Raw genomic sequence first — 144,179 nt, forward strand, 5'->3', positions numbered from 1 at the left:
CAACGAAATTCTCATATTGGTTCATTTTCATAAGATATGACAAAGTTTTTATGCTGGCTGTCACAGGCCTACCGCAACCCTCCTCCTTTATCCGGGCTTGGGACCGACAGTGTATAACTAAACAGTTATACACAGGCGGAGTTTTCAAAAACTTGTGAGAATTTTAAAAAATTTCATAAATCTCATGTTTTTTTGGCAAAATCTCGGCAAAATGAAAATAGAAAAAATAAATTATTTTTATAAGAAAATATTAATAGAAATGATTTAAAAATAAAAACATGTGGTTTTTTTTTCACGATAAATTGTTGTTTAAAATATAAATATCATGTTTAAATCATGGTATTTATGTTTTTTCATAAATCTCGTGATATTTTAAAAATCTCGTGAGAAATTACTGTTTAAACTTTTAGGCAATTTCTTGCGATATTATCTTAAGATTTTCATAAATTTTGGGATATTTGTCGTTATGGTCTCTGGTTGGTAAAACCCTTAAGGTCCCTCCTTGCCCATCGGCTTTAGACCTTGCGGCAAGAGACACCACCCATGGGTTTCCAAGTTGTGATGTCCTGTCAACTTGGTGACATTCACAAATAGCCCTTACAATATGAGTGGAACCCTTGTGGGCTTATGTATTCATTTTTTTCATATTCAAAAGTAATACCTTTATGACGAAGCATTACGTGATGCCATGTTTGTACTCTCTAGATTTGCTGACCAGCGTCATGCGAAGTATTAGTGGCCCGTCACTATAATATGTAATAGTGACGGCTATAGCCGTCACCAATTCATTACACCAGTCTGTTTAAAAAATCCATTGGTGACGGCTTAAGCCTCCACCAATGCTGTTTCCATAATAACGACATGCATTATAAATGACAACTTATCGTCTGCGATATCAAGATATTTTATTGTTTTGTGTTTTTACAATGTTGTCAGTATGGGAATCATATCTGTATCGTTTGGCCAAGGATTCAGGTGTATCGGCCGATACCGATACTCAAATGTATGTTATGAATAAAAAAAAAATAATGTCAATCAGAACGTGACAGATGTTAAAACCATTAAAATAATATAAAAAAATTTAATTTTGAGCTGTTTTTAAATTTATTAAAAATAGCCTATTCAGGTTAGTATTGTACCGATTTTCTGGCGATACGATAAGTGGCCGATACAGACAACACTGGCTTTTACTGACAAAGACCCAAAAAGATAAATTAATAAAAAATGCGAAAAATATAAGTGAAAAAAAAAAACAAAACGTTAACCAACCACGAGCAAGAAAAAACAGTAACCAACATTTTAACAACATTGACTGTATAAATGAAAAATAATATCACAGTAAAACTGTGTAAATTTTCAACTAAACGATAACATTTTGATATTGTCAAAATATCGTGATATTTTGGTCTTTTAAAACGACAATTAAAATATCATTTTTTTATGGTGTCTTCAAAATACTGCCAGTGTCTCCAAAATACATAATGCTTTGAATGGTTTATCTGTCTCTCTCAAACTATTCAATCGTGTTTCAGTGTTTGAAACAACGCAGCCTGTTACACAATACATGCTGCGGCACTGCATCATACATAGACCACACATCCACCCATCTTGTCATTTCTTGAGATGTGTGGTCTCTATCTTGAGAAATGTTGAGATTTATGAAAAATCTCCCAATAATATCGTGAGATTTATTATTCGTGAGATTTAAAACGGTAATTTTTCGTGAGATTTTCAAAATATCGCGAGATTTATGAAAAAACATAAATACTGCAATTCAAACAAGATATTTACGTTTTAAACAGCTATTTATCATGAAAAAACCATGTATTTGTATTTTTAAATAAAATTTATTAATATTTTCTTATAAAAAATATTTTTTTATAAATTTTAATTTATTTTTTATTACCGAGATTTTGGCGAAAAAATGTGAGATTTATGAAAAATTTTCAATTTCTCGCACGTTTTTGAAAAACGAGATTTTGACAAAAAATTTGTTTGTCACTATAGTTGCACGATTATTTGTGTAAAAATCTTCTTATTTGAGCCTACCCAAGCCATGGGCCTCTCTTCAAACCCGAGCAGGTTAAGAACCAAGCCAAAACCCGGCCTGATAGTAAATGGTCAGGGGCAGCCCGGTCCATTAGCGGGCCGGGCCGGGCCGGCCCGATGCCCACCCCTAGTTCAGGTCAGAAACAAGACCATATATCCAGTCGGCTGTCACTATATATCCATCCACCGACGACTAAGCGACAACCAACAGATATTCCAAGATCGACGTTCCAAAACTACGGACGCTGGTCGACACGGATCGATGCTCTACGCCGTCCGATCAAAATCTCACCCGCCTCGAAACCGTGAAATTCAAGATTCAAAATTCGAAAAAACGGCCAGTTATAAATAAACCCCTTCCTCCCTCCCTCCCATCTCACCAACACTCCCCGACACAACACTCGAAAAGGAAGAAGTCTCTACGATTTCGAGATAAAGCGGGAAAATCAACCACCGATATCCGGAAAAAATGTCAGGAAGAGGGAAGGGAGGGAAGGGTCTTGGGAAGGGAGGGGCGAAGCGCCACCGGAAGGTGCTGAGGGACAACATCCAGGGCATTACCAAGCCGGCCATTCGCCGCCTCGCTCGCAGGGGAGGCGTGAAGCGTATCAGCGGGCTCATCTACGAGGAGACGAGGGGCGTTCTCAAGATCTTCCTCGAGAACGTCATCCGCGATGCCGTCACCTACACTGAGCACGCCCGCCGGAAGACGGTGACCGCCATGGATGTCGTCTATGCCCTCAAGCGCCAGGGCAGGACCCTCTACGGCTTCGGCGGTTGAGATTGGGGGTCCATTCCTCTCCTTTCTCGCTTTCATGTTTCTCTTGTTTGGTGTGTGTATGGTCTCGAAATGTACCCAGATGTGATTTGATATAAATGTGCTCCAATGTTTCACCTGCAAAATCACTTGGGTGTGCTGTGAATTGTGAATTGATTCTTCTGCTGCCTTTCGTGTTTGGTTGTCTTTTGTTGATGTTAAAGGGGCGTAAAGAGAGATGGAAATGGGAATAGCATAATGGGCTGATGGGTGGTGGCGACGAAAATGTAGTTTTTTGATTGATAGTGATGTGATTCAGAAGGATGCTGTTGGTTGTCCCCTTCCTGTTTATGAGGTTTGAATGTGCGATTCTTAAGAATGCTCACTTCTCGTGGGAAGAAGTATCGTACGAAAAGGTTTTTTTTTTCAAGGGTATGTTTGTGTCACGAAAGAGGGTACCACGGCACCTTCTTCCACTCTTTCCTTTCCACGGAAATACAATCGTTTCACCCGCGTCCCCCGGAACACTTTACGCTTAAAAGGGGGGTTCCGTTTATTTTGGGCTCTGTTTCCTTCGGAAAAGAGTCCTTAGTTTGTTTGGTGACAGTGATTCCTGTGGAAACTCATGCCTGTCGATGCATTTCCGCGGAAAGTTCGCACTTTCTGTGATAAACAAACGTTCCCTAAATGTGTGAACGAAATATCCAGCAGCAATGGTTGAAATGTATTGTATATTCATGTTTGTTGGTTACCCATGTGAAAATCGGTGAGAATTTTCGTGGGGAGTAATGCTAAAACGTTTTCACACTGAAACAATGATCGGTGCCTAGATGGTGGCATTTTTTCAATGTTCCGTGTTTGAGAAAATCGCCATTTTCATAAGAAGATTGGATTCCTTTTGAACTCATATTTTCCCTAATCTGTACATATGCTAGGAATTGGGAGTTCATTTCGATTATTTAGGCTTAATTTTCATTTCTTTTATAGTACTCCCATCTTTTTTTTTTTGGACTGCATTAGTCATGAATAAATATTAAATGAATTTCAAAGCAAACTCAAACCACCTCACTCGAGTTCAATGGTCTAAAACTTTAGGTTCATTCCCCCAGGGCTGGCAAATGCTCCAAACAAACCAAAGAATGGGTGTTGAAGCTCAGCTTGGTTCTTGTGGTGAATCGAACTGAGCTTGAACTCGCGGGTGAGCCAAATTAAACTTGTGATGATTCTTGTGATTCTGGCCTTGGATTCTCTCAAAAAAATAAGAGATTCTGGTCTTGGTTTTGGTTCCCCTTATGTAGACTTGCATTCGTGGTGCCACTAATTCTTTCCAAGGCCCTGCATGACTCAAACTATACGGTCTTGCTTTATGCAACCTAAATTTTGAATTGGGAGAATCTGACTCTCTGGTGATTCTAAACTGTCACAAGTAGGGTGTGAACGGGCCTGCTATACCCAGATCTGACCCATACCAAACCCTATAATGTCCGGGTATTGTGATAAATAAGATGAACCAATTAAGACCTGGGGCATAGTTTGTGAAATTTTATACTAGACCTGCACCCGACTTGAGTTCCTATTAAGACCCACAGTTTGTCAATGTAAAAACGATAAAAAAAAAAGTATGGTTTTACTCTGTTTGATGCATGTAGTTCTTATTGTGTTTGGGTATGATTTTTCTTATAGTAGACCCGATTAGACTCAGGTTGGGACCTGATACCATACACCATACCCAGAAATCTAGTTGAAGTATGGTTGTACTTGGGTCTAAACCAAATCCAACCTGTTGACATCCCTAGTCACAAGGACACGAGCATGGAAGCAGTTTTATAAATTTTTTAATTGATTAAAAAATAATTGTATTTATTTAAGATAGTTCGAGTCTACTATAAGAAAAATTGTATGGTATCAGGTCGAGCAGCAGGTGTTGGGATCAGGTCCAATCACATTGCACAAATGTAATGTGCCATGAACACCATTCATCTGCTGTTGGTATGTACAACTTAAGATGGAGGGTGATCAGGTGTAGCGTGCGTTTGTGTAAATGTGATTGTACTTGATTCTACCTCAGTGGGCAGAGGGGTGGTCAAAGGGTTTTAACCGCTTGAACGCGGGCCATATTGCTGATCTCTCTTGGTCCTCACCACCTGAATCGAGTTTTCATGGCATGTTCAAATGTAGTGTTTTGCCCTTAATCGATTCTAAAGAGTGTTTTGCTTGGTTGAACTTAAACTAGCAAAATAAATCATGATTAATTACTCTAACTCTGCCAAGGTGACAAACAACCTGCCCCAAGGGGTTTCTCTCAATGGGTGGAGGCCTTGGCTGGCTGCTAGGGTGCGGGTTCCATTCCCACGGTCATCACCTTCTTGGAGTATTCCGAAGCAACGCAACTCTATAAGGGCCAGGGTGTGCCATGGGTTTACACATGGACGAAGTCAGTATGTAAAACAAACCTAACCAGACTAGGTTTCTCATTTAGAGGGTGGTTTTCCTGGCTTTCATGAAAAAAAGGTGACAATTTTTTTTGCTAGATTGCTTGCAACAATTGACATGAAGGCCTTGTTTGAATGATGGGTCCCATTGGTTCTGGATGTACTATTTTTCATGAGTTCATTAGTAAGCCGTGTCTCGTGCCAAACTGAAGGCCCATGTTCGAATCCTTACGCTAAATGAGGCTTAAGAGATATCTGGTAGGGGTCTGCCTAACCTCAGCTTGCACATAAAAAAAAAAAGATCATTGTCTCATGCCTAGGGGTGGCAATCGGGTCGGTTGGCGGGTCAGCATACCTCAACACACCTCAACACGAATCCAACCCGTTTATTAAACGGGTCGGCTGTGGCAAACATGAACCCGACCCATTTATTAAACAGGTAACCCAACATGGCATGGTTAACCCGTTTAATAAACAGGTCGGGTCAGGCAAACGGGTTGGCGGGCGGGTTGGCAGGTCGGGTTCAGGGTTTTACATTGTAAAGTTTACGGGTTGGTGGGTTAGTGGGCGGGTGGGCGGGTGGGTTAGCCGTTTGCATTTTGCTATCATGGATCCAACTTAATCCTGCATTAAGTGCCCTAATTCCATACGGAGACCTGGATTTAAAATTTCATGCCTATAACGGTCAAAGGCCCATTTTTTCAGTTTAGTTGAAGCACCAGTCTTCCTGTTTTCCTCAGCTAGCCACTTGACTCGAGATTTTTGGCGCCAAAAGCTTCTTTATCTCCTAAACACCCCACAACCTATCTCTGATTCTCATCTCATTATCAACCAAGCCCACCATACCATTCTCAATGCCCTTTGGAATATTGGACATTTCTTCCAAACATTTTGAAATTTTGATGTGAATATTGACCATCTTATTACTGTTTTATCTCTCTAATTGAAATTTAACTTGGTCAAGCATAGAACTCTGAACATGGGCACACCATGTACCTGCTTTTGCCAACAATTTTGCACCGACACTCATCCTCAATGGGGGCGCTTGCATGTCACTGATGCCGAAATGGAACCGGATCCCTCCACGTGAACCGTTTCTGCGAAAAAATGAGGGTCTAGTGTGCATTTTGGCATGCCCATGTCCCACATTAGTTTCAAAATTTTGGGCACTGCAGAAATACACAGTGTTGCGAAAGGCGTACGCCTCAGTACTCGAAGCTTACGCCTCACAGGCGAGGCGCACGCTCAAGGTACTGAGGCGCACCCTCAGTACCTGAAGCGTTCTGGACTTGCTTTGAATACATAATTATCTAAAATAATTTTAAAAATAACACTGTTTGGTTTGCCCTCACTATGATTTCAGCTAAATGTTTGATGCAAGTTTCAATAGCATTAATAGCTCCCGATTAATTGCGTGGTGGTAAATCACTAAAAATCTTTCATTAGTATAACTAACTTAAATTTACATAAGTAAGAGATCGTGCGTAAAAGTGCATTGCTGAAAAACTATAGTTTCATGATAGTTCTATTGCATGTATGCATTTGATATGTCCATGAAAAAAATATTTATATGCATCACTGAGATTTTTTTTTTGTTTAGGCCGTTTTTGATGGAAACAAATTCAAGGTTATAATTTTAAAAAAATTGGGAGCTATTTATTTTTCAAGTCCTTCAAAAACCTTATATTTACTAAATCAACCATCAAACAAACTCATATATGTATATAACAAACTCATATATGTATATTTATATTAAAAAACCATTTACCAGTGCTATTTTATTAATATTATATATTTTATTATTTTGATCATGAAGCTTACGCTTCAACGCCTGGAGGCTTACGCCTTGCTTCATAACATGCTCAACGCCTCGCTTCGCCTCATCGCATTTAACAACCTTGGAAATACATGCCTTATGCATTTTTGTGGAAAATGCCCATTTTCTGTGACATGCAAACACCCCCTAAATGTCGACATCTTGAAGAATCGAAAAGGAGGCCACACTACCTTAGGTAGTTGATCTTGACGAACTAACAACCCATTGTGATCAAAACAAGACATGGGGTGACTTCAACCCAAGAAGACGGAATACCTGAATCCACTGTGAATTGACCAATACACGTTCTAACAAAAAAACAACATATGGGACACAAGCCTTTCTGACGATCGTGACATGTATATTTAACACCAAGAGTAGGAAGCTCAAATAACTCCCAATTCTGGATCATATCAGTAAACCTTTTGCAGGCATTAAGAGCTATTTGACTCCATATCTCTCAAATGGGTCCCTCACAACATTTCAATCACCTGTAAGAAGCTATGGTCACTAATGTAAATTTTAAAATTATTCCGTGTGAACAATGTACATAAGAATTGCTTTCATAAATCTTAGCGATGATAAATCGTTTTTAGGAGATTTCACTATCTATTAAATCGCTAAAATGTTGGATCTTGGTATAAATCCAATGTGACCAAATGAGTCTCACTTGGAATCCAATGATCCACTTAAGTAGTGGATCATTAAGATATACGCCATCAGGATAATGGTGGGCCCATTACACATTGGATTCTCATGTTTGAGAATCCAATGAGATAGTTAGGTCAGGATAACAACTATTCAGGAGAGGTTAAATTCTGAGTCTCTGCCTCTGTAGCAGAACAGTGAAGATGTCTCGATATATTCATATTGTGGATCCCTCCTGAAGAGGCCGTTAATCACTTCTCACTCCTCTTCTCCTCAAGTCTTCTCAGCGCACACCCCCAATCCTAAATCTATCACCAAAGACAAACAATATAACTCACCAAGGTATAATCAAAATTCCAAATGTATTGATAATTAGTAAACTCTTTTAATCGACCTTGAATAACATTAACTTTTTTTCCTTCAAGGTATTTAAAATCTCCCTTGGGCCCATTCTTTCTTTTCTTTCTTAAGGGTGCTAATGTTCCAAGACATAATAATCATTCCTAAAAAAAAAAACAAAAAAACACTTGTATGTCCTTATCCCCACAAAGGGAAGAGCATTAGTATTGTCCCTCTTCACAAAAGAACTATTACCTAATAGAGGAACACCAATCTCATCATTTGAAATAGGTTGGGTTTCTTCCTACATTCAATCATAGTCATCTATTCAACGGTTAAGATTGGTCCACATTTTCACTTGGATGCAAACTGATTATAGCCGTTGAGATGGTTCTGCTGGATGGTTAGGATCAAGGTTGTTAAATGCGCTGAGGCGAAGCGAGGCGTTGAGCATGTTATGAAGCGAGGCGTAAGCCTCAAGGCGTTGGAGCGTAAGCTTCATGATCAATCAGGGTCCAATCGAACCTGATCCATTCCCCCCCCCCCCCGAGTCCCAGACCCCTAGGGCATCCTCATCTCTCTCTCTCTCTCTCGGTCTTCGGCACCGTCCGCTCCCTCGCCCAGTTTTGCCTCACCGGCTCCTAGAAGGACTCCGACTGCAGCATCATCCTCGAGTACAACAAGGAGTGCAACGCCTTCGACAAGGTCCACCAGGAGACATTCGGCAAGTTCGATTGCCGCCGAATCGTCCCGGGTATGTTCCTCGCCATAGACCCCAAGGGCCGCACCGTCATGATCGGCGCCTGCGAGAAGCAGAGGCTCATCTACGCCCTCAACCGCGACACTGCTGCCTGCCTCCCCATCTCCACCTCTCTCGAGACTCACAAGTCCCACACCGTCGTCTACTCCATCGTTGTTGTCGACTGCAACAACTCCATCTTTGCCGCCATCAAGCTCGACTACTCCGAAGCCAACCAGGACCCCTAATGTACCAAAAGTCAAAATATTTTTAGACAAAAATAACAAACTAGAACACCAAAACATAATTTTCAAAACTTTCTTAGCTAAATAGAAAAAAAGATGTAATTTTTTATAATTTTAAAAAAGTTTGAGGACCAGTTCTAAGAAAATCCTCAAACTATCACCTTCTTTCTTATATTTTTTAGAGAATACGCTTGTTGCTGGTATTTCAAAAAATAGAGCATCTGTTCTGAAAAAAAAAACAGAGACCTCAAGCAGAAATATCAGAAATTTTTATGAACTAACTAAGTAAAAATATTAAACAAATGAAAAACTAAATAAAAATAAAGAGGAGGAACGAAAGGTTTCTCGAACCTTCTAAAACCCTAACGGCCCATTTTCTTCTTAAATTTTTTTTCACTCTGTTGTTTCCTCTCTAGCCATCGTCACGATTTCCGACACAACCACTTGATAAAAGAGGGTCATCACCATCTTTGGTTGCTCCACCCACCTCTTGCAGCAACGCCCGATGCTACCGACACAGGAGTTCTCCTTTGCCTTCCCTGCAGCTCCAAATGGTCTTCTTCTGCTACTGCGGGAATGACGCCCACTCGGCGATCTGCACCACCTGCTCTATCGAGATGATGCCCACTCGAACATCTGCAACACTTGCTCCAGCAAGATGACATAGTTCTGGGCCTCCAGAAGACGCTTTGGATGCTGCGAGATGCGATCAAAGACGAAGGCGCATTGTCAGTCCTAGGGACGACGGTGAAGCAAAAAATGCTACTGATGGGCCTGATTTTGCAGTTTTTGATGAGGAAGCACCGTTGGAGATCGGAAGACCGTGGCAACTGCTTGGGATTGATTTCGATGCTCAGAAGCATCTCACCTTCTACGAACTTGACCTCGACTCTCCTGCAAGTGGCCATAGCTCATTGACAATGGCGCCAATTTTCTTGTCACTGTCCTCAGCGGCGAATTTTGGCAGGAAAGAGGCAGTTTGTAGGGACTACACACATGCGTACGTTTTAGAAGCTAAGTGCGTTTCGACTTGAGGCGTGTGCTTCACATGAGTGAAGCGTGCGTTTGAAGCCCGAAACGCTTCAATGTAACGCCTCAATACTTTGAGCGTGCGCTTCGCCTATGAGGCATAAGCTTCAGGTATTGAGGCGTACGCACAACACTGGTTAGGATACACATATGATGGAACTCATCCCATGTCAAATGATGGGATATGTGTTACCTAATAGAGGCTGCAAAGGCATTGTAGTTGTCTACTTAAATTCCTGCACATCAGCCTCTTTAGCTCCCACCATTGACGTGACCAACACAGACTCTCCCCCTTCAAATGCCTCAACCAACTTCTCAATTTGGCTTTGGATTTGGATTTCAGATTCAGTTAGTTAGATCCAACTCTCAACTGGTTTGGATAAAACTTAGAAAATGGGTTACGTTCTCACCCTTTTGGATCCAACTTCCAAGCATTTGATATCTTTTTTTGTTTTGTTTTTTGGACAGATAAAGCTGGGATTAGGCATCATAGGGGTTCAAACTTGCAACGTCCCAATACAAAGTGACGTGCACTAACTGCTCCTCCTGCCAGACAAACGGAGCCCCGTTGGTAAGTATCTGAGACCCAAGAGATTCAGCGTAGTGGGATGGGAACTAGAGTGTTTGACGGGCAGTCTAGGTTCAAATCCCAAGGGCATCACCCCCTTACATTAACGACCTTTTTTTCAAAAGGCAAGTTGGGTATACAGCTATATCATTGGGTTTTGAACCTGCAACATCCCACTACAAGGTGACATGCACTGGCTGCTCCTACCAGACAAGCAGAGCCTCCGTTGGTCACAACGCCCATTTTGTGCATGACAAGTGTACTAAACGATTCTCATAATGGTATATTATTATTTTTAAAAGGCAAGCTGGAGTTAGACAAACCCCACAACACCATTGGGATTTGAACTTACAATGTTCCAAGACAAGGTGACGTGAATTCACTGCTCCTACCAGATAACCACAGCTCTCATTGGCCACAAAGGTATATTGCAAACAAAATACACACATGCTCACATGAGCTCCGCTCATCTGGTAGGGCCGACTTGTGAATGTCACCAAGTTGATGGGAGGTCACAAGTTTGAAACCAATGGGTCGCTTTGCTTGCTGCAAAGTCAAGCTGGGTGTACACCAATTTGGTCCTAAGGTAAAGAATAACCAGTTACACCAAAGGATGCAGTCAATACAGTCAGAACTACACTCGTAACCCACGTCAATTCGCGTGGTTTCTTAAAACCGCCTATGAGATAAACACGAAATACATGCAGGATCACCATTAGAACCATCATACTTGCTGACCATCGATGAACTGATCGGATTAACCAAGCAGGGGGAACCTTAAGAGTTTTACCAACAGGAGGCCAGCCAAGGTGCCGTCGTTGTAGGGTTTTTTTTCCTTTGGATTTTCCAAAAAGAAACACAGACGCTCTATCTCTATCGTGGCAGATATGCATGTTTGTAGCCTGAACTAAAGAGTGCTACTAATATTTAGGCACAAATATGACAGTTATGCTTGGTTGTTTCTGAAGACAAGGTTGTTAGGTATCTGTGGGCATCAAGATGTGCCAGTTCTTGTGGGGGATACTAAAAGCTTATTAATTTAATTATGGCCCCTCTAAATCATGGTTAATGTAATCGTTGCTGGTTGATGGTCATAGATGCCCCATATCTATCTATGCATCGAGGCATGTCATCGTTATCCCTTAGAGCACATTTTAAAGCATGAAAAAAATCTCATAAAAAAAAGAATATTCTTCCTAAGAAATGTTTTCATACGAAAACTTCTTTTTATGAAAAATTTTCTCTTGTTTGTGTGACATGAGAAAATTGGGTAGATAAGATGTTAAAATATCTTGATTGGGGGAGAGCTGTCCCTTACAACTGTGAATTTTTTTATAGCAAAAGTTTTCCATATCTGACCAATGGGGGCTCCGCTTGTCTGGCACCTTACAAGTTAGAACCAAATGGTACAGTTGTATAACTGGTAGGGATCTGCGTAACCCCAACTTTCTCTGTCAAAAAAAAAAAAACAATTCCATATATTTTATATTGTTGGATTTCCTTTTAGCTAGGTCAAGGGAAAAAAGATGTTTTGATGCTTTGAGGGGAGATTTTACACATAAGACTTTGTTTTTACGTATCCGGTTGGAACTACCCTGCCCTAGGGCTGCAAACGGGTCGGATTTAGGAAGCTAAATTTGCAAAATTTGGCTGTCCCGGATATGAATTGATCAGACTTCCCAATGTATTTTGGGATCCGATATCCGATCGGTTTGCAACCCTACCCTGTCCTGTTCTAAACTACCACTGGCTCCTCATAGATTGAGGCAGATAAGGCAAGATGGTCATGTCCTCATCTGGGGTAGGACCATTAAGCGACCCGGTCCTCAATGAGAGCATCCTCCTCATCAAAAAAAGAGATAAAAAGAAATAGACTGGGTCCTTGTAGCTGCCTGGATCCAGTCAGGTCCAACTCACATGGTCTACAATTTGACCCTTCATAGCCTGTCGAGGTCAGATTCTTGACAAGCCTACTTTCAAATACCATGTCTCTAAATTCCTTCTTGTTTGAACCAAACTAAAGTTTCCCGTTAAACCTTCCTTGGTTAGGGATTTCAGTGGCTCAAATTTGGGTCAAGTCTAGGTATAACAAAACTGGATCCTTTTGGTTCTAGTCTAATCTAAATCCTACTTGGACGCAAACCCGGTGTTGGAAACATCTCTTCGTACCCGGATACCGGTATCTTGCAGTCTGATTTTCACGCGAAATAACTTTGTTGGTGTACGTCTTTATCTAACCTGCAGTTTGTGGATCCTTGTGGGGTCCAGATCCAGGAATCCAGCACCAATGAAGCCATTTATCAAGCTGGACCGAGAGGGGCTTATCAAAACCTTTTGAAAACATTTGATTGACAGGAAAATTGTATCCAATCCTATGATCCATAGCATTGTCAAGTGACATTGATATAGAGGCATTCACCATGCTGGCAAACAGTAATCTAAACGGGTTGGACTTTGTTTGGATCTACGAATTACTGAATTCGACATAACTAGACCATGCCTAATGGGATCGAAATTGGGGTGTTCTCAATTGGACGGGAAAAGTTAATGCCGTGGTCTGATTAGGTAATTGGATATGTTTTATGTGCAATCGGGTCAGATTATGATCAAATTTGCATTGTGGTCAAGTAGAATACGGGGTTGGATCCACTAACATCCCTAGTGGCAAAAGCTTAAAACAACGATTAAATAATGAGTACTTTCTGACGAGAAATTTCAATACTGTTATATTTCTTACATTTTTTATCTACACAAATAAATAAATTTGGAATTATAGAATATGAATAAAAAGGAAAAAATATGTAAAATATTGTAAAAAAAAATCAACATTTTGATGTTAAATGTAAATATTGCAAAAATATTAGTACATTTGTTTTGAGAAATATTTTGTACATTTAAAAAGTGTGAAAATATAACAATAATTTTCAAGTTAGCTTTTTTTTATTACCAAGAATCCTCATTGAGACCAGACCACTTAATAGACAACTCCCAACCAAGCAAACTACAAGTGAGTCTCCCCACGATCACCCTGCCTTACATGGCCCACCTTTGAACACACCCATGCATCAACGGGTTTTGATCTTGCGTCTTCATCTCAATCTTCACAACCACTTAGGCAAACAATTGTCATCATGGTCTTACCCTTTTACTCTTTCTCTCTCTCTTATATATATATATATATATATATATATATATATATATATATATATTTTTTTTTTTTTTTAAATTACACAATCAAGGGTGGGTTGGTGTAGTGGGGTGGGGCTTTGGTTGCAGTCAAGGTTAGATTTTCATGAGCTGCTCAAGCCAATGTGTAGCATAGAGCCCAGGGGCAGTGGTCCCAGCTTCGGAGTTTTACGCTGTCAGCACGATGATCATAGGTATGGCAGGTTGACTCAGCGCGATCAGGTTTTCGTGCCGGGTGTGGTTTCTTCAAGCTGTAAATAAAAAAAAAAAAATGACACAGTCAAACTTTAAGAAAAAATGAATGCAACAACAATGCCCCATGATGGAAAAAAAAACTACCATGGTTGATGCCTGCCACTTTAAATGGGTAGTTATTCTTCCTAAATTTGCATGAACACTTTTTTATTAATTGCTTGACTGCCCGTTGACGCTGCACACATGGCAGAGCCAAGCTGCTCCTCTTGCTTTTGCTCACATTCCCCAATCACCGTGGACGGTTGTGCTAGATATGCAGTGACAACGATTTGAATACTAAAATCAAGTCCAAAATTGCTTGCTCGTCAGCTGTTACAACGAACGTGGCAGCAGACAAATAAAGGACTTGATTTTCAGACATATTTATGATGCAAAGAAACTTTACCAAAGGAAGGCGGGCAAACGGAATCAATTTTCTTGAACAATCAATTCGCGTTCTCAGGGAAAATATCGCCCATGGTAAATATCGGATATATTTAAAAACTAGTTTTTTTTTTCTGAGGAAAACCTAGGGAAAATAGATATATAAAATGCACAATACAAACAAATTTACAGAAACACAGTGAGAACACCAAATAATATAGAAAAATAAAATATTGCTCCATTGTTTTGATATCATGCCAAAAAAAAAAGATTTTTTTTCATAATAGGTAACATTTTTATGGAAAAACAGTATATATAAAAAAATTTACAAAAGTTATAAAGAAAAACAATTACAATACAATTACCATAGACTACGAATCAGATTTCCATTGTTTTGATATCAACAAACAAAAAAAAGGAAAATATTGTAAAATTAGGCATTATCCCAACATATCTTCTTTGTACCTAACCCGATAAAATCCAATGTTGTCAGTATTGGTATCGGCCCTGAATTGATTTTCAAAATGAACCATTTTTCACTCAAGAGATGACATGTGTCAATACAATATTAAAAAATATTAAAATTAATTTTGATCATTTTTAAGCATATTTAAAAAACAAGTCAATTCTGCTCCGTTCACACCGATACTTACAACATTGATAAATGACACATTTTTTTGATCCGGGATCGGGGCTTTTGCAAATTTTTGTTTGTTTCGGATCTGGTTTCCCCTACATATTTTTTTATCCGAAATCCGAACCGATTGTATCCCTACAAATAACGATATTTACAAACTATCGAAGATATTTTCATATAAAACGGGATTGGGATCCTATTCCAGCCATTTTGGTAAAAGAAGGGGGGCATTTCTGACCGAAGGGTGCCAGATGGGAAACAGTATATAAAGGGGAGGAAAGGGCGGACGGTGTTTATTTTTCAAGTTCTTCGCATTCCCTTTTGGTGTTGGTGTTGGTGTTGGTGGTGTGTATAAATAAATTATTGTTGGGGGGCAGCGAAGCAGAGTGCTTTTTCCTTAGATTCATTGATGCCGACGGAAGAGGTTTAGGGGTTTCAGAGGAAGCCCAGAGAAGACAGAGAGAAAGAGAGGAGGAAGGGAACAGTCGGAAGAAGGAAGGGAAACCTTAGAAGGACGACGATGTCCGTAGAGGATCGGTTCAATCAGTCGTCTTCTTCTTCTTCTTTTAGAGGTGGCGGTAGCGGGCCGTCGGCGGCGTCTCTGCCTCCGTTGTTCCAAAGTATCGGTAGCGCGGTCAGAAGCCCTGGCAGCTCCAGAATCCAATCCCAGAGGCAGAGATCTGCGCAGTCCAGGAAGCCTCCGGAGCCGCTCCGCAGCGCCGTTGCGGATTGTCTCTCGTCGTCCCACCACTTTGCGCCATCCCCAGTCACGGTGGAGGCCGCCCGGACGTTCCGGGTGAGTGTCGATCTATCTCTGTTTCGTTCGGTGATTTGGGTGATCTGTGTGTGAGTCCGTGCACGTTGGGAGCTGTGGGTTTCTTGGGCTGGATGAGATCGAGTGCGTGTTGCGGTTTTTGGTGTGCATGATGGGTTGGTTTTGTTTGCTTGTTAGATTATGACGGTGATGATGCAAAAGCGTCGATTAGAATTGTTTTTGTTTTCGGTGTTTGTTAACGCTGGGAGTTGTCTGATTGCTTGAATCTGGGGAGTGCCTTTTGATTTTCTTTCTTTTCATTTTGGGAATTTAATGGTGGTAGTTACAATTCGCATGCTTGTGATCCTGTTCCTCAAGTTTATCAGTGGTTTTGAAGTACCTCAGTTTGGTGGGAAAATATATCCTGATCATTTCTGCAATGCGCGATGATATATGGAACGTCCAGTCGTTGACACGACTAGAAATAAGGATTCTCATTTTATGATATTTAGGAGGAAAAGGCCGATTCGGTATACCAATATTACTTTGAATGGATTTATTATGGTTTTACCCTATGAAGAAGCCCTGGCTTTATCCAAGTCGCTGTGGAGATCTGCATTGGCGAAAGAGTAGGGATTTGGATTCATGCATTGCTTGTCTGCGGTTGGAAGAAGGGTGTCTAATATGTCCCTCGATCCATACGAGGATGAATAAATTTTCTGTTTGGTATAGGATTATGTTATTTTTATACATCTGGATCTGTGGGAATATGGATAGTCAACAGAAACAGTTTGCATGTTAAGACAAAGCCATGAAAAATTTGGATGACAACAATATCAGGGAAGTGCTAGAACGAGACTTGTAAAGAAACACCCAGATGCTAACAAGATCAGTTGGAGGAACCAGCTAGGGCCAACTATGGTATTATAGATTCAGAAAACGATGATCAGCGTCTATATGCTATGAGAGGGCCGAACCTAGTAGGTTTGGTCAAACCTAGACCGAACTGAGAGGGAAGCTGAGATAGGTCTAGGGAGAAGGAGGAGACTAGGCATAGCTAGTTCAAGGAAGAGGTAAGGGAGACATGTATACCTAGGTGCCTGGGTTAGATAAGTCAACAAGGTTGGGTTAGCTAGGTTAGTACCACCACCTAGGGTGGTGGTTGAGGCAAATGGGCTAGGAAAGAGAGAGAGGGGCAACCACCAAAAGTGGTGGAGAGAGAGAGAGAGAGAGAGAGAGAGAGAGAGAGAGAGAGAGAGAGAGAGAGAGAGAGAGAGAGAGAGAGAGAGAGAGAGAGAATTGGAATGAGAAAAAAATGGCGAAGGGTAGAGTATTTATAGAGTAGGGAGGGGAAGGAGGTGAGGCAAAGTGGCAAAAAGGAGATGCCACTTGGTGTTAGGGAAGAAGGGTGCGGTGGGGAGAAGTGTTCTCCTTTTGAAAACCATGGCTGACCCATGGGTGAGATTCAATGGGTTTGGACATTGGATAAGGATCAGATCTAACCCAAAAGACCTAGTCTGGTTTGTTTGGTTTCGAGTGTTGTTAGGATTTAGTTTTCTTCTAACTAGATCTTTAATTAAATCCCTATTTTAAATTAATTATCAAATATATTTAAAAAATAAATAATATATAATTAATTATTCAGTTGAGAGTATGGATGACTATAACCCTTAGGTCAAATCTATCCCTGAAACTCGCTGAAATTATCATTTTGACCTTAGAACTTATCGAGCAAAATTTCAATATGTTTGGGTATGTTAGTTATCACTAAATTATAGTAGTCTGTGGGTTCTATAGTAGCGTTTCATCTATCCTTTTTTCTTTTTTCAAAATTTTTTCTTGTATTTGCTTCTATTCGATTTATAATTTTTTAGCATCATACCAACGCAAACAACAAATTCAGTTGCATTTTTGAGGCCAAGAAAGTACTTCAATTTACTAAAGTCCCGCTTCCTGAACAATTTAATCAAAGTGAGCTTGATGTCCTTTGTAGTGTCCAAGTTCTCCCAAGTGACTACTTTGTGTTCTGCATAGAGTAAGGGATAGCTCATTTCTTGGAAACACTTATAATTAAATTGGAATGATTACACCATTGTTTGAAATCTTAAGAATTAACTGCAGATACTGAAATTGCCAAACCAAGCTCGAGGGCCTTGTTTGAGGGCTTAGATGGCATGCTTTAATATGCACGTACTTTTCTAGGCATCTATCTCACATTGTGATAACTTTATTTATACCTTTTCTTCTGTTTGACCATTTAGAAAAATATTTTTGACATCAAGTTTCATGTCTTCTGATGCTTAAGCCACTATCAGAGATTGTATATGTCCACATAGTAAACTTTTGTGTGAATTAATTCCATAATGGTGCATGTATCCTTTTACAACTGGTCATGTCTTTTACCATTTTGATTTTTGATTTTTCTGGTGTTTTTCCACCTTGCATGCCCACCACTTGTGATACTTTTTCCTATGGAATTGAAACTAATTCCGATGGTCTCGTTCAAATGCTGGTAACCTTTCGGCAGTTCAATATCCTGTCACACATAGGCACAAACTTGATATGAGTACAAGGCATGAATATACACATTTTTGTTTGCAAATTACGACATAGGGACACTGTTTTGTTTATATCTAATTGATAAAAATATTTCTTGTTATTTTAATATATAAAAGTTCTTTATTATTGAAAATACTATTAAAATCTAAACATTATGAAATAATGCTCTTATATGTCATAGTGTGCCCTATGTAATGTCCATGTGTCATGTCCCCTAGATGCGGAACTCTAAGTGGCTTGTGCTTGTGACATAGCTTATACCACGGTCATTGTAGGATGCATGTTGCAGGTCACTCAATGATAAAAAACTGCAGTAGACTATGGTACATCATTTGAACTTAATCAAATCTTGGTTTGCTTGGAGTTTTTTGGTTGTGCATGGCAGCTGAAAGTAATTTATTGGCAAGCAGTTGAGGTGATGTCTCTTTGCAAGTGAATCGTTGGGGACGTGGGGTAGGTTTCAGATTGATACACACCTCTCCAAGAGATACATCTCTTTCACCTCGAAAAGATATAAGAATGGTATCCCTACTCAATCCCTATCCAAGGCTTTCACCTTGATTCATTAGGCGCATTTACTCGAGTGCATGCGGAATATGAGTTTTGGTGCTAGGTAGCTGGCCTGGTGAACGTAGCAATGATTTAAGTTAGAGCAATGTAGGCTTTTGTACCCGGACACTCCATTTTGCCCTCGGTACCCATGTTGACACGCGTATCCCTATGTTACGCTCTCCGATACCCAGACATACCATTTTACCCTCTGTACATACTAGTTTGTATTTAATTTATAATATATTTTCAGTTTATAACTTTATATGTTCAATATATATATATATATATATATATATATATATATATATATATATATATATATATACCGTACCTCCGTACCCACATTTTTTGGAATTGCCGTGTCGTATCTTCCGTACCCATATCCATACCCACACCTGCACCCATACCCAGGTGACAGAAAATTTAGGTAGCTCAATTTTGACCAATAGTCATGATAATCAGATCTTTGTAATATTTTCCTTGAACATGGTGTTTTGGGCCCAAAGAAGGTAAATCTTATTTTTAGGTGAAAATCTATGGTTTTAAGGTTTGCATCTAAAGACAAATCAAAGTACAAGGTATTGGCTTTCCAGTGCAACATGAATCACCCAAATCTGAAATTGGATCAAAAGCTATGACCAGAACAACTTGAATAGTTGCAACCATAAGCGGACCTTTAATGATAAGTGTGATTTATCATTAGTAAATCTTGATTTATTGTTTTAAGATTTAAACATTATGAAAATTAAACAAAAAAGTGGAAAAGTATCTATATCTTATGAATTATGATATGGCATGTATCGAATGATACGGTGCGAGATGGTATGATACACTGCATTTTATGATTCAAGGGGTATACTATATCATACGGGCTAGCGATACTATGATACATGATATGATATGGTATTTATAACACTGGTTAAGCCCCCCTTGTTGTCCCAGTTTGTCTTTAGCATAGTCGCAGATATAGGCGATATTTTGAAAACATCGGAAATTTATGTTACAATCATAGTCACCTGTATCGTTAAAGGTAATTTCTCAGCAAGCGTATTTCTCGGAGAATTTTTTGAAAGTTTTTAAAAAATTGAAAAAATATAAATAACAACAAAAAACCTATGAAAATAATAATTTTTGTATTATTTTCTTTCAAAAATATAAAGAAACATGTTTTAAAGGTTTTAAAATATAAAAGAAACAAAAAAAAGGAAATGCAAACTTAAAATAAAAAATATATATAAAAAATATCACAATAATATTGTGATATTTTTGATTTGATGATATTTTGAAAATATCACGATATGTTCTCGATATTATCGGCAACCTTGAAATTGCCGATAATATCATGATATATTCAAAATATCAGTGATATCAGTGACAGTGGCTACAATATTATCATGATAATATCATGCTAGTATCGCGATGTTATGCGTTACCTTTTACCATTTTTACTTCTTTTCTTTATCTTAACTATGTATTTCTTTTCTTTATATTTTTTTAGTTTTTCTTATTTCTTTTATTATGTGTATTTTATTATTTAAATATGTTATTTTTCTTACTTATTTATACTATTTTTATATTTGTATTTTTTTTAATTATTGAGTTTTTTCCAAGATTTATCAAACTAAACCTATATTATCGTGAAAAATTATCTTGCTGAGATATAGCCGAGACTGATTTTTGTGACTATGGTCTTTAATAAACCTTGACTTGTGATTAAAGGATCTATTTTATCGTTAAAACTACTTCATTTATTGTAAATGATTGTCCTTTTATCGTTAATAATAAAAATGGTTTTTGGTTAAAGGATCATCATTTTTCATGAAAGGATTGTCCTTTTATTAAGGTTCTTCTTTTATCATTAAAAATGTCATTTTATTGGGTTTTTGCCTTTTTAAGAATGGGCCTTTTCCCTTTGAGGGGGACCTACACTGTTGGAAAACACCTTGATCTACTAAGGTGTTAGGTTCAAAAACTTAGTGTGTTTGTTTGGAAAACCCTATCACATCACATTCAAAAACCCCAGTCTAGGTCCTGGCTTGGGTCCATCCTTGGACCCAATGTATTTTGAGCTTCTGCCTAGTTGAAGTTTTGCCTGATTGACGCATTACTTGCCTTCAATTTATAAAGAACTACCTAAGTCTGAGATAAGCCTCATATCCTCTCTCTCTCTCTCCATTTGTTTTACTTTTGCTTTATTTTTCAGTTTATTTTCCTAATTTGGTTGAAGGTTTAGATTTTCTTGCATTTCTATACTTGTTGGTCTCACTTTTTGCAGCATTGGTGGTGTTGCCACACCATCCGAGCTCTCTTATTTCCAGAACTCATGATTCGAGGTATGCTCTCTATCATGCTAAGAAGCTGAATAACAAGGAAACCAAGGTTCCAAGTGGGGTTGGTCCCTTATCATATGAAACAAAAAGGCTTCCACCTTGTCTGCATGGTTCCTACATTTTCAAAAGGAGATACACTTTTGAAAGAAGTGAGTTCCTAATTTCCAAACCAAATAAGCGAACAAAAAGGATTGCCTTTCATAGTTGCTTCTTTTTTATTTGATGACAGAGGGCTGGGCAGCTCTCATGCAAAAGGTTATTGATGAGAGTTCTTGTCTAGCTTTCGGACACCTAATATTGTTAATTGATGATGCTACAAATATATTGGCGATTTTCTGTTTTTTTATGAGGCCTTGCTGACACAAATCAGTAAGACTTGGCTCATCCTTAAGGCCTTTTCTGGGCTAAGGATAAATGAAGAGAAAGGTGCTCTCTTGCTTTTCAACGTTGAGTTGAGTATTTCTCAAGTTGTGAAGATTTGTCTTTGACTTCCAACAATGACAAACTTCAAATCATGTACTTAAGTATGTTCCTCATTAAGGAGTCTCATAATGTAGCTGTGGAAAATGTTGTAGAACATGTGTTCAGATGGATACAATCCTCGACAACTAGATATAGCTCTCTTGTGGGCTGCATCACATTGGGCAAGCATGTCAAGACTCCTTTCTGTAATGAAATCACGAACTTTTCACATACCTCAAACAAGAGGCACATACACACCCACACAAAGGGGCAAAAAACACAAGCACACCAGCCACTTATGGGCTGAGAGAAATTGAACACAAGTAAAGCCTTTATTGGGTGTCAAATGCACAAAAAAATGCATACCTTTACAAGAGGACTAATCCCCATATTTATAGACTAAAGGGGAGTAAGAGTCTCCCCACAATATAGCTGTTGGGACTCCCCAATGGGTAGAAATCTAGCTATTGACAATATAACATATTACGAACTAAAAACAACCCTATATAATTATATATATTATACAACCCATATTCTAACACCCCCCTGGAATGACAACCGAGAGTTTTCTAAGAAGAAAGTGGAATCTAGGAGATGCTAGCGCCTTAGTGAATAAGTCCGCCAATACACATATGGTAGAGTAAAAGTTTTCTTCAGAAACTCTTCATGGACATAATGACAATCCATTTTGATATGCTTCGTTCGCTCATGAAATGTATGCTTGCTCGCGATATAGACGGCGTGCTTGTTATCACAACATAATCTCGAGGATGTAGATATGAAAACCCTCAAGTCTTTGAGTAACTGTCGCAACCACATTAATTCAGAAGTCGTAGTGGCTATTGCACGATACTCGACTTTTGTGGAAGATAGTGATACCTTCTGTTGTTTCTTGCATCTCCAAGATATTAAGGAATCACCTACAAAAAAAAATATAGAAACCCGTGGTTGAACAACAATCATTTACATCTCCTCCCAAATCAGAGTCAGTATATAGTATATGCAATAACATCTAATGGGGATGAAGATGATAAAAATAAACCATGATAGATAGTATTTTTAACATATCTAACTATCCACATTACATCACTCATATGTACTCTAGCTAGAGAATGCTGAAATTGACTAGCAGTATGAATAACATGAGCAATATCTGGATGAGTAATAGAAAGATAAGTTGAGGCACCAATCATTTGGCGATGTGGAGTTAGATCTGTCAGAGGTTCTCCATCATCTTTCTTCATCTTTGAATTGATGACCTCTGACGTGTTCACTCTTTTTTCATCCGTAAGACCTGACCTTTCAATTATCTTGGTTGCATACTTAGTTTGAGACAAAAATACCCTTGGGGTGAGTAAGCAAATTCTATCCCAAGAAAATATCAAAGAAAGCCAAGATTTGTTATATCAAAGTTTTTTTGATAACATTCTTGATATGACTAACTCCCCGTTTATCACCTCGTATTATAATCATATCATCCTTATAGAGGAGCAAAATAACTATACCTGCATCCGACGGACTTAAATAAACTAGGCAGTATTAGTATAATAACATCTAAATCCTAGTTGAACCATCACATTACTAAAACGATCATACCAAGCCTTAGGAGCTTCTTTCAAACCATATCGAGCCTTTCGTAAACAAAGAACTTTTCCATGTGTTAAACCACTTGGGTGAAGGTTCCATATAGACTTCACTAAGGGTTTCATTTAAAAAACATTTTTAACATCCATTTGAAAGATATGTCATTTTCTAATAGATGAGATTGTGATGAGAGTTCAAACATGTGATCATCCTAGCTAATGGGGCAAATGTTTTCTCATAGTATATCCCATATTCTTGACTATACCCTTTGGCGACTAGCCTAGCTTTGTATCTTTCTAATGTTTTATCACTTTTGGTTTTAACTTTAAAGACCCATCTATATCTTATGATTTTCTTCTTATAGGTAATTATTGAATCTCCCAAGTCTTGTCTTTTTCTAAGGCTTTTAATTTATTATTCATGGCTACAATTCATTCATGATGATTTTTAGCCTCATTATAGAAAGAGGGTTCTATATAGGAGTGTATGGTCATAAGGCAGACTCTATAGTGAGGTTCCAACAACTCATCAAATACAAACCTACTAGGTGCTTGGGATATTCTCATTGATCATAACACTATATTGATCTATGTCTTGACTTTAGATATGCCTTTTTAATGCACATGGTGGTTGGCCTTGTGTATAACAAGAGTATATTTGAAGTTCACTGATAGGTTCAACAATAGTCATATCTCCTTCTTGTGCATCATGAGTTTTACCATTGATACTCTCATGCATATCGTGAATATCATTACTTTCATTCATGTTATCAATTGTATCATCATTATGCTCATGCATTAGATCAAACAAAAATGAATACTCACATGGTTTCCTAGACTAAATTTTTCCAAAACCATTTTTTTTAAGAAAATTTACATTCCTTGAAATATAAAGTTTGTCTTTCTCAATATCATAATACCTAAACCCTTTTTGGTTTTTAGCATATCCTAAGAAAATACAAGGAATGGCCTTAGCGGAAATCTTATCATTTTTGTCAGAAAAAACAAAACATTTACAACAAAAAGTTCTTAATCTTGAATGATCAGGATAGATTTTAAATAGTTTTTCAATGCGAGAAGTATTTTCAAGAATGGTGGAAGGCATTCTATTAATTAAATAAACCATCGTAAGAGCAACTTCGGCCCAAAACTTTTTTTGAAATATTTTTGGATACTAGAAGAGTCTTAGTGGTTTCCATAATGTATCGATGCTTTCTTTCGACCAATCCATTTTGTTGTGGGGTGCAAGGACAAAACTTTTGATGGGTAATCCCTTGTTGAACAAAAAAACTTTTAAAATCTTTTGACAATAATTCTATCTCCAAAATCAGATGTAAAGATTTTGATGAAGGTTTTGAATTGATTTTTGACATAATTATGGAATTTTTGAAAACATTTAAATACTTCAGATTTATGTCTAAGAAAATAAATCCATGTGTGTCTACTATAATCATCCAAAAAAATCACATAATAAGATGCTCCTCCTTTAGACATAACTGGTGCCAGTCTCCGTACATCCAAATGTATTAACTCAAAAGGTTCTTTAGATATAAATTGACTATTTTCAAAAGGTAAAGTCTTCATTTTTTCAAGTATACAATCTTCACAAATAAAATCATTTTCAAGAAAAGGGAATAAATATATTTTTGATATACTTGGATGTCCTAATCTCCTATGCCAATGTTCAATACTTTTCTTCTAAACAAAATTGCAAAATTTTTGATTTGATAGTTCCAAATTGTCCATGTTGTAGAGGTTACCTCTTCTGTGGCCTCACCAAATCTGCATCTTGGATTGGAGATCCTGTACCAAGCAATCATTAGATGAAAAATTGACCTTACATCCATGGTCGGTAACTTGAGAAACAAATAAAAGATACTATAATATTTGGTATAATTTTTTTTTGATTAATTTTAGAAGAATTTTGTAAAGTACCTAAGCTTTTAATTTTTAAAGATGTTCCATTGACGGTTAAAACATAAGAATCATTAGAGTTAATACGACATTTGGATAGTATGAATTCATTGGGAGTCATATGCAAAAAGGCACCGAAATCAAGAATCCAAGAGTTCTTACCGAGGTCCACGCATGTTGATGCAGCTGCACCGGAGAGTGAGAAAACTTGGCCTTTGATTAGTAGTTGAAGGATTTTCATGAGTTGAACAAATGAAACAATCTTGGAGCCTTCATCTATACCACCTCTTTCACTTAATGATCCCATAGAGGCCGCTTTCTTTTCATTTATCCTTTTTGGGAAAGATGGTTTGATGTGATCCGACTCTTTGCAGAAGTGGCATATTATCTTATCATATTTTTTTATTCGTAATCACGTGAATTTTTTTCATAGTCATTTGAGTTATTCCCATAGTCATTTTGGCTTTTTTCAAAGGGAGGAAGCCTATATGCTTTGGTATGATTTCCGGGTCTTGACATAGCAAGCACCGATCCTTCATCTTTGCTAGGAGAGGATTTCTTTAATCTATTATCTTCCATAGTTAATTCTTTTAAGGTTTCTTCTATGAAAGGAACACCACCTCTATGAAGAAGGGCCGATTTGGTCCCTTCAAATTCGGGCCTAAGCCCATTTATGAGATGGTAGAAATGTTCCGAGTTGATTTGTTTTTCTCGAAGCTCTCTCAAGTGGACAATGCCACTTAGGCTCTAAAAGAGCAATTTCATCCCAAAAGAGAAAATGAGCATTGTAATATTCTCTTATGCTCATATCTCCTTGGGTCATAAATCTTTATTTTTTTTTGGAGATTACATATATGAGCTACATCCCTTAGAGAATACATATCTTTGAGATATTTTCAAGCATCACTAGCAAATTCAAACTTTGCTAAGCTAGAACATCTTTTTATTTCAAACTTATTAATGAGCCATCCCATGATTTTGGAATGACTCACCCTCCACTCCTTCCATCTCTTTTCATAATCGGCAATGGCTTTGTTCATCTCATTTCCTTGAAGTGCAACTTTTTTACCATTTTTCACTCGTTGAAAGCATGAGCTTTGATTCTTTCTCAGATCCATCTACCAAATCCCATAAATCCTTTTTCCAAATCTTGTGCTTCACTGTGGATGCCCGCATCATATAGTTTGTGTCATTAAGTCTTACGGGTATGGATGCCCGCATCATATAGTTTGTGTCCTTTGTTTATCCTCCATAGATACAAGAAACAAAGGAGAGAAAAAGAAAGAAATAAAAAGGAAGAAGATATGGAAGCAGAATACTTTTGGGCACCACGAGTCCACAATCATACGATGCACGATCTCACGTCCACACAAGCACACTTTACCACGATTAAGATTGCAATGGCTCTGATACCATGTAATGAAATCACGAACTTTTCACACACCTTAAACAAGAGGCACATACACACCTACACAAAGGGGCAAAAAATACAAGCACACCAGCCACTTATGGGCTTAGAGAAACTGAACACAATAAAAAAATAGCCTTTATTGTGTGTCAAATGCAAAAAAAAATGCCTACCTTTACAAGGGGACTAATCCCCATATTTATATACTAAAGGAGAGTGAGAGGCTCCCCACAATATTAGTTGTTGGGGCTCCCCAATGGCTAGAAATCTAACTTCTAGCCGTTGGGAGCTCTAACAGCTATATTGCTGTTATATTGTCAAGGACAGACATATTACAAACTAAAAACAGCCCTATATATATTATACAACCCATATTCTAACACTTTCTAGTGTATATGATGGCTATTTTTAGGATTTATGCTAGTGTCATATAATTAGAAAAACAATGTGCAGATTCCTATGGGATGGCATCAACTGTATGAGTCAGCACCACTAGTAATCTCAGTTGGGATCTGGTCACCTTATCATTGGACTGCAGTGGTTTGGGCATTAGGAAGCTGCTGCAACTTCATAAGGCATTGGTGGAATAGTTGTTGTGGTTGTAAGGTACTATAGGGTAGTTGTCATCAACTCGTAAGGTCCCTGACCCGAGAATGAAGAGGCTATCCTTACTAAGGGATTAGTGGGTAAATCAACCTGAGCTCAAGGCAAATAGATCATGCACTAGGCTTGTAAAGGCAAAATTGGGTGTTATTATCACTCTTTAGGATTGATGCTTACAGAACAAATGGAAGCAAGGATCAATTATCTGGAGAGATTAGTTGAATGTATTTCAGGATTTTACTTCAGTTGTCAAAGTAGTTAATAGTTTCAAGTTGAAGTTCTGGACAGACAAGGTAGATGCGGGGGGGGGGGGGGGGGGGCTGGCCATTGATTTCCCAGTTTGTTTTGTTTATCCTTGCTAGAGATAAAAAGTCTTGTGAGGAACTGCTGGAACCTGGTGGAGAGCTAGATTACCCAATTTAGAAGGGATTTCTGCGAACCTAAAATTAGCAAGTTGTTGGAAACTCTATTGAGCTGCTGAGCTAGAAATGTGGGAGACTTTCTGTAGGAGATATGACAAGCCAGGTGCCTTCTGTGTGGCATCATTTTGTTGTTATTTATCTTTGAGTTGAGCTGATCCCAAGGATATGATTTGGAGTTCTGTCCCTTGAACTGTCAAGTGATAGGCTGTGGATTAGTTTGGAAAGGTAGCACCTAGCAAGACATTTGTTAAAACTACCTCAAAAATCGAGAAAGGAGAAGGAGAGGAGAGAACTCGGGTCCTTGCTGGAAATCAGCAGTCACGACTTTTCTTGATGTTGCACTAATCCTTCATTAACATTAATAGGGTTACAAACAATTTTACATGGACAAAACTGCCCTTTATGAGAAAAACATATTATGTACATATTACATATACATGTATAAGAAGCTGTATCAGATATGGATTCTCTATTGGATCCATATCCAATCCATATTTTAATACCCTCCCTCAAGTTGTGCATGGGAGTAAACCATGTGCAACTTGTTCTTTAGATACCAGAAACGGTTACTCGTGAGACCTTTTGTGAACGCATCAACGACTTGGTCTTGTGAAGACATATAAACTGGTTCAATCTCTTTGTCTGCTATCTTTTGTCTGATGAAATGTTGGTTGATCTCAATATGCTTAGTTCGATTGTGATGAACATGATTGATCGCAATTTGTATGGCACTTCTATTATCACACATAAGAGTCGAACTTGAGACATTCTCTCCCATTTCTGTAAGTAGATGCCTAATCTAGGTCACTTCAGCTGTATCAGCTGCCATAGATCTATACTCTGCCTCTGTGCTAGATCTTGCTACAGTCTTCTGTTTTCTGCTACTCCACGAGACAAGATTTTTTCCAATAAAAACACAGTAACCTGAAACTGATCTCCTTTCATCTGAGTCCCTTGCCCAGTCTGCATTTGTGTATGCCAATATATCATGTTTTGGTGTCCCCCATGAAGACTGAACATATGTGAGTCCATCACCCACCGTGCCTTTTAGATAACGAAGAATACGTTTGACGGCATCCATGTGACCAGTTTTCGGTTCATGCATGAACTGAGATACTTGATTTATAGAGTATACGATGTCTGGTCTGGTAAAAGTGAGGTACTGGAACATGCCCACTATACTGCGGTACTTGCTTGCATCATGGTACAACTCACCATCACAAATGCCGAGCTTTTGATTGACAACACTGGGTGTAGGCAGAGGTTTGCAATCTGTCATTCCTGCTTTGGCTAGAAGATCAAGAGTGTATTTGTGTTGGGTTAATGACATTTTTCCATCCTGCCTGTCCACCTCTACACCAAGGAAATATCTCAGTTCCCCAAGGTCTTTCATCTTGAACCGCATACTTAGAAGCACCTTAATTTGCTGAATATGGTCTGAAGCATTGCCAGTGATCACAATATCATCAACATATATAAGTAAGAAAACTATAGTGGTATCATCCTTGTATATGAATAGAGAATGATCTAGTTGGGAAACGGATGAAACCGTGGTTTTGAATTTCTAAGGAGAAACTTTCAAACCATGATCTGGAGGCTTGCTTTAAGCCATACAATGCTCTGGTTAATTTGCATACATATTCCTTTGGATCTCCCTCTGCATAACCTTGAGGCTGCTTTATGTAGACCTCTTCTTTTAAATCCCCATGCAGAATGCATTTTTAACATCAAGCTGACTAAAGGTCCACCCATGTTCAATTGCTAGGCCAAGAATAATACGAATAGTTTCCATTTTCACCACTGGGCTAAAAGTTTTCTCATAATCTTGACCGTATTCTTGAGTAAAACCTTTGGCAACAAGACATGCATTGTAACGTTCAATGCTACCATCTGACAACATTTTTATCTGGAAAACGTCCAACTATCTCCCATGTTTGGCACTCATGGAGTGCCTCGATTTCCTCATTCATCGCTTCAATCCATTTCTTAAAGTGAATGGCTTGACAAAAACCAAGTGGTTCTTCGTGGAAAAATCTTGGATAGAAAAACCTGAAAATCCATTGAAAAATTATCACAACTCACCCACTTTTCAATGAGATGCCTTATCCTGCCTGATCTTCTTAGTGCCTCTTTGTCATTGGACAATGCCACATGTTTTCCAGACGGCACATCTGTTCGCTCTTTGAGTCTTCTGGTATAGACATTTCCATTGTATCTCATACATTCTGTCTTCGATGCCTCATCTGAAACCGTCTCATCATTTGTGCTTTCAGGAGTCAAAGTAGTATAATCTCCAGCTTGTGAAATAAGTTCAGCACTGAGCCATGGATCATACCAATTATCATTGGTGTCAATATGATCACGATTGTGATCTGCTTTATTTTCCAAAAAACTATTTTCATCAAAAATAACATTTCTGGAAATTCTGATCTTTCTATTGGCAGGATCATAACACCTGTAACCCATGTGTTGATCTGCATAGCGTACAAACTAGCATATAGAGGCTTTGTTCTGAAATCTAGTTCTCATAGATCTATCAATGTAAACATAACATGTGCATCCAAAAACTCGTAACTCATAATAATCAGGATGGTCACCAAAGCGACCATAATAGGGAGACTGATTTTCAAGAATAAGCATATGAAGACGATTTATCACATGAGTGACAATATGAAAAGCTTCTGCCGAAAGACTAATAGGCACATTAGAACCATGCATTATACTCATTGCACTTTCCACAATGTGTCTGTGCTTACGTTCATCAATTCCATTTTGTTGTGGAGTGTACGGGAAAGAAACTCTATGATGTATCCCATTATCTTGGAGAAAATCTAAAAATTCTTTGGAGGAATACTCACCACCTCCATCACATTGGAGAATTTGGATGTTTTGAGAGAATTGGGTTTTAACGTAGGCATGAAAACGATGAAAGATGAGAAAAACCTCAGATTTGTGTTTCATAAAGAATATCCAGGTAAAGCGAGTAAAACTGTCAATAAAGAAAAACTGTCAATAAAGGATACATAATATTTACTTTCAGAAGAGGAAGGATTAGGATTGGGGGCTGGGCCTCATACATCAGAACATATTATCTCAAAAGGCATGGAGGTTCTTTTATTTATTTGATGAAAAGGAAGTACATGAGTTTTGCAGACCTGACAACTGGAACACATTTTATTCTTCAACGAAATGTTAAAACTATCTCAGAAATCGAGAATAGAGAAGGAGAAGGAGAGGGAGAGAGAAGAGAACTCAGGTCCTGGGAATCGGAAGTCATGACTTTTCTTGATGCTGCACTAATCCTTCATTAACATTAATAGGGGTACAAACAATTTTACATAGACAAAACTGCCCTTTACAAGAAAAACATATTACATATACATATTACATATACATGTATAAGAAGCTGTATCGGATATGGATTGTGTATTGGATCCATATCTGATCCATATTCTAATAACATTATCATGCCAATGGCTCTTTCTTACCAGCATAGAGATATCCTATCTTAGTGATTATGAAGAGGATGTCAAAGAGGAGGAGAAAAAAGGACTATCAGTAGGAAGAGAATGGGAAAGAATGGGGACTATGAGGAGTTTAATGATAACAGTCTTCATAAAAGTCGTTGTATGGTCATCCGAGAGCCTATGGGAATTTGGTTTGCTTGGACAGAGCTCCTTTTGTGGGTTTCTGATCTTTCAGAAATTATGAGTTAGACTCTATTTAACTTTGTTTGGAAGTTTGCTGTATCTGTAAGTGACTGTCAAATTAGGCTGTATTCACTAGCGACTAGGAGTAGATGTAAATGGCTGTTGGAACTGATTTGGTTCACTTGCGTATGAGACTTTATCTGTGCAAGCAGCTCGACCGACCTGGACCGAGTCTGAACTCTCAAGGTGTTGGTTTATGTTAGAGGTCAGATGAGTTTTGTTGCCAAAGCCTTGTTGTTAGAAATTGATTTTGTGAAAGGAAAGTTATCTATGTGGGAAACCAATTCCAGGCTTCATCAACAGCCAAAAAAAATCCTGAAGATTTCTTACTCTGGAAATTATTTTAGTTGCATTTCAGAATAAAATTTCTACCTTCAGTGTTTTTGTGCTGTTTGTAATTTTGAACAAAGGACAGGAACAGCAAAATTATCTTGTTGGATATATGTAATTATTTTGCTTTTTGTTATGTAATTTTGATCAAATGTTTTTAGCATGCTACTGTTTGTGATTATACAATTCTTAATCTGCTACTGTTGGCAGGATTATTTAGCCACAAATTCAACTATGGACATGGCCTACACTGTGCTATTAGAGCATGCTCTTTCAGAAAGGGATCGTAGGTAATGCTTTTGAAATGTTACACGAATCTTGTTTCCTCTAAGAGTTGTGTATTTCCAGTATCATGCGTTCTTAATGAGGTTGAACCCCACACCACAAACCGCAACCCTTCCCTCCCTACCCCTTGCCTGCTTCACTTTACTTCATAGTTTAATCATTGAGACCATCTTTCTACATGATATCTGCTTCCTGTATGCTTCTATTTTAAAAGATAGCGTTCCTCTTACATGGCTAATATTTTAGATGCTACTGGAGTGATCATGTTTTGTTTCTGCATTTTCACGGGTATATATTCATGCCAAATGCTGCATGTATCTAGACTTTCTGTTTATTCTTAAGCATTTAAGTGTTGCTGCCTGTGATGTCTTGGGGATGAAGATGCACAAGTGAAATTATAAAACTTGATGTACGGGATTGGGAAACAAAGTGCGCTAACAACTCTCCACAGTGGTTGCTCTTTCACGAGCTCAGTATTGATTTACAAGCTAGGCGTCTAACTTTATGATGTAAAGAATTTGCACACATATATATTAACAATTAGTGTGTAGCACAGTTGGTTAGAGTGTATGGCTGTCATAGAGGAGGCATAACACATTTGATTCTTCGCTATCCAGAGCTTCTTTCTCAATTCTAAAGGTGAAGATGAAGAAGTGAAATTCTTATGGATAAGCTAGCTCAGACTTGGCTCTGGCTTGCAACTAGCTGAACATGAGGTAACTAGTACAAGCTGATGGAGAGTCCCAGCCCGAGTTGGCATGGAGCCTAAAGTGGACAGTGGAAGATATGCATCTGTCTCATTTGCCAGTCCTATTTACATGATGCTCATGTGGTGCCTGTTTTAGACTTGTCAATGTTTGTAGAGATTAAAGTATCTCTCAATTTCAATGTCCCCACCTCTCTCTCTCTCTCTCTCTCTATATATATATATATATATATATAGAGAGAGAGAGAGAGAGAGAGATGCGAACATGCTAAATGGGTTTTTCAGCTTTTTTGATACTTTTTTCACGATTCTGACCCCATAGATGTGTTTGGCATGGTCGATTTACTAGGAATTGACACCTTGATCATGTGTTTTCGATGAAAATAAAAAAAACTATATTTGGAGCCTCAAAAATTTACAAGGATTTTGGACCTTTGATATATATATATATATATATATATATATATATATATATATATAGAGAGAGAGAGAGAGAGAGAGAGAGAGAGAGAGAGAGAGAGAGAGAGAGAGAGAGAGAGAGAGAGATGCAAACATGCTAATTGGGGTTTTCAGCTTTTCTGGTGCTTTTTTGTGAATCCTCCCATAGATGTGTTCGGCATGGTCGATTTACTGGGAATTGATGCCTGGGTCATGTGTTTTTGATGAAAAAGCAATATTTGGAGCCTAAAAAAGTTACAAAAAATTTGGACCTTTGATTTTTTGAACCTTATAAAAACCCACCCATGGGTCGGAATGGAGTGCTCCAAGAGCCGATCCCTATAAAATCAAGTACGTAGATCGCATCTGTATGTCCAGAATTAAAAAAAAAAACCAGAAAACTCATTTAGCATGTTTGCATCACTCTATATATATGTATGTATTGCAGCGTGTAGCTATTATATAGCATTGATAATGGAAGTATCCTTGTAGTGTAAAACGTCTGTCAAAATGCAATGTAAATGATATTAGGGATGTAAACAGGTCGGACTTGGGTTGGATCTGTGCAATACCAAGTTTGACCTAATCGGATCTGACCTAATTGTATTCAGATTTGGAGTTGGATGGGATCAGCTAAAGCTGAATCTGGATCCGACTAGCTTAAAGTCCAACATTTACATGTATTCGGAAGCAGATTTTAGTCAGATTGGGATCTTAGTTGGAATTGGATTTGGATGCAAAACTCAATATCGAGTTTGGTTCTAATTATTAATCTGATCCAACTTTGGCTACAGGATCCAACTAATCAGATTCGGATTTGGGTCGGATATCGGATTATATCCAAGCCATTCTTTTTTTTTTTCATTACCATCGAGTAGTATGATATTAGGAATTTAAACGGGTCGGACTGGAGTTGGATCTATGCAATACCAAGTCCGACCTAATCGGATCTCACCTAATCGTATTCAGATTTGGAGTGGGATGGGATCAGCTAAAACCGAATCTGGATCCGGTTAGCTTAAAATCCAACATGTACATCTAGTCAGATTCAGATTTGAATCTTAGTTGGACTTGAATTCGGATGCAAAACTCAATATCGAGTTCGTATCTATTAATTTGATCTGACTTTGGCTATCAGATCTAACTAGTCAAATTTGGATTTGGGTCGGATCTCGGATTATATCCAACTGGTTGACATTCCTTTATGATATTGTCAAATTGATGTAGGGTATCATTGTGTTGGTGGTGGCTTGTGATCTTCAAGAATTTAAGATTAAGATTAAGATCTTTTTATTGCTCATTCTTTTTCCCTTGGGCATGGTTGTTCTCTCTTCTATATAAACTTGAATTTTGCCTTGGTCAAATAATTCTTCTGTTAATCCATTTGAGACTGACAAATTTTTATATTTTCATTGTTTGCTAATGTCTTAATTGTTCTGTTATCAGCCCTGCAGTAGTTGCAAAGTGTGTTGCACTTCTTAAGCGGTATCTTCTTCGGTAAGTTATTTTTTTGCATCTTCTGCACTCTGTTTTATGTTTTGAGTGATCTCTAGGCATTATATGAATCTATTAGTGCTTTGATTTTGAGTTCCATGCAGAGTTTATCCTACTAGTGGATTCAGGGTTAAAATATTATTGATCTATCTTCAATGCTTGGCAGAACATGCCATTTGCTAGGCATTTTATAAAGAGAGAAATGGAATACCCATCATCAAGCCATTAGTGTTAGTGTTAGATATGTTCTGTTGCCTATTGGAGTCCAAAGTGTAGCCAAAGCCATTGCCTCAAAATTTAAGTTGATAACAATTATTCCAATTTCTTTCAGTTTTGCTACTTGAGAACGGTCAAGCATCTTCTAGAATCTTTTGGAGTTAGCGTGGCAGGAAAAACAAGGCTTCTCATGAAGGATCAACTGTCATTTGGTTGTTTTAAGAAGTAACACTATATCAACATTGGACTGAAGGCAGCATTTAGCAACCTTGGTGCCTGCTTAGGTGGAATTATCAGTCTGCAAGCTATGACAGTTGAAAGGAAACTGCTGGTCAAGAAGAACACAAAGTTTGAGTAGGATGCATGCCTTATTGGCAGATGGTGTTTCCTCTTTGGATCCCTTAGACCAAAATGCTGGTCCAGATTGGCAGCTGGAGCAGGCAAATTACTATTGTTTCTTGGAATGGCAAGGCATAAATAATGCTTACTGTTGCCTGCTGATTACAAGCTTCCTTAATTCACAAAATTTTGAATTCTTCTGCCTCAGTCTATGTCACATAGGTGTGGGTACAGGTGCGGGTGCGGATGCGGATGCAGCACTTTAAAAAAACTTGGGTGCGGGGAGTGTGTGTGTGTGTATATATATATATATAAATATAAATTTTAACAGTTTTAAGTTAACACTATATGTATTTGTGTGCATTTATGTATTTATATATATAATATAGATAAAAATGGACTTGATTAGGGTTAACTGAATCTACTTTTGGATAGAAATGGACCTCAGTGTGGTTGACTTCACCTAACTCAAAGGAGGTTGTGTCCAAGTGTCGCACCCGCCTGGGTGCGGGTGCGGTGCCTTGTTAGAAGAGTCCGTGTGACATAGGCCTCAGTCTCAGTGAAATGAAGGCACAACACCTTGAGTATGAGTTAGTAAACAACATTTGGAGAGGTTGTAATTTCATTTTTAAGGTGGTAGGGGCAGATCAGGTGGCTTTTGGTTAAATGGAAAGATGTTTTTTATGGGGACCATGTGTATATTGGTGATTTTTAGGCTATTTTACATAGGTACGGGTGCAGGTAAGCGTACAATATGGGTATTGGAAACTTCTAAAAAGATGGGGACATCGGTAGGTGTGTGTGCAATCATAGTACATTTTATAATATGATCTAGATACAAAGTTATAGATTGTCAATTGTGAACTAAAAGTCTAAAGCATGTCAAAGCCATATAGTTGACAAACAAAAAGTCAACAAATATACAGCTAGTAGTAGTTACTTTTAGTGTTGAGTATAGGCTACACATTGGTTGGATCATAAGATGGATAACATGGATCGAGCTTAGTTCGAAAGGTAGAGGACCTGTGCCCAAGAGTACCCATTATTGGCATGGGTATGTCGTGCTGTCAACGGGTCGGATCAGGGTTGATCAGGACCCACCCATATAACTTCTAACCATGTTTGGGTTCGAGTTTTATTGGGTCGCAAAAATAGAATCCCAAACCTGAACCCGCATAATTTTAGAAATTTATTTTTATTAAAAATATATCTAAAATAAGGTTGGGTACCAGGCAAGAAAACTGGGTTGGGTCAGGTACCCGACAAAAATCATGACTCAAACCCGGCTCGCATATTACTCAGGTTCAGGTTGACCCAAATATTATTTGGGTCAGCACTTTCCATGCACACTTGTTTATTCGGGTTTGGGTCGGGTCGAGTACAAACTGGACCCGTTGACAGCCCTATGGGTACGACACCAAAGTGGGGGCTTGGTAGAAGTACCCATGTTACATATGTTTTAGGTGTCTATAAAGGTGGAGGTGGCAACAAGCACTAATTTTTTCTATTGATAACATTCTATGGATGTGTTGAAATGATGAAAAAGAAGGAACTTTTTTGGGAAGGAGGTTGACATGGTTAGAGAGGATATGAGATGTCATGGTGGATAAGAGGTATTCCCAATGTTACTTCGAATTGGAAGATGGTAACTGGGTGCTCCACAAAAGTGTTAATATGAGAAAATTGGTGATTTTTTTGGACTGGTAGAATTTGTTATATACCCCTTTTGGTACTTTTATGTGGGAGAGTCTTTCCTTGTATGAAGAAGCTGAACAAATTCTTAGTATGAGTAAAGTTAATAGATTAATTTGGTAATCTCTGGGTTGAGCCTTCTGTAGGACTTTCTTAGAACATGGACCGATTTTAATTGAATGTGAATGAATAGGAAAGGATGAAGGTTGTTACTTGTTATGCTTTCAATTATGGTGAATCAGAGTGCTAATGTTCCTCGAACTAATTAGCAGGTGGTGGAATGAGCAACAGCAGCTTGGTTGGCTTTTTAGGCTCATGTGGATACTAGACTTCAATTGAGTCAGAATCATTGATCGATGCAAGGATAGAGTAGGATTAATCACTTTTTATGTCCTCATGGGAATCAAAACTAGGATAACTTCAGATTAGGTAGTGGGATGATGAGGAGAGTGAGATGGCTAATGTCCTTGGTAATTGGATACAATCTATAAGAGAACTGAACTTGGAAAAAGAAAAGATCTGTTCTATATGCCCTGGAAAGGAGGGTGGGTGGGTGAGTGGGGAGGGGTCCAAAATACAATCTGTTTCATCATCTGGTCATTCCTGTTCAATCACTTTTAATTTTTATCATAAGAGCTAGAGTACTTCCAATGAAGATTTAATGTTGTGGAGAATGGTTCTACAACTTAACAAATCTTCCATGCTGTAGAATCTTGGAGTCCCAAACGAGGGCCTTGGAGATTCCTTTCTCAGAGGGGTGCAAAAAGCCATTTACAGTTTGTCAAAAAAGCCCTTTGAGTAGATGGTTTCCAAATGAAGTTCTTCAAAATATATCGGATTATAGTGATTCATTCATTTTGGAGATGAGGAGTTCCATATGCATGATATAATGTTAAAAGAACTTAGCTAGTCAAATTTAATCCTAGTTCACAAGGAGCAGGGACTAAATGACATCTCTATACAAGAAGCTCATCTTGCAAGATCAGCACACTTTCATTTCAGATAGAAGAACCCAAGAATGTGGTATACCAGCTGTCAGCACACTTTCGTTTCGGATAGAAGAACCCGAGAATGTGGTATACCAGCTGCATAAGCAATTTGTTCTGTCATGAAGGATAAGAGATGCATTTTTGCTGTTGACATGGTTAATTGGGACATACCTTTCTGTTGCTTGGAAACGATGGGTTTTTGGTGTAAATGGTTAAATTGGAAATAGATGTATTCTCTCCTTGGATTTAACCTTGGTTTCTATTAGTGGGGAATTTGGGGGACCCTTTAGTGTGTCAAGATTACTCACCAGGGAAACCCACTCTTGCCCCCTTTTTGTTAACATGGTACGGAATTTAGTGGATGGGGTCTTCAATCAAATCATGCTATTGTTCTCAATCTATGTCACAGGGACTCGGCCAACTGGGTGCGGCACCCGGTGTGGTCAACCTGACGCACCCTGGGTCATTTATGTCCAACTTTTGGACTATATATATATATATTTTGCCGCACCCCCACACCCAAGTTTTTTGAAAGTGCCGCACCCCCGCCCCCGCCCCCGCACCCGCACCCGCACCCATGTGACATAGTTCTCAATCTCCCTTTTTCGGAAGAGTGTTTTGTGAGGAGAAGGTCCTAGTGGGAGGGCTGTAACCATCCTTTGGTTAGTCTCGTTGGGGGGATTGTTAATACAAAAGTTTTCAAAGTTGAGGTTTTACATTACCCAGCATATGTGATCTAATTATATAATTGAGAAAGAACCAGATTTCCATCTTTTCTGGAGATGTTCTTTATTTAAAACATTGAATATGTATAGGGCACGGTGGTTGATAAACTGGAGAGAGATCAGCTCTGTTAGAGAAGTCATCATTGTGTCCTGAATTCATATAAAAGAAAGCAATTATTGATCTCTCCTGGAATTGGTGGAGATATCTAGCTAGTGGCATACCTGATGAGTGAAGACAGACGAATGGCAGAATTTTTGAGGACAACATCCGAGGAATCTCTATTCATTGTCAAGTTCTATTCTTTATCCTCTCCTATGCTAAATAAAAGTGGCTAGGGGTTGAGCTTGGTTGCTTGGGGATGGGATTGTTCCAAAGAAAAGAAAGGGCAAGCATGTGATTTCCCACGCTTGACACCTCCATGGGATCTTAATTTTTTCACCTGGCATGTTGCTTTTTCCATTCCTGCTTGAGTTTAGAATGAAATAAGTCTTTAATATCTATGGTTTTGCTTACTTTGTATCACATTGTGATGGAGGATTGTCCCATGTACCTTGCATATGAGAGATGGTCTGTTGTTGATGTGGTTGCTTACCTTTGAGATGGAGTTGAGTGGATTGTGTTTGGTTCCATTTCACTCTAGGAAAATGCTGATTGGTTCTGAGCAACGTCAAACATATTTTTCTATTTCTTGTCCTGATTGATGACTGTTGTATTTTGCGTTGGGAATCTGTTGATCATTGGACATATACAGCATTGGTATGACTTGCATATTTGTGTAGTTGCTTTGAGAAGTTTAGAGGGAAACAAACGAACAAGAAAGTTAAAAAAATAAAGCATTCAGAAACAGCCTTCTGAAGTTTCTATTAGCAATAGTTTGATTCAAAAGGTCAACTTGAGCCTATAATTGACTTTTGGTGAGACGTTGGATCTTAACTGCTCGTTATCCCACAGAGATCAAAGGTCTTAAGACTCTTAACTGCGTTCACAATTACTGATATCATTAAGAAGCTTAATTTTGCAACCGCATAGGAATATCAATTTAAAAAATGGCTGTAATTGCTTAAATTTGAGATTGTGTAACTATTTCTTTTTTCTTGTTGCCATAGGTACATACCAGGAATTCAGACCCTACAACAAATTGATCTCTTTTGTGTGAATTCAATTGCTGAGTGTGATGCTGTTACCAGTAGAAGAGTTTCTCCATGGTTAAAATCAATTAGTTCAGCTGCTTTTGCATCTGGTGCACTTGTAAAGTCCTTAAATTATGTTCGTGCCCTGGTAGCTAGGCATATGCCAAAGCTATCATTCCAACCTCCAGCCTTGGGTGGAACTTCTATTGTTTCAAAGCGGTCCTCACCAACGTTGTCATCTTTCTTGAGTAGATCTTTTAGTTCTCAATTAAGCCCTAGTGCAGTTGTGAGCAGGGAATCTCCTGAAATCCAAGAAACTGTCTGTTCATATGCCATGGATCTATCCAACTTTGAAAAGGTTGATGAAGATGGATTTAGTTATATTGCCATTGATGTACTTAAATGGCGATGGCTTGGGGAAAGATGCCACCAGCACTGGGTGACTACATTTGGTGCAAGTAACAGGTATCTTAATATTGTAGAATTCACTTGATTATTTTGTAGAGTGTATCGGGTTTGTTTTTGTGGCTTTCATGTGCTTCATCTGTTGCTAGTTGCATCTGGAATGTAACTTTTTCCTCTTTTTTGAGTTAGTGATGGTCTTTTGAGCTCCCAAGTCATCCACACACATAATTTTCGAGAAGTGGGTGCTGCAGCTCTGCTTGTTGATCTGGAGCAGAAACCAAAAATACAATCTGGAAGACATTTTGGCCCTCCACTTATATCTGATCCAGACTTTGAGCAGCTATTGCAGCCTTCTACAGTTACCACTGCTACAAATATTGCTTCAGCTCACTCGCATTTGAAAGCAATAACTGCATCTAAGCGTGCAAAACCAGGTGCTCGTCAAGTCTGGTAAGTTTTTGAATGTCTTATTTTTCCCTTATTTTTTTAATGTTTATTTTCACATAGTTCACACACTTTATCTGTTATCTGTTATTCTACTTCGAAAACTGGTCTACCATGCATGACCTATATGTTTGTGAAGCAACACAGCCATCCTTTTTTGGGGAGAGGAGATGCATATGTTAGCAACTGTAGATATTGTCTTTTTTGCGACAAGGAGGCTATATGTAAGATCCATGTAGAACAGCTTATTCAATGGATCCCTTAGTAATATGTTACTATCTGGACCAATGTTGTGAAAAGCGTTGAGGCGTAACGAAGCACTCCACCAAAAAATGAGGCGAGGCGTAAAGCATTATCCACAAATTATTATTTTTTTAAATTAAAAAAACTTTAAAAAATATCTAAAAATACAAATAAATAAAAGAAATGCTTTATTGATGAAGCAACAACCAATAAGAAATAAAAAATTCAAATAAATACTGAAAAATATGAGATTAACATGTAAAAGTAACATTAATTCAACAACTTGATCTATGTAAATATCTAAAAAATAAAATATGAGCATTCAATAAAAAATTAAGTAACAAAATATCTAATAATCAAATTTCTCAACATAAAAAATGCATATTTGCATTAACAACCAAATGTTAATGTATTTGTCCAAAACTCTCCAAAATAAGAGTGTTACAACATTCACAAGTGCAAATGAAGGATAAAAAAACATATAAATGCCCATAGTCTTAAAATTAGAGCCTTGGCTCTTCTTATGTCTTGTTATCATCAATATTTAAGCCTTCATTGTCATCATTTGAGGAATCCATATAAGCAGGTTTTCCTTCATCCTCATTTTATGACTCTTCATCATCCACACTTTCTTTCTCCATATCCTCCGTCACTTCTTTTGCCTTTTTTTTTACTTCAACAAAAAATCATATATTAAATACTTATTATATATAATTAAAAAAATATATTTATATTCATAGCAAGGTAAAAGGAATATAGCTTTACCTAGAGCTCTTGAAGACCTGTCTTACCTAGGACTATTTTGGGAATCATGATGTGAAGTGACTTTTTCAATAGGCACATGCTCAATGGCGTTTATGTCGAAGTTCGGGTCCAACCATGAATCTTCCAACCAATTGGGATTACTAGGCAACACTGGATGTTTCTTCTCCATAATTCATTCATCATCTGAGTCTATATGATCTAGACATATAGGGTCTTTAGTAGCCCTCCTTCTTATATTTCTTTTCCTTAACTTGTACATGACAAAAATTCAATGCATTCGTCTTTTCTTGGTCAAGTCTATTCCTCTGTTTTGTATGCACCTATAATTTCAAATAATTGATAATCAATTATAAAATAATTAAACTTATGCAAATGTATTTCAAAAACAAAATACAAAATCACAAACCAATGAGAAGGTACTCCAATTCCTCTCACAACCTGATGCACTACACGTCAAACTTATAACTTGAATTACAAAATTCATCAATTTAGGATTTTCGTGCCCAAATGAACTCCATCAATAGTTGCATTCAAATAAAATATTAAAAAATGATAAAAATATTAAGAATGTTATAATTAACAAAAAAACAAAACATAAAAATAATATTAACAAATAACAACATAGTTGCAAACTCACCCTGATTTTTTATTTTTCTTGTTGTATTGACTGCCTTTTTACCAAACAACCTCTTTGCTTTTTAAATGCATCGATTTGTGTTGTAATTTTCAATCGAACATTTGCATCATTAACCAATTTTTCAATATAATCATAAAAACCACTCATAAATTCTTCATCCGGGTTGAAGTTATTAGTATAATGAAATTGAAAATTTAAATAATAGAAAGTTGCATGCAAAGGCTTACGAAGTTGCAAGTCCCTTCGTCTGTCAATGATGTCATAGGTTTATATTTTCTTTCAACATTATCAAGATTCAAAGGAATTTTTTTTGCTCTATCCATTGCTTCATATAAAAATCTCATAGCAGGCTCATCCACATCCACTAAGTTTAACACTTTCACGAGAGGCAGCATAACTTTAATTGCATATGATATGGCAACCCAAAACTTATGATCATTAAGAACAATATAAGCAATGTTCTCAACATCGGGTTTTTTATAGTAATTAGATGATCTAAAATTTGAAGAAAAGAACACCGACTTCAACTCTTTCTTGTAACATCAAATACTATGAAGCGTGATATATGATATGGCAAAACGAGTGACGACTGAATGTAAAAGTTCTCTCTTCTTTGTGAACTTTCTCATCAAATTTAATATCCATACATGACTATAGATATATCTTGTATTTTTTTTTTGTCTTTTGTACTTTATCTTTAAAATTTGATATCTTTTCAATATCTTCTAATATCAGATCTGCACACGGTGTTTAAAAAAATATTTTTTCTGCTGTTAACATATTCTCAACTGTCACATAATTCGGTGCATTATCTGAAATGAATTGCACTACATTCCCTTCACCAACTTCTTTAAACAACTTACACAAATTTGCAACAGTTTTTGTTACGTCGCTGATGTCAACAAACTTCAAAAATATTGTCCTTAATGAGCTGCTCACAAGAAAATTATTAAGTTTCTTCCCTTTCCATCTATTTAACTATTTGCCATAATGATGCAACCAACTTTTGACCATTCTTTTTTGAACTCTTTTAAAATTTCATGAGTACAATCCAGCTCATCCTTCAAAATCCACGTTCTAATCTCGTGGTAATAAGGTGGTTTGAACTCTCACCCATAATTTGCAATAGGTTCTACCATTGGACTAAAATATGAACTATTGCAAAGATTAAATGATAGGACATTGGAATAAAAAAATCTTCCAATGGCATGACATACATTTTTTTTCATCCCTTTTGAATACAAATTTTATTGTGGTTTGTCGTGCTTTCTTGTTCACAAATTGGTCCATGAGACTAGTTGTGCTTGTTTTTGCAACACTACTTGATCCACTGACAATCACATTATCGCCTCTTGATGATCCAAAATAAACACTCCTTCCAATTTTTAAGTTACTTTGTTCCTCCTCTTGTTTCCTTTTCTTCTGATACGTGAAACCTCTTGGCACAATCTTACACCATATTTGAAAAAAGAAGAAGAAAAATAAAGAGAGTCGCAAACGAGAGCTTGGAAGAGGAGAAAAAATAACAAGAAAAAAAAAGAAAAGGTAGGGAGAAAGAAAAAGAGGAAAAAAGAAAAAAAATTGTGTACCTCAGGTTGACGAGGTCCTTCCCATAGTGAGAGAGGGCGAGACGAGAGAGGCGGTGGCTCAACTCTGGTACTCCTTCTTCTTCTTCTTCTTCTTCTTCCTTTCGAAAAAGAGAGAGGGCGAGAGACAAGAGCAGGGAGATATGGGAGAGCGAGAGAGCAGGGAGACAAAAGAGCAGGGAGAAACGAGAGTGCAGGGAGAGACGAGAAAGACAAAGAAAGGGAGGCCTTCAACCCTAATTAGGGTCGGGGCCCTCTCTAAATAGCCTCAATTTTTGGTCAAATGGGGCTTTGACCCCCATTTGACCCATTAATTAAAGGGGCACGCCTCAGGGCATACACGCTTTTTTATTGCGCTTCAAGGCGCAAAGGCCCTCGCCTTGAGGAGAGACACATTTTTTGCACCTTCAGCCGCGTTTTTAACAACACTGATCTGGATGTGTGGTCTCTGGCACCACAAATAAATTTTGAGTTACAAACTGATTAAAAAGACCCTTGGCATGACCCAGATATAGACCCTTCTCCCTTGCTTGGATTTATTTTAGAATCTTTTTGTTGCAATAGATCATTATTGTGTCAATCAAAGAATACATATTCAATTCAACCTTTGAAGGTTCAATATTTGCTACTAGCTTATGTTAGAGTTTAGAAATGAATCAATGGGGAAAATGTCAATCCCCATCTTACAGATCATACAAAAATTTACTCTACTTGCTATATTGAAGCTTGTATCTGGTGTCTATAACCACCTTTTTTCTCCTGAACAAAGCACATATAGTGCTAATGTGAGCACACAGTATATGATACGGGATCATTAATTTAAATCACCAATTCATATTGATTTTGATAGTTTGAAATGTTTCTTATCACATTATTATTTAGTCTTCTTTTTTTCTTTGTCATGAAAAAAAACCTTTTGGATAATTGGTAGAAATGGTTTTTTAGCTAAAGAAGAAGCTCGTACTGCTTCCCAATATCCTTTCTCCACCAAAAAATTCTATAGATATATTTTTTTATTAGGTTTCATAGGCATATAAATGATTAGAAAAAAAACAAATGATAATGAAAATAAAAGTGTTCTAAGGTAAGAAAATAAATTGGGAATGATATATCCCATGTGAAAAATTGATATAACACTAATTAGTAAATGTAGGGATATGTAGATGTCAAGTTATAAATAGTAATATGGAGGAAGACCATGTAGTGAGGTGATTAAAAGACAGTAGAAAAAAGACATAAGTCAAGGAATGCAATTTTGGTGGGAAGGCAAATATCGAGAGATTATCATTAAAGTTGGAAGGCCTTTTAGTGCTACTATGCAGTAAAATTCTGGTATGCTGGCTATGTTCTAAAAGGCCATGGAAGATACCACTGTCAGGATTGGTGCAAGAGGATGAATTGTAGAGAAGTACTTTTGTATTGTACAATGAATTAGCGCAGCTCTGATTGTGCACCTTTTTTGTAAGGCAACTGTGAGATCTATGATGTGGTATAGTGCAGAATTTATTGCTAGGAAGAAAGAGTAAGAAGATAGAATGCATGTAGTCTAGATGGATATATAAAGCAGATGGATGGCACTTCAGGGGTGATGTGATACTGGTTGAAGGGATAGAAGATGAAGACTTAGCGGAAAGAAGAGCTGAGACACATAATATTTACTGTATGATGGAAATGAACTAGTGGATAGCCTTACAAAGCTGATCTCAACTAGATGGGGCAATGAATTTTCTTGGAGCACATATCTATATCACTTGCTTAACAGATCTATAAATTCTATAGCTTTGTTTTTAGTACCGTTTATTATGTTTTATATGTTGCTCTTTTTTTTCGCTTTACAATACAAAGATGCTAATTGTTTATTTACATCCAGTATAAAATTAGGTTATTGTGGAAGTATTCCCATGTTTGGCTTGTCTATCATGTCGATAGGATATGGTGTCTGATATTCGTCTCATTCCACTTCTGCAGGGAGGAAATACCACCAAACACGATTCGTCTGCGTTCTCGCCCTCTGTTTCAATATCGGCACTACAGGTAGCCAAAATTCCTTTTTTTTAAATATATATTTACCTTAGTTGGAAATTCTATTTTATTTAGTAAAAGGAACTGTTTAACTTTCATGTCATGTGATCTATTTTGTATGTGTAATTCATGTAACTTTGTTTTTCTTTATTTTCTTAATCGAAGGATCATTCTCTTATGTTAACCTGTAAGTTGACACTGCTTTGGTGAAAAGAGATCTTGAGCTTATTATTCTGCTTTTCATACATTGTTTCCATTGATTTTATGCTTGTGCTAACACTTCTTGTGTGTATCAATAATTGGGCCATCAACTGCTTAAATACATTTGTTGTCTGAGTTAATACTTCATGGAACACAAGATGATCCACTCCTTTTTTCTTTGACTTTTTTGGTTTGTCGATTTTTTCAGTTTTTCCTTCTGCTAGAAATTATGGATAAAAGATAAGTAACTTCTGGACTTCTTGAACCAGGCAACCCAACATAAGAGAAGTTTCAGTTTTGAACCCAGCAAGAATGAAGTTTCAATTTGGAATGTCCTGTGAAGCAGGAGAAGTTTCAGTTTTGACAAAATAAAAAAATGGGGTTTCACTTTAAAAAATTGTGCAATTTGACCTATTTTTTCCTTATGTACGAGTTTACCAGTTGATATGTAGTTTGTGCAAACTAACTTGCTCTTCTTTGTTTTTAAATGAAAGGTTGTTTGGAATAATAGGAGTAAGATCATGTGTGGTGATACTGTTTTTTCCTGTTTGGGGCTAGTACTCATTGCATTGGGTTTATTCTTTTCAAAATGAAAGGGTGTGTGGAGACCACAGTAAGGTCATCTTTGTTGATACTGGTTGTGTCCTTTTGGAGCTAGTACTCATTGCAGGAATGTATGCCTTGCTTTTTGTATTAGAATGATGTTTCTTTTGGTCCCCACTTTTCTGGTCTTAAATCACCATATTCGTCAATCCTTTGGTACTAGCCCAGGATGCTGGATTTACTTACAGAAAGTATTGATTTCCAGTAGCAGCTTCATATCAATCAATCAATCAGGCTTTCAGTTATTAAAATGCCATAGTTGGATGGAGGCAGAGAACTTGTTACTAGTTCCCTTCTTGTAACAACATAATGATTGCACAAGGATTTCTATTCATGTGAAAGGGAAGCTAAAATCTGTAATTAGTTGAATATATCTCTTGGAAACTTTGGCAATTTGCTTTGTGGGTTTTGAAGTTAACTAGGAAGCAGGATCTACATTAGCCAGAAAATTTAGTGTTCTGCTGCAGAAAGACATCCTTTTTATTCTTAAAATCTGCATTATTCTTTTGAATAAGTCTTACATGTTATTAAGAATTGCATAGTCTGTACTTTCAACTGTTTGCATTTCTCTAAATACATTCAAAAGTTGTTGCTCTCTTTTTCCCCCCCTTGAAAATGTTACCGCTTTTACTAGCTTTCCTTAGGTTGTTTCTTATGTATGCAGATGGCTAGTTAATTTTCATCAAATATTTTCCTCTTGTTGTAACTTGTAACTAATGTTGCTGTCTGGATCAGTGAACAGCAGCCTTTGCGTCTGAGCCCTGCTGAAGTGGAAGAAGTTATTGCAGCAGTTTGCTCAGAGATTTCTGTGTCAAATACAAATTCAGTACTTGCATCATATAAGCTAACAAGCCATAGTGGTAGGCCTATTGCGGATGTGGCAGTCAGTGTTCTTATTAAGCTTGTGATTGACATGTAAGTTGTTCAGGTCTAGACTATGGTGGATCATTGCAATGTTAGTTCTTGAGTTCTGCAGGTTCTTTATTTTCCATCTCAGTGTATTTGTGGTCTGTAAAATGTGATTGTTGTGATCATTTGCACTGAACTTCTTTTTTTAGTTTGTATGTTTCTATTCTGTAGAACTAGTTAGCAAAAGTCTGGAGTGTGCACAACTTCAAGTCTCTATATTTTATCCGTTACCATTTTGGATTTGAAAATATTACATGACTTGACTGGTGCTTGCTTATCTGGTTATCTACATTTGCTGTAGAATTTCTTAAGTTTTTGTGGTTCCATTTTTTGTTTTGCTAAACCAGATTCAAGATCTTTGGCAGATATGTATGTCCAAAGTATGAATGCATCCTGACTATTCCTTTCTTGGAGAGGAGCCTCCCAATTAACCCATTGGTTATCTTTCATGGATGCCTCAGTTCAGCTGTTGTTCTTTGTTAAATGTTCCATGTGTTTACCTTGTGAATTTATATTTTCAGCTACCTTCTTTAAAAATGTTACCTATGTCTGCAATACTAAACTTAGTGTTTATGTACTCTGCAATTGAAATGTGGGTGATTGCCTAGTTGATATAGGCAACACTTGGAAGAGTGATACTAGATGAGGTCTCAAAAAAGTTGATTACCTGTGTTACATGGTAACTACAATTTCCTATAAAACATGGGTGTAACTACAATTTCCTATAAAACATGGGTGCAAACCTGTGTTAAGCTATCTTTGCAATTTTGCACTTATCATATAGTTGTTGCTTTGCTTATTTTTTGTGTTTTTTATTCTTACCAAGTGAGTGCTATATATTACTTTAGGTATGTGGTGGATCCCCCAAGTGCCGCTCCTCTCATTCTTTCAATGCTCGAGGTATTTTAGATTTTTTCTGATAGGAACTGTGTTGGATCATGTTATCAGTGTCTTACTATTAGTTCATCTTTCAGGAGATGCTAGGCTCTTCAAGTCTGGCCACGAGGATTCGGGCATTTGATTTGATATTGAATCTTGGGGTTCATGCCCAGTTGCTTGAGCCTACATTTTCAGAAGATTCTCATATAGTTGAAGAGGAGGAATCTTCTCATGAGCAAGGCTTTAGTGGTGGAGTTCAGTTTGAAAGTCTGGGAAAGAGCGATTCAAAGTTGCCCATGCAACACAGAACATCCTCCGCAGTTGATTGCTTTGAGTTATGGCTTTTGAATATTTTATATGAGATTCTTCTTCTTCTTGTTCAGGTATGATGAAATCTTTCTCATTTGTAGAGCTCAACATATATCCTCAATTTTTGAATTCTTTCATTTACTAAAAGGGTGTATTATGATTGAGTTTCTGAATTGTGTGGTGAAGTTGACTTTCTCAACATTGATTTGACTGACTGAGAAATAATAATTAAATATGTGAATGGGGGACTATTCAAGACAATTTTTAATTGCTAAATTTATTTGCATAGATGACATTTATCTCCAGGTATCCTGTTGCATGTATTTATTTGTTATAGCTTACTGCTTAACTTGCTGATGTTTAAGTTAGACTGCACGAATGCTAGTTTTGTACTTCAAAAGAAGATAAGATGTTGCCTGAAATGTGTTACTAAATTTGAGGAAATTTGGTCATCTAGTCGAAATACTGTATCAAGGTTTGGCCTGGGTTCACCCACTGTATGGAAATCAAGTTGATAAATAGAAATGTGAGCTTTGAAGCAATAGGTGGATTGGTTTGCAAAAGCTGGTTAAGTATTTCCGGGCTTGTTTTGTCTTGCATAGAGGAAGAATATACTGATAAAAAGACTGTTGGCTCCATTGGGGAGGCTTACAATTTAGAAGGGACTTTTGAGATGGATAATTTGTATAGTCGCTAAATATGATGGTTTTTTATGGCTGGTGCTTACAATTTAGAAGGGATGTTTAAGATGGATAACTTGTCAGTGGCTGAATATGATGGATTTTTATGTCCAGTTGGATGCTCTAAAAGTGACATATGCAGATAGAATTGCAACAAACCCGGCACTTTTTCCACAGCTGCATTCTTTCAGTCACAATTGAAGCCTAGTGTTGAGCCCTTCCCTAGAGGTACAATTTGGAGGTTTGGCCCCTCTCTGAGAGTGAAGGTTTTCGCTTGGATTGTGGCATATGATGGTGAATAAAAAAGGTAATCTGAAGGAAAAAGGTGGTAGCCTTGTGAGCATTTTGGAGGATGATACCATGGAACACCTATTATGGTGCTGCTCATTCTTTCAATCAACCTTGACACTTGCCTGGACCGACATAATGGTACCTCAATTGTTAAAGTACTGTATTACTAATGTATTGTTGGATCCCACAGCCCCAATGGAGATTACTAAGTTGAAGTGTAGATGGAAATGGTGGTTCATTTGGTTGGAAGAAATCATAGGTCTTCAAAGATGAATTCTCGTCTGGTTGGATATTCTCTGAAATTTACAAAAAAGATATTTTAGCCTGTATTACCTTGAAATAGCCGATATAGGCTTGTCTTGGATTGTTCTCTGTAGATTTGGGGAATGAGGTTCTTCCTACTATGATATGTATGATTTCTTGTCACCTTATTAAGGCTTGTTTGGAAACTAGTAGCTGGGATGGGGGTTAATGCAATTGGTAAATACTTGGTCAAACTACCTTGGTGGTAGACATTTGGAAACTGGTAGCTGGGATGGGTCTTTATGCACTTGGGATGGCAAGTGAGGTCCTCCCTCCTTTGTATTTACTATTTACACTAAAGAGTGGAATTGGTAGCTACCACCTCCTAGAGATGGTAGCTGCTAAATCCAAGATTTGGCAGTTGCCACTTTTTCAAATGCATAATCTCTATCCGACTGCTAGTTTCCGAATGGAGCCTAATAAGAACTTCTATTTCATCTTTAAAAAGCATGGAAAAGAGAAATAAGCTTTTTCCTTTTTTGCTCAGGGTAGATCTGAGTGCAACTAGGTCAAAAATAACAATTGAGGTTCTTAATATGCTTTTGTTTCAAATGCGACCATGTTCCATATTGGTGAATCTGGTTTAGTTCTAGTATTTGACTTATATGTTGTATTAGATCTGGTGCAAGTCTTGGTTCAGGCCTGAATTTAATTTCAAATACTGATTGAATTTGTACACAGTTTGGGACACACATATTGATACTAATGCATATATAGATTAAGAACTTCCACTATTGTATGCATACACATACATCAACATGATCATCATTGAGCCTCACTCCAGCTACATGGTTTTGGGTTTATGAATCCTGCTTTTCATTGCTTCTTATTTAGAGCCAGAGCCTATGTGATCTTTGATATCCATTCTCAGAGTCTCCAGTCTTCATAGTCTCCTTATTTAAAGTTCTTCCACTTGTATCTCATCAACCTTTTTCAACAGTGCTGGAAGATGTCTCTGTGCAATACTGCCAAACAAGCTTTGATAGCGTTCACTTTTTTATATTAATAATGCTTGTATCTTTTTTAGTTTTATCCTTGTATGATACTTCATACATGCATTCTCTCTTCTGCTTGCTCCTTGGTTGCTCAAGACTCAAGCACCATATGAGAGTGATGGTTGCATCATACTATTAAAGGCTTGCTTCTAGAAGTCTATGACTCATAGGCTTCTAGAAGCAATTCTTTAATAGTAAAAACACTAAAGTTCTCTTGAATTCATTAAGTACTCAAATGCTCCATTAACTTCTCTTGACTTTGTTTAACTAGTAGAAATCCTACTAGTGATATCCTCAACAAACCCGTTATCTTGTTATGCTATGGACCCGAAACATCAACATGCCTTGCATTATTATATTGAGAGGTCATCTATCTTAGCTATAGCACTAAAGTTGCATTCTGTATATTATGTCTTTATTCTACTAACCTTTAAACACTTTCCTCTTTAATTTTATCCCTCCAAAGTTTCAATTTGATTTTATACATCTTTAATTTTACTAACAAATTCTGTAGCATCTGCAAACAACATATACCATGATACCTTATTTTTATTAGAGGATGCTGCTTCATCTATGGGTAATGTATGGTCACAAAGTGATTTTTTGACATAGCTGAACTTAACTAAGAATGTATTCACATAACATAGATGCTATGTCACATGGGTGCGGGTGCGGGGATTCGGCACTTCCAAAAAACCCGGGTGCGGGGGTGCGGCAGGGGCAAAAATGTAATATATATATATATATATATATATATATATATATATATATATATATATATATATATATATATATATATATATATAAAGGGGGGTCGGGGGTTTCCCCCGGCGCGGTCAACGCACCCAGGGTCGGGTTGACTGCACCCGTGTCGAGTCGAGTCGACGCGGGTGCGGCACCCTGCTAGCCGAATCCCTGTTACATAGCATAGATGTATGTGGTCATTGTAATAGGTTCGAAGCTTGAAACTCAACATACTTATCCAAATTTATGGTAGGTTCAATCTCAACATTCATATTAAAAGTAGTTTCAAGATATCCTACTGGATCTATTTTTATTTAGTACTTGACTGAATTAGTTATTTTAAAACTTTGTTATGGGCTTTCTAGATGAGCGAGAACTGTATGATGGTCTCTTTAAATTTTTCAATAACTTGATCTAATAAGAAATTATTTTACTGTTGACCTTTTCACTCAAGATTGATTCTCAAAAGTGTGATTCCCTTTCACAGCTTCATAGTATAACTCAAAATGCATACAAGCACAATTTTGAATATCCTTTTATATATATAGAGAGAGCAAAGCTGTTTTTGATCCATTGTTAGGGGGAAGCATGTATCGGAAGGGCACTTCCTTTATTATGGGAAACACAATTCCCACATGCTTTCCCCTTAGTTTTTATGTTTTTTTCATACTAATGTATATTATTTCCTATTTTAGCAAGCATTTGCTTGTTTCCTCATTGATTTTATATCGTTCCTTACCTTTTCCATGTCATTGTCTGTTCGTTTCTTTGTTCATTTCCCATCTCTTCGTATTCATTTCCCTTTCCCTTTTCGCTTCTCATATGCTTTCACAATCACTTCCAACACATCTTGATTCACTCTGCATGCTACCTTTTAACATCCGCTTACCTGCTTTTGCTTCATTCATTTTCTGTATCCATTTTGTATCGTGGTAACTATGGAAAAGCATCTTTTTAATATAATTTCACTAGTCGTTTTGTTCAATCTTACCAATCAGAACACAAAATCCTAACAAAATACCATTTTGGACCCAATGACTATATTTTCATACATACATACATACATATGTATGTATGTATGTATAGGAAGATATTTGCTACCTTCAAGTGGACCATACCCTCTAGTAGAAACCACCCCTTCACATTTTCTTACTTTTTTCATGAATCAAGCCATATGAATATGATCTATATGGTTTGCTTAGTCAAAACATGTTTTGGATTGTTTTGTCGTGTTACCTAAGCACGTTTTCTGAGGGCTAAAAATTCGACGGTCTACAGTGCTTCAAAATTTCAATTACAAGAAAATAATACTTTTATGTCAAAACTACCCAATCCAAAATGCATGTTGTAGTGAATGGACTATTCTGAATGTATTCGTAGTGTCAAATTTGCCAAATAAAGTTTGCACCTAAGAGATTCAACTAGAGAGTACCGTGCAGTAGAGTGTCACCAATATTCTCCATATATATATATAATCTTTGCTATTGTTGTTGCAAACTTTTTATTTATTTGTTTATAACTAACCATATCCATCATTCCTCAGGTACACTGTCTTCTTTGTTCACTTCATTCCTTGATTCCTCATTTATCAAATTTCACAATGATTCTCTCATCATTTTTTAAGTTGGTGATATTAATTATTTGAATTTTAACTTTTCTTAAACGGTGAAATCTATAGAGCATAAACTTTACTATTAGTCCTTTTTTTTTTAAATTAATCCATCATGCCATTTGATCTGCAGAAAGAAGAAAAGTTAGAAGCTGTTTGGGCAGCTGGCTTAAGTTGTTTGCTTTACTTTGTTTGTGATAACGGCAGAATGCAGAGAAAAAGGTTGAAGGGTCTAGATGCTAGGGTGAGTGATTTTATTTTATTTTCATTTTTGAGGTCTATGATTCTGTAGCTTAATGGTCCTCAATTTTGATGCAAAGCTTTTATGCTTATTATATATGTTACTGTTGATACTAATTTGAGTTATTGCATCCTCAAATAATGTTCTAGTTTGAGATTGGTTGGTCTGTGCAATTTCATGTAAAATATTTATCCCACTTCTTGATGTTATCACACAAGCAGTTTGTTAAATGTAGGTCAAAATTTGTGATGTGGAATATATTCATTGGCTCCAATCATACTATTGTTGTTAATAAAAATGTGAACAAAGAACAATATCCAAAAGAATGATGAGATTGGTGAGTTAGCTGTTAGCTAACCAGGGTATACCATACTCGTGTACCTTGAAGCTCATAAAAGATCTAAAATAAAATACCATTCCAATGAATGATGTACAATAGTTGATGGAATAAAATTCTCTTGACTGAAAAAAGTAGCTATTGGAGACAATCATGTTGGAAAAATGTCTGAAATTCAATTATATGGCATCAATAGAAAACTTCCTTGTTAACTTCATAATTTCTATTTGATGCCTTTTGGTGGTAATCTGAAAAGGCATTTTTGTTGGCTGTGTTGAAATGCCATTTTCGTTTGAGAATGGTGAAGTTGACAAGTTGCTAGTAAAGTCAGAGTATCTGTAGAGTAGTTTGAGCAATTGATCCTAGGGTTACCGGAAGCGCCATACGACATGGAGAAGCGCACTTCTCCGAAGCACGTTTCAGAAACGCGAAACATGGTGCTTCCAAAACATGCTGGGAAGCGCCAAAACAAATTGGGAAATGCACTTCTTTTTTCATTTTTTTGTGTTTTCGTTTTTATTTTCTTTATTTTTCTCTTGTTTTGCTTTTCCCTCACTTCCCCCTCACTTCCTAGGTTGCTTCCGAAATGATTCCTGGTTCGCTTCTTAATCGTCTTGCGCTTTCCGCTTTCTAAAATTTTGGAAGTGCCTTACTTCTCGCTTCTGCTTCTTGAATCGCTTCTCGCTCCCTCTTCTCCGACTAACAACTTTGGTTGATCCATACTTTGTACCAAGGTTGTATGTATTGTATCGTAACCTATATCGGTCGGGCCTATATCGTAAATTTTTAATAAAAAAATTCAAAAAATCCAAAAAATCAAGAAAAATCAAGAAAAATCAGAAAAATTTAGAAAAAATTCTAAAAAATTATATCACATGAAGCAATGATGAATTGCACAAAATATAACCATAAAATCACATATAAAGCATGTATGTTTCCATGAGCTGCATAAGACATCATCAAATATCAACTAATATAGAATCATAGATAATATCACATGCATATCTCACGAGAACAATGCAAAATATTAAATATCTTACAATTAGGAACATGACACGAGTCTCATATTTTCGTATTACATAAACAAAAACAAAATAACCAAGTTTATTAACAATTAAGTTTAAAACATATTACATGAAACCTCAATAATCATAATCTTCTTCATCATTATTATGTTCTTATTCTTCTCCTCCTTCGACACCCACATCATTTCCAAGATACGTGAGGTCTTCATCATCCACCTCTTGGACTCTTTCTATGTTAATCCACTGAATGTCCTAATCATTCAAAAGAGTATTTGCTTCCTTTTCAACCTATGCATCTAATTCATCAAAATGTTTCAAACTGATGGGATCAAATTATTTTTTGTGCCTCCTTGTTGATATTCGATTTGCCTAAAAAAGCTGACATGAAAAAATTAAAATTAGTTGGGTTTTGAATGAAAATGACAAATAAACTTTATAATTTTATATGCCTCTATCTGGGTCGTTAGTTGTAGTGTGTATATATATATATATATATGTGTGTGTGTGTGTGTGTGTGTGTGTGTGTGTGTGTGTGTGTGTGTGTTTCACACACACACACACGGTTACACACACTATTTTTATTCATAATTTTCTGTTTTTATGTCATAATTGCTTTATTCATAATTGTTTTATTTAATATATTTGATTCATTCATAGTTTGTTTTTATGTTATATTTATTTAATTCATAATTGTTTCTGTTTATGTTCAATGTTATGCAATTATACAAACTTTGCAATATGTTATATTGAAATACACACTTATACTTCATTCATTATCACAATCATAATTGTTTATGCTTGTTACTTAAATTTAACAATTTATTGACACACTATGCTAAATGTTTTTTTTTTTGCTTTTTCGGCTTCGTGATTCCAACCGTCGATAAATGTGTTGGGCGTGGTTGATTTATTAGGAATCCACACCTGGATCATGTGTTTTTGATGGAAAAATGATATTTGAAACCTAAAAAGTTTACAAAGATTTTAGACTGTTGATTTTTCGTACCTTATAAAAACCCACCCATGTGTTGGAATTGAACGATCCCTATAAAATCAATTTCATAGATCGCATATGTACGGTTAGAATTTAAAAATAAAATGAAAAAATCCTGAAAAACCCATTTAGCATATTTTATTTAGCACATATGTATTACCCATATATATATCATAGTCACAAATATCGGTATCTCGGCAAGGCTATTTCTCGCGATATTATAGGTGTGGTGATAAATCTCGTGAGAATATTGGGGCTTAAAAAATAATAAAAATAAGTAAGAAAATATCATGTTTAGACATAAATAATAAATGAAATAAGTAAAAAAATGTAAAAGAAAGAAGAAAAACATATTTAAAATGTAAAATAAAAACAAAAACAGTACAACTAATTGATAACATTGCCGATAATATCACGATATTATGAAATTGGTGATATTTTGAAAATATCGCCAATATCTGTGACTATATATATATATGTATATCATAGTCACATATATAGGCAATATTTTGAAAATATAGCGATAATATATCTGTAAATTCATAAAGTGATAGTAAAGGCAAAATATCACTATATTTTGAAAATATCAGAAATTTATGTATGTCACGATATTATCATGACATTACGGGTTGTCTTTTACTTTTTTACTTCTTTTCTATATCTTAACTATGTTTTTGTTCTTTCTTTTATATGTTTTACTTATTTCTTTTATTATGTGTTGTCTAAACATGATATTTTTTTTACTTATTTCTACTATTTTTGCATTTTCAAAAATTTTTAAGCACCAAGTTTTTGCCTAGATGTATCGGCTAAACCTATATTATCACGAGAAAATTCCCTGCCGAGATATAGTCGAGACTGACATTTGTGACTTATATATATATATATATATATATATATATATATATATATGAAAAGGAAGGGGCCTTCTCCTTTGAGGTTGGTTATGGACGAGGAGGGGTTTGAGCCCCCGACAGTATGGTTCGTGGCCACGTGCTCTAATCCTCTGATATATGAGAAATGAGCAGCTTTTATACCGCTTATATGCCGTAGACCATCCTAGAACCCTTTATGCTATCTGGTAAGATGCAAAATGGACAACTTTGCTGTAGTATTGTGTGCTTTCTTAAATTAGGTCTGCTAAGCAAGCTGAGCTGCTTGGAAGAAGCTTGAGCTTAACTGGAAGGCCAACTAATTTAATTTTAGGAATGGACTTGCAAGCAGCAGGAGGCTACTTCTTATGCAAATGACCAGGCTTGAACAGTGGTTGACTTTTACCAGTTTGGGATAAGGTTTATTGGCTTACTGACACTGTCCTTTAACGTAATGAATTTGAATTTCCCACTTCCTTTCATTGACTGCTTTAAATTATTAAAAAATTAAGCTTTCAAGTCTTGAATTTCCCACTTCCTTTCCCATCTAATACTTTGGTGAGCACAAGTGGACCTCGAGCATTAGCTCAAGTTTATAGTGAACTTGTGCAGTCTAGTAATTTGGCACATTGGTTTCTTTTTTCTCTAACCTGTGTCCACGTAGCTGGTGGCCTGGTGCTTATTGTATTTATGTACTGTGAAAGATTTGCAATCCCGAGTGTGAACATGAACTGCTGAAAAGTCTAGTGACATGATGGTAGTATTATAGTAAGTCAGAATCATCAGTATCATGAAGCTGGGTTTGTTTACTAATTGTTTTTTGTGTCCAATGCTATTGTGCTGTGACAGTGACAAGAGTTTGGTATTTCGGCTTCAAACCCATGGAAATAATGGAGTGATGTTGAATCATTCATCTGAAGTGATCAAGTTTTTTTTTTGACTTTTCCAAAGCTGCTAGAAAAGCGGTTTGCAATAATCATGTTGTCAGCAACACAGCATACACTAGCACCGTTGAAAAATTAGGAGGTAGTCAATTAGGCCCTTTGGCAACCAGGTGTATGGCCTTATACAATTCACTGCTAAGAAGAGTTGAAGAAGTGAAATTTTGTGTTTTACCATTACACAGGATAGTCATTATATTTTGTTACACCTAAAGTCATTGACATGATTGTAGGATAACTTGCTCTGTGTGGTTTTTCGCCCCTCTTTTTAGTTCTTATGAACTCTAGTTGGTTTTGATTATGGTACAACGTTAAGATGTACATTCTAAAACTGACCTTGTCTAAGGAAACCTATGGTACTGAAAGAATGACTATTTAAATGCTTGAGCTGATTGAAGGATACATAAACGTATTGTCTTGGCCTCAACCACTATTTATTTTGTTGTCTTCTTAGGTCATTAAATCTCTTTTGGAGATAAGTCTACAGCATTCTTGGTCCAAAGAACTTCACAGCAAGCTTATCTGTATGCTTACAAACCTTTTCTACCGAGTTCCAGATGGCTCCAATAATGTTGTTTCAGAGGTTCCAGTGTTTGCTATTGAACAAGTTGAGTTGCTTGGTGGAATCGAGTTTGTCTGCATGGAGGTAAGTCAGATAAATAAACTGTATATCAATTTGCTGTTTGGTGTAAAAGATTAGGTGTTTTTTCCTCTCCTTGTCGCAGTTCTATTTTTTTCCATCAATTTATTTTTGTGTTTTTCTTTCCTTTAATCATTTTCAATATATCTGAGAATTGAAAGATGTTTGTGTGGTTATTTCTTTCTTTGTTATGAACAAGCTTTTCACACAATCCAGTTACTGCATTATTTATATCAGTTGGTTAAGGCTTGTTTTGATCCATAGTTGGCAAACCCATGACTCGGGCTCGGATCGCCCGACCCGTGATGCCTGGGTCAGCGGGTCGACTCAGTAACTCGGATGGAGTAGGACATTTTTTTTGTGTTTTTTAATAATACTTTAAATATTGAATATAACACTATGTTTTCTACAATATGAATGCAAATATTCAAACTCCAAGCAGGCAAGCAGCAAATTCACTAAATCAAAGCATCAAAGAACAAAAACTACAAAATATCTGCATACAAAATAAATAAGCTTCATTGCTATACATAACCACATACATAAGAACAATAATGAAAATTGTGAAATGAATATTAATAATTAAGCTACACAGGTAGAAATAAAACAAGTAAAAAATGAACAAGCAATCACTACCTTTCTAAGTTCTAATAATTTCTAACAACATTATGCATTAAAAATTTAAAATCGTAAAATGCAATTAATGCATAACATAACAGAATAAACTAATAAAGAAGCATACCTGAAATTTTCAATTTCCAATTTCAACCTACTGCAAGCATCATTTTGTAATATTTTGGCACTAATAAAAAGTTAAACACTATAACAAACAATTAACAATTTATAATCAAACTTCAAAATATTCAACCGGCCTGTTTCACAGTTCACAGCTTCACAGAATTTAGATTTTAGATAAGTTTGATTATCGCCTATGTCACGCGGGTGCGGGTGCGGGGATTCGGCACTTCCAAAAAACCCGGGTGCGGGGGTGCGGCAGGGGCAAAAATGTAATATATATATATATATATATATATATATATATATATATATATATATATATATATATATATATATATAAGGGGGGTCCGGGGGTTCCCCCCAGCGCGTTTTTTTAAAAATTACGCAGCCCATTTCATAGGGCAATTTAAAAAAAAAACCAAAAAAATGGACCAAAATGACCCTGGGTGCGGTCAACGCACCCAGGGTCGGGTTGACCGCACCCGGTGCCGCACCCGCGTTGAGTCACGTCAATGCGGGTGCGGCACCCTGCTAGCCGAGTCCCTGTGACATAGATTATCGCATACATGCCACTATATGCAATTAGCCTGTCACAATTAGAATTTAGAAGCACCAAATTGGCATAATGCACAATGCCAAAATGTCAAAAACCCAAAAAAGAAGCCATCATCTTAAAAGTCATAACTCCTAAGTCCTAATCAGTTTTACAAATCATGATAACCATCATCTTATTCATCATCTCCACTAGACCCGAAATCCATCATCTCAACCAAGTACTCATTCTCATTATCATTAGTAGCATTCACTTGTGCTGATGAACAACCATTCATTCTCTTGATCTTCATTATTTTCTTCTTCACACCTTACCAATTCCATGTCCATATTCTCTTCTTGAGAATCATCATCCTACTGTTCCTACATTTGTAAGAGAGAAAAACACAAGAAATATTTCAATTTTCAAAGATACTCCTACTCGAATGTTCATTATAAAATAAGAAAAGCGTAATATATTAAATTATTAATAGGGAAAATTTCAAATACACGCAAAACTTTTTTCTCTAATTCATATGTCCACCAAACTTTTTGGAGGTTTTCAATTAGGCACCAAAGGTTTCTCACTGTTAATCAAATGCCCCCATTCCTAAACAGCCGTTAGGTTGCCTTTGAGTTAGCACTAAAGATTGTTTTAAAGTTACTATTTTTTCCCTTGCACGCCTGGGCTTTTCTTCATGCGTATGCTAACTCAATCCGACTTAAAAAAAAGGACTTGTTTACTAAATCCAACTAATCGGATTTGGATTGGGTTACATCCGGCCTGTTGACATCTGCAATATTTAGCATTTTTTTTGGCCATTGGATTTGGTTTATAGTTTATGTAGTTATATATTCTTATGCACTTTTTTTTTAATGTATACTGAATTTTATGTCTTCATTGATTTTTATTTTTGTCATAATCAAAATTTAAACCTCATTTATCTATGGCTACTGGTTTTTATTTTTGTCGGGTTCAGTAACCAAATCCTTTTTTTAAGTTGGATTGAGTTAGCGTAAGCATGAAGAAAAGCCAAGTCGTGCAGTTCAATTGCTGCAAAGGAAAATTAGTAACTTTAAAACAATCTTTAGTTCTAACTCAAGGTCTAGCTAACTATAATTTAGGAATGGAGGCATTTGATTAACCGGGAGAAACCTTTGCTGTCTAATTGAAAACCTCCAAAAGTTTGGTGGACATATGAATTAGAGCCAAAAGTTTGGTGTGTATTTGAAAATTTCCCTGATTAATATAATCTATTATACTTAAATCCTTAAATTGATAAAATAAGCAAATAACATACACTTGCTTCACCAGTCACTCCATTTTCACCATCTCGTGATATCCAAGAGTCAATTGGATTGTCTAAGAAAATATTGTAAAGTGACACAGGATTGGAGTTTCTTCCCAAGATTTGCTTCTCCCTCAGTCTCAAGTTGTAATGAACATAAACTAGATCATTTAATTGTTTTTGCTGCAACCTATTGCGCCTCTTTGTATGCACTTGGTCAAATGTACTCCAATTGCGCTCACATCTAATCCTGTGGCAAAGGATGCATATTTGCAATTCCGGAGCACATCCCCCATTTTCTTCCCACCACATTGCTAAAAAAATGAATAATTAACTATAAGTTAATATTTTTATAAAAAAATTGAACAACCACCAAGTTACAACTTATATACTTGGTGGAAATTGAAAAATCAATATCAATATAAAATTACAAACACAATAGCTATGCACCTGGTAGTTCTTTGTTTCTAGTATTCACTGCCAAAGGATGACCAAAATCTGAGGTAGCACGTGTAAAATCTTTGATCTAAAGAAAATTATGAATTCAATAAATAATTTTCATATTCATGTTTAATGAATAATTGAATATATCTGCACGTTACAATATAATATATACCTTGAGCTTTGAAGTTATACAAAAAAAGTACCTGAAAGGTTGCATCCATTGCTTTCTTTTGATCAGGCTCTAGGCGCAAAATGCATTCCTTCAAGCCATGTCGAATCTGAGGATGCTAAGAAAAACATCATGTCATCATGTCATTAACATCATATTAATAGAAATAGTGAAATACAGACACTAATGAAAAATAAATTTGTTTGATAACTAGATAGATTTTTATTTTTACCTTTGAGAATTCAGGGGAATATTGAAATGCTAGATTTAAAAAATATCCTGTAGCATGAAGAGGGTGGTGGAGTTGGTCCTCCCATCTTTTGTCAATCAAGTCCTAGTAAACTTTATACCTCCTTTCCTCTCCACCATAGATATCTTTAATTTTCATTTTAGCCCTATCCATTGCCTCATATATGTACCCCATTTTTGGTTGATCATCACTATCCACCAGCCTCAAGACTTAAATTAGAGGTTCTACAATTTTTACTAGGTCCGATGTCTTCCAAAAGCATGTATTCCCGATGATATCTTTAACTTCCTTTCCTTCAAATTTTGAGAATCGTGAATTAACCCATTTGTCAGATATAAGCATCTTTCTCAATGCAGCTTTATGTTAAAGTAATCTTTGAAGGAAAATAAAATTGGTTGCAAATCTTATTTCTAGAGGTCTTAAGATCTCCCTTTTGTTGGTAGAATAATTCCTCATTATGTGTAGCAACAATGTATGGTTGTATATAAATTTGTTACTCCCATAGCCTTATCTATACATTTCTTCACTCTTTTCATCTTTCCAATATCTTCAATGATGAGATCCAAGCAATGAGAGGTGCAAGGAATCCAAAATAAATTGTATTCCTTTTCCAACATTCTTCCTGAAGCAGCAAAATTTGCTGCATTATCGGTGATCACCTGAAAATAAGAAATGGAGAAGTTGAAAAATGAAAACATTAACATATAAAATTAATTATATATTGAATTGGAAATTTGAAATAGGAAAGAGTAAACTGAAAATTGAAAATGCAAACAATTAGAAGGTTTGAAAGTTAAAACAATGAAATAATTACCTGCACCACATTCTTCTTTCCAACATGAAGCACCACTTGCTCTAACATCTCAAATAGATTGTATGCGTCTTTAACAGTATCTGATGCTTCAACAGATTTCAAAAAATATACAGTTGATCAATGTCCTGCTGATTATCTTTCAAACCGTCAGTCATGATTGTGCAACCAGTTATGCTCTATGGTTCCTTAAACTCTTTTAAAGATCTTTCAATCTTTTTTATTTCACCATTCAAAAACCTTCCTGCATTTTCCTTTCTGCCTGGAGGTTTCAAACCAGGCCCGACTTCACCCACGACTCTTAGCATCTCATGAAAATAAGAACTGGCTGCATTGAATTGGATTGCAGCATGATAAAAAACCCTTAAAATTGCTGTGCACATTCTTTGTCTTGCTTGTTTATCATTGCAGTTTTCAGGTTTAATTGTTTGAGAGGGGTAAACTTAGGCATTTTGTTTACTAGAAACTTTTCCATTGATCCTCCAATCTTTAAACCATTCTGTGTATTCTCTTGTGTTTGAATCCGGTCTTAATGCTCTTGGGGTTGGAGTTTCTGCAACAAAATTTACTTTTTCCAATCTAGGGGCATTCAATTCATCTATGTTTTCATCTTCACTACCTCCTATTCATGTCTGATTTTGCAAATTTGTACCCTAAAATATTTTCATACATTGCCTCTTTAATTTTCTTTGAGACTTCTTTAGATGGAAAAACCTCTCCTTTCACATGTGCCAGGTGTTGTTTTAACCTATCTATTCCACTGGACATCTCCTTTCCATAATAAGAACACCCAACTCTCTTCCTTTTCTTGTCAATAAGCATCCCATAGTCCCGACCAGGATCTCTATCCTTTGTCTTGCTGACCTCTGATGTGTTCCCCATATTCTACATGCCAATTTTTAGAAAAAATAAAAAAAGCGTGCAACATATAATTTAGCAGTATGCACACAAAGACTAACAAAATCGCGCAAACATCCTCAGTTATGCAAAACTACAACCTGCATAGTTTATACTTAATAATTACAAAGAAAAGAAAGGTGAATAACCCCTAAATGTGGGGTTTATTTGTTGTCCACACTCCACGGTCCACACTGCACAGATATGGTACACAACATGGTAGTGTGCATTGTGCACACTGCGATATAGGGAAATCCCTAACAATATGAAAAAAAGTGTGCATCGCCCATCTCCTCTCGGAGGCTCACCTCTCTCTCTCTCACACACACACACAGAGAGAGAGAGAGAGGAGAGAGAGAGAGAGAGAGAGAGAGAGAGAGAGAGAGAGAGAGAGAGAGAGAGAGAGCCTGGATGTCATTGGTTGCCGGCAGAGAGAGGGTCGCCAGAAAATGGAGGGGAGGATAAGAAGGGTTGTCTCCAGAAAATGGGGAAGAGTCGACCCAGTTGACCCCCTTTTATACATTAAAACTGGTTCATCTCGGAATGAACCAATATGAATACCGGTTTGACCCGGTTAATCGGGTCAGATTTGGTTGGTCATGTATCAATCCTGAATCGGACGATTCAGGACTGACTCGACGAGTTGCCGAGTTAGTCTTGAATAAGGCGATTCTTAGCCGTTTCATGCCCGAACCTGGCTAAAACAGGTTTAGGCTGGATCGGTGGCCCAGTTATTGGGCGATCCAATCCGACTCGAACGATTCCCGAGTCGGATCGTCGGGTTTGCCGACTATGTTTTGACCCTTTTGATAATGGACATTTTTTTCCCCTTAATTTGGTAGCAAATTTTGTATTCTTTGTTTGTTGGCTAAGCTGAAGTGGAAGTTGATGATGGGAAACATTGGGAGAAATATACCATTAATTGGTCCATGAGAGGGGCAGCACTTTGAGTATATCTTGCATTAAGAACAAGTTACATTTACAACCAATGTTGTGAAAAGCGATGAGGTGTAGCAAAGCGCTCCACCAAAAATGAAAAGAGGCATAAAGCATATGCCTTAAAAATTTATTTTTAAATTATTTTAATTTTTTTTAAAAATTTAAAAAGTATCTAAAAATACAAATAAATAAAATATGCTTTATTCATGAAGCAAGAACCAATATAAAATCGGAAATATCAAATAAATACTGAAAAATATGAGAACAACATGTAAAACAATAAAAATAACATTAACACAACTTGATTAATCTAAGTATCTACGAAATAAAATATGAGCATTCAATGAAAATTTAACAAAATCACTAACAATCAAATTCCTCAACATCATATAATGCACGCAAATTCATCTAAAGCTCTAAACAAACATTAGGCTAATTTTGCATGCATACTTGTTTGAAAAATTAGCTCTATCAAACTACTAAAATCACACATAATAATCCATATCTACACTTAGTCTCACAAACAAAAAACAAACATTTTCATTTAACAAAAACTTATTTTTAATTTCCATGATCTAACAGTCAATGACACGTATATACACAAACACATGCATATTTGGAAATAATTACACAAACTGAAAGTAACAATTTCACATGTACGATTTTTATGTAAACAAACTAACAAAATTGACATATACAATTTTTATATACAGTCAAAATTGCAAAAAAAGATAGTCATTAAGTAGAAGAAGAAACAAAAGAGGGAAGAAAAGGAAGTATGGAAGGAGGAGAAGAAGAAGAAGAAATGAAAGGAAGGAAAAAGAAGTGAACAATAAAAAGAAGAAAGAAGAGAGGAAGAATATGCAGAAGAACGGAAGAAGAAAATGAAGAGAAGGAGAAAAACGGAAGAAGAAGGAGAAGAAGAGACAAGAGAGAGAGAGAGTGCTCTAACTCATAGGGCCTCCCTCCTTTTCTTTTTTTTTACTTACTAGCTTTGGGTCAAACAGGGGCTTTGACCCCATTTGACTCAATCAATTTGAGGCTTGCATCTCAAGCTGAGGCGCACTTCTCCTTGGGCCATTTGCGATACACACATGTGCCTCAAGGCGCAAAGGTCCTCCCCTTGAGGCGAGGCACGCTTTTTGCACCTTGAGGCACATTTTTAATAACACTGTTTACAACAAATAATATAGGGCATTTTTTAAAAAGTGCTGCTGTATATTTACAAGTGACAGCACATGATTGGGTACTTGATCTTTAGTCAACCAAGAATGTTGGAGAAAAAAAGAGGTGTGTGGAAGCGTCAAGATGTCAAAGGGACTTTGAAACATCGTTACCTCTTGAAAACAATGATCTATTTAGACATCGAACTTTGCAAGAGATGGAGCCCTTTTATATATCATAAAGATAAAAACTAATCCTGTTAAAGGCGAAAATCTTTTATTTGCATCAAGCTCCTAATTCTGCTTATTGCTTCCTGTCCAGTCTTCTATCGCTCCCCAAACTAAAATAGTCGATCTTTGCTAGATGGGTGTGCTCTCCCATAAATTCAATGTTAGATATTTCTTAAGCAAGAGTATATGTAAAAATGCAGATACGGTACATGTTCAACTATTTCCTCAAAAGGTTTATGAAATTGCATGAGGTTTCATGCGGAGTTTCCAAAAACACTGATTTGGAGTTTGAAGCAATCTTTCTCGAAAGCACGGGATGTCTTGCATTTGAAATGTGGTGAGAACCATGCTATGTCACATAGGTGCGGGTGTGGATGCGGGTGCAGGTATGGGTGCGGATGCGGCACTTTAAAAAAACTTAGGTGCGGGGGTGCGGCGAGGATATATATAATTTTTAACAGTTTTAAGTTAACATTAACATTGCGTGTATTTATGTACATTTATGCATTTATATATATAATATAGATAAAAATGGACTTGATTAGGATTAACTGAATCTACTTTTAGATAGAAATGGACCTCAGTGTGGTTGACTTCACCTAACACAAAGGAAGTTGTGTCCAAGTGTCGCACCCACCCGGGTGCGGGTGCGACGCAAGTGCGGTGCCATGTTAGAAGAGTCTGTGTGACATAGGAACCATGCTATGCCACATGATTCCTACATGCTTTTCTTGAGCTTTCTTACACTTTCCCTAGGCCATTTTGTTTTTTAATTGTTAAAAGGAAACAGTCGAACATGTTTTAAAAAATAATGCATAGTAGTATAACTAAATAGAGTTAAAACTATTGGAGAGTAAAATCACTTGTTGATTTTACATTCTTTTCTCCTTTTTTGCTCTTCTTTGGGCATCCAATAATTTTTGTTTTCATTCTTTCATGTAAAACTCTACTAGTTTCATGAATGCTGATGTTTCACTTATTATGATTAAATATTTTAGGATTGTCAATGCATTGGTGAAAAGAAAAACGGGAACATAGAAATAATGTCAATGCCCGCTATATCTCGGCAAGACAAGTCTCGATAATATAGGTATTTGATAATTCTTGAGAAAATCTCCTCACTTAGAAAAAAAAGAGTATAAAATACCCATGTATAAAGTATAATAAAAGAAGTATGGCATGATGCTAGGACCTTGTTTAGAGATGTTTTTGCAGGTATGGGCCTAATTTACATGCCCAAGTGGAATTCAGAGCCTTTCAAAAGCTAGGGGATCCAACTATAGGGAAACAAGTAGTCTGATACAACATTTCTTTCGGATGTGTAGTCCATGTTTTATTTTATATTTTGTACTGGAGAAATATTGATTTAAATCATCACATTATTGTTGACTTTCACTTGTCTGGGAAATGATCCCAAATGAAAAGGTATTGAAACTATAGTTGTAAAACACAATCAAATTTATGGAATCATTGTTTATGCATTCCTCTTGGCCTCGACTCTAGGGATAATTTTTTTGCCATCTTTTTCTGCGATCCATCTAAGTTTCCAAATAAAAAGGTGAAATGGTTTTTTATGGTCTCAGTATTCTTTCATTGCTGGGGAACTGATACATTGGGGCTGTTCCATGTAAATACTATGGCAGATGATATCTCAAACTCTATGTGCAATCTCTGTCAGGCTTCCTTCAAGCAGCCCAGGGACAAAAGTGAAAGAGAAAATCTCATCTTATTTTTCCTGTCTTTGACTTATAAGCACTAGTATTTTCAAGATTTCCAACATCATTTGTGGGTTTTATTTTGCAGTATTCAAGAGCTAACTCAGCAGAAGAAAAGAGGAATCTCTTTGCAGTGTTTTTTGACTATATTTTACACAAACTGAATGAAATCCCCTTGTCTACTGGAGGTTCATCTTATAATGATGATGAGATTCAGCCTCTGGCGATGATGCTTCATCTGGTAGATGCGCCTGAAGCTTTTTATATGGCAATCAAGCATGGAGTGGATGACATAGGAGGGCTCTTAAGAAAATCCATAACTGCAGCTATGTCTGCTTATCACATCTTTGGTCATTTAAATGCTACTGTAAGTTCTATTATTGGACATGCAATTAGTAAAAATTTTATCCTCCTTTTTTCTTGGGGTTTTGAAAAATTTCCTTTGATTATAGGTATTCTGATAGAGTTTTTGGTTGTTCTGATCAACATGTTATCTAATAGGCTGTCTGCCCAGAATTTTCTTTAAACTGAGAGATTCATATGGCTTATTGGGTGTCCCAAGACTCCCAACACTTCCCTCATATATTATAAGTTTATTACACTAATATATTAATTGGTCTTTTTTTTGCAGCTGTTGGAGAATATCACAACTGAGTTTGATTCAGTGATAAGCATGGTTACACATTTAGACATAGAGTTCTTAGATATGATGGAAACTACAAGAGTTTTCAAGTCTTTTGAAAGCATCCGTGACACTGTTGCTGATGCTGATGTTGATTTAGCAAAAGTCAGGCTTTCTTGGGCTACTCTGCATTCCCTTCTTCACTCAAAAAGGACTGCATACCGTCAAAATGGTTATATATGGCTTATTGAACTGCTTGTTTCTGATATCATTAGCGAGAATGAAACAAGCAGTATCTGGATGAACATGAAAAAGTTGCAGCAGCAACTTGAAATGCTTGTAATTCAGGACCCTTCTACCTGGAATGCAGTTCCTTTGACTACCTGGATCTTGTGTGGGCTACTGAAGTCTAAATATAACTATATTAGATGGGGTTTCCTTTTTGTTCTGGAGAAATTTCTTATGCGATGCCAGCTTTTGTTAAGTAAAAACAATTTGCAGCATGTAGATGGTGAGGGGGTAACTAACGATGACATGGGCAACAAAAGTTTAGAGAAAGCACATGCAGTCATAGGTGTTATGAATAGTGCTCTACTCCAGGTGGTTTCTATTAACGAAACTGATCGTATCAATGTGTTGAAGGTAATGTTTCCTTTCTTCAACATTCCAACATTTCCTTTGAAACATACTAGCAGTGTACCAGTGGTTAGTACTTTTTTCTCCTTTGAGTTTGATATGAACATTAGCTTTGTAGTATTGGCCGGTTCAGTGCATGCATAAATACAAAAAAAATGTGTGGCACTTGTGAGTATTCTGCTTAATGATGTTCCATCGTTTAAATTTTGGAAATCTCAGCATTGAGCTTTAAATGGGTTTTCATTCAATTGGTTGAAGGATTCTGTACCTTTACTGAAGAATTTCTTTGCAATTTGTAGAATATCTACCTATAAAAATTAATAAGTTTCTGATTTTTAGTATAGGTGTGACCTCAACCTACATGGGGGCTTCCTTTCAATTGATTGAAGGATACTGTATCTGTACTGAAGAATTTCTCTGCGATTTACTGAATATCTCCATATTAAAGACTGAAGTTTTCAACTCTTAGAATAAGTGTGAGGTGTACCGGAACAGGGTGTCAGCCTTCATGGCTATTATATTCATTAGTATTTTTGTTTAACAAAACAGTTCTGATTCTGTTGTTGCTCTAACCACGGTTACTGGAAGCTAGGTGTTTTCAATCTCGTTTCTCATGCTATGGTAGGCATGCTTGCAAGGACATGTTTTCATAATGGGAATCACACTTCATTAATTAAGAAATTGTGATTCCTATGGAGGAAAACTGTCCCTAATGGGTTAGCTATCTCTTGCTCTGTATTGAGTTAGCCTATTTTAGTTGAGACTCATGAATGGATTATTTTTTCTCTAATTTTTTAAAACGCAAAATATTTGTCTTTGTTAAACTGTAAAGATCTTTTGTTAATGAGCATTATTCCTGCCTAGGTTCACGACATTCTTGCTAGTTTCTGTCTTTGTGTTAATAACGTGTATGATAGATAGACCAATTCTTAATAGTATAACTGGAAGGCTAAGAACATTGTTTTAGATTCCATGAATATTATATTAACATGCGAAATATATTTTCATTGATGAAAATTTTAGTTAATCTTAGATGTAATTGGAATATAATATAATATTATCATTTTTTTCTCTATTTACTTTTTACGTAAAAAACTTCTCATCTACTTCTTAGGTGCTTTTCAAATTTTCTTCTGCATCCACATTTCTTGTTGATTCTCTTCCTTTCTAGAAACCTTGGTTTTGACAAATGAACGATCACAAGAGAGAGTAAAGTTGTAGTATTTTTAACCACCCGAAGGTCAAAGGATTGAGGTAAGCTGTTGTAAAATGTATGGACATGAGTGTAGGCAACATGACGTAGGTGCACTAAGTTTTAGGTAGGATAGCTAAAGAGTGTCTAGAGCAGTGTTGTTAAAAGCGCGCCTCAAGGCGCAAAAAGCGCGCCTCGCCTCGAGGCGAGGCCCTTTTAGCCTTGAGGCGCACGTAAAAAGCGCAACAGCCTCAAGGCGTACGCCTCATGCGCCTTGAGGCGTACGCCTTGAGGCGAGGCGCGCCTCAAAGTGAGGCGCACATTAAACATCGGATGGCCCGGACCCGAGTTCGACTCGGATCCGGGCCCGTATTCTCGAAAGATCGAGAACCTGTGTCTTTAAAAAAGACACAGGCGCTTCGGGGCGAGGGAAAGCCCTCGCCCCTTCTCTCTCCACTCCGTCCCCTTTCGTCCACCGCCACTGCTCGCCGCCGGCCACCACTCGCCGCCGGCCACCACTCGCCGATCACCGCCTCTGTTGAGAAGGGATCACTCGCAGTGCGACCACTCGCCGTGCGACCACTCGCCGCCGCCACTGCTGTCGCCGGCCACCACTCGCCGCCGGCCACCACCCGTCGCCGATCATCGTTTTCCTTCAGGTATGGCTTTTTCGTTTTTTTTTATTAACCAGGGGCGTAGCTAGGGGGGGCAGGACTGGGCTGTAGCCCGGTCCTGCCTCCCGAAACAGTTAATTTTTTTTTTTTAAAAGCCCAGTCTTACCCCAACCCTGATTCCATATGAAATAGATTTTTATCCATTTTTGTAGCTCAGCCCAATCCTAGCCCAGCCCTGACTGCAGCAAATAGTTTGATTTGTCCATATGAAATAGATTTTTATTAATAATTGTAGCCATTTTTTGTCCATATGACTGCGGTCCCTTGTTTTCCTTTTTTGTCCATATAACTGTAGCGATGATTTCTTGGTGTGCAATCAAATATGCGATGTCCTGAATTGTTTAAGCATGCATTGATTTAGTTTTTTATTGAATGAATGCTCATATTTATGCAATTAGATACTTATATAGATCAAGTTGTTGCCTATGTCACATGGGTGCGGGTGCGGGTGCGGATGCGGGTGCGACACGGGTGCGGCGCAATTTCAAAAATTTTGGACACGGGGACTCGGCTATATATATATTAATATATATATATATATATATATATATAAAAGACTCGGTCAAAGTTGTGCCCATTAGGGGACAGGTGATGAGTTGTGAAGGCATTCTGTACACTTTCTTCATACAAGAATAATTCACTTTTGGGCACTTTCTTCATACACTGTAATAATTCACTTTCTTCGTACAGGAAAAAACCACAAAAACTTGAGTTGTGCCCATTCTGTACTTAAAACTTGAAAGTGTACAGGTTTTTTAGTTGTGATGGGTTTTTTTCCTTACAGCTGTAGCCCAGAAAATTTAAAAAAAAAATTTAAAAAAAAAATCCAAAAAATGGACCAAAATGACCCTGGGTGCGTTGACCACACCCAGGGTCGGGTTGACCGAGTCCGAGCCGCACCCGTGTCGGTGCGTGTCGACGCGGGTGCGACGACCTTGGAGCCGAGTCCGTGTGACATAGGTTGTTGCATTAATGCTACTTTTACATGTTAATCTCATATTTTTTTCGTATTTATTTGAGATTTTTTATTTTGTGTTGGTTGGCGCTTCATGAATAAAGCATTTCTTATTTATTTATAATTTTAGATCATTTTTATAGTTTTTTTTAAGTTAAAATTTTTTTTTTTGAGGCTTACGCCTCGCCTCAGATTTTGGTGGAGTGCCTCGCTACGCCTCAACGCTTTTAACAACACTGGTCTAGAGTCTAGACATGCTTACAATGCCCTTTCTTTTGCCTTCATATATTGATTACTTATTTTTACTTACTATTTAGATAGGCATTTGTCATTTATTGTCTTTTAGATGCCTTGTTTGGGATACCCTTCTGCAATTAATTGTTACAATTTATTCTTTTCAGTTCAAGTGTCCTTTATTTATCTATAAATTGTATTTCTTGCACACATAGCATGTTGAGACCTTTCTATTTTGACCTATCAATGGTGGAGTATTTGGGAGTGGAAGAAGACCACAACCTCCCTGGTTCATGTACGTCCATGCCTTCTTTCACCTCGCATGCCACCATGTCCTCTTTCATACTGTGACTCAGACAGAAAAACACTATGGTCTGTATCTGCTGAATTTAACCCTAAAGTTTCGAGTATGTTCATCTCAAAAAGTGGCAATTTGTATCTCAATGCTTCAAAATTGGGTAAGTCAGGACAGCAGGACAATCCCAAAACATGGCAAAGTTGGTCGTTGATCTGCTTCTTTTTATTCTGGTATTCCATTATGGACATGGAGCCCTTTTTAAGGTTCTGAATTTCTCTCTTTAAAAACATGACCTTTGCTTCTGAAACTCGTGAAAATGTTTGAACCAACTTACTCCAAAGTTCTATAGATGTGCAATAATGAGGGATACTGATTAAACTTCCTGGGACAATGTTGATGTAATGTATGCTACAAGAGCAGCTAGGTCTCTAGGTTCATCCAAGAAATAAAACACATGGGCAGTCTCAACAGCCCCTTTTCCATCATTCTTTTCCTGCACAATAAATTCTGGTGAAACTGGGATTGATTCATCTAGATGACCCGAAAGGCCTTGGCTGCGAATGAAGGGAAAAATCTGTCTCTTCCAGGTGAGAAAATTAGAATGGGTAAGATTTTTGGATAAGAGTTGGTTTAAGAAATTAGTGGAAAGAGAAGAAGAGTCCATATTAAGATAAGGACAATGATTTCATATACGAGTTGATATGATCAACTCTCAACAACAATCTTGATAAACTGTCTCATAAATCGAGAAAGGGAAAGGAGAGGGAGAGAGGGGAAGACTCGAGTCCTTGCTTGGAATCAGCAGCCACTATTTTCTTAATGCTGCACTAATCCTTCATTAACATTAATAGGGTTACAAACAACTTTACATGTACACAATTGCCCTTTACAAGAAACACATATTACATATATGTATAAGAAGCTGTATCAGATATGGATTCTCTATTGGATCCATATCCAATCCATATTTTAATGCCCTCCCTCAAGTTGTGCATGGGAGTAAACCATGTGCAACTTGTTCTTTAGATACCAGAAACGGTTACTCGTGAGACCTTTTGTGAACGCATCAGCGACTTGGTCTTCTGAAGACATATAAACTGGTTTAATCTCTTTGTCTGCTATCTTTTGTCTGATGAAATGTTGGTCGATCTCAATATGCTTAGTTCGATTGTGATGAACATGATTGATCGCAATTTGTATGGCACTTCTATTATCACACATAAGAGTCGAACTTGAGACATTCTCTTCTATTTCTGTAAGTAGATGCCTAATCCAGGTCACTTCAGCTGTATCAGCTGCCATAGATCTATACTCTGCCTCTGTTCTAGATCTTGCTACAGTCTTCTGTTTTCTGCTACTCCACGAGACAAGATTTTTTCCAATAAAAACACAGTAACCTCAAACTGATCTCCTTTCATCTGGGTCCCTTGCCCAGTCTGCATTTGTGTATGCCAATATATCATGTTTTGGTGTCCCCCATGAAGACTGAACATATGTGAGTCCATCACCCACCGTGCCTTTTAGATAACGAAGAATACGTTTGACGGCATCCATGTGACCAGTTTTCAGTTCATGCATGAACTGAGATACTTGATTTATAAAGTATACGGTGTCTGGTCTGGTAAAAGTGAGGTACTGTAACATGCCCACTATACTGCGGTACTTGCTTGCATCATGATACAACTCACCATCACAAATGCTGAGCTTTTGATTGACAACATTGGGTGTAGGCAGATGTTTGCAATCTGTCATTCCTGATTTGGCTAGAAGATCAAGAGTGTATTTGTGTGGGTTAATGACATTTTTCCATCCTGCCTGTCCACCTCTACACCAAGGAAATATCTCAGTTCCCCAAGGTCTTTCATCTTGAACCGCATACTTAGAAGCACCTTAATTCGCTGAATGTGGTCTGAAGCATTGCCAGTGATCACAATATCATCAACATATATAAGTAAGAAAACTATAGTGGTATCATCCTTGTATATGAATAGAGAATGATCTAGTTAGGAAACAAATGAAACCGTGGTTTTGAATTTCTAAAGAGAAACTTTGAAACCATGATCTGTAGGCTTGCTTTAAGCCATACAATGCTCTGGTTAATTTGCATACATATTCCTTTGGATCTCCCTCTGCATAACCTTGAGGCTGCTCTATGTAGACCTCTTCTTTTAAATCCCCATGCAGGAATGCATTTTTAACATCAAGCTGACTAAAGGTCCACCCATGTTCAATTGCCAGGCCAAGAATGATACAAATAGTTTTCATTTTTACCACTGAGCTAAAAGTCTCCTCATAATCTTGACCGTATTCTTGGGTAAAACTTTTGGCAACAAGACGTGCTTTGTAACGTTCAATGCTACCATCCGGCTTATATTTAATCTTATAAACTCATTTTAAGCCAACAACATTTTTATCTGGAGGACGTCCAACTATCTCTCATGTTTGGCACTCATGGAGTGCCTCAATTTCCTCATTCATTGCTTCAATCCATTTCTTAGAGTGAATGACTTGACAAAAAACAAGTGGTTCTTCGTGTTTCTCATTCTTGGATAGAAAACTCTTAAAATCCATTGAAAAATTATCATAACTCACCCACTTTTCAATAGGATGCCTTATCCTGCCTAATCTTCTTAATGCCTCTCTGTCATTGGAAAATGCCACTCTGTCATTGAAAAATGCCACGTGTTCTCTAGTAGGCATATCCGTTCGCTCTTTGGGTCTCCTGGTATAGACATTTCATTTGTATCTCAGACATTCTGTTTTCGATGGCTCATCTGAAACCGTCTCATGATTGGTGCTTTCAGGAGTCAAAGTGGTATAAACCCCAGCCTGTAAAATAAGTTCAGCACTGAGCCATGGATCATACCAATTATCATTGGTGTCAATATGTTCATGATTGTGATCTGCTTTATTTCTCAGAAAACTATTTTCATCAAAAATAACATTTCTGGAAATTCTGATCTTTCTATTGGCAGGATCATAGCACCTGTAACCCTTGTGTTCATCTGCATAACCTACAAACTGGCATATAGAGGCTTTGTCCTGAAATTTAGTTCTCATGGATCTATCAATGTGAACATAACATGTGCATCCAAAAACTCGTAACTCATCATAATCAGGATGGTCACCAAAGAGAACATAATAGGGAGACCAATTTTTAAGAATAGGCATAGGAAGACGATTTATCACATGAGTGGCAGTATGAAAGGCTTCTGTCCAAAGACTAATAGGCACATTAGAACCATGCATCATGCTCATTGCACTTTTCACAATATGTCTGTGCTTACGTTCAACAATTCCATTTTGTTGTGGAGTGTACGGGCAAAAAACTCTACGATGTATCCCATTATCTTGGAGAAAATCTAAAAATTCTTTGGAGGAATACTCATCACCTCCATCACATTGGAGAATTTGGATGTTTTGAGAGAATTGGGTTTTAACGTAGGCATGAAAACGACGAAAGATGAGAAAAACCTCTGATTTGTATTTCATAAAGAATATCCAGGTAAAGTGAGAAAAAATGTCAATAAAGGATACATAATATTTACTTTCAGAAGAGGAAGGATTGGGGGTTGGGCCCCAAACATCAGAACATATTATCTCGAAAGGTATGGAGGCTCTTTTATTTATTTGATGAAAAGGAAGTACATGACTTTTGCAGACCTGACAACTGGAACACATTTTATTCTTCAATGAAGGAGAAACAGACTCTGGAAGAAATCCATTGGACACTAGTTTTTCAATAAAGACTTGACTACAATGACCAAGATGAGAATGCCAAATTTTTGGCTTATTACATTGTGATATACTTAGGATACTTCTAGAAGTGTAATCGGACTTGGGAGGCTTCAGAACACTGGAGGCATGATCTTCATTGAAGATATACATGTTTCTACGTCGCTCTCCTTTAGCGAACATCTTCTTCGTTTGAAGGTCCTTGACAAAGACAGAAGTAGGAGTGAATTCAACTGAAGAATTGGTAGAATCAATAAGCTTAGAAACATAGACAATATTTTTCTTTATATTTGGTGCATGAAAAACATTAGATAGAGGAATGGATGAAGATTCAGACAAAGAGATGAGAATGTTGCCTACGTTTGAAATGGGGTGGTGAGTTCCATCTCCAGTAACAATATTAGACTTACCAAAATAGGGGATCAAAGTAGAGAACTTACCTGCATTACTAGTGACATGAGCTGCTGTCCCTGAGTCTACACACCATATTCCATCATCATTTTGTTTCAAGTTCAGGTTAGCCATAACAGACAAGAGAAGATCCTTAGCATCATCACTGACCCGAAAGGTACCCACAGATCCTGATATAGCAACATTTCTATTATTTTATATTCTATTGCGGTTTTGAGCATTTTGAGGATTGAACCAGCAGTTGGCCTTGATGTGGCCACGTTTGTTGCACTGGTAGCACGTGGGAACATTCCTTGACTGGATGGGAGTGACATTTGGTGTAGGTAACAAACCACGACCATTTTGAACTTGTGCTCCCTTACCTCTGCCACGCCCTTGTCAGAAATATCGACCTGCAAGAGTTAAAGGTGAGGTAAAGAGAGAGGAGAGAGAATAGAAGAGAGGGGTCGGCGGCAATAGGGTTTTCCCTCTTTTACTTATTATTTATAAGTGTTGTACAGGGTATAACATTACACAATTAATAAAAATAAATTACAAACATGCCACCGCCCACGCATCCCAAGATGGATCCTTGGAATGTGGTGCGGGTCGGATCCATGATCCAAAACTAATAGCCTCCCTCAAGTTGAGTATGGTCTTTGATCATGCTCAACTTGTCTTTGAGTGCCCAAAACTGATGAGTGGATAATCCCTTGGTAAAAATGTCAGCAACTTGCATATCTGACCGAACATATGCAGGTTCAATTTCTTTTTCTTCCGCGATATGCTTCGTGCGACAATGAAGGATGGGATTGAAGGCAATATTAATAGCACTCTGATTATCGCAAAGAAGCATAGAGGACGAGATCAGTTCTTGTAATTCTTGCAGTAGATGTCTCACCCATGTAACATCGGCTGTTCCTGCTGCCATTGCACGATACTCTGCTTCAGTACTAGATCGCGCCATTGCCTTTTGCTTCTTGCTACTCCATGTTACAATATTATTGCCGATAAGAATGCAATACCCCGAAACTGATCTGCACTCGTCAGGATCACCAGCCCAGTCCGCGTCTGTGTAGGTGAATAGTCGATGCCCTGACATATAAGCTGTGTCCTTGGTGTACATCAAGCCATCTCCAATCGTACCCTTTAAATACCGAAGGATCCTTTTTACTCCTTCCATATGTACATCTGTAGGAGCATGCATAAACTGTGAAGCCTGATTGACAGAGTATGCTATGTCAGGCCTAGTGAATGTTAAGTATTGTAACATCCCTACAACTCGATGATACAAAGTAGGATCATGATAAGTAGTGCCTTCTTTAGCACTTAGCTTATGATTTAGAAGACTAGGTGTGCTAATTGGTTTACAATTCTCCATCCCTGTAGCAAGTAAAATATCAATGGTGTACTTATGTTGGCTCAATGTAATAGTCTCATGTCGACTATCGACTTTCACACCCAAAAAATATTGCAAGGGACCCAAGTCTTTCATCTTGAATTTAGCCATCAACATAGACTTAACCCAAGATATGTGAACCTCATCACTCCCGGTAATAATGATGTCATCAACATATATAAGCACCCAAACAATAGATGAATCACTTTTGAATATGAACAATGAATGATCTAGAACACTCTTAGTGAACCCATGATGCTGGATCTCCGTGGAAAAACTCTCAAACCAAGATCGAGAAGCTTGTTTCAAGCCATAAAGAGAGCGTCAAAGTTTACATACCCAATTGGATGAATCATGCATATTATAACCAGGTGGCTGCTCCATGTAAACTTCTTCCTTTAATTCACCATGCAGAAAAGCATTTTTAACATCAAGTTGACTGAGTGACCATCCATGTTGTAACACCAATGCAATGATAATCCTGACGGTGCCCAATTTTACTACTGGGCTGAACGTTTCATCGTAGTCCTGCCCATACTGCTGTGTGAAGCCTCGTGCGACTAGACGAGCCTTATAGCGCTCAACACTGCCATCCGGTTTGTGCTTGATCTTGTACACCCATTTGGATCCTACAACATTCTTTTTATCTGGCCTTGGTACAATTTTCCATGTATTGCATTCATGCAATGCTTCCATTTCCTCATTCATCGCCTCTACCCAGGCACGGGAATGTACAACCTCATGAAAAGAGGAAGGTTCTGTTTCTTTGGACACTCTGGTTAGAAATATTTGAAAATCCAAAGAGAAATTGTTATAACTTACCCAGCGATCTATAGGATGTCTAATCCGAGTGGAACGTCGTAGAGGAGTCTCATCATTGACTGGATGAGCTCTACGAGAATAAACAAGACTAGAAAAACGTGAGGATGTTGTTGTAGGAAGAATGTCTTCCATATGCGGTTCCACATCGAAAGTATAGGGTTCATTGTCTATCAATAAATATGAATCCTCATAAGGCAACGAATCATATAAAAGTGAGTCACTGAGCCAAGGATCATAACTGTCCTGTGTATCTGTGGAAGACGAACCCAGAGTGTCAAAATTTTCATCATAAAAAACATTTCTAGATACCCGAATTTTGCCTGTATAAGGATCATAACACCTGTATCCCTTATAGTCATCTGCATACTCAAGAAACTTGCACTGTACAGCTCTATCTTGAAACTTATTTCTCAATGAATGATCAATGTGAACATAACATACACAACCAAAAGGATGTAGTTCTTCATATGATGGATGACAATTATAAAGAACAAAATACGAAGAATTATCTTCAAGGATGGTCATGGCCAACCTGTTGATAACGTAAAAAGCTGTATGGAAAGCCTCGGTCCAAAGAGAGAAGGGAATACCCACAACGTGCATCATGCTCAAGGCTGTCTCAACAATATGCCTGTGTTTTCTCTCAGCTACTCCATTTTGTTGAGGGGTATGAGGGCAAGAAATGTTACGTGTAATGCCATGCTCCTTCAAATATTCACTAAAATCATGGGATATGTATTCCCCCCATCACACTGGAAATATACAACATTGGTATTGAATTGGTTTTGGACTAGTGCATGAAACTGTTTGAACAACTTGAAAACTTCATGTTTGTTTTTCATGAAGTAAATCCAACTAAATCGAGTGTAAGAATCAAGAAAGAGTACATAGTATCGAGATCCAGAAAGAGAGGCAGTGGGCGCAGGACCCCAAACATCTGAGCATATAATCTCAAAAGGCTTTGTTGCTCTTTTATTGATACTATGAAAAGGAAGTACATGACTTTTGCATAAATGACAACTTGGACATTTTGACTCTAAACTGACTGCGGGTATTAGACCTTTAGCAGACAACTTGTCAAGAAAAACTTGACTACAATGACCCAAACGAAGATGCCATAAGTCTGGCTTATTAAGTTTCAAGACTCTAGATAAAGAACTATGATCTGTGGATCGACTCAAAAATGTTGGAAAGGAAGGAGTTGAAGAAGCCATGGCTACGGAAGACGACGTCTTCAAAGGCACATGAGATTCTTCAAAGACGTACATGTTCCCGCGCCGTTCACCTTTAGCGAGCGTCTTCTTGGTGTGAAGATCCTTAAGATAAAAGGAGTAAATTCAACGGAAGAATTTGTTTCATCAACTAATTTAGACACAGATAGAATATTCTTTTGAATAGCAGGTGTGAGTAAGACATTTGACAAGGGTAATTGAGATTCAGGCAAAGAAAGGGAGACATTTCCAGTGTGAGAGATGGGGTGGTGAGATCCATCTCGTATGACTATAGTGCCATTTCCAGTGTAAGGAGTCAAGTGAGAAAATTTACCTGCATCAGAAGTAACATGTGTTGCTGCCCCTGAATCAATATACCATATACCTTCATCATTTTGGAAGTTCATCTGATTGAAAGTAGTCATAAGGATATTTTGTACGTCCTGTGGAAGAATCTGTCCCTGAGGAGTGCGTGCAAACGTCTGAGTTGCCCTCTGCCCTGGCCTACTATCTGACCTCCCTGTTTTGTTCTGGTTCTGAGGATTGTACCAACAATTTGCTTTAATATGTCCCCGCTTATTGCATAGAAAACAAGTAGTAACACGTCCCCCTCGTGGTACACTGCCTGAGCCAAGGCCTCCTCCACCTGGTGTAGGTAGTAATCCTCCTTTGTTTATAGTTGTTCCATTGGGACGAGGAGTAAATAAGACTCCTGTTTGAATAGGCGTATGTGCCATCATCACAGGATGAGCATCATCTGACGCGTGTTCCTGATTTAAACTGACCTCATATTGCAAAAGCTTAGATTGAAGATCATCAAAACATGGAAGAACTGAGACAACCTAGAGTGTTGTGCAAAACATGCGATATTCAGGTCCAAGGCTACCTAATACCTGTTGTACCATGTCCTTATCTGATACAGGACTTCCAATGGCAGCTAACTGATCTGTAATAACCCTGACATCCCCCATGAACTCTGTAATAGATTTGTTTCCTTTTTGCATGGATTGGAATTGCCACTTGAGTTGCAAAGCCCGAGCTTCGGAAACCTGAGAAAAGGAATGAGCTAGTCCATTCCACAACTCGGCAACAGATTGATCATCAGAAATAGTTTGTAAAACACGATCAGAAAGTGTGGAAGTTATGTAAGCAACTAATGTCTGATCCCGTTGTACCCATATGTCATAAGCAGGATTGGTGGTTCGAAGTTGGCTCACCTTCCCATCTTCACCTGTTATTTCTTGCATGATATGTGTAGGTGGGGCGGGTGATCGCCCATCTAGATGCCCATAAAGACCATGACTGCGAATAAAAGGCACAATCTGACGTTTCCAAAGTAAGTAGTTATCATGAGATAACTTATGGGTCATGAGGTGAGTAAGAAAACTAGGGTTCAACTTGGAATCCATGAATTATATGAAGAAAGAGAAGCCAAACTGTTCTAACAGTGTATTGAAGGAAAAAACAACAATGCTGTGTGATGAAAACAATATCAGCACACACGTTATACAGAAGAATAGTGATGTGCAAACCAGAAAATATTGAATGCCGACTGTTCTAACAGTATATTGAAGGGAAAAATAGCAATGCTGTGTGCTGAAAATAATATCAACACACACGTTACACAGAGAAAAAGAAACAGCAATGCTGTATGCTGAAAACAATATCAGCACACACGTTACACAGATGAATAGTAACGTGCGAACCAGAAAAAGAAAGAATCAGAAATATTTTGGGGAGAAAAACAAAAACTCGGCAGACTAAAATAGGATGTTAAGACGTGCGTACCAGAAATATTGAGAATGAGAAGAATCAAAAGAGAAACTAGAATGACGTGAAATCTGATTAAGAAAATGAGAAATAAAGAAATCTGATTAAGGAAAACAAGACAGGAATAAAGCCTACGTTCTTTAGAAGCACGTGCTGGTCCTTATAGGCCTTCTAGATGATTGATTTCCGCGCCTGTGCTCTGATACCATGTCAGAAATATTGACCTATAAGAGTTAAAGGTGAGGTAAAGATAGAGGAGAGAGAAGAGAAGAGAGGAGATAGAAGAGAGGAGTCGGCGGCAATAGGGTTTTCCCTCTTTTACTTATTATTTATAAGTGTTGTATTAATAAAAATAAATTACAAACATGCCACCGCCCACGCATCCCAAGATGGATCCTTGGAATGTGGTGCGGGTCAGATCCATGATCCAAAACTAACAGCCCTCCTCGTGCACGATCAACAGTTATCCCTGTGGCAAGAACATCATGTATGGATGATTGCCCTGCTGGGGCATCAGAGATGCTTTTCAAGGACATCTCGTACTGGAACAGTTTAACACGTAAATCTTTAAAACTAGGTAACGTCGGCAAGCACAATAAAGAAGTCACAAGAACGTGATACTCTGGTCCCAGGGCATTCAGTGTTTGTTGCACTTTTTCTTTATCTGACACTAGATATCCAATAATGGCTAATTGATCTGTGATGCTCTTGATTTGATTTAAAAATTCAATAATGGTCATTATCCCCTTTTTTAGAAGTTGAAATTTACGCTTAAGATATAACACCTTAGCTTCTGATATCTGAGAGTATGTCTGAGCTAGACTCTCCCACAATGCCTTGGCTGTGCAATCATCAGGAATAGAAATCAATACTTCTTGTGATAATGTGGAAGTGATGTACGCGACGAGAGCCTGATCGCGCTTCATCCAACCAACAAATGCAGGATTGCGAATAATGCTTGACAATCTGCCGTCTTCTTTTGTTTCTTGTGTGATGAATTCTGCAGGTGGTGGAGTGGAGCCATCCAAATGACCTGAAAGGTCTTGAATGTGAATGAAAGGAGTAATCTGTCTCTTCCAAGTCAAATAATTGTTTGTGTTTAGCTTTTAAAAAACTAGCTGCCCCAGGAAGTTGGAGGAAAGACCTTGATTAGCTGAAGTATCCATTTGCAATCTTTGAGCAAGCGAACGGGAAGGACTCGACTGGTATTAAAGGAAGGAGGAGGCGTGAGCAGATTTACGAACGGGTTAGGCTAGAAAAATGTGGATCAAGGGACACGGCTGGTAAAAGGAGTAGCAGCAGACTCGGCCCTTCGAAGAGAGCCCGACCTTTTGGGTTCGACCCGGCTGAAGAGGAACCGGGATTGGAGAATTGGGAGATCGTATACGAAGGAAAAACAAGAAACTTGAATCGTGAAACAAGAAACAAGAAAGAATCGACCTGCTTAGAGGAGAACTCGGCCTTTGGGTTCAGCCTGTCACGAGGAAGATGTACTCGGTTGAAGGACGAGGAGGAAGGCTCAGCGGCTGACGAGAAATCGACCTGCTTAGAGGAGAACTCGGCCTTTGGGTTCAGCTTGTCACGAGGAGGAAGATGTACTCGGCTGAAGGACGAGGAGGAAGGCTCAACGCCTGACGAGATTGGATGACCAGAAGAGTACTTGTCTGAGTGACGAGGAGGGTGGCGTGAAGCTGAGGTACAACAAGGAAAACTCTGTTACGCCCAGAGTGAGGAGGAAGATTCAGCCTGTCACGTTACGTGGAAGACTCTGTTACGCCTAGAGTTGCTGCTGCTCTGATACCATGATAAATTGTCTCATAAATCGAGAAAGGGAAAGGAGAGGGAGAGAGGAGAAAACTCGAGTCCTTGCTTGGAATCGGCAGCCACTATTTTCTTAATGCTGCACTAATCCTTCATTAACATTAATAGGGTTACAAACAACTTTACATGTACAAAATTGCCCTTTACAAGAAACACATATTACATATATGTATAAGAGGCTGTATCGGATATGGATCTCTATTGGATCCATATCAGATCTATATTCTAATAAATCTGTTTTTTTTTTGCACAAACAGGATAACCAGAAGTTAAATCTCAACAAGATCAATCTTAATAATCATGTCAAACAATATATTCAGATCTGATGTAAAAGAATTTTTTTGAGATTTTAAAAGAATCTGTATTTCACGTGAAAACAGATCTCTCGTGAAATATGCTGCAGGATTCTGATTTCATGTGAAATCAGATTTATCATGTGACAACGAGAGTTCAATGAAAAAAAAAAGACACGAGAGAAATTCAATTCAAACTCTTAATAATCTAAATGAAAGAATTAACGAGACAAAGGATATAAAATGCGCGAGAAAGAGGATAACACTCCTTTTCATTAAAGTGAAGCAGAGCCAGGAACAACAAATCTCTTTATGATAACAGATCAATTTTGCAAATTCGTTATTACAGGTTGTTCCTACAAAGGATTGGACACTTGAATTTGCGATGTAAATGTTACGTAGTTGGTTCTCATCCTTCAGAGACTCTACGAGTGCAATAAGAGCATCCGTCGACAAAAAGAAAGAGAGGAAAGAAAATAAGATTTCGAGGCAAGGTATATTTTCTGAGTTTCTATTGAGATTCACGTGAAGGCAAGAAGAGATGAGGCGCAGATCGATGCAACAATTATTGGATTAAATAAAACGTATTTTCTGGGTTTCTGAATATGTAGAAAGATAGAAAGTTCAAGAACAGACATCAAGAACAGATAGATGAAGAAGAGAGATCGACAGCCAGGGTCCTTGACTCGATCAACCCAATGTTGCTCGCTATGATACCATGTGAAACCAGAATCTCGAGCAGGGAGAAAAAGACAGAGAGAGATGAGGCTGCTGCACAATACCCATACGTCAATACCTTGAGATGTGTGGGTCTTCCTTCATTATATCATATCTTTCTATAACTGTTTACAATGATGTTACAATAATACCCCTGGAGTCTAATACACATCAAATAAAGATAAAGGGTAAAGTAAGAAATAAAATACACAATACAGTTACACTCCATAACGCATATCTTATCTGTCAACTAATTTAGATCCAGATCTGGATATAGGTCCAGATCTGAAACCAACTCAAAACATCACGTTCCAACTTGACTACCTATCATGTCAAGTAGGATCTAGAATGAAAGTGGCGAAACATAGGATTACGTTAGCGATGATCCAGATCCTACCTGAAATCTTCCTGCTGCACATTTTCCATGTAATCTTTTTGGAAAAGATGCTGGTTTTCTGTATGCGGATAAATTATAAGATATATCTACACGGTGGAGAACTTTGTGGATGCTATTTTTTTTTGGGTTCCACATTATATTGGATTTTATGCATGAATAAAAGTCTAAAAGTGGTTTAACCTGCTTATGTTCTGTCACATACTAAAGTGTCATGGTTCTTTTGCTTTTTGGAAACCTAAACATTACAATAATTTTATTTATAAGTCTGCATAGTGTTTTGTTTCTATGTTTCAAAACACATACTAAAATTCATATGATTCTTATCCATGAGAATTCATGCGTGTGCGCAATGTGCTCATCTTGATATTTTTTGTTGTGTTTTGGTGCATGTCCTGCATGCGAGCATATCATGCATGTGTGTTTGTCAAGGGCATGAATCGTGGATTGCAACATCGAAATAAGGTTTGCCAGTGGAATTGTAGTTTCTTCTTATCAAATACTAAATAGACTCTCAACTGCCCTCATTAATACTAACTCCTGGCTCTAATACGGTCTGGGCTTGTTTCTTTTTCTTTTATGTTGGCTATGTTACACCATTTTCTCGACATGGTAACTACTTTGGATCAGCTATCAATGGGCAACTTACTAGCCTGCTAATGGAGACCCAACTTTTCCAGTGAACACATGTTTACTTGTCTTTATTAAATATATTTCTAGTTACCAAATGTTTCAAAAGAGGTGTTTCCGTTAAGTCTTGTGATCTTTGTAATAATATGGTGTTATGGAAATATGTGAGGTGCTTTGTCTATGTAAGCTTATGGTTTTTCTCCAGCATCTTTGTGTGGCATCAAACAATCAATTTTGCAACCACACACCATCATGCTGGCTTCCACAGCTGAGATTCTTTGAGAGTCAAAACATTCAGTTTTCATTGATTTCCTATAACTCCATCTGCTGCAAAATAGTATTGTTTCTGTTATGGATCTGCTCAAAAACTTCATATCAGAGTTCCTACAGGCTCATCTATTTTATTTATCCTAAAGGAATCATTAAACGAATGACCATACCTGTTTGGTGAAGATCTTTTTAAATCTATTTTTCTTGTTTGAATTCTCTAATCTATAATATTATTATATGTCAAGATATCTTTTTTTCTTCAATTCATTATTCTCTCCTTGTGAAAGGACAAGTTGCATAGAAACAGCTATTTATTCTTTCCTTTAGTGAATGCTTTTGAAAATAATGAATTAATAATTTTCACCCTAGTTAGAATGGAAGGGTTTTCCCTGTACCACCTATGAAGTGAGGAAAAATTGAAGATCGACTTGTGATACATGTATCTTGCTTATGTTCAAAAGCATATGAATTTGTTTTTCCTTTGCATGTCAATTAATCTCTTGGTCATTACTCTCTCTCTCTCTCTCTCTCTCTCACGCACGCACGCACGCACACACACAGCTATATGGCTCTGTTTCATGCTCTTTGATCATGACTAGTCAGAATCTTGGTGTAAGTATTTGTGTCTCCAAATGACTTCATTCTTTAGGATGCAGCCACCAATACTTGTGGTTATTTTTCCTTCATATATACAACTGTCTATATGAACTTTTGCTTCTCTTAACCAGTCATAGAGCATGGATGAAGTCCATTCTCCTTCCTCTAGTTTTATGGAACAAATGCAATACTTTTTATGGAAGGCTGGACCTTGTTTTTTTCCCCATGCATCTATCGTTAACTAATGTCTTTTACTGTGAACTAGAGCATGCCAATAAGGGCTCCTGTACATGATTTCAATGACAGGGTTTTGAGTATTTTCCATTGCTCTTAGCTTACCATGTTTGTCAGGAATATCAACTCTTGACTCTTGAGTAATTTCCTATTTCTCCATCATTTCTTTCATCTCTTATCAATTTAGAGATTTCTTGGTATGGTATGACGTTTTCTTTGTTCAAACGTTGTGCTATTCTATATATAGGAACTAGCAACTGAACAAGGTTACTCGACTGCTAGCAAGTTACTAACTGTGGTATCTTGGTCAATCAGAGATGATGCAATTTGTTGCCTTTAAATCACAAAGGCCATCAAAAGAATGAGTTATATGGTAATTTGTGAGGTGAGTTTGAGTCTGTCACATAGGTGCGGATACGGGTGCGGATGCGGCGATGAAGCAATTTTAAAAAAACTTGGGTGCGGAAAGGGTGTGTGTATATATATCTATATCTATATCTATCTCTATATATATATATATATTTTAACAGTTTTAAGTTATCATATCATCAATTCATCATGCATAAATTCATGCAATAAATCAAATTAACAATCTATAATTACTATTCCTCATCAATAAAAAATAACACCACACTGGTGCGGAGGTGTGGATATGTATAAATAAATCTGGACTTGGTTAGGGTTAACTGAATCTACTTTTGGACAGAAATGGACCTCAGTGTGGTTAACTTCACCTGACACAAAGAAAGCCGAGTCCAAGTGCCACACCCGCATGTGTGCGGGTGTGATGCTGGTGCGGTAGCCTGTTAGAAGAGTCCGTGTTACATAGGTTTGAGTGCTTGGCCCGAGTTTTTGTATGAGAGGAAATTAAGGTTTGAATTTGAGATTTGGTATATTCTGCATTCCCTTCTCATAGAGGATTTGCATTAGTCATAAGTACGGTAGATTGCAGTGATAGAAGTATGATTAAGTATCTGCGTTGTTTTGAAATCCATAAGAGAACATCCTTCTCAACCTTTAATTGCATAATCATTACCAATAGGTCAGTGTGTACTGTGCAATCAACGAAACATAGACAAAGAAGGTTCTCAAGTTTAGAATGCATCGAGTGCCATGAATGATTTTGTTCTTTCAGACGGTTTGACCACAAGATGAAACTGTGATGTTAAAATTCAAAAATAAATGGTGTGCATTGTAGCAGATATGATGCCTCAATATGACAAGAAATAAAGCTGGAGGAAAATGAGCTTTAACTGCTTTGAGATGCATTCAAAAGGGGGAAATTCTAAGGAAATTAATTTTCTGCATGTCAAAGAAAACTGTTTGCGCTTTGCTAGAGAAAGTGGAATGCCCAAGATACTATCAGAAAATTGAAACCATGTATATTTTCTTTTTAATAATCAAGCTGGAAAATGCTCCTAATGGGATTTGAAACTGTCTTTGATGTATTGGGAACATTAAATGACGTGAAGAACTTATTGGAAGCAGTAAATGATGTCATGACCTTATCTTTTATATATAACTGAATCTGTATGCAAAGCAGGAATTGCTTAAGTTGACGTTGCTCCCAAATGTTTTTAGTAAAATAGGCAACAAAGATGCTCGTTTAATACATTTATAAAGCAACATTATTTGCTGCCTTGATCAGCACATCTGCCATTAGTTCCTGATCAAGGCAGAAATTCTTTCTGCTCTGTAGTCAGTGCTCTCATGGAGGTTTTGTAGAATTTCAGTTTTCTGTTGCTTCATTAGATCATACATACATACATACATACATACATACATACATACATACATACATACATACATACATACATACGTATGTGTCTGTATCCATTTGTATGTATGTGTGTTGAACATGTATTTTTTCTTCACGAATCTTAATTTACATAACTTGATTCACAAATCTTAATTTTCATAACTTGACCTTGTTATTGTCATTTGAATCTTAATTTACATAATCTGACCTTGCTATCATTTGACCAGATGTGTGATCTTCTATTTTCTCAATTATGTCTGAGATCCTCCCTTGAATCAGCAACTGGTTCTGATCACTCACCTTTTCGAGACCTCACTGGGGCGAGTAACTTCTATTTTGGTCCAGCTGGAAATAGTAGGTTTGAGGCAGATGCATCCCTTCATCTACAAGGGAAGACACACAATGGAGCTGAGTTTCTTGGAGATGGCAAAAACAAATCCTACACTGATTCATGTTTGGATAGCGAGACTGGATCACTGGCAGCTATGCTGTTGAGTGGACGTGCTAGTGTTCCGATGCAATTGGTAGCCTGTGTCTCTACAGGTTTATTCTTTTGGCCATTGATTCAACTTGCTAGTGCGGCAACAGATGATATTGCACTTGGTGTTTCTGTTGGTAGCAAAGGAAGGGGAATTTTACCAGGATCTGCATCTGATATGCGTGCAGCTCTTCTCTTGCTTTTGATCGGTAAATGCACTGCTGACCCTGCTGCATTTCAGGATTTTGGAGGGGAAGAATTTTTCAGGTATTTTTTACTTTTTATGTCCACTTAGTATGAAATTTCTGGATTTATAGTGCCTCTAGTTATTTGTGTTTATGCTGCTTGGCAGGAGATTGTTGGATGATACAGATGCAAGGGTGGCATATTACACTTCAGCGTTTCTTTTGAAGGTGTGTTGTCATTTCTTTCTCTGGTTATCTCAAGGATTAGTTTGTTTTCTTTCAATTTCGCAAAGATGCTCAAGTTTGTTCTTCCAGAGGATGATGACAGAAGAACCAGAAAAATACCAGCGCATGTTGCATGATCTTGTATTCAAAGCACAACAGGTATGGTGTTTTAACCTAATTTTTAGTGCTTTGATATTTGGGACTGTATGGTAATTATTGGTTATGCTGCTTACAGTTCTTTGGCCTTGAGTTGAGTCTAAACTAAAATAGTGCATTTTCATTCACCAGAGCAACAATGAAAAGCTACTGGAGAATCCGTACCTTCATATGCGTGGCATACTTCAGCTTTCAAATGACGTTGGAGCCCAAATATGACTTGACAAATATGGTATGATTAGTGTATCGTGGTGTGCTGAAAAACCATGGGGAGTTCTTTGGGCTTTTCATGCTGCTACTTCAGAAGTCATATGCGGCAAGATGATCATTGATCACATATATTATGCAAAGGATTGGATTGTATGTCCTGCTGCTTCAGAAACTCGAGGTGGCTGGTTGAGCTACCAATCACGCAAACGCGCACCTACGTGGTTGCAAGGTTGAGGATACGAGCAGCTTCTATATGTTGGCTTATGTTTAAATTTTGCTAACTGGAATAGTAGAAGCAGGCTTATAATTATTTGATTGTCATTATGTTGCAGGTGCCTTCCAATTTGTATAGCAGCTGAACTCCAGATTGTACAGTTAATCATTTGGCGTAGCTTGAAATAATTGTTTGTTGCTTCTTCTGCCATCAACTAATTCCAATCACGTGAACTGCATTTTTTTACATTCAGGTATCGTTTTGTGAACATGGTAATCCCTCTCTGATTACTTCTTGCTTATACATTATCCTTTGCTGAGGATTTATCCTCCTGTGAAACAGCTCCATGTTGCAGGCAATTTGAGCATGCATACATTGGAAGATGGCTCTTATCTGCACATGGTTGGTGGCCGAGGTTTATGCAGAGTTTTTTGAGAGGCATACTCGGACATTTTATCCCTAACATTGCTGTTTTGCTGGAACAGCTCCTTCATTCGCTTAGACGTAGGTTCAAATAATCTAATGGCCAAATTGTGTCATTGTAAAAGTGCCATGAACAGCTTTGATTAGAGCTATTTCTGCATGTATTTGTAACGATTATTTGATTGATTCAAATTGTAAATAATGAGTTATTAAAGAATTTCCAATGTGAATGTCATTCAAAATGTTTTGAGTTATTAAAGGGTTTGCAATGTGAATGCCATTCAAAATGTTATTTTAGAGAGTACTTGTGTTTTTAAGGTCATAAAATTAGGGTCTATTCCGAAATGGAAATAGGCTCTGTTTGGGACCCATAGTTGAGAGCGGCAATGTGATGGGGGATTCATGAAATCCCCATAATCTCCATTGATTGAGAACTTTGGGAGGGAAGACGCAATTGAGAGCGGCATTGGGAGGGGCAACCACGTTAAAAACCAGCGGATTCAATGTCCTTGTCATGGCTAAATCTACCGATTTGGTCACTCATCATTGCTCTTCCCAACAACGGCTCCCAAACAGATCCTTAATGATGCACACCCATCAATTGAGAGCGGCATTGGGAGGGGCAACCACGTTAAAAATCAGCGGATTCAATGTCCTTGTCATGGCTAAATCTACCGATTTGGTCACTCATCATTGCTCTTCCCAACAACGGCTCCCAAACAGAGCCTTAATGATGCACACCTATCAAGTTTAATTTGCCTAACCAAGCTGGTATGTGCAACTCATGATGTTACCAAGCTGAATCGACATCACAAGTTCGAAACCCACTGGTGTGCATTTCTTGCTGCAAGGCTAAAGCAGTGGGTAAGGGGGGACCTGAGCTTTTTACACCAATGAACTTGTGAGGGGGACAAATTTCTCTGGTTATCTCCAAAAAAAAGAAAAAGGCAGAAACCAATCTCTGTACTGGAAGGTAGGTTGGACCTGTCATTCTGCGAAGGTTCTCATCTTTATCCCATCGAGGGATTTGGAAATTGCTGCACGAAGATGGCCATAATCTCCATATAATTTGGATTACAGCACTCATATTAACTGTTGCATGTTGCAAAATTAGCTGTTCTATTGATCTGTCACTGCTTATATTCTTTTGCGGATGACCCGCTCTAAACCATCTGCCAAAGCCGTGGGAAGTAAAAAATGCATTGGTAGGGGAGCATGGTCTCCGCATTGGTAGGGAACCGTTGTCACTGGAGACGCAACTTATTTGGTGTGCAGCACAACAAATATGCTGATGTACTTCTATGCTTCTATGCAGATTTTGAATCTTGATTGCTGTTTGGCATTCGGCGACGGCTGGAGCAAATATGATTGTGGCAGGTAGGCTGGCGGCATTATTCTACAATGCTTTTCTTATTTTTTGTCTAGCATTGTTAAGCATGTAGCAAGTGCTTTGCTTGATCTCTCCGAGCTATTGGTGAGCAGCATACAAGGAAAATGATTTCCTTGGAAACTGCGTTCTACCACTATGACACTGAGGTCTGTTATCTGATCAAATACTTTCTCCAGATTTTCTTACAGGGATGCTGACAATGTGCCAAGCACCTTCTTTAATGGAATATATCATTTTATGCTATGGATTCTGCAAAGGACTTATGACGAGCTGGTCGCTGAATGTGGAGGAATTTACCAGTAATCCCCACAAGAACATGTCCCGTGCTTGAAATGATGGAACCGGTTTCGGTCGCGAACTATGATTTCTCGGTTGAAAGCCTTCGAGACCAGCTTCGTCATAGAGTGACAATCACTACATACACGGAGGTTTTTCACTATTCGTATGGTGATCCATGGCTTGGTTTTCATGAGGCCAAATGCAATCGCCAGCTTCTCACTATGATGGTAGAGTGCATCTTCTTTCTCTTCTTCATCTATGTCAAACAGTGTCTGGTTAGTAAGTGGAACATACCCCACAGATTTCAGCTTCCTGCTAATCTCTTCCAACATCAAAATCATCTCAGCATTCTGCAAGTAGCTCTGCTCACCAGCGAAGTATTGGTTGACAGTACCATCCACTTCAATCCAACTCCATCCCGGAGCCTTTTCAATTTTTAGATCTTTCATCATCTTCCTGACCTTGCTAACATCTTCCCACTTATTTGCAGCAGCGTATATATTAGACAGAAGCACGTAACAGCCACCGCGTTGTGGCTCCAAGTCAATGAGGACTCTTGCAACTCTTTCGGCAACCTCGACGTTGCCATGAATCCTGCAAGCACCTAGGAGAGCACCCCAAATGCCTGCATTGGGTTTGATTGGCATTTTCTCTATGAAATCTTGAGCTTCGTCCAGGCGCCCTGCACGTCCCAGAAGATCGACCATACAACCAAAATGCTCTATCTGCGGTTCAATCCCATAGATATCTCGCATTCGATAAAAGTATCTGAAACCATCATCCACTAATCCTGCATGGCTGCATGCACAAAGCACACCCACAAATGTTACTGCATTTGGTACTGCTTGTGATTGTTCCATGCTAGAGAACATACTGAGACATGCCCTTCCCTGGCCATTTATTGCAAGCCCAGTGATTATTGCAGTCCACGGATTAACATCTTTCTCCATCACGCTATTGAACACTCTAAGTGCAACATCTACCCTGCCACACTTTGCATACATGTCTATCAAAGAAGCCCCCAGCACACTTGTCAGATGAATGCCTTTCTTGTTCAAACAGGCATGGATCGATTTACCCTGATTCAAGCATCCTAGATCAGCAAAAGCAGAGAGCACGCTCACCATCATCACACTATCTGGTTCAATTCCCTCAGGTAGTAACTTTTGGAAGAGCGAAAGTGCGTCGAGAGGACGTTCGTTTTGAACGTAGCCTGTCATCATGGACGTCCAAGATATGACGTTTCTCTCAGGCATCTCGTCGAAAAGCCTGCGTGCAGTATCAACCAAACCAACTCTGGCATAGCCCGATAGCATCGAATTCCACGTAATTACATTCTTCAATGGCATACCATCAAAAACCCTACGCGCTTCCACAATACTCCCACATTTTGCATACATATCGATCAAAGCGTTCTGGACAATGCTGTTGGAACGAATTCCGTTGCTATCCATATAGCAATGTACCCTCCTCCCCATCTCCAATTTCCCCGACTGTGCACATGCCGATAGCAAACTCACCACCGTGATCGCGTTCCCCTTCACACCCTCTTCTTCCATCGCCTCGAAAAGCATCAAAGCTTCATCGAGGCGACGACCATGAACATAGCTGCCGATCATGATGTTCCAAGATACAATATCTCGTCGAGGACTTTCGTCGAACAGTTTGCGTGCGTACTCCAATTCACCACCTTTGTCGAAGGCGTGCATCATGGCGTTCAAAACATACACATTCGATTCGAGGCCGAGCTTCACGACGACGCCGTGGAGGCACTGGCTGTCGAAACCAGCCTTGGCGCAGGCGTCGAAGACGAAGGAGAGCGTGTACGCATTCGGCGGGGGCTCGGCGTGGCGGAGCAAGCGCGCGAAGAGGGCCGGCGCCTCTTGGGGCTCGTCGGAGCGAGCGTAGGCGCGGATGATGGTGTTCCAGAGGAAGAGGGCCGGGAGGTGGACGCGGTCGAAGAGGGCGCGGGCGGTGGAGGGGCGGAGGGGGTCGGATTCGGCGTAGGAGCAAAGGATCTTGGCGAGGGAGAGGTGATGTTGGGCGTGGCCGGTGGTGATGATGCGTGCATGGAGTTGCTTGGCGTGGGAGATGGACATACTGGTGATGAATGGATTTGGGCTTCCTCCCCATGTTTTCACTGAAGGTTGGGGAGTGAGAGAAACATGAGAGAGAGAGAGAGAGAGAGAGAGAGAGAGAGAGAGAGAGAGGGAAAAAATGAGAGAGAGAGGGAAAAAATCTGTGTTTCCTTTGAGAGAGAGAGAGAGAGAATTCCTCAGATAACTAATTGTTTTACCTGTGATTGCTTTAGGGTGACTTCCTCCATGTTCTTGCAGTCTCAGCTTTCGCAGCAACAAAAGGCTTGCGGTGGCAAAGAAGAACCGTCTCGCTTCAGTGACTTATTTAAGAAGTAAGCCCATGACAAATTGTTTACTTCTACTTATTTTAATTATTTTTTATTTTTAATTAATTGCTTATAATTTCTAGCTCATTCCTATTATTTTCTTGTTTTTTCTTGTTTTTTCAGTTCATTAAACAAAACTTAAAATATATATTTAACTAAAACTAAAAGTAGGGTATCAAGGGGTCCGACCCTGAAAAAACTTGAGAGGATCCAGACTTGGATCTGAATAATTGTTTTGGTACCGGGTCTGGACTCATGTTCGACTTGACCTACCATAAGAAGAAAAATCATAGGTCTTATTAGGATTTGCCAAACTAGACCTGACCCATACCTTTATATTTTTTACATTATTTTGTATACAACTGAGTTAATAATTTAATACCTGTTTCTTAAGTTTCCTAAATGCTTAGAGTCCACTGTTTTCTCATTTAACATTTCTGCACGTAGTAGTAATGATAGGGTGCTCCGGGAGTTCCTACTCCCCACCTAGGGATGGTCCGCACGGGGATGGATTTTAACCTCCACCCCCGCCTCCATCCCCGTATCATATCCTCCATCCTCGGTTAGGGCGGAGCCCCGTTTTCCCTCAGTCTATAGTCATCACTTGAAGGATTGGGGATGGGACAGGCGGGGCGGGGCAAGGTGGGGATTGGGACGAGGATGGGGTGGGGTGGGGGAAAGCGTAAGTCCATTCCCGCAGGGGGATAGATTTTAACCTTTATCCCCATTTGATGCTCTTAATCCCCGGTCCAAACGGGGCGGAGCCCAGTTGTCCCCTGGTCCACTGCCATCCCTACTCCCACCTAATAGAAGCTTCAATTTTGTCAAAATTTGAGTGTTTTTTTTTTCAATGATAAAGACCCCATAGATATGATCTACAATCATTATTTAGCAAAAAACATCTTGGATCATGTGATTACCGTATACATGTATGTTTTTAAGATCTTAAAAAATCAATGGCTCACAATGTTCCAAAATTTCATGACTTAAAAAAACCCATGTCCAAAAAAAAAAACATGATCCAAAACATGATTCCTATCAAATAATCTGTGTCAAGTACATCTATGAGAAAATGCAACCTACAACTATGATTTTTATGTTTTTTAAGATCTTAAAAAATCAACAGCTCATAATGTTCCAAAATTTCATGGCTTAAAAATACCTATTGTGATGTCCCAAAAAACATGATTCCCATCAAACAAGCCATGTCAAGTACATCTATGAGAAGATGCAACCTTCAACTATGATTTTTATATTCTGTAAAACATCCACTTTTTAGATTTAGCAATACATAAATTATTACATTTTGGTTTGATGAGCCACGTGGCATATAGTTGTCTACGAAGTGTCAACTGTGTTATAATTTATAGATGATGTAAATGTATAAAGTGGATACAAATACTGTATAAAGTGGGTGCATTATTAGTGACATGTTTTTCTCTGAAGTGTACATTCATCTACATTTATTTTTCTTCACCAAAATTATTCATCTAGGTGTCAACATGGGCGCATCTGTTGCATTACGAACTATGTATGTTTCATGTTTATATGGAATGATGTTTGACAAACAAAGAGAAACCATAATTAAATCTTATATCCAACTTCTAGTTTATCAAGATGACATGAAGTTACACTGAAAGGCCTGTTAATATTGGAAGTTTATGATTTTTCTTTTCTATAGCAAAACTATTGTGTTGCATATAAAGATCAAAAAATGTCAGTAACGAGGGCATGAGTTTGATCACTTAATGAGAAATGTGAAGCTACTGCAACAAGTGATTGGTGACCATGGCTGCAAATTCTATCATCATCATTTTCATCTTTCTGGAGAACCTAGAGTTGAAGGGACACCCCTAAATGGCATTAGTGTTCTGGATTGCGTACATCAGGGTTCAATAAGAGAACAACACCTGAGAAACTGAAAGAGGCCTTCTCAAAGTTTGCCCAAGTCCTTCAAGGTAATTGTTTCTTTTGATCTTCATTCTCAGGCTGTTCACTCTTAAGACATCACCTGCAATACATGAGATAGTAATCTGCTGATGTTATTTTCAGCTAAAGTGGTAACTGATCAAACATATGGCTATTCAAAAGGATATGGATTTTTTACATATGCAAGGCTAGAAGAGGCAGAGCAGGGTATAAAGGACATGGATGGCCAGGTCTGATCTTGTTCATTAGGACATTTATGTTTAACAAGCAATTTTGTTAAGGGAGGCTTGATGGATGCTCTTATGGGCTTACACTCAAAATGATGCCAAAAGATATCATTTTCTATAAAGGGTATCTTTCACAAGCCTAAGCTATTAAACATTTACTGGCAGGGAAATGACTAGACTGCACTACAGTACTGGGTTTTTCAATTTTGGGTTACAAGTGATGAACTAGGGCCATGAGTACCATTGTGTAACAGGATCCTTTAGTTCTGATTATCCTACCCCAGTATACTGGGGCCTTTTGGCCACTCGGGCACATGCATCTGTAACCCACAACCCTGGTGAATATTGTCTAGCTGGATCTTTCTTATGTATTCTAATGTTGTTAGTTCACTCATCTTATGGTTTTGATGTTACAGTTTCTTGATGGCTTTGTCGTTGTTGCTGAATATGCAGGACCAAAGCCAAGGGACTGCTAATTCACCCAATCCATGCTCACCAGCAACTGATTATTAGCTAGTATCCAGATTTTATGATCATACACATTAAGGGCCTGACTATTATCTGCGTGATTTATGCAGCTTTGTCAACAAATTGAGTTGTCTTACATACCACATCCTGTATTAAACAATGTGAACTAATAATATGTGCATCAAGATCAAGGGACTCTGCATTTCTTCTTTTTCTTGGAATCAAACTTGAAATGAATTCAATTAGTGTTAAATATGGTACTTTCTTGCTTTATTTCTCTAATTTCATTTGTTATTGAAAATTTTTGTTTTTTTTTTGTTCTGTTGTTTCTTCAAAATACTAGCTGTGTGTGACACAGGCTTGAAGTGCGAAATTTGTACTTCCCTGTATCAACTCTTTTTTTTTCTTAGCACTTTTGTCTATTTTATTGTGTGCTAACACCAATGAATCCATTGCATTCAATTTAGTGACCTCTTGTGAACCGTTCATCTGCTTGACCAGCCTAAGGCTGTTTTATAGGATGTTGACTCCTTGTGTATTTGATAGAACTGGAATATGCATCCTAAAGATTTTTAATGTGAACCAAGGTGGTGTGTCTCTAAACTGTCTATCCATGATTCTTACTCTTGCCTGCAAATTGGACAATGGGCAGAACAATTCCACAGTTCACGTTATGAGAATAAGTGTTCAGGTCCTGTTCTCCCACAAAGTTCAAAACTCTTTCCATAGAGTGGCAGTCTGGCAGACTTTTATTAAATAATTTTTTGTGGAGACCAAATCTTTTTTTTTTTATAATCAAGAAAAAAAGCTGCCTTGCTAGGTTTATTGGCATAAAATTCAAGGTCCCCTTTGCCCTCCAGAGAGTACAATCAACTATAGCCCCATGGCAAGGGACATGCACCTGTTGGTTTTGAACTTGCGAAACCCATCTACTTGGTAATGTTCACGAGTCGGTCCTGCCAGATGAGTGGAGCCCTCATATGCCCAGAGACCAAATCTTGATCATATAGAAGTTGAAGGATTTTTTTTTTTTTTTGATAATTCAACACATTGTCTTGCCTCTGGTTAGTAAAACCCTTGAGGTCCCCCCTACCCACCCGGGAGTACACCTATTTTCCACCTTGCAGCAAGGGACACCACCCATGCATTTCTAACTTGTGACATCCTGTTAACTTGGTGAATTCACAAGTTCCCTCTACCATATGAGTGAAGCCCTTGTGAGTGAAATTGAAGGATTTCATAAGCAACTAATGAAACATATATAAAATCTGTATCAATTGAAGGATTTCATAAGTACATCTAATCATCCCATGAACATCAAAACTTCTGTATCATTATGGGAAACAGGTTGTCTTAGCAGAAGCTTAATGGATGCCATTTTTTTTTCTTTGTTTTTGTGTTTCACAGTTATGATGCATAATACAATGATTTTTTTAAGAATATAGTTCTTTTGATAAACACTACAGTTGTTCCTGGGGTGAAGAGACTTCATGTTTCACACCTTGTATTATGTCAAAGCAACTGCCGGTACAGCAACCCATAGATGTGAGGATATAAACAGATGAAGGTTGATATATATATATATATATATATATATATATATATATTGATCAATAAAAATACGTTTCAATATGATTTCTCTTTTCATATTATCCAATCCATCATGAAAGGTAAAAAAGGGCACAGTAGCCCTTTTTAGATTGTCTTCTATAATATATATATATATATATATATATATATATATATATATATATATATATATATATATATATATATATATATATATATATATATATATATATATATATATATATCATGGCAACTCCCAGTTTGAAATTCAGATACCCCAATAGTTCGTGTACGAAAGTCACGAATCGTCCAAAAAGTTTGATACAGTGATAGCAAGTCTATGAAATTCTAGATCCAAGAAGAGAGATATAAAGAGCGTGGGTCTCTCCCTTTTTTTTCTTCCTTGAGAGAGAGCGCTAGCGAAGAGGAAAACCTAAAAAGAGTAATAAGATGTGGCTGCTGGGATTCGAGCCCAGGTCTCCACGGCCACAACGTGGAATTCTCACCACTAAACTACAGCCACTTGATGTGCTTGACGATGAGATAAAAGGACTTATTATATGTGAGCACATGCTAATCTTTATGTTTACCCAACCCAGTTTCAGATTTGGATTGTGATAGGAGTAGGACCATTGCATCTTCAACACAATTAAAATAAGGATCTTAGTTGATGTCCACGGATAAAACTTGCACCCACTATTATGTTTTCTGTGATTTCCATGGATAAAACTTGCACCCACTATTCACCTTCAATGTAATGCAAAACCAGGTCACACTTTCAGTTGGACCCAGTCTTTCTTTAACAGATTCCGACCCAACCTAATAAAATGCTTGCCTGATTTGGACCTTGTAGCATATCATGATCCAAGTCTAATTTGGTTGCATTAAACAATGTAGCCTAACATGTGCTACCTTTCTGGATTTTCTAGATGGGTATATTTCATAATTCTATCTGATTTTGTAACACTTATATCCGAAGCTCCCAGAAAAGATAAGAAATTCGAAAGCTTCGCTGAATTTCTGATTCTGTCAAAAATACAACAGAACAAAAATCACTCCAATCGGACTCTGTTTGAGTCATCTATGATTCAATTTTCGACTGCCTATCAGAAATTAGTGTTTCGTGTAGCGTGGGGGCAAAATAGTCATTTTTCATTTTACGTAGTTTTTCTAATTCTATTTTTTAGTGTTTTATTAGGTTTGTAACATTAGTTTAGAGTTAATTATAGCATTAGGTTAATTAGTTTAGAGAATTAGCTCTGATAATTTCTCGTTTTACGTAGAATTAGGTTAGCGATTAATTTTAGAATTAATTTAGAAATAGTCATTTCTATTTATGTAAATAGTTTTACTAACTTCATTTTTGTCATGCAGGTGATATTAAGTTGCGGATAAAGAGCATTGCGTCCACGTGGTATCGTATTTTATTAGTGAATTGATGAAAATGCCCTTGTGTTCGCGTGCTTAAGTCACTGCGTGACTTCTTTTTGTTCTTGTTCAATTTACTTTTAATTGTAATATTTTCTGTAATTGAACAAGTTCAATATCAATAAAGTGCAAAGTTTAGTTTTAATTTGAGTATATCATGTTTCCTGTTGATCGATCTGACTCACCACCTACGTGGGAAATCGGTATTATTACTTGGTTGGCAATTTTTCAAACGCTTTCAATGACAAAATAATGTTTTAAAAATACCATTGCTAAAAGTCACACCACATAACATGGATCTTGTCATATCCATTAAAGTTCTATTCATTTTTTCTGCTACATCACTCTGCTTAGGTGTATAAGATATAGTTGTATGAGAGGTTTTCTATAGTAAGACTTAAACTCATCAAAGTTATATTCATCACCTCTATCAAATATAAAAATTTAGATTTTTCTTCCTAATAACCCTTCAACTTCTTTTTATATGCCTTAAGTCTTTCTAGAGCCTTCAACTTTGTAGAAATAACTACTGTTAAGGGTCTACAAATGTCAATATGCACAATAGCCAATAATTTAGATACCCTACTACCTAGTCATTTTATAAAGGTAGCAAACTCATTTTCATATTTCTTTTCATTTTATTCACATTAATGTATTCTAACCTTAAATGCCATAAATATGCATCTACACTTAAAGCACAATCTATATACTCAGAAACATCAATTCTTTTATTCATATGATAAGGTACAACATTCAGGCAAAACAAACGATAACTCTTATCATAACATCCCTTGAGCTTCACTATTCTACATTTCTGACATGTCACTTTGTCAAGACGAAAATGGACTTTGAAGCCCTTTTGATAAAGTTAGACACAAATAAGAGATTTCGCCTCATAGTAGGCACATACAAGACATTAATCAATAATAAATTATTGCCTTCTATGTACAACTAGGGGTGTCAATGGCTCGGGTTTGGTTCAGACCTAAGTAGAACCAGACTTGAATCAATTTTTCGAGTATGGTAACAAGTTCAAACCTGGGTTTAATCGGGTCCACTGTAAGAAAAACTATACCCAAATCTGATAAAAACTAGATGAACCAAACCCACAGCATACCTGGTAAAACCATATTTTTATCATTTTTACATTGAAAAAATACAGGTCTTAATCAGAACTCGGGCCGGGTCCGGGTATGGTATAAAATTTCATAAACTATACTCGGGTCCATCTATTAATCGAACCTCCAGGTCCAAACCAGGGTCTTAATCAGGTCTTCTTATTTATCACCATACCCAAACCCTATAGGATTTGCTTCACGGATAAACCAAGCATGTTGACACCCCTACATACAACATGTAAGTCCCAATACCAACAACATCATTATATGTATTGTTCGCCATATAGACCTTGTGATTGCTTGGTTTAAGTTTCTTCATTTCAACAAGTTCTTCTTTTGTCTTGGCTATGTGAGGAGTAGTACCCAAGTCAATCCACCATCATGGCAGATCATCATCACTGAAAATTATGCAGAATATCTCACACCTTTCTATTGCCTACTCCAACGAAGTATTTATCTTTGAAATACTCAAACAATTTATCTTGAAATGTACATGCTTTCCGCAATTAAAGCAATTTCCTTTAGGAGCAGGTCACGAATTCTTATTCTTCATATTACTCCTCTTAGCAAACTTAGATCTATTGTATTTCTTGAATGTTTGGGCTTTTGGGTGTACAACTTGTGAAGGACCAGAGTTGGATGCATACACATTCGAAATTTCTCCCTATCTTTATGCATGTGCTCTTGTGCAAGTGCTAGTTGCAATGGGAGCTCTGTCAGGATCAAACTTTTCTATTTTAATCTCATGGCATGATGATAACATGTTATTCAATATAGTTAAAATCTGTATTTTTTTTTATTTCATTCTCAGCTAATGCAAGTTCCTTATAGCATCTATGACATTACCAGATTCTTTCATTTTGCATGAGTTCTAAGGTCATATCATATATCTCCTTTATAGCTTTCATCATTTTCTCTGCAATTAAATCAACTTGCATAAAAGTCAAGAGTGTCATTCTTGCTAGACATAAATACAAGCTGCATCTAAGTGAGGGCATAGAAAGTCTTTTCATGAGTGAACAAATATTCCATTTTCCTCCACTTGCTAAAGTTGGTGCCATTTGATTTCTCAGTTTTTAATATTTTAGCCATGATGATTCTATTTGCCATTTTTCACTATCCTAAAACAAAGAAATATAAGATTAGTAAATTATTTTATTCACTAGTCACTTTCTTTTGTTTTGGGACTTTAATATGAGCTTTATGATTTTAATCAATGAAGATTTCTATAAGTGAGTTGCTAATTAATCACGCAACAAATCTAAAATAAAGTTAAGCAACTAATTCTAATGCTAAACAATCTTTTTAATAAATAACTACTCTTTTGTGTTTTTCAGAAAAATATAATCACTATTCTGTAATTTACAGAAAGTTTATTCATGTTCTGTAATTTCGAAACAATATAACCACTGTTTCCTAATTTCTGATAAATGGAACCCGTTTTCTGATTTTTCAACAGAACAAAGACTGTTTTTGGATATTTCAGAAAAAAAGATCCCTTTCTGTAAATGATAAAAGATACAACCTTTATTTTAAAGAAACAGAACTTCCCTCGTAAAACGTAAAAGCAAAGGAAAAAGGAGAAGGGAAAGGGAGAAAGGAAAAAGCAAGCAAAGAGAGAGAGAAGAAGAAGAAGAAGAAGAAGAAGAGAAGAAAGAGAGATAGAGGCGGAGGGTCTCGGCCGAACCCTGCTTGATCTACCACCACCCTGCGCCGGTGAATTCGGATCCTCCGCCTGTTAAACCTGCCGGAAACACGGCGATTGAGGTTGCCTCCTTCCTCACGATTTTTTTGCCACTCGGTGCTTTTCCTGCACTGTGGTTTCCGGCCGCACGGTGCTCTTCCCTGCACAATGCTTTCCGGACGGGGCTTTTATCTGGCTGTGCACGGATCTGTGCTGGATCTTATATCGAGGCTTTTATCTACCGGTAAATGATCTCTGCCGGGTTTTTTTTAACGGTCGGCGATCGATCTCTGCCGGATTTTAACGATCGGCGATCAATCTCTGCCGATGATTTAACAGCTGGAGATCGATCTCTACCGGTGATTTTATCAGTCCGTGATCGATTTCTTCCTTGCTAAAAATTCCGTTCAAGGATTTTTTCTTTTCTCTCTTTCATTGTTGTTTTGTTTTTCAGGAAACACCGACGACTGTTCGTCGGAGAACCCTGCACGATCTTCGGTTTCCAGGCACTGTTGAGGCCCCCGGGTATGCTTTCCTCACACAAATAGGATTTATCTGATTTGATCACTGTTTGTTAAAAAAGAAATTTACTGGCTTTTTTGGCTTAAATCCCTTGTTTGATTTTTTCTGAGACTTCCTTCGAACGCAAAAGAGACGACAGGGTTCTGTCGATCTGCGCTCTGTTACCACTATAATGTTAAATATATGAGGAAGGTGAAGAAGTGTAAGATCGGAGAGTGCGCGGTGACGCTGGGAATCACCAAGAATGCAGTTTTTCCTTCACAGCCTCACTTTCTATTCGATCTCTGTATTTCTCTGTACATATCTGTGTGTACATCTGTATATGCTCTTTTGTTTGATGTGTATCTTTATAAAATCTGTAGAAGGCTGGACTTGAGTTGCATCTATTGGGAAAACGCCCCTTCCCTTGAAGGGTTGCACCCTTCAACCTACTGTTTTTTTAGGTTGCACCCAATCCTTTTGATCTTTGGGCACTCGATGGCAGAGTAGTTTCGGTCCCGGGTACGAGTCGTGTCTGTGGCTGTGATCTTGCCGTTGATGTGGACACTGCCCCCCCCCCCCGCTCTCTTTCACGTTTTCGAATAAGACAAACGCCTTGCTGAACGAGAGGTATGGATGTGAGGAGTAAAAAAACATGTATCGATCGCATAGCGGAGTGGATATCGCGTTAGACTCCGGATCTAAAGGTCGTGGGTTCGAATCCCACTGCGATCGCTTAATTTTTCTCGTCCTTTTTTCTTTGTGTTTTAGCTTCTCGTCCATTTTTTTTATTTCTCTTTGTTTTTTGTTATAAGACGTGCTTAGGTTGGATTTTTGTGATATCTTTCATCTTCCACCTCTAAGATGGACGATTGCGGTTCACTGGTTGCATCAATTTGTGTACTTTCGCAGAATTGCATTATTTTTAAAATGTCGTGAAAATATTGCAATATTCCACCAAAGAAAAAAAAAAAAACAAAACAAAAACGGCTAGAAATTATCACTTTTTGCTGGGAAAATCTAGCGAAAAAAATCTCATTTGTTTACGAATTTGATTTTTTCTGCATTATTATGTTTTAAATTCTAGAATCAAAATTTTTGAAAGCTCAACAAGAGAATTTTTGGCGATAAAGTTCTTTTCTGTCATTGTGCCTGTGTAATAGCCATAGGGCTTCTGCATATGGCCATGTCCTTGGTAGCCTTTAACTTGACTCGACCTACATTGAGTTGGTCCAGCCATGGATGAGTGTGGGAGAAATATCTAGACATACTAATTTATGCAGCTTTTTGTAGGGATGGCAGTGGATCGGGGAAATGGGCTCTCGCCCCGTTTGGACTGGGGACGGAGCCGGGGAATGGACTTGTGCTTTTCCCCTGTTCCGTCTCCGTCCCAATCCTTCTTTAGGGATGGCAATGGAGCGAGGGGAAACAGGGCCTCGTCCCACCTCACCCCGTTTAGACAGGGGATGGAGGACATGAAACAGGCATGAAAGTTAAAATTAAAACCATGGAGGGCAGGATTTTGAGACGAGGCGGGGGTAGAGACCTTATCCCCACCCCAGTCCACTGCCATCCCTAGCTTTCTGCCTAATTATTTATTTGTTTTTTTTAAAAGCAAGCTGGGGTTAGGCAGACCCCACCAGTTATTATTTAACACACCACTGGTTTTGAACTTGCAACGTCCTACCACATGGAGATGTGCACTGACAGTGACCTAATTGTTAGGTTAGCAATCTATCCGCCTTGAGTTTGACCAAATTTGAATCCGCCCCCTCCCTTTTCTTTAATAGTCAAGCTGTGAAGTTAAACCAGTAAGAAGGAGAAGACTCGGTTTAGATTAGTTCATTCAGATCCACTCTTAATTGAATTGTTTTTCTTTCTTGGATGAGCAAGCTGTGGTTAGGCAGACCCTTACCAGGACAGATGATAATACATTACAGTTCGCATATCAAACATAGAATGGAACCTGTCAGGTGGTGTATCCTTCCACAAACTATCACAATCCAGAACTCCCAAACAAGACTGTTGTTGGACCCCTCAAGAGATCCTCTTCTACTTTGTTTTGGATCTGGATGATGATGATGATGATGATGATCCGATCTGCCCTATCATATTCTCGTAGGATGACCCAGCAACACTTTCCTTGTGGTAAACAAGGTCCTTTGTCAAGCTGAAGGGCCAGGATCGAACCCCGCTGTCACATGGGGCTGCTGTTGCAGGTAAGGCTGGGGTGGTCTGTGTCCCCAACCCAGAGTTTTACCTTGCAGGGAGGCAGCAGGCCCCTTGGTGACCCGGTTATCAGTGAGGGTTCTTTCATCTTCAACAAGAAAAGAAAAGAAAAGAATCAATCCACATCCCCCTTCAAATTAGGCATAGAATCAGGACTTGCACCAATTGGCACATCCTTGTCCTGAGAATCAATACTCTTTAGACACGTTATTGGTTTGACTAGTCGCAACGTTCTCCTTTAAATTAGTCATAAGCGATTACTAGTGGAAGCTTTATTGACAAATTTTCTTCCTCCACACTTTCTTAGATTTCACCTTTTTGCCAATGGGATTCGTTGTAGATGGTGATGGAACTTCTTTATAAGATTTAGAGACACCCGCCATCCACACAATACGAGGAACAAGAGAAAAATCAGACTCTCCATTCATAATCAATAACCTACTTATGAAAACGTTTTCACAGATCAATATCTTTATTTCTCTAATAGGGGAGAATTTTATAGGCTCTATGCAGATTCTGTTGTTATTGGGCTCAAAATTATACATCTTTAAACCAATGTTTTGTCCAACATAGCTTTCTTTGGTCTAGTTTTTTGACAAAGCATTTTGAAAGGAAAAAACTACCTTATGAAAAATGTTTGGTCATAAATTGATCTGTCTTTAAAAAAACTCATTGAGTATAAATTGTGAAGAGTTGAGATAGAGGACAAGGGGCTGAAAGGGCATTAGATCTTAGGCTTGTTAAACTAACAATGAACTTGGACTTGAATTTGGATTGGATTGACCCAACTTGGTTTGATCCAATCGTGATGGGACGCTAGTGACATGTGGCCGCCTATGATGGGCGAGTTACCTTGCACTCTTAGTATGAAAAACCTTAGCTGCCTTATATGGTTTAAAAGATGAGTCTTTTCTCCAAGACTTTTCTTTTTCCTGAAGTTGTTCAAGATAGCTATGTCGTGGTCACTAACCTACTCAGTACCAGAAGTATTGAAGGTATGCACTCGGGTATTATCTTAGTGGGGCAATTGTCTTCTAAAAAAGCACCAATTCTACAGGAGATTCTTGCACATAAAGCTTTGACCAGGTTCTTGGTCTGATCTGCTTATGAACTGGATGCTTTGCAAGACCCTAAAAAAACTCTTCATACCAAAACTCAATAGAAAGATCTGGAAGACGAATCCATTGAAGAAGCATTGAAAAGTAAACAAGCTTCCACTCCATCCAGACGTCCATTTACAGGCAATCAATGTACGTCCTGCTAGTTTCCGTGCTCCTTTGCGAACGATCACCTTCATTTCCTCATTAGAAACCTTGATGAAAAACAAACCGTTCTTACCTGGAATGAAATAGATATCCTTGATGGATGACCACATTCTGCTGAGGTTTTCAAAGATAAAGTGAAAACTCCATTGGCTTTCTTTTTTCCTCACCGGCAAAACAAGCAATGAGGGTCCACGAATAAGGTTTTCATCCATTCGTCATACTGGTTGTCCGGAATGTACACTACCACCATAGATTTCATTGCCTCTCCTGAAAGGAGAACATACTCTTCTTTATAACCCACAACTTCCGACCACTTACGATACCGATGACCATCTGATCCTTGATGTTGTTTCGATCCTGAGTGCTGGTTCTAAGCATTCTTATCGAGTGTCTGGATGCCCACCATGAAAAGCATCCTCCATCTCCCACCTGTTCAAACAGATAGACAGCAGAATAGGGGTATATTTACAATACTAAAGATGCTTATGAAATTGTCCACAAGGGCCCTGCCTTGCAGGTTAGGGGCGACCTTAGTTTGTCTCACCTAATATGGACGACTATGATCTGTCTTGGAAGGCTGTTCTTTGGAGGATGGAGCTTGCCTAGTTGTTCTGTCAGGTTCATTTTATGATACATATATTTCAGAATAAGGAGAACACAGAACTAAGACCACCGCCTTCTGCAGAGTGTTTGGTCTGTGGAATTGAAAGCTAATCTCATAAAACAAATAATTGTGTTGACCGTTGGCATGCAGTAGTCTTTAAAATGTTAGGAATTGTTATACTTAGAGAGAGAGAGGGGGGGGGGAAGGGTTTGATCCCGTGGACAGTGCTGTCCACAGGACACAAAATGCCTGGGCCCATGCCAGTCCGCATGCCCACGAAAGAGCACGCAGATGGGCAGGACAACACACCCTGCATGTCCATTTGGGATGCATTCTGTTGTCCCAAAGTTTTCTGCCCTCCCCCCAGAACAGGGGAGGAAAGGACGGGACAGGACTTTGAAAAAGAAGAAGAAAAAAGAAGCATCCCCTCTGTCCTTGTCCAGCACTGTCTGCAGACAGACACGACCGGACAGGGTGTCCTTGTCCTCCCCTGTCCGAGAATCAAACACCCCCTTAAGCAACACAAGAATTTTCTTTCTCGCATTTAGGCTTTATTCTCTTGCCTTCTTTTGTTTAGATATAGACGGTGTAGGTACCAACTTGTGCATACATTTCATGAAATTCATAAATCTATTTTTTTATTCCAAGGAATCAAATTTCAATTACAGAAAGAAACATAGCATCAATTCATGCATGTTATACAGATACAACAGGAGTTGAAAATTGTGTCCCAAACTCCTCATTTCTCATTTAGTTTGTGTGCCTTTTTTTTCAATCTTTGTCAAGGCAAGTTGGTGCATAACTCCAGGGGTGTTCCTGAACTTGAGAATTCTCCATCATGAACTGGTCTCCGTCTTTTGCCTCTAATGGTTGAACATATATAAAACATTGGAATGGAAACGTACCTCAGCAAATAAATACATTCAAGATGATTGAGATGGCAACGAGTGAACCAATTCCATAAAATTTCCCTCTCACAACACCAGATAAAGATAGCATGTTCATCACATAACAGAAAAAATTACCTAAGACGATCAACCTAGTTCTTGTTTAATTGAATTGGAGGGAAATGATTCGCTGGATACAACTGTCGAGTGTAAAAGTAAATGCCCCTCATTTTGTGAAGCAGCATTGTGACATGGCTCCCTACTATAATGCCATTAGCCTTTTATATTTTTTCAGCATATCCTCGTGTTAAAATAGATAGCAGAATGCTCAATGAGCATGACTATAGAACACCTCCAGAGCTTCTAACTCTCTTTTAACTGCAACTGTTTCAGGACATTGAAAAAGCACCAGGAACAAGCAACGATATCGAGCTGAGTTGCCCCTACCTGTGTGTAGCTGAGGATGCAGTGAGGCCAAATCCAAATGGGAAAAGTGGGTCATAGTGCTTGTCGCCAACGTGCATTGGCAGCTGATCAACACTCTTGAACCATGTTCTTGGCAGCTTTCCTGTGAAATCAGTCGCCGAAGAGGACATCCGCAATGCCTTGGCCTTCAGTTCTCGGCAGCCATGCAGTGATCAATGCATCAATTTGAGATAGGTACGGTCTGCCTGAGATGATGATTACCACACACTTGACTGAGCTGCATATGTTTTGGATTATGGAAGGAGCAGGGATTGGAAGAGGGTTAGGTTCATGTTGTCACCAGCAGTTTCAGCATAAACAGTTTCGCCAACAATCACGATAGCTTAAGACAATCCATTCGTCTTAACAAAGTCAGTGTCTGGATTTTCTTCAAAAACGTTGGTGTTTGGGCTTACTGCAGATAGCACTGCACCTAGAATAGTAGTTCCTGCAGGAAACTTTTATTGGATGTTTAGAGACGTCAAGTATAGATGCAAATGGAAAACTGTTTGTATGGGGATCGATGCCCCACATCTCCATGTACAACATTTTCTATATATGTATTTTTCATTCAGATTTTTTTTTTGTATCTTTTGAACTTAATAAAGATCAATGCAGACAGAACAATTTCAAACAAAAAGCTATGTACCTGTAGTAAGGATGTTTCAGCTTAAGCCTTGCCATTCAATTGTCCAACCACCACATTGGTAGCCCAAGTTATCAGCATGTGTTCCAGCAACAAGAATCTCATGGGCCTTTTTGTTAAGAGGCAATACCGGCTTCTCGCCAGGGTTTCCATTCTTCAGTAATACAAGTGATTTCCTCATGGCTTCCCTGGCCAATTTTCGGTGGTCCTGTTAATCATGTATATTCATGTAATTCTAGGTAATATTATGATTCTTAAAACAATTGGCGCACGAGAGAGAGAGAGAGAGAAAGAGAGAGAGAGAGATGTGCAACCAAAATTTATTCCGAAACTTGGTATGTATGAAAATCTTGGAAAATCGGAAAACAGAAAGAATAGGAACGAATGCAAAATAGGAGAGAAACACTGCAATTTGTAGCATGTTTATGAAGACAAATTTTAATATTTTTGAAATTCTGAACTGCTGCTTCTCTTTGTCAACATGAAATGCTAAAGTTCAAAGAGTCTTGTGCTGCAGAAGCAAACCTGGCTGCCAAGTTGGTCAACCAAACTATAATCAGCATAGGGGTTCTCAAAAAGGCCCATTGCGAACTTAACTCTTAAGATCCTACGGACAGCATCATCAATGCGGCTCATTGGAATAACATTGGATTGAACTTGGTAGGTTAGATCATCAATGAAATCTTTGTAGTTGTATGGAAGCATGACCTGCTAATAGAAATTAAGGTGAGCTATGCTACATACGGTAGGTGAAATTCTGAAAAAGTATAAAACTGTTTGATTTTGTTCATGTGAAAGTGTAATGTATAAAAATGGCTGGAAGGAACAATTTGAAAGCATGGTTGGTTGTAAACAAATTCAAAATAGAGCAGGTTTATCACAATATCCTCTTATATAAAGACGAGCAAGAACTGACCATGTCAATCCCTGCATGGACACCAGCATATACAGAATGAGAATAGTTTGTACCAGCCGAGTAGGTCAGTTTGTCGATACCTTGCCAATCTGAAATGACAAAGCCCTGCAATTTATTAATCAGAAACTCATTAACTTCAACATATACTCTATGCGTGCATGTGGATACGCATAATTATACCTTAAAATGCATATCATCAACATACCTTAAACCTCAGTATTTTTCAGGTAACCGGTGACCAAATCATAGTCTGCGTGCATTTTCACTCCATTCAAACTGGAGAAAGAGACCATGACGGTTGAAACACCTTTGCTAATGGCATTATAGTAGGGAGACATATGAATTTTAAGCAAGTCATAGCGGCTGATGATCGTGTAATTTTCATTTATTCCATTTTGTGTCCCACCATCACCCACATAGTGCTTGGCACAAGCTGCTACATGTTTACTGTTAGCAAGTATGACAGCACAGCGATTAATAAGCCAAACATTTAATAATTTATCAATATTCAAATGTAGAAAGCTGGCATTACTCACTTTCCAGCGATGAAAGGGATACCCTTGACTTGAGGAAATTTCTCCTTGTAAACCTTGAATGATTTTGGTCATCATTTTAACAACCTTAGGATCTTCGCTGTAACTCTCATAGCAGCGACCCCATCACGGATCCCTACACACCTATTTGTAGATGTTGTGAAACCAATGTAACAGAAAACTAAAGTTTAAAAGCTTTCATTTATACCACAAACACCATAATCATGTCATGTCTCTAATTGGACACCCAAGACCAGCATATAGCCAATATTAAATTTCATATTCAGTACCATTCATTTCACATAAAAAACATGTTCGAATATCGACAAGATATCACCTACATTGCTAACTCGGTCCTTAGCCGGTTCGGGATCTGTCAGACCCCTAATGAGGGAGATACGATCGGTTTAGTGCACGCTTGTACTTTTCTTTTTCGACTATCACTGTTCAATGCTCAGTCTGAGACTAGAGCCCAAAATTTCACAAATTGTGTGAAATTTTGTTAGATTTTCAACGCAGCAAATCATTCATAAAAACTCCTCCGAACGAGGGAGATATGAATAATTTATCGGTCAGTTGTCAAGCCGAAAAAACGAAATAACGTAAAACATGCATTCGGGTGAGCAGAAATAAGCCACCCGAATTGCAATATTCAAAAATTTTCAACAATATCACTACATTCTAAAGACAATTTAAGTACATCTATAGCCAAGTCAACAATCCTTTTATAGGTGATCAAGGTAATCCATGTTCTAAGCCACATCGCATGAATAAGGCCGCGGATATGGGGATATAGCCATTTTATTAAAGTTTCCAATATGACTAGTATAAAGGGATATATAACGGGAGTCAAGATGGAGTATCCATGTGACATAGCTTCTAAGTTTGATTACTATTGCACGTACTGTTAGAGAACTTAACAAGTTTACTCACCCCAACGCATGGCGCAAACACATAAGGAATGCCAGTGGCTCTAACTTCTAGTGCTGTGGCAACACCAACCCTCTTCACAAGGTCTGGATCCCTATATAGATACTGAAACAGTTTAAGACAGAACAAATTAAGATTTACATTTCAGCAGCATATCTTGAAATCTTACCAATTTAATGAAGACATGGCCATCTCTTGAAGCAATAACCAAGAAAAAACATCATAATATTATCTTTTCTAAAGGCCACAAATTGATATTAAAAACTTCGTTGGATCAAACGAGAGGATAAAGTTTAATAAGTTTCAATTATGATCTACTTGCCTGGTAGCTCCAAGGCCCAACATTATGAGGAAATATGGTTGCATTGTACACATTGTTATGTCCATGTACAGCATCAATGCCATAGATCAATGGGATTTGCAGACGACTAGACAAGGCTTCCTTTTGGAAACCGTTTACCATATCAACCCAATCACACTTTCTCCTCCACTCAATATGCTTCCTGTTGAATACCAAATATCCAGTATTCACAATCTTTGTGCTTAAACCAGGCAGATTATGACAATGGTAAAGAAATCTTATGTTGTACCTACGAAGTAGTTTTTTATCACATCTGGAGATGCAACCGAGCGATTGATTTGCGTCATTTGCCCAATCTTCTCTGCAAGTGTCATTCGGCTCATCAAGTCTTTGATCCTAACATTCAGTGGCTCATTTGGATCCTTGTATCTCAGATGGTCAGTTTCCCCAGCAGATATGTAACCGCATAATAATAGAAGGCCCAGCATAGAGACTCCCAAGTATGTGATTTAGCCTAATTCTTTAGTTAAGATTCAAAGTACAGGAGGAAAAAGAAAAATCTTATTAATTCCTTAAAAACTAAAATTAGCTTATAAGAAAGCTTCAATGCAGTAAACCTTACTATTAGCTAAATATGAATCAGAATGATGGAACCTCTTTGAAATGCTATTCTTTCGAGTTAAAAGGCACTAATATCTTAGTAGCTAAGATAGTAAAGATAGACTAAAGGAAAGAAGCCAAAGATTGATTACATCAAGCTTATACCACTGAACTAAATAGTCAAGGAAAAAAACCAAATAAATAGCAGAACAGAAAAAGGGTCGGATGAAGATGTAGAATATGTCATGCTTATAATCTGCATAAAGCAATGGAAAAGCTAGACAAAGAATAGAGCCGGACCTGTAAAGAGGCCAATGAGGCTTGGGCCTCAGGGCCCCAAAAAATTTTAGGGGCCCATTTTTAAGGCCTGAGCTCCCCATTTGTTTAGAAAAGGTTCGGGTAAAGGATTAGACCCGGATCCTTTACCCGACCCGGATCCGATTAAACATTAAAAACCCATGTGCCCCCTCTTCTTCTTCAATCTAAAACCCCTGCGCCCTCTCGTCTTCTTCAATCTAAAACCCCTGCGCTGACCTCTTTTCTTCTTCAATCTAATTCTCCTGCGCTAGCCTCTCTTCTTCTTTAATCTAATTCAGAAAGCTCTAAAGGAAATGCTGGCACATTTGATTGAGGCAGATAAGTAGAGGAAGGTGAATATTCTGTTTCTGTGTTGTCATCTGCAGGAAGTCCAATGAGGTCTATCTCAATTGGGTTACTGAGGTCTGTGCATCTAACTGTGGCTGTTATTATCATGCCCAATAGGCAAAAGCAAAAAAAAAAAAACAACTTCTTGCTGAATGAGCATGTCAGCTCCTTAAGGTTTTCAATTTTCGTGTTCTGACATCATGGTTTTCAATCTTCATTGCAGGCACCTAAAAGTTTTCTGAGAGGCAGATACAAGCTTATCCAAAAACTATTGTTTTCGATGTGAGATAGATGAGGTTCAAAAATCTGCTGCGGTAAGAGGTGTTGAGGCCATTTTCATCTTCACGAATTGCATCTGGACCCAAAAGAGTGTTTGTTTTCCATCATCCTTTGTTGGAGACAAACAGTGAGTACATTGGATTTTCACACAAACTACATAGGATGTTATTTTCGTTTAGATGAATAGGCACTAATTGTAAGTTCTTTTTTTTGAGGAATTTTTTGAAGGAAAGTTTAGAAAATTGTTACTGTATATGAAAAATATTCCTTTAATATTAGCTTGGTGTGCCTTTTTCTTTTTGAAAGTGATTTTTTTTTGTCAAAGGTCATAATACTTGTCATGTGCACATAGTAATGTTGTTCTTTGGATATTCAAGTTTGTGACCAACAGTGCTTTGATTCTTGAATCTTATAAACAAAGTTTGTCATCAAGACTGTTTTAAATGGTAAACCTGTCCTACCAAATCTGAAAGTTTTTTGGCACAACTTCTTTAGGAAATGGGGTGAATGTTCTTTGTTTGTTAATCTTAGATCAACTATGTCTCAGGACAGATTGAATGGATTAGCTATGTTGTCAATTGAGAAAGAAATGGTTGAACAACTTGATTATACTGATTTGATAAATATTTTTGCATCTAAAACAGCTAGACGAGTAGTGTTTAAGTAGTTTATATAAATATTTTAGAATTGTTATTTGATATAATATAAATATTTTGAATATCATATTTGTTTAGTAAAAATATAAATCTTATCGTTATTTGAATGATGATACTATCAGGTTGTGTCTTATTCTCTTGACTTTCTTGTTTCACTGTAATTTCTGATTTATGTTAGCAGTTAATTTTTGTTAGTTAATTCTATTAATTATTGATAGTTAATTTCTGTTAATTGATGTTATTGCTAGTTAAATCTAAAAAAATATAAATATTTGTATTAGTTAATCTCTGTTAATTAATGTTGAACAACTTGATTAAACTAATTTGATAACTATTTTTGCCTCTAAAACAATCAAACGAGTATTGTTTAGATAGTTTATATAAATATTTTATATATTTTTATTTAATATAATATAAATATTTGGAATATTATATTCGTTTAATATGAATGCAAATTTTATTGTTATTTTGATTCTTTAAAAAAAATTCAGAGGCGCTGCCCCCCCGAACTCCTACTATTAATAGGGGGCCCATTTTTTCCCTCCGCCTCAGGCCCCATAAAACACAGGTGGCTATGAGAGAGAGAGAGAGAGAGTCGTACCTGTGTTTTATGGGGCCTGAGGCAGAGGGAAAAAATGCGCCCCCTATTAATAGTAGGAGTTCGGGGGCAGCGCCTCCGATTTTTTTTTAAAGAATCAAAATAACAATAAAATTTGCATTCACATTAAACAAATATAATATTTCAAATATTTATATTATATTAAATAAAAATATATAAAATATTTATATAAACTACCTAAATAATACTCGTCTGATTGTTTTAGAGGCAAAAGTAGTTATCAAATCAGTTTAATTAAGTTGTTCAACATTAATTAACAGAGATTAACTAATACAAATGCTTATATTATTTTTAGATTTAACTAGCAATAACATCAATAAACAGAAATTAACTAACAATAATTAATAGTAATTAACTAACAAAAATTAACTGCTAACAGAAATTAGAAATCAGAAATTACAGCGAAACAAGAAAGTCAAGAGAATAAGACACAACCTGATAGTATCATCATTCAAATAACGATAAGATTTATATTTTTACTAAACAAATATGATATTCTAAATATTTATATTATATCAAATAACAATTCTAAAATATTTATATAAACTACTTAAACACTACTCGTCTAGCTGTTTTAGATGCAAAAATATTTATCAAATCGGTATAATCAAGTTGTTCAACCATTTCTTTCTCAATTGACAATATAGCCAATCCATTCAATCTGTCCTGAGACATAGTTGATCTAAGATTAACATACAAAGAACATTCACCCCATTTCCTAAAGAAGTTGTGCCAAAAAGCTTTCAGATTTGGTAGGACAGGTTAACCATTTAAAACAGTCTTGATGACAAACTTTGTTTATAAGATTCAAGAATCAAAAAAATGTTGGTCACAAACTTGAATATCCAAAGAACAACATTACTATGTGCACATGACAAGTATTATGACCTTTGATAAAAAAAATCACTTTAAAAAAGAAAAAGGCACACCAAGCTAATATTAAAGGAATATTTTTCATATACAGTAACAATTTTCTAAACTTTCCTTCAAAAAAATCCTCAAAAAAAAGAACTTACAATTAGTGCCTATTCATCTAAACGAAAATAACATCCTATGTAGTTTGTGTGAAAATCCAGCAAAGGATGATGGAAACAAACACTCTTTTGGGTCCAGATGCAATTCGTGAAGATGAAAATGGCATCAACACCTCTTACTGCATCAGATTTTTGAACCTCATCTATCTCACATCGAAAATAATAGTTTTTGGATAAGCTTGTATCTGCCTCTCAGAAAACTTTTAGGTGCCTGCAATGAAGATTGAAAACCATGATTTCAGGACACGAAAATTGAAAACCTGAAGGAACTGACACGCAAACCATGTTTTTTTCTTTTTTTGCTTTTGCCTATTGGGCATGATAATAACAGGCACAGTTAGATGCACAGACCTCAGTAACCCAATTGAGATAAACCTCATTGGACCTCGTGCAGATGACAGTACAGAAACAAAATATTCACCTCCCTCTGCTTATTTGCCTCAATCAAATGTGCCAGCATTTTTTTTGGAGCTTTCCGAATTAGATTGAAGAAGAATAAAGGCTAGCGTAGGAGAATTAGATTGAAAAAGAAGAGACGCCGACGCAGGGATTTTAGATTGAAGAAGACGAGAGGGCGCAGGGGTTTTAGATTGAAGAAGACGAGAGGGCGCATGGGTTTTTAATGTTTAATCGGATCCGGGTCAGGTAAAGGATCCAGGTCTAATCCTTTACCCGAACCTTTTCTAAACAAATGGGGAGCTCAGGCCTTAAAAATGGGCCCCTAAAATTTTTTTGGGCCAAGAGGCCCAAGCCTCATTGGCCTCTTTACATGTCCTGCTCAAAGAGAGATTAAATTATCAAAACAGAAGCAGAAAAAAACTCAAGCTCAACTGAATGTACATTCAGAGATCAACACCAGGCCCAAAAACAGGGGTAGAAAAACAAAAGCAGCACCAGAAAAATATTGAAGGAAAAAAAAAGGAATTACTGGAGAGGGAGACAATCCAACAAACAAGAAATACTGGGAACAATCTTACTTTGATAGGAAGGAAAAGAACAGAATCACCAAGAAGAAGAGAAACCAAGACCTATAAAAGGAGGGAACCAAAAACTTGATCTCATTCACACATGAAAACCCATCTCCACAAAACCAATCCTCAACATAAAAAGCAAGAAAACAGAAAAAAGAGCACCCAACAAAACTGTAGCAATAAGAGAATTCCTATAATCCCCCAACTTTGTTTTTGGATAGTTAAAAAAAGCTATATAAATGATAAATTTAGAAAATACATAATTTTACCTTTTTCTGCTACTCTGTTGTCTAACGCGTCTAGAAGGAACAACCTCGAAAGAGAGTATGGATAGCAGTGGACGGGGCGGGGAACAAGGTCTCAACCCTCGCCCTGTTTTAAAATCCTACCCTTCATTCCCGCACGGGTTTTGATTTTAACTTCCATCCCCGTTTCATGTCCTTCATACCGATCCAAACTCCAAACTTGGCGAGGCAGAGCGAGACCCGTTTCTGGTCGGTCCACTGCCATCCCTAAAAGAGGGCAATGAACGCTAAAACTGAACAGAGGAGACCGAATATAAAGAGGTTTTCTGAAAAGTGAAGCGACATTTATAAAACGGCATCTCACTTATAACTTATTTACAAAATTAAACCTCATGTTTAGCTTATTATATTCACCCCCGGCTTTATCTGATTGCGTTTCAAATACCCGCCTGAGGTACAAAATAACAAATTTGTCCATTTTTTTAGAACCTCATCTTATGCCGTTTTATGTGTGTTTTTTCTTTTCTTTTTATTTGATAATAAAGAGAAACCACTGTCATGGTCTAGAGAATCTAAACATCTCTTTTTATTTTTTTGGATAATTTAAAGAAAAAAGCCCCCTCTCATCGACCACACATTGGCTGGCCTCTTGTTGGTAAAACATTTGAGGTACCCTTGCCCATTGGACCTATGCCACCCATGAGTTTAAGACTTGTGCCGTCCTGTCAACTTGGTGACATTCACAAGTCGCTCCTACTAGAAACCCTTGAAGGCATCTAAACATCGATTGTGTCCTTGTTTTTTTTTTTTTATGTTTGTAGCGTAAAACTATACCTTTTACTTTCCCTACCAATGATAGTTTTTCGCCAAATTTATCTTTGAAACATAACTTATAAAAGCAGGTAGTTAAATGTAACTATAAAAGTAGGGATGGCAGTGGACCGGGGGACAACCGGGCTCCGCCCCACCTCGCCCTGCTTGGACCGGGGATGAAGAGCATGAAACGGGGATGGAGGTGGGGATAAAGGTTAAAATTTATCCCCCGTGCGAGGATGGAGGCGGGGATGGACTTACGCTTTCCTCCCTGTCCCCGTCCTAATCCCTGCCTAGCCGCACCCCGCCCCATACCCAATCCTTTAAGGGATGACTGTAGACTAAGGGAAACGGGGCTCTGCCCCGCCTCGCCCCCGTTTGGACCGGGGATGGAGGACATGAAACAGGGATAGAGACGGGGGTGGAGGTTAAAATTCATCCCTGTGCGGGAATGAAGGTTCAGATTTTGAAAGGGGGCGGGGGTAAAGACCTTGTCCCCCGCCCCCAATCCACTGCCATCCCTATATAAAAGTTTGTGCAGACGCTTTTCATAAATAGGAGAAGTTAGGCATTTTTTGATGAATTATTCAATAAAATATTTAATTTGAGTTTATACTTTTTCTTATTTTTCTGGTTCGAAATGGGCCCCGCCCCGCCCCGCCTTTCCCTGCTTGGACTGAGGAGGGAGGCAGGGATGGACTTATGCTTTTCCCTGCCCTGTCCCCAAACCTTCTTTAAAGATGGCAATGGACTGAGGAAAAACGGGGCCCCACCCTGCCTCACCCCGTTTGGATCAAGGACGGAGGACATGAAATGGGGATGGAGGTTAAAATCCAAATCCGTGCGGGGTTAGAGGTCCGGATTTTGAGACGGGGCGGGGGTGGAGTCCTTGTCCCCAGCCCCGGCCGCAGTCCACTGCCATCCTCCCTATTGAGAAAGAGACAACAATTGTCTTCGGTTTTGTGCTATCTAATTCTCCAAACGATTGCCTTTGTTTTTCTATAACTATTGCAAGTTGGGTTGGATTTCATCTAAGGTTTTCCTTGGCAGTGAAAATAAAATACTTTATAAGAGACTCGGACTTGGATCTTCAGGTTGTATCTAAGATAGTCGGACTCAGACTTATGCTAGAGCTTCTATTAGAGTAGATACCCCAATAGGACCTAGTGATCAGGTCGGATCTTGTCAGACTTCAAGTCATATTTGGATTCAAACTCTGATTTGAAAATGCTACGATAGAATTATTGGCATTCGGATCTAATTTTGCTAAACAAACCCGAGTAAACAGATTGGAGCTGGTCGGATATCCGTCACAATCCCGAAACATTGACATCCCTGTATAAAGTTACAGATTCATTTCTGGGTTGGATCATGTCAAAGCTATCCTATGGAACAATTGAAATGGGTAGTGCTGTCAACTGGTCAGGAATCCAACCCATCAGAATGCACCCAAACCCTCCCAGATAACAAGCACCCGGGTTTGGGTTATATCTGGCAAGAAAATGAAACCTCAGACCCGACCCACATAATTTACAGAGTGTTTTGACTATATACTTTTTACAAAAAGAGTATGTATAAAAAAATTCTCAGGTCAGCCTGGTCGGGTTGTACAACTGCCAAAAAATCATAGTCCAAACCCAACCCACACGTTTCTTGGTTTGGGTTTGGGTCGACCCACATGAAATGCAGATTGGCAGTTTTTATGGTCATGTCCTGATATCTTGGTTCAAGTTGGGTCTGGATCCAAGACAAACATAACCCGTTGATAGCCCTAGAAACCAGGCCAGAGATCAGAACTGAATATGTTTTGCACAGTAAAGTGGAAATGGGTCGATTCATATCCAAATAGACTTGTTGATTAACGAGCCCAATTTAGTCTGGACCCTATAAGATAAACCAACCCAAGTTCTACATTTAGTATGCAATTTATGGATCCATTAATGTGGGGTGGACCATTGTTGAGATTTTATGGGCAAAGAGAAATCTCATGATATTTATTAAAAAAAAAAAGTTCTTTTGTAGAAAATATTAAAAGAAAAAGTGCATATAAATTTAGCAGAACAAAAAAGCTAAAGCCAATGATAAAAGGTAAAATGAATATATAACAATTGCTCCAAAAATAACAATACATCACATGGTGATAAATGAATTGGAAGGAAATTTTATTTCTTGAGTTTTAACTACAAAATAATTTCTATATATCACAGTACTCATTATTTGATGTCGGACACGACATTACACCTGGCATGCTACATGACATTCTATGACATATATGGACATTTTTATTATCGTTAATATTTTTAATAAAAAATATATAATTTTATATATTAAAATATAAAAAATTTAACAAAATTGTGTCCTATTTTCTGGTCATAGGTGGGATGAGTCATTAGACTTAGAAAGTTAAGTTATGATCATTAGTCACAGAGCTCGTGTTTAACTGAGCCAAGCTTGAGTTCGACTCGTGCCTGAACAAGACGAGCAGAATACAAGCTTGCTCATGTAAAACATTTTCTGTATATTTTATATATATATATATAATTGCATGTATAGCTTGAGGTCATGAAAAGCCCGAGGTGAACAAGACGAACACTGGCAAACTCATTGACAATAAAATATATTTTTAAAATTAAAAACAATAAAATTTAGGTCCTAAATCTAGGAAGGCAAGCTCAAACCTACTCATTTACAAAATAAAGTTTATAAGCAATAGGATTTGAATTCTAAACTTATTGCTTGCAGCCAAACACTTCAGCCATCTTCATTCTATAATATAAAATATATTAATTATTAATAAATAAATCTATACGAGCCGAGCTGAGATCAACATTGGTTGTTCATGCTCAAGCTCGTCAAGCATATGCCGTGAGTTCGAACGAGCTCTTTACGAGCCGAGCCACGAGCAACTCACCTTGTTTCCCAACCCTATGCACACCCATGTGTTTTGAACTCATGATGTCATAATGGTGAAAAGTTTTTTAGGTAAATATCAGCTGCCAAACTTTCCTTATATTTTGATTTTTTTTATTTGTCCTTATTTTTGTCTAAAAAATTAAAAGTAAAAACTGAACATTACATAAGAAAAAATAGGAAAATGATTAATCAATTAATTAAAATAAAACATTGAACTAAATTTCTAGCCAACACTTTTGTTTCTATCAGCTGGGTAATATCTTTCTTTTTTAAAATATTTACACAGAGAAAACACCTTTAGATTAGAGACATAGCCGCACTGGCTTTGTTTACCGTACTTAGGGTTGTTGTCTTGGCAGAATAAAACTCCGTGGGCTTAACCCTTGCCCCCAAGATGTTGGGCTTCGGCTTGAGCAAGGGATGACGCCGATAGGATTTGATAGCTAGGTAATATCTTGCATTTTGTTTTTGTTTTCAAATAAGTACTGATATATGTAACACAACAAGGTGTCCATTAAACATAGTGACATCCACAAGTTGGTGAGGGATAAGGTCTCCACCCCTGCCTCATCTCAAAATCCTACCCTTCATCCCCACATAGGTTTTGATTTTAACCTTCATCCCTGCCTCCATCCCCGTATCATGTCCTCCATTCGTGGTCCAAACGAGGCGGGGTGGGGTCCCGTTTCCTCTCGATCCACTGTCATTTCTAAAGAAGGATCGGGGTTGGAGTGGGATGCGGCAAGGAGGGGATCAAGGATGGGGCAGGGCAGGGAATGCATAAGTCCATCCCCGCCTCCATCCCCACACAGGTTTTGATTTTAACCTCCATCCTCGCCTCCATCCCTGTTTCATGTCCTCCATCCTCAGTCCAAATGGGGCGAGACTATGAGGAACCCCTTTTTTCCCTGATCCACTGTCATCCCTAGTCAACATGTTGGATTGGGGTTGAGTTGAGATGAAAAGAGATAAAACCTAATCAAATCCAAACTAATCAGACTTATGGTGATGGAAAAAGTTAAAATTGAATCTGGATCTGACTAACTTAACAGATGATAACTATACTTAATCGGGTTCAGATTTTAATTGGATTCATGTTGGGTTTCAATTCGAACTCAATACCAAACCCAAATGATTTATAATTGGATTCTAATTTGGCTACCAAATCTGACTAATCAGATTAAGATTCAGAAGTCAGGTTACATCCAACCAGTTAACATCCCTATGCCTGTAACATGTTTGCTTTGGTCAGAGGTGGGATAAGCCATCAGACTTGAGAAATTAAGCAATGATAATTTGGTCACAGAGCTCGTAGCTCGTGTTTAGCCGAGACAAGCTTGAGCTTGATTCGTGCTTGAACAAGATCAAGCCGAACACGAGCTTGTTCATGTGAAACATTTTCTGTTATTTATCACATAGAATATATATATATATACATATGAATTTTTACATATTACACTTAGTTATTCATATTTTACATATATTTTCATGCAATTTTCTTTTTATATAATATTTTATACATTTTTTTGTCTACATATTATACTTAAAAAATATATTATACATTATATATATATAGGAGCTCACCTGAGCCGAGCCAAAAACCATGTGTTTGTGCTCGACTTGTTTAAACTAAACGAGCGACTCGTGGCTCGGCTGCAGAATTCTCGAAACCCGATCCTTCATCGTCCATCTTTGATCCTCCACGTCATGAAACTCTTGAAACCAAAGAGAGAGAGAGAGAGGAGGAGGAGGAGGAGGAGGAGGCTATCTAGGGATGAGCTGACCAGAGAGAAAGAGAGAGGTGTGAGAGAAAGAGAGAGAGCCAAAAGAAATACGACATTACTACTCATGAAGATCAACAAAATGTTGAACCCATGAACTGAACAGGAGCAAAAGTCAAAACAAATAAAAGAAAGCAGAAGAGAAAAGAACATCCGACAGACAAAACGGGCTCACGCAGGAGTCGTTGGCGAAAGAGGGAGCGTCAGCAGGACGGAGCGGGAGATCACTAAGATACATACGCAGGATCGCATAAACATCCATCAAGATTTTATGCACCAGATTATGAATGTTAACCAGAATTTGACGGAAATGTGCATCGTTGCGCGCCATCCAAACAAACCACCAAGAGGTAAGCAACCACGTCCGCCAGATCAACCTCCACCTCGTGATACACCTAATACAAACCAAGCCCAAGATCAGATCAAGCGCAAATGACTACTCCTTAACAAACACTTCCAAATACCTCCAGGTCCTGTTAAAGAGTTTCACAAATATTGGGCAAGACCAACACAAGTGAAACGTAGATTCTTTCGCAGCTTGACAAAGCACGCACCAACTCGGGAGCTGAAGGTCCCACTTCATTAAATTACTGTGGGTCTGAATCCTATCGTGCAAAATTAACCAAGGCAAGACCCGAGAACGGGGAGAAGGGTGCTTCACCCAAAGCACACTCTCGAGCAACCAATCACCCCCCGGGGGAGCAACGATCTATAGACTTTGGAGGTGAGGAACTCCCCGCTTGGCGCAAGCGCCCAGTGAAACCATTGACCAAAATTTTTGGAGTCCTCAAAATGGTCTCTGAAGAAGGCTAAAGCTCTCAACCATGATTTACGCAAATGCGAGAACGTCAAATCCCAGGTTCCCAGGTGAACTGGAATAAGAGCTGAAGCCCTATATTTGGCAAGAAGCTAACGAGCACAAGGATTATCGGGTTGGTGGGACAACCAACATTGCTTGGAGACAAGAACAATGTTCCACAGTCTGGGCGCAGGAACACCTAAGTCAGTCATACGCCGAGGTAACACCACCGAATGCCAACCAATCAAGTGACACTTACCCTTTAGTTGACACCCATACCATAGGAAACCTGCTAGCAAGCGCGTTAGCTGCTTCTCCACTCGCACATGCATCACAAACATAGACATGAAAAATTCTAGAATAGTGGAAAGAACATGTCTGACTAAAGTCAGACGACCAGCGATGGAGAGATAAGATGACTGCCACGATAGTAATTTGCGCTTCACTTTTTGAAGCGACGGAGCTCATGCAACATAAGAGAGACGCTTCACTTGTAACGACAAGCCCAGGTACATTATAGGCAACTCAAAAATAATGCAATTAAAAATCCTCCTCCCAGCTGCAAGCATAGTGGACTGAGCATTGAACATAGTAAGAGAGCATTTATTCTCATTCAGAGAAAACCCAGATAGAGAGAGGAAGAACTGAAGGATAAACTTGAACTTAAGCATCTGTTGAACATTTGCATGACAAAAATTGATCATATCATCAACATAAGTAAGAATATGACCCAGAAAGTCTAGAACCTGTAAAGGATCAATGAATCGCGATGTCGTGGCCTGCTTAAGCAAGACCACAAGACCCTCAACAACCACATTGAACAACAAAGATGAAAGATGGCACCCTTGCCGCAGACCCTGCCCCCAGCTTGAACCAGTTTCCTCTAACATTTGCATGACAAAAATTGATCATATCATCAACATAAGTAAGAATATGACCCGAGAAGTCTAGAACCTGCAAAGGATCAATGAATCGCGATGTCGCGGCCCGCTTAAGCAAGACCACAAGACCCTCAGCAACCACATTGAACAACAAAGATGAAAGATGGCACCCTTGCCGCAGACCCCGCCCCAACTTGAACCAGTTTCCTCTAACACCATTGATATTTAACATGGCCTGGGCATTTAAGACCAGCTCTCTCACCCAACCAGAAAAACGACTACCAATACCGAAATTTGATAACATGTGAAATAAGAAGAGGCAATGCACATAATCAAAAGCTTTATGAAAATCTAATTTAAGGACAAAATAAGGTTGACCGCTATGCTGCAAGGAATGAACAACCTCAGACGCCATGACGAACGAGTGTTGAACCCTCTTATTGAGGATGAAGGCGAACTGAGAGTCTAAAAAAATTTGGTGAGCCACCAATTTCAGCCTATTCGCCAAAACCTTGGCAAACATCCGATAGAGAGCACTCATAAACGAGATCGGGCAGAACTGAGAAATATCAGTGGCCTCATCATCTTTTGGAATAAGCGAAATAATAGTTAAGTGAAAATGATAAGGCAGTCTGGAGTTATGATAGAACTCGTCAAACATGCTCATCACGTCCGACTTAACATAGTCCCAAAAGATTCTAAAAAAGTCGACATGAAACCCACCATTATAAGGCACTTTCTAACTTGACAGATCCTTAATGACCCTAAAAATCTCATCTTCAGAGAACTTCCTTTGCATAGATCTTACTTGCTCATCCTGAATCGACCCAATTAAGACATTACCAATGACACCCTATGCAGCGAACGAAGCAGAATATAAAGCCTTAAAATATAGCGTGACTGCCGAATTAACGTGTTGATTGAGATAGGGAACACTCCCAATGAAGATAAAAGGAACAACCTTCCTCCTACGACGATGGAAAGCATATGAGTGAAAAAATTTAGTGTTGCCATCACGAGACACAAGTCATTTTACTCTAGACCTTTACTTTCAACGAATTTCCTCCTTGACCCTCCAGCTTTTAAAGAGCATAGTTAACTCTAAGGTCCTGACCTGGAAACTGAGAAGTTGCAAATCAGAGAGATAGCCGGAGGAAGACATAGATTGATACAACAAAGAAATCTCACGATCTCATGCAATCATTTGCTGAAATTTCACCACATTACGACTATGAAGTCAGACCTTGATATCCTTAGCAAGACGAGAAAGCTTCTTTTGAACCCGGAGAGTCGCCCAATGCTCATCAGAAGGATTGTTCCAAGAATTAGCAATAACCGCGAGAAAATCTTGCTCTTGGAGACATCGTTCTTCAAACGCAAAGCTCCTGATGAATTTAAAGTCATTCCCCCAATGAGTGATGATCTGCCCATGGTCTAAGATTGAGGGAGTAAGCAACACACACTTAGCGTCGGGAATGAGGTTCAGTAAATTAGGAGTGATAAATTCCTATCAAGGACCCTACAAGACAGGTGAGACTGCCTATTCGACCAAGAGAAGCGCTCACCGGTTAAAGAGATAGGGTATAGAAGATACGGTTGAACAAAGGCTTGAAAACCTCGTATAGAGGGATTAAGAATGACGAGGTTTACAGTCATGAATATATAACAAACAATTGAAATCCCCCTATAAGAATGTGACACTTTGCGCTACAAATGACAACCCTATCTAAATTATTCCAGAATGCGGGCCTCATGGCGGCGATATTAGGGCCATAAACAATATAAATCACTACCCTTCTACCAACTGCCTGCAAATTGAAAGCAACAGTAAGAGAAAAAAGACCAACGTCCAGCTGAGATAAATTTAAAGATTGTTTTTCCAAGATAAGAATACCTCCGGCATGGTTGACCGCAGGCTTAAAAAAATAATCAGCTTCTCGCCAGATGCTAGAGGCGATTGCGAGCGGGATGACCTCCATTTTAATTTCACATAAAACAAGCAGGTCGGGCTTCTCCTCTCTAACCCAATTAGCCAAAAACAGGCATTTTGTGGGACAATTCAGGCTCCTAATATTCCAACAAACAGTCTTCGTTGCACAAAATCTGAAAAAACCCGGGGCTTGTGGGAACGAGATGACCTTCTTGGAGACCTCACATCGATAGCCAAAACAATTGAGGAAGGCCTCCTCCTTCTTCGCTGACCATTTATGATTTGCCAAACACTCCTGGCACAAACAGACGACCTCGAGTGACCATTGGAAATGCTCATCTGCTCGCAGTCTGCCCACTGAAGTGGCAAAAGGAGTCCCCAATAATAGCAGAGATAACTGAAATCATAGAATCCATGTCAGCAGCTATAGCTTGCAACTGCGATGAGGAGAGAGATATCCATCAACTTATTTGCATCGACAACTGCAACATCCAGGGGCTGCGGATTGGGATGCTGCTGAAGCAAAGGCATAAACAAGTGGTTATCCTAAGTTCCTAACCCCACGATGGACTATCGAATGAGACACTGTTTGGTGGAAGAGCAAAAGTCAAGGCAGATGAAAGAACCTCAAAAACATAAGGCGATAAAGGAAGAGGACGCAGAATCGAAAAGCCAAGCACCATGCATCTGATTGCTATGTTGGTTCTAGCATTAAACACGATAAGATTGATAACCAAATAATCAGAATGTCTAAAGAGAAAATTAATGAGGGACAATGGCAAAATCGTCCTTTGCCCACCACGCGTAAGCATACCCAACCTTGCCTTCAAGCTGTTACGGAAAGGGGCACAATTAGAAGCAGACACCGGGCTCCGAGCATGAGAAATAATGAGCGACTGAACTCCAAGAGAGAAAACATTGCTAGCAGGGCCAGATTTTTGTGGGCCCACCCTTGGTAGAACTTTCGACGATGATGAGAAAAAAATCATCCTTTGCTCTCCACGAGCATGCCTACCCAACCACGTCGCCAATCTGCCTCGAGAATCGACACAATAAAAATTAGACGTTGAGCTCCATGCAGAAGAAATAATGAGCAACGGATCTTCAGGAGATGAAACATTGCTGGCAGAGCCAGATTTGTCAGCTTCTGAAGATTGCCAATCTGCACCCACGGCGAGAAGGATAATTGTCGGGGAGGCCGTTTAGAATTTTGACTTGCAGGATGACGCCCCATCCCAGAAAAATCTTGAGTGACAAGAGTCTTCCTCGATGAATGGTGATGGGAGGTGCTTGATCGCCTTCGCTTCCAGACTGGGTGACGATGAGAGAGAAAAGATGATCCGCACTTATGATAATCAAGGCATTTCTGAAAGTTCAGAGAGAAACAAGCAGCACACCACCAATCCCCCGACCTGGCATGACTCAATTGAGATCTGGAGCGAATAGCGTGGAAGGAACTTTGCCAAGGAGAAGGAACCTGCTGCCATCCCCTATCAGCAACCCATTCCGGAAGCTCACGGATGAAGAAAGGTGGAACAAGCATCGCCTTAACAGAGCACGCTTCGAGTGGCTCCTGCCTAACTGCTCATAGAAAATGCCTGGCGTCCGAAATACGAAGAAAGCCTGCAGCTAAGCAATATCAGAGGATCTCTGAAAGCTTAGAGAAGAACCGATATTTGAGTCTGAAAGACTGGACAACATCAAATCCCCGCCGGCATAGCACAAAGACTGCACCCCATACATTCACAACCTCCTTAATGAAATGGAGGGCTCGCTGGTTGACCCTCAATGGGAGATTAGGAGCAAGCCCCCAGAAAAAGCTCAATGAGGAGTGCATAACGAAACCACAAACATCCAGATGAAGAAGAGCGCCGATGGTGTAGAGAGAGAGAGGTGATGTTTGCCGGAAAGGGTTTTCTCATGTTATTAAAGGACAACTGCTTTAATTTTAAAAGTACTAACATACCTTTCGTGTGTAGTCAAAAATTCAAAAATCAATTCCCTGTTATGTCCTACCTTGTGCTAGATCTATAGCTAGATTCGAACCGGATTCAAATTGGGTTTGAGTTCTGATCCGAAATTGGTCCAGTAACTCCAGCTCAAATTCGGTCCGACTCGCCAATTGGTTCCTAACTTAGTGGTGATCCACCTTAGGTGTCATGGTATCGAGTGAAAATACTGGCCCGTTAACAGGAAATGAAGTGGATACAAGATGTGATGCGTGAAGCGAAAGCCGGGAAACGAGTGTTAGAAAGTAGTATAAGGAGAGAAGCAGAAAGCGGTTGTAAAGCACTCACATGAAAAATGAAAACATATAGAAAGCAATATAAAGCATGGCAAAAGCATATAAAAAATGATATGCACATATGTATAAAATGAAATAAAACTAAACACGAGTTTGTTAAAAAAGTAATTATTTTTTATATGTCAGGTCTTGGGTATTATAAATGAAGACCCAATCCACGTTTTATAACTGATCCAAATAGTTCCACATAATGTAAAACCGAACCAACCCAAACCCAAACCTGCTTCGTATCTGAACTGATAAGAACCCGAATGGATTATACACCCACATCCATTTTATACAAGAACTGACCAGAACCAAATCTATTGAAACCCAACCCACTATTGTTTAGCAATAGTTGATAAGCTTCTTATTTGTTAACATACAATCTTATTTTTTGATAACTGGTTCCGATAGTTTAGATATTTTTGATTGGTAAATAATTAGGTCTATTATACCAATAATTTTGAGACCCAAGTTGAAACCCAAACCTTTTAATTCAAACGGGTCTACATTTTTCAGTCATACCCAAACGTGAACTGGACTTGAATCAAAATGAGTTGAGTCTGTGTCTAATTCTTATACCCAATTAAAAAACGGGTCTATTGAAGACCCAATAGATACCTGAATCTGTTAACTTATATGGGTCAACAATTTTTGGCTATATCCGAATTCAGATCCAGACACAAACTAGATTGGGTCGGGTTTGAGTCTAATTCTAAAGCCCAATTTAGAATCGGATCTGATAGGACCTGACCCAAACTCAACCCAGTTACACCTCACTCGATGGGATTTGGATGCACTCCAAACAGGTAGTGCCCCTGACCAGATCCTCTCACACTAATGCAAGCATTACACAAAGGGTATTACAGATGGATAGTCATTGATTCTTTACCCCCTTTGTATTAGACAGCATGAGGATCCAATTAGTGTTGTTAATCATTCATACTTATTTCAGTTATGATCCGACCCGGATCACAAGTAAGCCAGTCCACCTACAAAACTTTTAAGCATCCCATACTGTCAACTAATATCCGTTTCCAATGGCAAACACACAATGTGGATCCAGAAAGGTGGCACATGTTACACTACACCATTTAACACAACCGAAGTAGATTTGGATCATGATATGCTACAAGGTCCGAATATGACCAGAATTTTAGTGGGTTGGGTCGGTCTCGGTTAAAGAAACGCTGGGTCCAACTGAAAGTGTGACCTGGTGTTGCATTACATTGAAGGAGAGTAGTGGGTGCAAGTTTTATCCGTGGACATCAACTAAGCTCCTCATTTTAATTGGGTTGAAGATGCAATGGTCCTACTCCTATGACAACCCAAATCTGAAACTGGGTTAAAATATAAAATAAATAAATTTGTCTATTCATGATATTACATCAAGTGGCTGTAGTTTAGTGGTGAGAATTCCACGTTGTGGCCGTGGAGACCTGGGCTCGAATCCCAGCAGCCACACTTTATTCCTTTTTTCTGTAATTTTTTAACCTTCCTCGGTTTCCATCCCTCCTATGCCTAAGCCTTTCTTGACAGCCCCACTCTTTATATCCCTCTTCTTGGTGCCAGAATTTCATATAATTGCCATCACAATAACAAACTTTTTTGGTCGATTCGTGAGTTTTTGTACAAAAAAAATATTGGTTTATCTGAATTTCAAACTGTAAGTTACCATTTTATAATTGGTAAAAAAAAAAAATTGATTTTTAGCAAGCTTTGCTTTGGAATTTAAAGCATTCTTTGTATTTTTCTGTCTTAATGGAGGTAACCAAGAATTGCTCACCCTATTTATCTTTTTATTGGTGGAAGAGTTATGATAGTGGCTGCATTACATGATTCAAGGATTCTAGAGGATCTGGAGAGCATTCTATGGCAAGAAAAGAGGTATTGTTGTCATTAGGAACCATATTGTTCATTGAATTGCCTAGTTTAAGTTATTAATTTCTTTCTATAAGGACCAGGGGAACTACCTCCATAACAAAATCCTAGTCACACTAACAATTGAACCGTAATATATCCAGATAATGATATGAGGTGTTGGAAAATGGTTGTAGTTAAATAGGAGAATCACTATGACTATAGCCTTTGGTAGATTTTCCAAAGAAAAAAAAAATGATTTATTTGATATTACGGATGACGGGCGATAGAAGGACCGTTTCGTTTTTGTAGGTTGGTTCGGTCTATTGCTCTTTCCTTGTACCTGTTTCGCTTTAAAGAAGTGGTTAACAGGTACAACATTTGTAACTTCATGAATTGGCTAGTTCCTGTTTGAAAGGCTGCAATTTTCTAAGGACTGTCCCAGCACTATAAACATGTGGTTGCAGCAAAATAATGGCAAGAAAGTGGGACCATAAAAACTCCATTTGCTAGTACTCTTGCACCACATAAAGTAAACTGTTCTCTAACTTCAAATTGGTTGATGACAAAGCAAACTCTGAACTCCAGTAATCATATCATGAAGTACTGCACTGGCAACAGTGCTGCTCTACTCTTTAATTTCCCAACGCCTATTCTTGTTTCACTGGCTGGTTGTTGGAGAGCAGATCAGGTCAAATTGTATATAATTGATTTTTGGATTATGTTCAATCCTCTACTAGCATCTCAACTTCGTGGAGATGTGTGTGGTCTGTATCACTGCCCCTGCATGCGGTGCACGTAGGGATGGCAGTGGACCGGGGGACAACGGCCCCGCCTTGCCTCACCCCGTTTGGACCGGGGATGAAGGGCATGAAACGGGGATGGAGGTGGGGATGAAGGTTAAAATCTATCCCTGTGCAGGGATGGAGTTACGCTTTTCTCCACCCTGCCCAATCCCTGCCTTGCCCCACCCCATCCCGCCCCATCCCCAATCCTTCAAAGGATGACTATAGACCGAGGGAAAACGGGGCTCCGCCCCGCCTCGCCCACGTTTGGACCGGGGATGGAGGACATGAAACGGGGATGGAGGTTAAAATCCATCCCCTTGCCAGGATGAAGGTTCGGATTTTGAGATGGGGCGGGGGTGGAGACTTAGTCCCCCGCCCCGGTCCACTGCCATCCCCTAGGTGCACGGTTTCCAAGTGAGATGTGTGGTGGGGATTGAATATAATTGATGATTAATTACTTGTATACGTACGATGCGATTTGATTTACGCTTTGATTATTGTGTGTTTTATCGAAAATCACGATCCAAGTCAGATCTAAATTTATATGTGATTAGAGTCAAACCTAAGTGAATTGGGAGCCATTTTCTAATTGGATGCAAAAATAAAAAAATGAAAAAACTCTGATCCACTTGATTAATCGACCCCAAAGTTTTTTTTTTATTAAATCTCTTGAATTCATGCAGAGTTGAATGCAAGCTCATTCTACAAGCCAGAGTGAGCGCATAAGTGAGCCGAGCTGAGGAGTTTTGAGCGGCTTGACTCATTTATCAGACGATCTTCAAGGGATAATTACGTAATATCGAGTAAAAGTTAGTGCTATTTTCATTGAGACACTAAAACTGGTTGTTCTTTTTTAGAACGCTCCAAAACGTTGCCCAAAATGATTTCGTGGTACTGGACGAGGCCATCATCGTTAAATTTCAGAAAATGACAGAACTGTACACGCAAAAAAAAATGTTTCCTTAAATGCCTTATAATTTTTTAAATTTGTCGGCGACCAAAATCGCAAATATTAAACATTTTAGGACCATTTCACCCATCACACCAGCGGACCTGAGGAAGTTTGCACCATGTATCATTCTGCCATCGGTTGAAGCAAAAACTCACTTAAATGTATATTCGCAGGAGGTTTTCTGCGGTCCTCTACAAGCGCAAAAAATGAACATGTCATTTATGCGATCCTCACCATGGTAAAATCATAATTAGTACAGTAAAACCTCATATTTTACACAAAAGTTGCGAATATGCGTGAGGACCTTCTCTAACCCTCACTTAAATTTTATATCTGCACTTAATTAGTAGTGATCCTCACCAAGCACATATAGAGATGAAGGGAAGTTCCTCTTAACTGTAATAACTCACTAAAATAGCATATAACATAAGAAGATCACATATTTTATTGTGCGAACATAATGTCCAATGCAAACACTCACTTAAACTGATATTCACACATAGCACGCAAATTACAGTTATGTGAACCTCCTCTTGAACGGAACATCACAAATACAAAAATAAAATCACATGTGAATCTCCTTTCTCATTTGTATCCCCCACTTAAATTGATACACTTTTTTTTTCCTGCGGTGGTGCAAATATTAGTTCAGATACTTAGTAAAATTGCATATTTTATATGAAAGTTATGGGGAACTATGCGAATATCCTTTCTCATTTATAACCCACTTAAACTGATATTCACGCTTTTTTGCGGTGGTCCTCTCACTAAGCATGCAAATATTAGTTATGCGAACCTCCTCTCAAACGAACTTCACAAATATAAAAGTAAAATTGCATATAAGTTACTTACTGCGCAAGTTTTAGCATGCCAATTTATGTGAAGTTGGCACCCCTAAACCATCGTAAATAAAGTAGTAACAATGCAAATAATGTAATTACAAATATACCCCATTTATGTGGCCCAAAATTGTTTCGATAAGAACTGATTCAGCCCTCAGTTGATTTTTTATATTTTAGTATTTTTAAGATATTAAATTCTTTTGTATTTTAATGTTAAAAAGTAAAAAATAACCGATTTAGCTTGATTTGTTTCCAGTCTAAATAGAATGATTCTCTGAATCAACATTGGGTATGACTAGAGGTGTAACTGCGTTGGGGATACTCGACCCGACTCGATGTCCTTAACCGATTATACCCAATTAGAACCAATATTGGTGGGTCGGGTCCAAAATATAACCCCACAGTGAAAACGGGTTAGGTCTTGGGTATTGTAAATAAAGATCCAAACCCCAACAAACTCGACCCAATTATGTACTTGGACCCAAATGGTTCTTCGTATTTTAAAACCGAATAGAACTCAACCCGATTATGCACCCGAATCAATTATACACATGAACTCAAATTGACCCATATTCGACCCAACTATATACCTGAACTGACCTGTACCCGAACCTACTTCATACTCGATCCAACTCGATGTCTCAAACCGATTATATATATCCAACCTGAATCGATATTGGTAGACCTGTGGGTTTGGGTAAGGTCCAAAATATAGACCCGTAGTGAAAACAAGTCGGGTTTTGGGTATTATAAATGAAAGACACAATTATGTACCTAGCCCAATTGGTTCTTCATTTTTTAAAACCAAACTGACCCAAACCCGACCCGGACACATGCCTGACCCTACTATATACCTGAATGGACCCGTACCTGAACTAGCTTCATACCAGATCGATCTGAAAGTTTCTAATTGGTAAATATTATATATTCAATTAAACATTTAAAGTTGTATATAAACTTAGAATTAATATGCATTGCATTTTAGTAATCTAAACTTTAATTCACTTTTGCATATACTTCTTATTTCCCTTTTGTGACGGAATTTGTTGGGATTGAAATGAATCCTTGAGTAGTACTTGAAAACTCATTGAATTTGATATATTTTGAATATAATATATCATTGGTTTTTTTGTTTCAACTTAAAATGTTTGGTTGATATGGATATATTCATTTTATATTTAAATTTTGACATTATTTAGAATGGTTATTACGCTTCTATTTTGTCGGTATATAATTTTCTTAATAAGCAGTTGATTTCATTAATTTATATTTTTTTATTGGCAGGTAATTAGGTCTAGAATATCGATCATATAAAGACCCAAAACCCAAACCGTTAATACCTAAACCTGTTAACCTATATGGGTCTACATTTTCAACCATACCCCGACCCAAATCAAAACGCATCTACTAATGATCCAACTCGATTGTACCTGACCCAATGTACACCCGAATCTGTTAACCCATATAGGTGCATAGTTTTTAGCTGTACCCGAACCCAAATGAGATTGAGTCAGATTTGGGTCTTTTAGACTTATCGGAACATGTTTCGATTACACTCCCTTCTGAAAGTTTTGAATTGATAAATATTATATATTCAATTAACCAATTAAAGGTATTAATAAACTTATAATTAATATGCATTGCATTTGATTAATCTAAACTTTAATTCATTTTTGCTTATACTTTCTATTATCATTTTTTTATGAACCCCGTAATAATCCTAGAAAACTCATTGAATTTGATACATTTTGAATATGATATATCATTGGCTTGTGTTTCAAGTTAAAATGTTTGGTTGGAGTAAATATATTCTTTTTATATTCATATTTTGACATTATTTAGAATAGAAGCTTATGTTTCGTTCACATATAATATTATTAATAAACTCTATTAATTTACATATTTTTTTATTGATGGGTAATTAGGTCTACAATACTCATCATATCAATACTCAAGCTGAAACTCGAGTCCTTTAAGACCCAAACCTATTAACCTATATGGGTCTACTTTTTTCAGTCATACCCAGACCCAAATAAAAAATGGGTATATTAAAGACCTGACCCAGTTATACCCAAACCCGTTAAACTGTATGGGTTCACTGTTTCTAGAAGTGCCCAAACCCAAATTAATTTGGGTCGGTGTTGGGTCTTACTTTTAGGATCAATTTAGTAACGGATCTGATAAGACCCAAACCAAACCTGACCTGGTTAAAACCCTAGATATGACTACAGACCTGACGTTGAACCAGATTTGTCCCGATATCCAACCCTGTTCAGATTGTAATTTACCGTATGCGTACGTTTGCATATCATAAGTTAAAGCAACAAGTTCTATAATGGATCTCTCTGGTTTCGGATCCACATTCTCCTGGTTTCGTTTTGCCCACACAACCCATTCCTATATGGCTATATCTCGGGATGTCAATGGGTCAGACTTGGGTCAAATCCTCTCATTACTGATGCAAAGTCAGATGGAAAAAAGATAAAACTGAATCCAGATCCGACTAGCTTAAAACCCGATATTGACACTTGATCAGTTCCGGTTTCAGTCAGATTCCGTTTTAAATCACATTCAGACTCGGGTTTCTATGTAAAACTCAATATCGAATCCAAATTTGATTTTTAATCTGAATCGTATTTGGTTACCAAATCCATCTAATCGGATTCAGATTCGTCGGGTTACACCGACCTATATCCACCTCAAGATTTTTGGAAATAATTTGATGAGGGTCATTCTTGACCCGATCCATATACTATCGGGTTCCATCCCCGAGATGACCCAAAAGACCGATTTGAAGACAAGCAAGGGCATTTAAGGGCTTTTCTATTGTCCAATTTTTCCTAGGTTTAATTCTTGTTATTTTGGACACAAAAGCCGAGTAGTCACATTAGTGTAGCACTCATGTAGCTTGGGTGCGGCGATCATTTTCTCCGTTTAAATGGAATGGGCGCTCTTGTGCTGCAAAAGATGCCAAAAAAAGGCCCGTTACTTCCAAATTTGAGATTTCAATTTTCTCAGTTTTTCCAAGAAAAGTTTTAGAAATTTTTTTAATATAAAAAAAGATTTGTAGAATTAAAAAATAAGAGTAAGCATTCAAAATTAAGCATTCAAAATTAAACATTCAAAATGTAAATAATTAAAAAAAATCATAGGTTTAATATTACACTAGAATCAAGTAAAACTATGATATATCGAAAGTAAGGTGATAAATTGAATATAGATGTGTCAATATTTATCATGATTTTTTTTTTGTAAATTTATCAAGATAAAATCATACTAGATTTGACATAGACAGTTAATCCCCAAACTTGCCTATTAAAAAAGAAAAAAAAGTACCAACATTGGCCATGGATGTTAATCCCCCGACTTGTCTACCAAAAAAGAAAGAAAAAAGAAAAACAAAAGAAAAGTTCCAACATTGGCCATGGATGTTCTACATCATGAGCTCATTTGTTCTTTAATTTTGATATATTTTCATTTAATCCACATTTTTACGATAAAACTAAAATTTTGAAATCTTGTTCGAAGTTTGAGAATAAGATGTTTGGCTATATTCTTGATCTACTCATTTAAGTATTTATTATTGTATAAAGTACGAATATCCTGCAAATTTTGGGTCAAAAATTGATAGGCCTATCAAATACCATCATCCAACTATAGCATTCTTTACTTTTAATACATTTTAAACAAAAAAAAAAATAGTATGCCAATAAAACCCAAGAACGAGATTTCATAGTTATCAGGAAATGAAATGGATATGAGAAATGATGTGTGAAATGAAAGCAGCTAAGCAAGGGTTAAAAAGTAGCATGAAGTGGGATATAGTTATGAAGCGATTATGAAAAATGCATGAAAAATAAAAATAAAAAAACATAGAAAACAATATGAAGTGTGGGTAAAAACAAATAAAAAAAGATGTGAATACTAATATAAAATGATATAAAACTAACACACAGCTTGTTATAAAAATATTATAAATTTTAAATATGAAAAACATAGAAAGTATGGGGGCAAAGAGTGGAAAGTGACAAGAAGCAAAAGAAAATTTGAAAAAATGAATACGAAGCCAGATTCCCAATAAAAAGAATCAAAATTTCTATGTTTAGAAAGTGGGTTTCTCAAAGTGTCTTCCTTTTTTTTTAGAGAGGCTAAGGGTTTCCCACTTTAAAAATGAGTTTTCCCTTGTAGCAAGAAGCTTTTGGTAGCTATTATGAATTAATGCCCACGTCAGGATATAGTCTTTTGTGTACTTAGTATTATAAAACATAATAAAGAAAAACAAAAAATAAAGTTTAAATTGCCCCAAAAATCAAGGCTTTGTAATTTTAGACATACACACAGTCTTGCTTATTCTTATTAAACCTTTTTTTTCATAAATACTTTTACTATAAAACAATTTTTTTTTGAAGATCTCAATTGCAAAACAAAATAAAGATCCTAAAATAGTACTTGCAACTAAACACATGATATATTTCTCAAGTATTTATCACTATTCAAAATAGAAAGCCAGAGAGAAGCTAAAACAAAGTCTATAAGTCCCATGGGCAAGCTGAAGCGAAGCGACTCTATGGGGGCAAAGGACAATGATCGTAAGTACGATGTTGATCATAAGTACTACAGGACAGTGATCGTGCCGGTTTCTCTTTATATATATATAACACCAAGAAATCAAAACCTTCCAAACTTCACGATCGGACGTTCTGCACGGCATTCTCACCTAAACTAAGTGGTGGGGAAGCCCATGCAAACAAAACTCATCAGGAATATCTTATACATCATATAAGCATAGACAATCGCTGGTTGCTCGAAGCAGGTTATATGCCCCCCCGAACAGGGCCGGTACTCAGATCTCATATTCGGGGGTTCCAAATAGCGCCACGTATAAGATGTAGACCGGCATGTATCCCCATGTGTGTCCACATCATATTGCATCATAATTTGGTGCCACAGCAAAGACTTAAGTACCATTTACCACCATTCGCTTCCTCTTCCTCGAACGGACATAAATGCCCTCCTTCTAGAAAACTGAATCGTCGGTTCGTGAAAAGGACAAAACTGCCCTCCATCGTTATCGCGCCAATACGTTCTGCAAAGTTTGTGTATGTAGCAAGCCTTATGTTGTAGGGTTTAAATAGTTCAAAACAATCCATTCTCGCTCTAAGCAGAAAACTCTACCAGAGCATACTCTGCTTTCATCTGTTGTCGCCGGAGCATCCTTTCGTTTGTCCAGAGCATCAGTTTCCGTCTTACGCACAGTCGCAACATCGTTGTCACCTTCTGTTGCGTATTAGTTGTTACTGTTGCTTACTCTACAGTTGAAATATCCAAAATCTCATCGTTTCGGTGAGTTTCGTGTAAGGTTTCTTTCTTCAATCTGAAGATTGCTTCTTATACAACGATTTGTAAGTTTGATAAATCTTACAACGATGTGTACTTATGAACCCAAATATTCCGACGATTTCTAATCATGATGATCGTGTAATGTGTTGTGTAGGTTAGCAATGTCTGTGCCTCATCAGATTAGAGATACCTCGTCGTTCTATGGGTTGTCTATTAGAGAAGTGATCCGCCAGTCCCATCTATCCAAGGTTTTTAAAAGATACCAAAATATACTTAAGATTGAGAATGATGAAGACAGGGAAAAAGCCTTGGAATTGTATTATGCGGAGGATTATCCATCCGATATCGAGGTTGCGGACCAAAGGAAGAACTCTGAAGAACGAAAGATGCAGAACAAGGATAACGAAGAGAAGGCAAAGCAAAGAAATATTCAGGAGAATATAAAGAGAAGGCGAAGGAATAAGGCAGAGCAGAGGGAAAGGCAAAAAAAGAATGTGGAGAAGAGAGAAAGGTATTTTAACAATGTAGTGGAGGAGACTAAGGCGGAATTTCAGAGGATGTACTTGGAGCATAGAGCAATGCGAAACAAGGCAAGGCTACTGAAGGAAGCAGAGGAGAGGCGAAGGCAAATGAATAAGGAGGAGGAAGAGAAAGAACAAAATATTCCTCAAGATGAGAAAAAAAAAGGAAAGGCGAAGGAGGGAGAAGGAGTTTGAGAAAGCTAAGGAAATGAAAAGGCAGAAGAAGGAAAATGAGGAAAAAAAGGAAAGGCAACGGAAGGAAAAGGAGGAAGAAAAGGAAAGAGAAAGAAAGAAGCAGAAGGAAGAATTGCAGGAAAAAAGAAAACAAGACCTGGAAGAGAAAGAAAGGCGGCGAAAGGAGAGGGAGGAGGAGGAAGAAGAAAAGGAAAGAGAAAGGAAGAAGCAGGAGGAGGAAGTGCAGAAAAGGGAAAGGAAGAAGCAGAAGGAGGAAGTGCAGGAAAGAAGGAAACAAGAATTTAAGGAGATAGAAAGGCGGTGGGAGGAGGAGGAGGAGGAAGAAAAGGAAAGAGAAAGGAAGAAGCAGAAGGAGGAAGTGCAGGACAGAAGAAAACAAGAATTGGAAGAGATAGAAAGGCGGCGGAAGGAGGAGGATGAGAAAAAGGAGAGAGAAAGGATGGAGAAGGAGGAAGAGAAAAGGAAGGAGAATGATGAAGAGAAAAGGGAGAGGGAAAGGAAGCAGGAAGAGGAAAAAAAGGAGAGAGAAAGGAAGGAGAATGATGACGAGAATAAGAAGAGAGAAAGGAAGCAGGAGGAGGAAAAAAAGAAGAGAGAAAGGAAGCAGAAGGAGGAGAAAAAGGAGAGAGAAAGGAAGGAGAAGGAGGAGGAGGCAAAAAGGGAAAGAGAAAGGAAGCAGAAAAATGAGAGAGAAAGGAAGGAGAAGGAGGCGAAAAAGGAGAGAGAAAGGAAGCAGGAGAAGGAGAAAAGAGAGAGAGAGAAAGAAAGCAAAAGGAGGAGGAGAAAAGGGAGAGAGAAAGGAAGCAGAAGGAGGAGAAGAAAATGGAGAGAGAAAAGAAGCAGAAAGAGGAGGAGAAAAATGAGAGAAAGGAAGGAGGAGGCGAAAAAGAAGAGAGAAAGGAAGTAGAAGGAGGAGGAGAAACGGGAGAGAGAAAGAAAGCAGAAAAAGCAGGCGAAAAAGGAGAGAAAAAGGAAGCAAAAGGAGGAAAAATGGGAGAGAGAAATGAAGGAGAAGGAGGATGAGAAAAGGAAGGATAGAGAAAGGATAGAGAAGGTGGGCGAGAAAAGGAAGGCCAGAGAAAGACAAACGATGGTGGAGCCGGTAGAGATGGAGATTGAAAGGCAGTTGGAGACTGTGGACCCACCAGAAAGTCCCAGGTTGGAGGGAGAACAAGAGAAAATAGCGACCAAGGTAAATATATCTGTCCTGTCTGTGAAGATTTAATAATATGTTTAGCGATTTTGGTATAACGATTACTGTGTTACGTATTAATATGTATAGCGATTACTGTGATAGTTTGTGTGCAACCAATATTATTTATAGCGATTAGTAGAATACTATTTATAAGTACAAATGAAACTAATTTACAATTGGTAGGAATAATATGTTATTTTGTGTTACAGGGAGGTCACAGGAGAAGTAGAGCATCAGGTGAAAAGCTTGGAGGTCGGTGTCAATGAACTGTAGTTCTGTCGTGGTATGGTCAACTGAGTGCATATCAGAAGGACCGATTACAAAATATGCACTTCGGTGGCCTTTTGGACCAGCAATATTTTGAAACTTGCTGGAATACCATGACCCACCTGGTAAATAAGTGGAATGATAAGACGAACACATTCCAGTTTCATTCTTTTGAGATCAACATGACTCTAGAAGATGTGGCGAGGATCACTGGCCTTAAGTGCAATGACAGTGCTGTCCTATTACAACATTCAAACTATAACGCAAGGGAAAAATGCATGGCCCTTTTAGAAATGTCGATAGACGAATGGAGTCAATCTATTTCTGGTGGAATCAATTCCACATCAATGAAAGTGTCATTTTTTCATAATAAATGGGGAGGCCACTCCGCTACTTATGCATCTGAAATAGCTGACCAAGAGTTGTGCGGCTTCCTTCTATATCTTTTTGGTCTTATATTATTTTTCGATTGTTCTGGTTCGAGAATAAGTTCCATGTGGCTGCAGTACCTGTCAGACTTAGACGAAATCGACAACTATGCCTGGGGTGCCACTATGCTCGCACACTTATATAGTCAACTCCACCGTGCGAGTAATGGTACGAAAACAGTTGAGGGATTTTGGCCATTTGTTCAGGTATTTGTTGATTACATACTTAGTAATTGTAGACAAATCTCATTGCAGGTTGTGGTGTTACTAATAATATTGTTTTTGTTAGGCCTGGGCGTTGGAACATATTATCCCATTGCGTCCACATTATGGCCCTCCGATTTGTGGTTTTCCAAAGATCGGTCGCTGAGCTAGAATAAACGTCACAGTTCATAATGCTAAGTCCATTTTAGATAGGCTGCAACTAAATGATGTAAGCGTTCTAAAATTGTTTACAATCGCGTCAGCATTTACCATTGAGTATTATAAATCGTTGTAATGTTTAGCATTCTTAAATATCCATTGTTGTAGGATTGTCTTTCGTAGTACATATCGTTGTTGCCATATCATGCGTAAATAAATTGTAATATATTTGTCATTCGTTATTAAAAAGAATTACCAATATACAGGTTTTGTGGAGACCTTATGAAGATGGGGAGGACGATGATCAAGACGTTGTTGCGGAGGCTGCTAGATTGTCTAATCGTGATTTGTGGTTGTTCTGCAATTTTGAAGCCGAGTTGCAGCAAGGTAGTCTAGTTCTCCTACAATCTGGCTTGGGGCAGTCTATCCCAAATAAGCCTTTGGAAGTAAGAAGGAAGATGAATAGTGGTGGAGGCAGGAACGTGAATTGACGCGATCGCTACAGGGACGAATTATTAAATTGGAACTCAGGTGGTTTCCCTGCCGTATCGTATGATCATGAAGGACGACAATTTGATCCCTTTTATTTCGAAAGGTATTGGGAACCAATGCGGCGAAATCAAAAGATTGAGAAAATTGTGAACCCATGCCTCCCAACTGCCCATTCTCATGTTGCAGCCCAGCCTCTACAACCAAAACGTTGTCTCTCTCTGGTTACTACGACTAGTCCCTCAGTAATAAAGCGCGAGGAAGAGCAAACACTTGCTCCAAAAGAGAACTTATGGAGAGGGAGAATAAGAAATTAAGGACAGAAATAAGCACTATGGGGATTCAATTGAACTCAGTAGTAGAGATGATGACTGGTTTTCTTAATAAGATGGGCGCAACCAAGAGGCCACGCAGGATAGACAGTCCACCAATAAAAAGTGAAAGACAAGTCTATGATATTTCATCTGATTCGTCAAGTGCCTCAGAATAAATCTTAGATTTTCATTTTTATCACGCTATGTTTTTGTTATAATTGTATAATGAATTATCGTAACGTGACATTCTTTTATTGTTTAATTCTTTATTATTACATCCTTTCGTCTGTGGATCTCGGTAATAAATAAACTTTAATCGAAAATAGATGTTTGTTCAGAAATCGTGGCATTTCTTAACCTCTTTGGCATCGCTAAGATAGAGCATTTCTGTTTAGCAATCGTTGTATTTGTCTCCGCCTCAAAAGAATATTGCAAAAAGGATTAACGATGTAATCCGTGAACAATAATTTAACGAGTTCTGACGACGTAAATGATAACAGTCAATAGCGATAAGAAAATGTTGATGCTTCAAAATTTGTACGATACGGTTTCCGGTCAGCAATTGTTCATTTGGCAGAGACACCTTCAATGCAAACCGCAATAATGAACATTTGTTGTTAAAAAACCGATAAGGAAAGCATGTTGCATAAATATATCGATGTATCCGTATACGATAATCAATAGAATAATCGTGAAAGAGTATTCATACCTGGAAAACAGGTTTGTTCGGGTCGTGTCAATCTCCCACTGAACGATTGTTATAATGCGACCGACAAACCACGGTTTTTTAATTATTTAAAACTCAATCATTTAATTTATGAGGTGTTTCTGAAAAAGGTCGGCATGTGAAAGGACATATTTTTAAATATTTAAAACGCAAAGGGCGGCGTGTGGAAAGACGTATTTTTAAATACTTCAAACGCAATCATTTAATTTGTCGGCGGTTATCGAAAAAGGGCGGCATGCGAAAAGACGTATTTTTATTTATTTAAAATGCAATCATTTAATTAGCGGGCTATTTTCGAAAAAGAGCGGCACGTTAAAGGACTTTACCTTTGTATTTGACTAAGGACGACGTTTTCGTATCTGCGTTGCAAAGGTGCCATCGATATCTCTGTCCAGGCATGACACCGAAGAAGGGGACAATCGGAGCAGTACGACCAGACATGGCGGCCAAAAAGAGGACGATGAGAGCAATACGACCCGGCACGACACCAAATACGATGGGAGCACTACGACCGGACACGGCGGCAACAGAGAGGACGATGGGAGCAAAACGACCAGGCACGCCGCCAAAGGAGTGGACGATGGGAGAAAAATGACCAGGCACAGAGCAAACAAATAGGACGATGGGAGTGAAACGACCAGGCACGGCGACAACGGAGAGGACGATGAGAGCAAAACGACCAGGCACAGTGCTAAAGGAGTGGACGATGGGAGAAAAATGACTACGCACGAAGCAAATAGAGAGGACGATGGGAGCAAAACGACCAGGCACGACGCCAACGATGAGGACGATGGGAGCAAAACGGCCAGGCACGAGGCTGAAGAAGAAGACAATCACATCCACAGTACCAGCACTAGCGCTTAAGACGTATATTTTTTGAAACGCCTGAGCGGTTTAGTCAACATTTGCCTTTTCATGTCGTATTTGGACTTGTGTTGTTTACTGTAGACAATAATTTCAATGTTAAATCCTGAATACTACGCTCATGGTGCACTGAGTGCAACATCCACAGGCAAGGGTGGGCGACAACGCCCTGACGAGTTCGTAGATGACATCGAGCAGATGCAAGATGAATTTGCAGACGGGAACACTATCAGTAATTTTGTAAGTATTTCACCACTATCAATTTCTAGGTCATTGGTTTGTATGTATTAAAGTTCGTGAATTTGTGCAACCAGACAATGTGTGATTTTGTCAATTACATTCAGAGCAACCCAACGAGCAATACAGTACGCATCATCAGCCCTTATTTCATGGTATGTCTTGTCCGTTGTTGTTTTGTTTGCTTTTATGATGTACTCACGTTTCTTGGTGGTTAAACCTTACTATTTCGTGCAACAGATATACGTTCGGCGAAAGTCATACGACATTGGATTCACAGATGCACTACCTTGTTGGAACAACGATGATGAGTGCCTAGACATTTCGAAATTTGGAAAGGTAAGTAAACAAACCTCTTCTCCAAGGTTTAGTCGTAACATCCCCATCACGATATGTCTCTGAAATGAAAAATTATTTTATCGATTCGCAGATTTTACTTCCTACACTCTGGCAAAATCTCGACCATTGGG

The 144,179-nt window shown here is 38.0% G+C and overlaps 2 protein-coding genes, 3 non-coding genes and 1 pseudogene across 8 annotated transcripts; 4 read left to right on the top strand and 2 right to left on the bottom strand.

Moving 5' to 3' along the window:
* Positions 1 to 2,432: 2,432 nt before the first annotated feature.
* Positions 2,433 to 2,999, top strand: LOC149839770 (histone H4). The gene has a single exon (XM_090004221.1). The coding sequence runs from the start codon at positions 2,519 to 2,521 to the stop codon at positions 2,828 to 2,830; it is 312 nt and encodes a 103-aa protein (XP_089860347.1). The 5' UTR covers positions 2,433 to 2,518; the 3' UTR covers positions 2,831 to 2,999.
* Positions 3,000 to 15,437: 12,438 nt separating this feature from the next.
* Positions 15,438 to 90,350, top strand: LOC149839771 (uncharacterized). Of its 3 annotated transcripts, XM_090004223.1 has the most exons (20): positions 15,438 to 15,859; positions 31,901 to 31,980; positions 34,566 to 34,616; positions 39,682 to 40,170; positions 40,300 to 40,560; positions 45,754 to 45,819; positions 47,347 to 47,526; positions 48,369 to 48,420; positions 48,495 to 48,782; positions 53,464 to 53,574; positions 58,195 to 58,386; positions 67,486 to 67,548; positions 67,646 to 67,924; positions 68,189 to 68,821; positions 88,438 to 88,955; positions 89,041 to 89,101; positions 89,189 to 89,257; positions 89,387 to 89,693; positions 89,797 to 89,931; positions 90,021 to 90,350. In XM_090004223.1, exons 1-18 carry the CDS (start codon positions 15,584 to 15,586, stop codon positions 89,471 to 89,473), a joined length of 3,756 nt encoding a protein of 1,251 aa, XP_089860349.1. In that variant the 5' UTR covers positions 15,438 to 15,583; the 3' UTR covers positions 89,474 to 89,693; positions 89,797 to 89,931; positions 90,021 to 90,350. The 3 variants fall into 3 exon arrangements, with proteins under 3 accessions (XP_089860349.1, XP_089860350.1, XP_089860348.1); XM_090004224.1 differs by lacking the exon at positions 67,486 to 67,548; XM_090004222.1 differs by lacking the exon at positions 67,486 to 67,548 and having other exon boundaries at positions 89,041 to 89,257.
* Positions 90,351 to 90,914: 564 nt separating this feature from the next.
* On the bottom strand, positions 90,915 to 94,087 carry LOC149839772 (pentatricopeptide repeat-containing protein At2g29760, chloroplastic pseudogene; annotated as a pseudogene). Its single transcript, XR_016431512.1, has 2 exons — positions 94,067 to 94,087; positions 90,915 to 93,910 (listed from the first exon to the last, which is right to left on the bottom strand). The product of XR_016431512.1 is annotated as a pentatricopeptide repeat-containing protein At2g29760, chloroplastic pseudogene (transcript).
* Positions 94,088 to 98,818: 4,731 nt separating this feature from the next.
* On the bottom strand, positions 98,819 to 98,890 carry TRNAH-GUG (transfer RNA histidin (anticodon GUG)). The gene has a single exon. It is a non-coding gene; the product is annotated as a tRNA-His (tRNA).
* A 4,870-nt stretch (positions 98,891 to 103,760) lies between these two features.
* TRNAR-CCG (transfer RNA arginine (anticodon CCG)) lies at positions 103,761 to 103,833 on the top strand. Its single transcript has one exon. It is a non-coding gene; the product is annotated as a tRNA-Arg (tRNA).
* Positions 103,834 to 129,719: 25,886 nt separating this feature from the next.
* On the top strand, positions 129,720 to 129,791 carry TRNAH-GUG (transfer RNA histidin (anticodon GUG)). Its single transcript has one exon. It is a non-coding gene; the product is annotated as a tRNA-His (tRNA).
* The last annotated feature ends 14,388 nt before the right edge of the window (positions 129,792 to 144,179 follow it).

This window comes from Nuphar pumila, chromosome 4 (assembly GCF_984573655.1).
Source record: "Nuphar pumila chromosome 4, dmNupPumi1.hap1.1, whole genome shotgun sequence".
In the NCBI taxonomy this organism is placed as follows: domain Eukaryota; kingdom Viridiplantae; phylum Streptophyta; class Magnoliopsida; order Nymphaeales; family Nymphaeaceae; genus Nuphar; species Nuphar pumila.

What these genes read in the sequence shown, in the direction of transcription:
- LOC149839770 (XM_090004221.1), top strand. Translation starts at nt 2,519, where the DNA reads ATGTCAGGAAGAGGGAAGGGAGGGAAGGGTCTTGGGAAGGGAGGGGCG.
- LOC149839771 (XM_090004222.1), top strand. Translation starts at nt 15,584, where the DNA reads ATGTCCGTAGAGGATCGGTTCAATCAGTCGTCTTCTTCTTCTTCTTTT. An exon ending in TCATTCTTTCAATGCTCGAG is followed by an intron (nt 48,421 to 48,494) that starts GTATTTTAGATT and finishes TTCATCTTTCAG; the next exon opens with GAGATGCTAGGCTCTTCAAG. An exon ending in TCGAGTTTGTCTGCATGGAG is followed by an intron (nt 58,387 to 67,645) that starts GTAAGTCAGATA and finishes TTTATTTTGCAG; the next exon opens with TATTCAAGAGCTAACTCAGC.